The 101,783-nt window shown below is 40.2% G+C and overlaps 1 protein-coding gene across 3 annotated transcripts; it reads left to right on the top strand.

The window, feature by feature from the left end:
• The first annotated feature begins 18,171 nt into the window (after positions 1-18,171).
• LOC109432974 (nuclear pore complex protein Nup153) lies at positions 18,172-89,689 on the top strand. 3 transcript variants are annotated; one of them, XM_029878368.2, is made up of 8 exons: positions 18,172-18,808; positions 45,053-45,391; positions 45,456-48,960; positions 49,019-49,947; positions 61,686-61,811; positions 62,060-62,200; positions 71,486-71,571; positions 80,723-80,946. In XM_029878368.2, the coding sequence occupies exons 1-8, from the start codon at positions 18,671-18,673 to the stop codon at positions 80,802-80,804; spliced, it is 5,346 nt and encodes a 1,781-aa protein (XP_029734228.1). In that variant the 5' UTR covers positions 18,172-18,670; the 3' UTR covers positions 80,805-80,946. The 3 variants fall into 3 exon arrangements, with proteins under 3 accessions (XP_029734228.1, XP_029734227.1, XP_029734229.1); XM_029878367.2 differs by lacking the exon at positions 71,486-71,571 and having other exon boundaries at positions 80,723-89,689; XM_029878369.2 differs by lacking the exon at positions 62,060-62,200 and having other exon boundaries at positions 18,173-18,808.
• Positions 89,690-101,783: the final 12,094 nt, after the last annotated feature.

Consider the following 101,783-nt stretch of genomic DNA (forward strand, 5'->3'; position numbering starts at 1 on the left):
GTTTTTTTACTATTATTAAAAATTGTAGAGCCATATTCAATAATACTTCTGAAAATAGACTTGTAAATAGTAATCATAGTCTGAGGATGAGCGCCAAATTTTAAACTATTAATAACTTTAATCATATTTAAACGATCAACAATTTTAGATTTTGTATTCTTAATATGAATTCCAAAGCTTAAGTATTTATCTAAAGTTACACCTAAATACAAATGACATCTAACATTTTCAATATTTATATTATTGATTGTTATATTGAGTAAGTTATTGGAGTTCTGAAAAAGTATTATTTTAGTTTTATCGGGATTAATTTTAAAATTTAATTCAACCATCTGATGGCAAAAGTTATCAACTACAGTTTGCATTTTATGATTTAAACATTCTAAATTTTTAGCCCTTACTACAATACCAAAATCATCTGCATATTGTACTAATACTACATCTGTATCTTTATTTTTATGCAAATTCGATGTATAAATATTAAATAAAGTTGGTGACAAAACGTCTCCCTGAGGAAGACCATTGCTTACGAACTTCTCAATTTTTCCGGTTCTCGTGTTAAAAATTATTTTTCTATTTTTCAAAAACTGCGAAACCCATGAAGAAATTTCAGCTGGAAAGAAATTATTATGCATTATGCCAACAAGTTTATCGGTAACTACTGCATTGAAAGCATTTGACAAATCTAAAAAAATACAAGCTGTAACATAGTTTTGTCTCTTATTTTCTTTAATTGTGTTAACAAGATAATTAATACATGTAATTGTAGATGAATTTTTGCGAAAACCAAATGAAGTGTCAGGTAATATATTATTATGATATAGGAAAGATTGGATTTTTTCTAACACAGCACTATTCATGATTTTTGTTAAAGTCGGTACTAATGAAATTGGACGTTTACCATCTATTGTATTTTGATTTTTGCCTGGTTTAGGTATTGCTACTATTGTAATTGTTTTTAATGAGATGGGGAGATAACAATCTCTCCATATGGCATTTAATAATTTTACAATATTGATTTTAGTTTCTTCATTGAAAATCTTGAGGAGTTCGTAAGAAATTTTATCATCCCCAGGGCTAGACTTTCTTTTCTTAGTGTTAAGAATACTGTTGAATTTTCCAATAGTTAACAAATTATAGTTGATAGTATATTGCTCATCTGTTAAGTTAATTGGGTCGTTCAAGCCAAAATGTTTCTCTAGAAAACTGTTTGCCATATTTTCATTCTCGTAAATTATGTTATTAGTTTGTATTTTACTTTTTTTCCCTGTTAACCTATTAATTTTAAGCCATAGCTCTGAAGAATTCATCTGAGGATTAATATTGTTAACAAAATTTTGAAAATGTTTCTGCTTTGAATCTTTTTTTAGTTTATTGAATAAGGCTTGTTTTTTCTTCAAATCAATTAAATTCTCTAAACTAGAAGTTTTATTGAAAATAGAACGAGCTAGATTTTTTTCCTGCCAAGCTTTCTCAACTTCAGCTGACCACCAATACTTCGGAGTGTATTTACTAATCTTTTGATTCTGTTTAAAGGTATCAAGAACTATTTTTTGCAAATCTTCAATTGATTTAAAATCCTCCGGTAAAACTTCAGCTAATTTTGCACGAATTTTTTTGTGATTGTAGACAAATTTTGGTTGAATTATTTGTGTATTATTATCAAATGTAAATTCAATTAGTAAATGATGGCTACCAATGCTATTGTCTGTTGTTTTCCAGTGTAGAAAATTATAAATATTGGCGGTTGCTAAAGTTAAGTCTATTGCTGTGGGATTTCTATTGTTTTGGATAGGAATAAAAGTCTTAGATTGATCATTTAAAAGAATTAAATTGCTACCATTTATATTGTCCAGAACAATTTCGCCTTTGGAGTCTTGAAAATCATTACCCCAGATTGTGGAATGTGCATTAAAATCACCGGCTACAATTACTTTTGAGAAATTTGTAAAATTTTGAAAAATGGATTTTAAATCTGTATCTAAATTGTTATTTGAAATTTGAGGTGAAATATAGATCGAAACCATAACCAAATCTAAACAAACTAACTTAACTATTACTATTTGTGTGAAATCAGATACTAATGGTGGATCAAGTTCAATGTACGCTAAATCTTTTCGTAAATAAATGGCACTTCCTCCGTAATTATCATATCTTGAATTAATAAACTTGTTATATCCTGCAATATTGTACTTACTACCAGATTCTTGCGATGTTTGAGTCCATGTTTCAGATAAAAAAGCGGCAGCATAGTTTTTGTCTATCAATGTGCGATGCAGTTCATCTTTGTTTTTGGTGACACTTTGTATATTGCACTGCACAAAGTTGAGTTTATTAGACATGTTTGCTGTGAATGTAAAAAGAAAAGAAAATTAGTGATTAAAGCTGAACTACATTTATAGTATAACATCATCAATGTTTAAAAACTTTTTCGATATTTCTTTTATTTTTTCGCGACCAATTTCGGTTATTTCAGGGGTTTGCATGAGGGCCGAATAGAAGCTCATTGCATTTGTCATTGCGCTTCGGTTGGCGTTCTCTTCTGCCTTTTTGTATGCTTCTGCAATTGCTGTCTCCAATTTTTCCTTTTCGGTTACCGCAGCAGTGTTCTTCAGTCCGGTTCCATTGATCGATTTTTCTGGTTTTTCAGTTGACTGCACTGGTCTTGTTGCAATGTTTCGGTCTAGTCGCATCCTTTTTCCCATTCCGCTTTCTCGTTCCGTTTGAGCAGGTTTTCTGTCTATCGCGGTCGTGGCGTTTCCCTCGTTCGGTCCTGTTCTCTTTGTGTATCGTCCAGCTGTCATTTTAGCGTAGCTTTCTTTGAGTACCGGGAATTCTTCATAGTTAGCCAGCAGATCGTATGAATTCTGTACTGGAACTGGAGCAACGAGCTCCCGCGCTTCCACGTACGTCAAACACTTTTTGGCCATCATCGCATTTATGCTCGCTTGTCGCATTCGTTCGGGGCAGTTTGGATCCGTCGTTCGGTGGCTGCTAGATCGGCAATGGAAACACTTCACTTCCTCCGTGCAGTTTCGAAACTGTTCCTCCTCCGGAAAATGGATTCGGGCACATCGATCACACCGCTGTCGTCCTCTGCAGTTCGTCGCCTTGTGGTTGAATCTGTGGCAGTTCGAGCAGAACTGCACCTTCCGAATGAACGGGTTGACTTTGCAGGTTGTTCCAAAAACTCTGATCTTCTCCGGTAGGTATTTCGTGCGGAACGTCACACTCACCCTGTTGCTCGGTTGCTTGGCTCCATCGACGTATCGGGACAATCGGAACACGCTCATTACAGGTGCTGGGCTCTCAATGTCACCCAGGATCTCCTCTTCCGTAATCTCTGTTGGAATGCCTGCTAGTACTCCGGAAATGCACACGAGGTGTCGTGGCACGTATGCGCTGTATCCTGCCTGCTTCAAACTTTCGTCATCTACCATCGCGTTAGCCGCCGTCATGTAGCTCATGAAAACGATTATCTTGCTTCTGCCGAGATATTTCATCTCAGTTAGGCTTCTGCGGTATTTTTCCGATTTCCTCAGCCATGCACCTAGTGTGAATTTGTTGATTTTTTTGCTCTTGTCCGTCAACTCCACATAGACACGGTACGGTGCGAAGTCGTTCCTCGTGTACAGGTACTTTTCCCGTTCTACTTCCATGTTGTCGTTTCCAGTGGTGGACTTGTTGCCTGGATTAGGGTTAGTTGAAATTCCACTGTCTTATGAAAAACAGTTATGGGAATTAGCAGATCCATGATTGTGTTTTTCTATTGTTCATCACAAAATTGGCTGTTGTGGGAGATGCTCGAGCTGCTGCCGCCAGTTGTTCAAATTAAGATTAAAATTAGTTCAAATTATGATTACGATGGTTGAAATTAAGGCGAATCTGGATTGTCTGTGCTGGAACCATATCCTCATTTTTTTGGTTTTTGAATTTTTATTAAATAACGAGCAATATTTTCAAAATCGGTTTTCGTGCACATGTAGAGTACGGACCAAGGTATCTTCTGAATATTTTGAAGTGGAAAATGTTTTCCATTTTGGCAAAAACCATTTTTTTTGTGAAATTTTGTTCAAAAATGGTTTCTGCAAAAACGAAAAACATTTTCCACCACAAAAAAATTAAGGAAATACCTTGATCCATAATCTACATGTGCACGAAAACCGATTTTGAAAATATTGCTTCGTTATTTAATAAAACATCAAAAACCAAAAAGTGAGGAAATGCTTCCAGTTTCGCCTTAAGATTAAAATCATTGTTGACGAACAATCGAATTTTTCAATGAAATTCGGTGCAAATACAAACTTTTTACCACTTGACAGAAAGCTTAAGCCTTCAGTATACGCTTTGCCAAGTGCGCAAACTTTTCCGCACGCATCAACCAACATCAAAGCAAACGTTAGACTTTTCCGATGTTTTGTCAATGTTGCGACCGCTGTTGGCCTGCTGGGTTATGCGTGCGGAAAAATTTGCACACTTGGCAAAGCGTGTACTGAAGGCTTTGCCTTCGGACACGTCGGTTGTGGTAAATATTGAACGATCACTTGACTTGAGTGATCTATTGTTTCACAGTAATGGCTAGTTTCCACCTCGTACGTACTGTGCAAAAAGATAGGACAAGTAATTGGCGATTAAAAGTAGAGGTTATGTCGTGAAAATTTAGAAGTTTGAAAGGGAAATACCAGTTCCCCGTCAGTTTAATCATCAATTTTTTGGTAAATTTATCGATAAAATGAATTTTTCTACCCCGATCCCACATTAAATTTTATCTGAAACGACTCAATCACTAAAATACGAAATGGGATTTCACAAAACTTAACCTCACTTTAGGAGGCCAATGGTCAAGTAATGATTCCGCTTCAAAATTACTTGTGCAGTTCGCAGATGGCAAGTAAGGAAAAAAGTGTAACACTCGTAACACCTCCCGTGCGAATCAAATGGAGCTGTCACTTTTCCTTGCGGAAAAATAGTCCGCGCCATTATTCGGTAAGGAAAAGTAACGTTTCTCCCCATACTGGATCAGTTGTCAAAATTACTTGCGGAAAAAGGTGGAATTTTACTTGAGCGCTCTACTTGGCAACAAGAAACTAACCTTAATCAATGAGTAATCAGAGTATTTTTTTTTTTCAGTAGTGACAGGTAATCAATTTAGTTGGAAACCCCCTGATGGGAAGCACTGAGAATGTGACGTCTCAACAGAAAGCAAATGACTGAAGCTGATAGTGCTGAAAATGTTAGTTGGAGTAGACAGTGCCCTGGACAGTGGATCTGGCCCTCTATCCAGCGCACTGTGCTTGTCCGACACACGGTTTAGGAGAAAAATTGATTTGGCTTGTCAAAAAATTCGATTTTCAATTACATTTTTATCGTAAGCCTGCAGGAATAAATTTTGTTACATTTTATTAGTTTGGGACCAGGGAGGGTGCAGGCACGTCAAACTCGAACAAACTACGCCTACCTAACATGCATCGAGCGGGCCTTCCCAAACAACACAATGCGATTTCGCGGGCCACCCCCATCGACAAAACAAACCGATTTCCAAGCAGGATTCGACTAGGCTTCTGGTCGCGTTGCCAGTCACACTAACACACTCGCAAAAGATGAGCAGTAGGCCTACCTTGCCGCATGCGGGTCCCCTGTTTGGGACACCCTGGTCACCACCACCTGTTACGAACGCGAAGCGTGAAGTGCATTTGAATCCACACAATTCGGAACGAATTCCTTTCCAATCATTTCCTACAACTAACCAAGCGAGCCGCATCATAAAACCCCAATCAAATTCGAACAATCATGACCTACCACAATATAATAGGGCCCGCGATTATAAACGTAGAGCAGAGCGGCGATGTTTATCAGCATAACGAAGCAAAAGCACAGAGAACAGACATCCAAGTCCAGTTCCAAAGCTGTGTAAGGAATTTAACGGTCATTTGAAATCGGCAACACAAGTGGCAATAGCGTGGCGCTGCAATCGGTTAATTTCCCATACTAATTTAATTCACCACTTGAAATGTTTCAATTCACCACTGACTGTGGCAATATGGTGTTTGGTGGCGTTAGTGTTGTCATCGTGTATTGGTTTGCAACCTTACTCAAGTAAAGATTTAAATCCTTACACAAATTTCCGAATGAAATTTGTTCTAGCCTGGATGTCTGTTCTCTGTGGCAAAAGCTATGCGGCTGAGGGACTCGACTGACTTTGAGCAGCATGATAAAATAAACAATCTGAAGCGACACCCGATGGAAACCATACCAATAGCCTAGCAGATCGGTAGCATTCTAAATGTAATCAAAATCCATCATTGAACTTGATCTTGAAAATTAGGTCAGCTGAGCATCGGGATCGTGCAAAATATGAATGGTAGATCTAATTCTGTACAAATACAATCAAATCATGTAGCTAGAGAGATTGCTCAAATTCAGGAAAATTCTCTCTTCGGAGAAGAAAATATTTCTCCTGTGAAAACACGAAAAACCATGTACCCGCGAAAGATCATTCTAGAAATCTGGCCGCTCATATATTCATGTTAAAACACGTACTGAAAGTGTAAATGTGTAGATCGTAACGAGAGCCGCTATTTTATCATCCTTTCAGGAAAGATCATGTGTAATTTTTGGTAGGCCCTGCGGCTATAAAAGAGGAAGATCAATAAAGACGACAGTCAGTTTTGTTTTTGGACTCCACACTGGATACCTCCCGGATAAGTATTTTGCTACTCAAATTCCTTTGATCCTGAACTTGCACTTGCGAAGCTTAAATTATTCTGATCACTTGATTGGATAATTCAATCCTTCTAAAGTGTTGATATTTAGAATCGTGGAAGTCTAAGTCATTGGATCGGTCAAACTTTTTCTCACTCTGGTAAGCCAAGGTTCCGAATGCGAGAAACGTTGGCATGAGTCTAGAAAAGGCCAGTTTGATTTTGATCCAAGTGTAGACGCACTTATTTCTCACTCTGGTACGCCAAGGTTCCGAATGCGAGTAACGTTGGCATGAGTCTAGAAAGGCCTAAGTGCTCTACACACGATTTTAGACGAGTCCCAAATCATTGAATTTATCGAACTTTTTCTCACTCTGGTAAGCCAAGGTTCCGAATGCGAGAAACGTTGGCATGAGTCTAGAAAAGGCCAGTTCGATTTAGATTCAAGTGTGAAGGCATTTATTTTCTCACTCTGGTACGCCAAGGTTCCGAATGCGAGTAACGTTGGCATGAGTCTAGAAAGGCCTAAATCCTATCACACACGATGTGGACGTTCGATTTTAACTATACTCCTTCTTGAACCTCCTACCCTGAGTGAGTAGCATCGGTGTTCGAAAGTAACGCGTTCCGTCTAGTCTGTTGGTTGGCACGCACGGAATGTAATACCGTATCCCTTCGCAACGGTACCGTGAAACGATTGTGGGTTTCGTCATCCTGATCATCGTCGATTCATCATCGCGATAGCTGTGGACAAGAGTGCTGCTGGATTCAGTAAGTATTTGGTCTAGTCCCACCGCAAGAGGAACACCACACCCCAATCGTGCTGCCAATTGGAAGATTGCGCCCCGGTGCCATCGCCAACAATTTGGTGGCTCCAGAGAGGAGGAGCTACTGCCACCAACATTTTGGTGGCTCCAGAGAGGAGGAGCTACTGCCACCAACATTTTGGTGGCCTGCCAGAGAGGAAGGAAAATCGAACTCCAGGAGCGCGCTGAAAAGTGGAAATCGACACCGAGTCTAGTGTGAAACAGTGAAGAATATTGAACACTGAATATCATCAAACCATCGTGAACTTTGTCGTGAACAGTGACAAGTACTGAAGAAAAAGAGTACTTATGGATTATGTTTGCTGAAAAATAGTGCCGGAAACTGAAATTCACAATAAAAATTGTGGAAGACTGTCAACGTTAAGCATAGTGAATTAACTGGTTGCAAAGTGGGTAGAAGTCAATGCCAACGAATAGTGTTTTTTCGAGTTGTAACGTGGTTTACTGTCGCCAAGAGTGCAGTCTGAGTGTTGTGCATAGTCACAAATTATACGGTTACAATTCTATAGGATCCGAACTGTGAACTGACATTCACAAACTGGTCTAGTCGTGCCATAGTGACTAGCGCCCTTTTCGGGAAGGCAAATTAAAGTGAACTGAATAATCACTGAAAACGAATAATCAAGAATAGTGTTTTTTTCGAGTTGTAACGTGGTTTACTGTCGCCAAGAGTGCAGTCTGAGTGTTATGCATAGTCACAAATTATACGGTTACAATTCTATCGGATCCAAACTGTGAACTGACATTCACGGATAGTGGCAAATAAGCCTATACAGGCAAGGAAACTCGCGGTACAAGTGACACAAGTGTGCAAGGAACAAGAAGAACCCAATTCACGATAACCAAGTGAAAAGGAATACGAATACCCAGCAATCCAGAACAAAGAAGAAAAAATAAATCACGATTGTTTTTTATGTGACTGACCTGAACAGGTCTAGTTGGTCTAGTCGTGCCATAGTGACTAGCGCCCTTTTTTGGGAAGGCATCATTGAACTCGATATCGTGAAGAATATAAGTGAACAGACATTCACAAATCGGTCTAGTCGTGCCATAGTGACTAGCGCCCTTTTTGGGAAGGCAATTAGAAGTGAACTGACATTCACAAGTAGAAATTTGGTCTAGTCGTGCCATAGTGACTAGCTCCCTTCGGGAAAGGCAACATTGAACTCAACGATATCGTGAAGAATATAAGTGAACTTACATTCACAAATTGGTCTAGTCGTGCCATAGTGACTAGCGCCCTTTTAGGGAAGGCAATATTGAACTGAACAGTCGTGAAAAATTAGTGAAAGTGAACTGATATTCACAAGGTTTTGGTGGTACGAGATACAGCACTGTGCAGACAGTCTTGGACGGCGACTTTTATGCAACGAGGCTTGAGTGAACTCAAGGAAATCCCGAAGCTAACCTGGGAATCAGCAAACATGTCTACAAGGTTCGTATTGAACAAGAACGGCCATTGCCGTCTTTGTAATGAGGATGATACAGTGTGTGATATGGTATGTTGCGATGAGTGTGACCGCTGGTTTCACTTAACGTGTGCAAAGCTGGATCATAAACCGACTAAACAAGAAAAGTTTTTATGCGTAAAATGCACACAATTGGAAATTGAACGCAATGACCTGCTCGACAAGCTACAAAAACAAAATCTGGCAGAGCATATAAATCAATCGATAAGTAATGCGTTAGCAAGAAACAATGATGCAACACCATATTTCAAAAGACAAGGCCTAATTAAACTTCCAGCCTTCAATGGAGCTCCACGTGATTGGCCAAAATTTAAAAATATTTATGATGATACTACAATAGAAGGAGCATTCACTAATTTGGAAAATTTAAATCGGTTGGAACAAGCTTTGAGTGGATCTGCAGCAAAATGCGTTGCAAATTTGATGATAAGCGCAGCGAATGTCCCGCAAATCATTAAACGACTTGAAGAAACTTTCGGAAGACCTGAAACTGTTTATAAGCAGCTGTTAAGCGACTTGATGAAAGTACTTCACCAAATACGAGTAAACCCTGTTGAGTTATCGGACGCTCTGGACAATCTTGTAACAAACATGGAATCGTTGAAGAAAATAGACTTTTTACGTGACCATCGCCTAATTGAAGATATCACGAAAAAGTTACCATTTAATTTGCAAATTAGTTGGACAGAAGTGGTGCAGCGTAATCAATCTCAACCTACACTGATTGATCTGAGCAAGTGGTTGAAACCACATGCATCGACACTTCGATTATTGTTACCCACATCTGGAACATCTAGAAATGTTATGCCAGCGACACATCCTGCAAAATCTAGAATACATGTTCACACTAAATCCAACGATTTGTGCAACATTTGCAATTTAAATCATAAAACTCAGCAATGCAACAAATTAAAAACTGCTAACGTTAATCAACGTAAGGAAATATTATCGCAAAACCAACTCTGTTTCTCTTGTCTTGGAAAAGGGCATTACTTAAGGTTTTGCCCCAAAAAGACGGAATGTAAATTGAATGGATGTAAAAGCAAGCATCATCGATTATTACATCAACCTAAGCAACAACAATACAAATCGGAGAGGAATAATCATCATGGATATAAAAAGGATGTGTACTTTCAAATAATACCTGTAAAACTGAGCAACAAGGACAAAGTCATCAATACATTTGCATTTCTGGATCCGGGATCATCACTCAGCTTGATCGACGAAGCCATCGCAGATCAGTTGGGGCTTGATGGAAAATCTGATCCATTATGCCTCACTTGGACGCAAAATTTATCAAAAGAAACTCCGAGTAAACGAGTTAACATTCAAATACAAGGGAAAGGCAAGCAGTACGTCATGAAAGGTGTTAGAACAATTCCGGATTTACAACTGCCAAAGCAATCACTGAAGATCAAGCACATCAAAAAACGTTTCGAGTATTTGGCAGACTTGGATATCGACGGATATCATGATGCAAAACCAACTATATTAATCGGGCTGGAGCATCCCCACCTCCTGATGACAACTGACAGAAGACACGCTGATGAAAACTCTCCTATGGCAGTAAGAACCAAACTCGGTTGGCTGATTTTTGGTAAGATCTGTAGGGAAGATGATTATTTTTCAATGTCAATTAAAGAAGAAAAGGAAGCAGAAAATCTCTCCAAAATGTTAGAAGACTTTTGTTCGTTAGAAAATTTTGGAGTTAAAATCATTGAGGAGCTCCCTAAATCAAAAGATGACGAAAGGACAGAGAAAATTCTTAATCAAACTCTCAATTATAAGGATGGACATTATGAACTAGGTCTTTTGTGGAAGAATGATAAATCTAGTTTTCCTCCAAGCTATAACAATGCCCTGAACAGACTAAAATCACTAGAAAGGTCTCTAATGAAGAATCCAGATTTAAAAGATTGGGCAAATGAAAAATTTAGAGATTTCTTGGAGAAAGGTTACGCTAGACAGCTTTCACCTGCAGAGCTGATGAGTGAGAATCCCAGAATATTTTATTTGCCTCATTTCATTGTCATTAACAAGAATAAGGTTCCGCCAAAGCCACGAGTTGTATTCGATGCAGCGGCAGAAGTCCAAGGAATATCATTTAATTCCGAACTAATGACTGGTCCTGATAATTTGATGGGACTTTTTGGAGTTCTCTTGAGATTTAGAGAACACAGTATTGCAGTATCTGGAGATATTATGGAAATGTTTCAGCAGATTAAAATTATAAAGGAAGATCAGTATGCTCAACGATACCTCTGGCGTAATTGTAACACAGATGCACAGCCGAATATTTATGTCATGGAATCCATGATATTTGGCTCAACTTGTTCACCCGCTTGTGCCCAAGCAGTAAAAAATTATAATGCTAAATTATTTGAAAATCAATTTCCAGTTGCATCTACTGCAATTGTCAACCAACATTATGTGGATGATTATCTAGACAGTTTTTCAAGCATGGAAGAAGCAATTAAAACGGTTAATGAAATAATAAAAATTCATCAGTATGGTGGATTCTTTATAAGAAATTTTATTTCAAATAAAAATAAATTGATTAATCACATTCCAAAAGAAAGAGTTCAGATAGTAGAAACGAAACAATTTGAACATAAAGATTCAATTACCGAAAAGGTACTCGGAGTGTTTTGGAATATTAAAAGAGACTCTTTGCAATATCGAGTCAAATTTGATAAACTGGGTGAAAACATATTAAGAAAAGATCAAATACCAACAAAACGCGAAGTGCTTTCGTTTGTAATGAGCATCTATGATCCACTAGGGCTCATATCAAATTTTATTATTCATGGAAAAATGTTGCTTCAGAGATTACATAAAGAAACTTCTGACTGGGATACTCTTATCTCTGAGAGAGCGTTTAATCAGTGGAAATTGTGGCTACAAATGATGAATCAAGTTTCGAAAATTGAAATTCCCAGGTGTGTTACACACCCATCAGCAGAGTATTACGAATTACATACATTCGTTGATGCTTCAGAAGATGCATTTGCAGCCGTAGTTTATTTGAGAAATAAAACTAATAATGGAGCAATGGTTACGTTGATAGCAGCAAAATCTCGAGTTGCTCCATTAAAGAAAATTTCAATACCTCGTCTAGAACTACAAGGTGCCGTACTTGGTACCCGTTTAATGAACACAGTTAAAAAAGAGTTACGCTTGAATATATCAAGAATCATAATGTGGACAGATAGTCAAACTGTACTAGCGTGGATCAATAGTGAGCATAGAAAATATAAACAGTTTGTAGCTTATCGCGTTGCTGAAATTTTAGAAACAACATACATGGATCAATGGCGATATGTTCCCTCAAATCAAAATCCTGCTGATGAAGGAACCAAGATTGTTAAGAAAAATCCAAAGTGGTTTACTGGTCCATCATTTCTGAGTGATAATGAAAGAAATTGGCCATCCAGAAATAAAATTGGACAAACAGTTGAAGAAATCAGAAATTATGTTTCTTTGCACAATAAGTTAGAGAAATATTCTTTCATCAAAGACGATCATTTTTCTGACTTTTGGAAATTGAAAAGACATGTTAACATATTCAAACAATTCGTTAAATGGATTGTCAATAAAGGAAAACCATTGCATAAACTCTGTTATGAGGATATGGTTGAAGCAGAAAATATTTTATTTAAAAAGGCTCAGTGGGAATGTTTTAACGATGAAGTCGTGTCTCTTACAAATGGTAATGGAATAGATAAATCAAGTAGGCTGCGTGAGCTCAATCCATTTTTGGATCAAAATGGAGTTCTTAGAGCTAAGGGCCGTTTAGAATAGGCAGTATGTCTGTCTAGAAACGCTAGAACTCCAATCATACTCCCATACGAACATTATATATCTTTTTTGGTAGTCAAAACGTATCACGAAAAATATTTCCACTATAACGACAATGCAGTTATTGCTGCCATCCAACAAAAATATTGGATCCTCAAGTGTAGATCATTATTGAAAAAAGTTAAGAAGTATTGTCAGAAATGCATACTAAATAAAGCAAAACCATCTCCTCCCATGATGTCCACCTTACCGGACTTCAGGACTCAACCATTCATTTATCCTTTTACAAACACAGGAGTGGATTATTTTGGTCCACTGGAAGTAATGATTCGAAGATCAGTTGAAAAAAGATGGGGTGTAATATTTACATGCATGTCTAGCAGAGCAGTCCATATTGAACTTGCAGAGAAACTTGATACTGATTCATTTTTTGTTTGTCTCCGTAATTTTCAAAATCGCAGAGGCAAGATTAAACACCTTTTTAGTGACAACGGAACAAACTTTGTTGGAGCAGCTAGAATTATTAAAACGTTAATTGACGAAATCAATGAAAAAATGGATAATGGGGAGGCTGCAAAATTGGATTTAAAATGGACATTCAATCCTCCAGCTGCCCCACATTTTGGAGGTGCATGGGAAAGGTTAATCAGAATTATTAAGCAATCTCTCAATGTTATGCTGCAAGCTAACAATGGTAAGATACCAAAAGTGGAGGAATTAAGAGCTGCATTGATTCAAGCTGAATTTATTTTAAATTCGCGTCCCCTAACCCACATACCAGTCGATAATATTGAAGATGAAGTTTTGACACCATTTCATATTTTAATAGGAAGAGCAGGAGAGTATGTCCCTCCTTACGATACGCTTGATTGGAGTTTGAATCAGAAGCAATGCTCAAGTGTAATGGAATATGGGAAATATTTTTGGAACCGTTTCAAAAAGGAATATATTCCTACATTAATTAAAAGAAACAAGTGGAATAATAAAGTCGATCCTATAAAAATTGACGACCTTGTGTTGATTGTCGATGAAAAAATGCCACCTGGATCTTGGTTAAAAGGTAGAGTTATTCAAGTTAATACTGCTGACGATGGTCAGGTTAGATCAGCATTGATACAAACGAAAAAGGGAGTTTATTCTCGTCCAACTACAAAAATCGCTGTAGTGGACGTGAATGGGATGAACATAGAACCGATTAATGAAAAATCAATCAACTCCAATTTAATAACAAAAGAAACAGAGAAAAACAATAGTGTTTTATTAATTTCATGTGAAGAAAACAAAGAAGAAAATCAAAGCACTATGAAAAAGAACAATGCAATTCTGGGAAAACGTAAAGGAAATCAGAATATGAAGCACTTGGCAAAAAGAGCTAAAAGCGATATGGACAACAAACATGAAACAAGAGAAAAGTTGCATACCAAATCAGAAATCAAGCAAAGAGCTTGGTTATCATTGGTTGTAATATTGTCTTTTATTGCATTAATAGCTGGATTTGATTCTAAAGGCTTAATTGCTTATGATTGTGCCAATCCCGAGGTGAATATGACAAGCTATTCGCTTCTTGATGTGGAACCATGCGTTCCACAAATGAATAATTTATCTTCATCTCAAGTATCAATTCAAGTATTACAACGAAATGTCAGAACAACAACAAGGGTATTTCAATGTAAAGTTATAATTAAAAGATCTATTAAACATTGTGGAGCATTCTCACATGTATCGGAATATCAATATGGATACTCTTATATAGTGAAAGAATTTAACTCAGAAGAATGCAGAAAGGTGCACGCATTGGGGACCGTTGCACTTACACATGACAGATTGATACATGAACTGAAATTAAATACCACAACTCATGGAGAGACACTTATTATAGGAAGTTTATCAGGAAGTAAGTGTTACGGTGGGACTTATAGTACACCCTTTTATACATGGACAAATGCATTGGTATTTTATGAGTACGAAATTTCTTTGTTTGACTACATAGCTCATGTAGACATAGAAAATGACCAAATTTCATTGAGGAATGGTCTGTATTGTCCCTATTCACTCGGACGTTGTTTGGACTCTGAAGAAGGATATTTAACATGGGACTTGAATTTGAATAAGTCATGTGAGGATACTGAATTCGAAGTTGTCTATGAAGGGTTGGTTAACAAAACAATGAATTCAGAACCAGCAGTTCATCTTTCTACAGCAGTAATATATAGCACAATTTCCGAGTCACAAATATTTTCAATAAAAACCCGGAAGTTAACGAGGATTTGTGGGTACTCAGGATCTACAACTGATCATCCTCGTATTCTCATTATTGAAAACAGTGATTTTAAGTCACCGTTCTCTAAAAAGGTAGAGTCAGGAAAAAATTTAGACCTATTCACATATTTCAACTCGAAAATAACTATAGTGGAACACTACATTGGACAAAATTTGAATGACATTTACAACATGGTAATGACTGAAATGTGTAAGTTGGACCGAACTATAATGGAAACCAAACTAACCCTCGCACGATTGAATCCGAACGAATTCGTTTCAAGTATTATGAAAGGAAACGGCTATACGGCAGTCGTGGCAGGAGAAGTTCTTCATGTTTTGGAATGTAAGCCAGTGTATGTTACTCCCAAAGCGTCAGAAAGATGTTATCAAGAGTTACCAGTGAACTATAATAATATAACCATGTATTTAGCCCCAGTAACACGTATATTACAAACAAGAGGCACAGAAATAGATTGTACTCCTCTGTTGCCTGCTAAGTTTAAATTTGGGTCTCGGTGGTACACAACTGATGGGAGATTGAGAGAAAGCACAAGCCCAAACAAATTATCAACTAACATTGTCACAAGCTGGAACTATACACCGCTACCAAACTTGATGGAAAGTGGAGTATATGATTCTGATAATTTGGTTAAAATGAGAAACATGATATATGAGCAAGGGGAAAAACGTGCGGCCTCCGCAGTTGTGTACAAAATAATGGCTGGACAGCATCCAAACAGACAAGGATTTCAATTTGAAGCTATGATTTCCGAAAAGGTATTGGATAATGTATTCAGCAAATATTGGAAGAAGTTAATATCTTGGACTACTTGGCTGGGCAATCTAACATCTACTGCTATTGGTTTATACCTCATAGTGCGTATTATTAAATTCTTCGTCGATACACTTATTCATGGAAGAATTTTATATGACATATATGGATTTAGTTGGAAGTTAATTGCATCATGCTGGGATTCACTCACTAGTCTTCTATCTCACAAGAAATTTATGGAAGAAACCAAAAAATTCACCAAGGAAAACGATAGAACAAAAGACCTGGAATCAGTCAAAGAGAAAAGCGACACTAAACTAAATGAAAATATAGAAGAGCCATACAGAGCCAGTATGTATCCAACAATTAATAAGATATAGTTGTTCAAGATAATAAGATCAATAATAGTAATAAGAAAAATAATTACTATACTTTATCATAATCAACATTGTAAAGGAAATGTTTGGAAGATCACTTCGCTTATCGAAAGATACTAGGTAAATCTCCCCGGTAGATTTACGAGGGCCGGAATGTTACGAACGCGAAGCGTGAAGTGCATTTGAATCCACACAATTCGGAACGAATTCCTTTCCAATCATTTCCTACAACTAACCAAGCGAGCCGCATCATAAAACCCCAATCAAATTCGAACAATCATGACCTACCACAATATAATAGGGCCCGCGATTATAAACGTAGAGCAGAGCGGCAATGTTTATCAGCATAACGAAGCAAAAGCTATGCGGCTGAGGGACTCGACTGACTTTGAGCAGCATGATAAAATAAACAATCTGAAGCGACACCCGATGGAAACCATACCAATAGCCTAGCAGATCGGTAGCATTCTAAATGTAATCAAAATCCATCATTGAACTTGATCTTGAAAATTAGGTCAGCTGAGCATCGGGATCGTGCAAAATATGAATGGTAGATCTAATTCTGTACAAATACAATCAAATCATGTAGCTAGAGAGATTGCTCAAATTCAGGAAAATTCTCTCTTCGGAGAAGAAAATATTTCTCCTGTGAAAACACGAAAAACCATGTACCCGCGAAAGATCATTCTAGAAATCTGGCCGCTCATATATTCATGTTAAAACACGTACTGAAAGTGTAAATGTGTAGATCGTAACGAGAGCCGCTATTTTATCATCCTTTCAGGAAAGATCATGTGTAATTTTTGGTAGGCCCTGCGGCTATAAAAGAGGAAGATCAATAAAGACGACAGTCAGTTTTGTTTTTGGACTCCACACTGGATACCTCCCGGATAAGTATTTTGCTACTCAAATTCCTTTGATCCTGAACTTGCACTTGCGAAGCTTAAATTATTCTGATCACTTGATTGGATAATTCAATCCTTCTAAAGTGTTGATATTTAGAATCGTGGAAGTCTAAGTCATTGGATCGGTCAAACTTTTTCTCACTCTGGTAAGCCAAGGTTCCGAATGCGAGAAACGTTGGCATGAGTCTAGAAAAGGCCAGTTTGATTTTGATCCAAGTGTAGACGCACTTATTTCTCACTCTGGTACGCCAAGGTTCCGAATGCGAGTAACGTTGGCATGAGTCTAGAAAGGCCTAAGTGCTCTACACACGATTTTAGACGAGTCCCAAATCATTGAATTTATCGAACTTTTTCTCACTCTGGTAAGCCAAGGTTCCGAATGCGAGAAACGTTGGCATGAGTCTAGAAAAGGCCAGTTCGATTTAGATTCAAGTGTGAAGGCATTTATTTTCTCACTCTGGTACGCCAAGGTTCCGAATGCGAGTAACGTTGGCATGAGTCTAGAAAGGCCTAAATCCTATCACACACGATGTGGACGTTCGATTTTAACTATACTCCTTCTTGAACCTCCTACCCTGAGTGAGTAGCATCGGTGTTCGAAAGTAACGCGTTCCGTCTAGTCTGTTGGTTGGCACGCACGGAATGTAATACCGTATCCCTTCGCAACGGTACCGTGAAACGATTGTGGGTTTCGTCATCCTGATCATCGTCGATTCATCATCGCGATAGCTGTGGACAAGAGTGCTGCTGGATTCAGTAAGTATTTGGTCTAGTCCCACCGCAAGAGGAACACCACACCCCGATCGTGCTGCCAATTGGAAGATTGCGCCCCGGTGCCATCGCCAACAACCACCCATCTCGGCATCATTTTCCTCGTTTTCCCAACCGCCCATTCGAAAACAACCTACCGACGCCACCCCCCACAACCAACTGTCATTCACATTCTTCGGCGAAGGCGTCACGTAGCAAGTGAAACACGCCAACTAGCCGCCGCGGCGGCTCCTTGTGTAGCATCGGGCAACCCTTCATGCATGCGAGCGTTTGACAGCCTTCGCTTTCGGTCGTTCGTTCGTTCGTTCTTCGTCTTCGATCTTCGATCATGTCGTCGTCGTCGTCGCGTGTGCGTGTGTGAACTAAAAAGAAGGAAAACTTTGTTCGGAAAATTTGGCCTACCAGCGGTGGAAAAACGAAGAAAATTCGATCGCCGTCGGTGGTTTACGGTGTGGAAAAACTTTTCGCACAGTTGGAATTAGCGGAGGAGCGCCGGAATTGTCGGAACGAGGGCGCGTTTGTTTCCAGCGCACACCGCCGCCGAAGGTGCCCTCGCCTCAGCAGCAGCAAGCAGAAAAGGGAAGAATCTGATTTTCGAATTCGCGTGTGGCCGCAGCAGCAGAAAATATCGATAAAGTGTGTGTATTTTGGAAGTGAGTGTGGGAAATTATCACTTGAGGGTGAAGAAAATGTCGATGGTGAAAAAGTGGTAGCGTAAAGCACGCAAAGTGAATCCCCTCTGGTGTGTGGATATAAGGAAGAAAGGCGACGTTTCCGAGTCTGCCGATATGTTTCAAGCGCATTCACGAATCACCAGGAGTAACGAGGCAAGTCCGTCATCATCGCCAATGGCAGCGGCAGCAGCAGCAAGTGGAGCAGCGCTCAATACCAGCACTGACAGCAATTTAGACGATGACCCCAACAGTGTGAGTTTATATTCGAAAGCACATTTTTCTACGCATTTTGATAGAGACTAGACACTAGGCCACCGTTCCGACGGGGCAGGTGAATGATCCCGGTCGTAATTGGGCGAGGATATTAAACGGTGCATCGTCCGTGAGCTGCGCCATGGTCAGCAGGATGAGAGCGCAGCGTTTTCTTCCCTCCACGAACTCTTTTGCTTGCTGGTTGTGTTGTTCTTATTCGGCCCAGCCAGACTCGGTTCGGTGTTCAATGACGGGATCTTCTTAGCTTGTGCTGTTTTCCTCTTTCTCCTCGCGCCAAGAAGAAACTCCAACCCAGTGCACAGTTGGAAAATCAATTACAAAAGTGGAAAAAAGTTATTGTTTTTGATTCGTCGAATTACGCGACCGACGATTATTTGAAATTTTCTCAACAATTGTTTGATAACTGGTTAATGCTGCATTGATTAATACTGCAGTTCTAATGCTAGTTATAGAGCCTGATTTACCTGTGTTCTCCCCAAAATTTGAGTGTTCATTTGGGTATGTTATTCGGCCTGAAATCTTATCACTTTAATTTTGTTTGGTAGAGATATGTAAATATAAAGCTTTTTATTTGTAAATCATTAATTGTACGATATTAAACAGGGTGTCATATCCAGCGGGAAAATCCTCGGGGGAATTAATTTTAGTGCAGCATTTTGGCTAACAAAATTAGATTTTTTTTTAAATAATTGTTTTTTTTTTATGATTCTGAGCTCGTTAAAAAAAACAGCAGCTAGTGAGAGATGCCAGAGATTTTTTTTGTACGGGTGAGCGGGAGCTTTGTTTTCAAACATTGGAGTGGGTGATTAGGGAAGAGGATTATAAAGTGTATATTCAGTGTATTAGACTTTTTTGCAATCTTACTTACCTTACCGGTCAGGCTAAGGCCGGGGTGGCCTCTGCTGTACATAGTAGTCGCCTCCATTCCACTCGGTCCATGGTTGCTTGTCTCCAGTTCCGCACTCTGCGTAGGGTCCGCAGATCGTCCTCCACTTGGTCGACCCACCTAGCTCGCTGCGCTCCACGTCTTCTTGTACCGGTCGGATGACTCTCGAGAACCATTTTAGTCGGGTTGCTATCCGACATCCTGATGACGTGACCCGCCCACCGTAGCCTCCCGATTTTCGCGGTATGGACTCAGCAGCTGATGCAGCTCGTGGTTCATTCGCCTTCTCCAAGTCCCGTCTTCCATCTGCACTCCGCCGTAGATGATACGCAACACCTTCTGTTCGAAAACTCCAAGGGCGCGTTGGTCCTCTGCACGTAGGGTCCATGTTTCGTGCCCATAGAGGACGACCGGTCTAATCAGCGTTTTGTAGATGGTTAACTTCGTGTTACGGCGAACTTTATTCGATCGTTGAGTTCTGCGGAGTCCAAAGTAAGAACGATTTCCTGCCACAATGCGCCTCTGAATTTCTCTGCTGGTGTCGTTGTCGGCGGTCACCAGTGAGCCCAAGTACACGAATTCTTCAACCGCCTCGATTTCATCACCGTCGATATAAATTCGGGGTGGCGTTCACGGTGATTCCTCCCTGGAGCCCTTTGCCAGCATGTACTTTGTCTTCGACACATTAATGACTAATCCGATTCGCCTGGCTTCACTCTTTAGTCGGATGTACGTTTCCGCCATCGTCTCAAATTTGCGAGCAATAATATCAATATCATCGGCGAAACCAAGCAGCTGAACGGACTTCGTGAAAATCGTCCCACTCGTGTTTATCCCCGCTCTTCTTATTACACCCTCCAAAGCAATGTTGAACAGCAAGCACGAAAGACCATCACCTTGCCGTAGCCCTCTGCGAGATTCGAAGGGACTCGAGAGTGTCCCTGATACTCGAACTACGCACATCACTCGATCCATCGTCGCCTTGATCAACCGTATCAGTTTATCCGGGAATCCGTATTCGTGCATAATCTGCCATAGCTGTTCTCGATCGATTGTATCATACGCCGATTTGAAATCGATGAACAAGTGATGTGTGGGCACGTTGTATTCGCGGCATTTCTGCAACACCTGGCGGATGGCGAACATCTGGTCCGTTGTAGCGCGTTCACCCATAAATCCAGCCTGATATTGCCCCACGAACTCTCTTGCAATCGGCAGGGTGTCCATCCATCCGGGAAATACGGGAAAACCGGGAAAAACCCGGAAATTCGAAACCACCGGGAAAAATACGGGAAAAACACGGGAAATTGTAAAAGGCACCGGGAAAAATCTTTATGGTGTCTATATGTACTTCATAAATGTCAAGCAAGTCTTGAATAGAATAATAACACCATTAACAGAGTTGCCGGTTGAATATGTTTTTTAGAAAGGCAGCCTCTCAGGAATTCTAGTAGCTTCTGTTGGATTTTGATAAATTCATGTAAAAGGAATCAGAATATACTTCTTAGGCGAAATTTTCAGATTTCTGCAAGATTTCATGATGGACTTTTTGAGTCTTGCTATGAAAATCGGAATTCCTGGCGAACTCAGTAAACCTGCAGAAGAGATTTTCACGTTTGAAAAAAAAAATGTGTCAGTTTCTGGAGGGATTCTGGTGACATTCATAGTGGAACTCTTCATATATGTCTGCCAGATCCCTTAAATTTGATCCCTTTGGCAGAAGTCAAGGAGAAAATTATTGAAAAACAGTGACATTGTGCCTATCCGCATCTGTACAGAATTTTGGGGGAGCTTTAGGTAAAATTCAAATAAAATTCTGAAGAGCAAGTACAACACTGTAATTACAGCGAATTTTCAAAAAAAAAACTGCTCATGAAAGACTCTCTGATGGGATCCCATAAGAAATTTCCTACAGATTTCCTTAGTATAGTAGTAGAATCTTCTATCGAATCTATGAAGAAATGTTTCAAAATGTTACTTCCTGCAAGCATCACTCGGATCCCCGGAAGAGTATACAATAGAATCCCTGATATGTTTACGGCAATATTAGCCAAACGAAGCATTTTAAAAGAAGTTGTAAATACAACTTTCATGATTTTGTTTTTGGCAGAACCCATGGAGTACTTCCTAAAGGAAGAAATGTTGAATGTCCTCAAGATATTATTTAATATTGGAGAAGAACTCAAACGTTTTACTTCAAAATTCGGAGAAAATCGGTGTCAAAAGATTTTGGATTCAGCAAGTTAATTGTTTAAAATGACGATGGAAGCAGGACAAAAAGATAGATGGAGATTTTCACAAAATGTAGTAAATAATTGATACATTAGTTTCTAAAGACCAGGTTTATCAAAAATGTTTCGATATTTTTCTACCGATTTTTTTATGATATTTAACAAAAATTTCGTGAAAAAATTAGACACAGTGACATCAGTTTCAATAATATTTTCATATAGATTCCATTTCCTTGTTATAGAAAGGACCTTTTCAACTAACTCTAATCCTAAATTTCGTGTAAGAAGGGGAAATTAACACCAGTGATTGTAGAGTTAAATAGTAAGTTTTTTTTTTCAAATCATAATTTATGAAATCAGGAAATCTATAAGATTCGTATCAAATTATAGACCAAATTGAAACTGTATATAAAAATACACTGAGGAGCGTCCTACTACAACAATAATTAGAATTTGCATTCGTACACCGTGTCCAATATGTTCTCATACAAAATCAAATTGAATTCATTTCACATCTGTAATTGGAATTTTTAAAGTAAATATATTTATTGAATGGCTAACTAACACTGATCAAATACAGCATATGTTTTGGAATTAACTGTCCTTTATCCCACTATGCTGATCGCTTGTGTGTCGTAAGTACATTTCAGCTGGCACGCACGTCATTTCATTGACATTTCGTCTTATTTCAACGAGTAATGGTTTTAAGTTGAATCAAATTAGGTTCCTGTCCTCACCATTGCTAGTAGCAACTATGACCAGAAGAGAAAAAATATGAGATCCTGTATTGGTAATGTGCGAAGCCGTTTTATTTAGTACAAAATAAAACGTAAATTAAACAAAAATGTCCATTTGTCTGTTTTAATGATATTTGTTGTGTTAAAGAAGCATAGCTGCATCTTATCGTGTTGATTCACACCATTCTCACTTCTAAAACATGCTTGAATCCCTATTGTGGTAAATTTTGTCCAAAATTTACGTTGTATGATGATTATCTTTCATAAAACGGTCATTTTCAATAAAATAAGCCCAAGTTGAGCATACTTGCAAGTTTCTTATCATATCATCACTAAAATTTGTAACCGTTCAAGAATAATCACGAGGTTTTTGAAACAAGATGGCTTAAGCGCCACTCCCGAAACTCGGGAGACCACCTGTCGTTTTGACTTTGCCCGACTTTGAAGACTTTTCCCTCAGGGGACTCGTGAACGGCTTCACTATTATCCAACGAACCCGGAAATACGCCACCTTACCCAGCCCACTTACGATATAGAAAACCCCGACCTAGGCTCTTTCGATTCGTTCGCTTGGGACAGACGGTGGAAGTTCAGAGGGTCAATTTACCTCAACCGTAAAGATTTAAATTATTGTAAAAAAGTAAATTTCAATTCAACTATTTAAAACGGATTTATTCTAAAATTGCAAATTTGAATTCATAAATTATACTGAACAAACTGATTCGGGTTGGACCTTTTATTTACAAAGTTTACGGGTTGGAAAAAATGGAAACAATCATGGCCATGAAATCGGGAGTAATTCGCGAATAGGGCGTAACTAACAAAGCAATAACAATGCGAAAACAACGACCGAATTTTGCTGATCAAATATTAATTCCTATTTAGAAGTAATACAGAATAATTCAACTTAAATAAGGTTAATTGATATAGTTCTGACATAGTTTCTTGTTTTTCTAAGAACACTGCACAAATTTGATATTTTTTGCACTAGAAATTGCATTTATTTAATTACGCCTGAATTGATACCTGGGAATGCTAATTTCGCCCAATACTATGCGCCTCGAATCGATATTATTTTCAGAATCGCCTTTTACTATTCGCCTTGTTTATGATTTTGACAGAATTTCGCCATTTGCTTTCGCCGTGTTTACGTTTTGATTTCAGTTTCGCCTTCTACTATCGCCGTGTTTACGTGTTAATTTCAGTTTCGCCTTTCACTTTCGTAAACAAAACACCAAACAAAACAAAGGAGTAGAAGGCGTAATTCTTGTTTTTGTTCGTTTGGAATAGAATGGGATTACGCCTTTCACTCAATCAGTGATTTTCAATAGTTAGAAAAGTGATATCAAGGAAACTTTGTGAGCATTTAGAAGACACTCTTAGCTTCTTTTCACTCCTGCAATTACTCAAATTGTGTACATTTTGTTGGTTACGGCTATTTCGCTAATTATTACGGAAATAAGGTTTCCACGTACCTGCGCAGGTTTTGTTACCCTGAAGCGTTGTCTCGATGTCTTCCGACGACGAACGTTTCCGGCCCTTGCCGGAGCTGGACGAGGGATGTCTGTTGTTGCGTTCGATCCCTGTAGCAATGGCGATGACGATGCTTGGCCGCTGACGCTGTAGTGATGGCGGCAGCGATGGACACTAGAGCTCGGGAGTATGGCCGAAATATCGGTGCGGAGGAGGTGGAGGCTGGACGGAAGGCTTCCGATTTATTGATTCCTCGAGAGCTTTCGCTACGACGGATTGTCGCGCTTCCCGGGTTGTGACCGTCTCCTCGGGACGAAGAGCCAACGTACCCTTCGCACGGCTTCTCCTTGTGGGTTCCACCGTACGCGATGAAATGAAACCCCTCGCCTTCGGATAAGGTCCGGTCCCACGCACGACACTTGGCTACGTACGCGGACCGTGCTCTCGGTACTCTGTCCACCTGGGGGTTGTAGCATGAGGTGGACTTTGACGACGGCTATTGGCGACCGCCGGAGAACTTCGTTCGTGATCTAACGAACTTCACCTCACTCCGTTTAGCTACCTCGAAAGGCGGGCCTTTGCGGATTCCCAAGCTCAAGAATGTTTGTCCGAGTACCTCGGACGAGAAGGGCGCCAGGGACGCCTCGGGTAACCCCTAATTGACTCCGCTTGTCACACTAATTCGCTGATTCCTTGGCGCTGGAAATAGTCCAACGCGAATAGTCTAAATTAGTCACTTGTCAAGTTAAATTCCTTAAACTAACTTTACCTTTTTGTACGAATCCAAAATACGAAACGTAGAAGAATCGCAAAAATAACCACGGTCTATCTGACCGGAAACCACGTACAATTTTACTAAATTAACGAAAAAAGACACAAAAAACCGTTTTAAACACTTTCCACGAATTCACTTTTTTACACAAAATTACCTTCGGTACGGAAACGAAGGGCTCAGATTGATCTGATATACTGCACTTATCGATACTAAAAACCGCGATTACTTCCACACACCAGCCTTATGATGAACGAAATGATCGAGCTTTGGTCAATTTTCCCTTAAATAAACTTCTTAAACAATCCCCTATTATTCGAATAATCGCGCCAACGAAGAATTCGAATGGCGATCTAAATTATTGGCGCATTTCTAGGTTCGTCAAGATGGTTTACATGAGTTATGTATATTTAGGAGCCATCACTGCACTCACTACGTAATTTTTATAGCATCTGGTTTAGCCGAGACACAAACCAACATACACGTATAGCTCTAGTTTCTAATTCAAACGAGCAAAGTCAAGACCAGAGAAAATAGGTAGAGAAGCGAATAGTGTGAAGCCAAAAATACCTTATCGAACCGTCAAACTGGTATCCTATCGAACAAAATCAACAAACCTTGACGATTGCCGCATAAATAAAGATAAGTATTGCATTTCAAACATATTTTCACCAAAGTTTCCAAATATCATGGATGACAGTGCAAACAACATAGATTCCTTGAATTAATGAAAATTGTTCCATTTTGGAACATTAGTTTAATAATGTCTAGTTAATAAAACAACAATATAAATAGTTTTTAAATGCGGTATGCGAGATAGGCACTACCTTCGATAGGTGGATTAATCTGCTTTGCTGCAGTTGCCAGCATCCGAGCGATGAAATCAAAACAGAAAAAGTGTTGCCGTTCTGGCGGCTGTTCACTCTTCGCTTCTCTACCTATTTTCTCTGGTCAAGACGAATTTGAATGTCGAATCTAATCTAAACAGTTTTATATTATAGCGATAATTATTTTATGGCATAATTCTGTAAATGAATTCAAAGCGTGATTTTACTTAAAAAGAGAAAAACGTCAAAGCGTTTTTCAATGCAGTTCATTAATTACTAAAACAAAATATTTACAATAAACTAACCTCAAAGCAAAAACAATTTTGCTTAAAAAAAATAAAAACCCCTGGCCAAGTTCGCAGGGGTTGACGGTATTAAAGTGAAGGAGTTTCATTTTGATTATTGTAATGTAGTGTTCTTTAGTGAAACATATCACCTTTTTAACACTTTAATGCGCCTCCAACGGTTCATCACGAACCGGCTGCTGCAGATGGAGTATGGCTGATCATATGCATCAGACATGCTCGATAAACATGGAGGATCCGCCAGGGCTCATTAGAGTCTATTCCCAAGCAATAGTTCCAAGTCGGTTGGATTTAAGAAGGTTTTGATGATCGTTACAAATCCTAATAAAAGTATTGTAGGATTTGTGACAGGTTTTGGAACCTTTTACAGCCAGCTGACTTCAAAATGTTGTTTGGGCTCTATTTCCCACGTTTCTCGGTTGATTTTGATTAGTAATTTATTAATGTCATAGTCGCTTTTTCGAATTTTTAGAATGTTAGTTGGTCATATTTTCTTTAAATAAAGCAATTAAAATCGACCGAAGAATTAATGGGAAGGAGATTTGCAGCACTTAATTGTGCTGATAGATTCGAAGCTAACGTGCGAACACTTAAACGCATTGTTGACGTCAATGCGTTCGACGTGACATTTTGGACAAAAACTGACTGCTTTTTATTAACTGAACAACGTTACTTGTGTATGACTAGGTTGACATTTCTAGGCTACGCTTGAGAAAATGACATGATTTGTCTAGGTAGGACCAATAGGACAATTGAACGAATTTGAATATTTTTCATAGTATTTGTAGGGGGATAAATACATAATAGTTGACAAGCAATTTTTGTTTTATTACTTGGCGTATTTTTGTTTATCTCTTAGATGGTGTTATGACACTAACAGAAAAATATCAGAAGTTCAGTTACATGTTTCTGTGGGTTTTGGACCGATGACAATTTAAGGACACAAGAGATGAACACAGAGAAGTAGAGAAGAAGCGAAATCAAGAAAACAATTTGACACAGAATCGACTATATTTTAACATACGGGTTCGACTGATTCGATGAATCTGTCTAGAAGTATCTAGAAGACAATTGACGCTAGGATGGGAAAAAAGCTTGCAGTTGGGACTAGACTAAAATAGTGGCCGATAGGAAACAATGCGCTAGACAGCATTATTATTCATTTTTTAATATTTACCCGTAAGCTTTTCGCCGGTTGACAGTACAGTATTTAGCTGTGTACGAAGATACGGATTAGTTGGTGTACAGATGACAGGGTTCTCACGGGAAGTGCTTCAAGCGAGGCTTACATAACAACTGACAATAAAGAAACCTATTTTCCTTGACTTTCTACGCAATGAACATCTGACCGAACACACGTACTTTTGTTAATCTCTTAGGCATTATTAAGACATGACGTATGTGCGTGCATGACGAAACAACTATCAGGACACAGTTCCAGACGTCTCTTTTTAATAACGACATTCAGCATATGTATTTCCAATAAAACTACACTTCAATAAAGCAAAAACTAAAGCTGCTATGATAGAACAGATCAGAATGACTGAATTGACTATTACCTTGGAGATCTACTTCGAATAACTGACAAATTGACAGGAACCTAACTAAATGCATGGACCATACTACAAAAACCAATTGACAAAAAGAAAAAAAAAGGGGAAACTTTTATTAAAACTATTTTTGTTCAACGCAGGCCAAAACAGTGTCGACTTGGGCCACGATATGCCTACGTACTTCTGTGTGTTGAAACAAAAATAGAGGCTCATAGAAGCAAACGTAGGGAAAGGGTGCGGTGTTAGAACATAAGCACAGTGTGCTACCGCCGTAATCACTTTGAAAAAAAAAAAAAAAAAAAAAAGATTTCCAAAAATCCTTCTGTAGTTTTAGGGGTTATTAGTTTTGACGTTTGTTTTGCTCTTTAATTGACATCTTAGTTAAACAATACATTATTTGTTATTTGAATCAAATGTTTACTTACTTTACTGATGGTCGTGAATCCATTCATTTTTGTAATTGTAGCTTTTTACCTTTCTATTATGTGCCATTAATAGGCACATTCCTCGGGAGGTTAGTTCTAGTAAAGTGTCGTCTTTCAAATTTGTGTTCTGGCAATAAGGCTTACGGCAATAATTTGCTTGAATGAAACTAGCGGCTGTAAGCTACTACTCCCAATGTTTAGATAAATAAAATTCGGAATGATTTACTTACTTAGTATTACCACATTTATAAATGTTTTTTTTTCACATTCTACGTAGTTTATGAGCAGTCCCTAGCTAATTTGAAACCAAATAAAACAGTTATTAGAACTATTCATAATAACCGAATCATGCGATGGCTACATGTACACATGAACCTCTAAAACAAAGTTATAAAAAAGAGTGCACGAAATTAGGGACCCATACAAATTGTGGGTTCCTAATTTCGCCAACAACATAAATGTTGAAACAAAAAAAGTAAATAACATTTTTAAGTAATTTAATTGCGTATTATAATAAAACATGTTGAATTGAAATAATCAAACATAAATTGGAATATTTAATTTTACTAGATATCGAAATATTTGTTCACTTACGTACTGCCGTGTGCAGCATAGTTGTCCCATGTTCTATGGGAATCCCTATTAACATGGGACAACTATGCTGCACACGGCAGCGTAAGTGTTAATTTTCTCGTATCTCTGAATATGGCATCTGCTATTTGCATACATTTGTAACTTATTTTTCAATCTTTGACATAAATCAAATTTATCATTTCTTTTTTCGTGAATTGTATTGAGATCAAATACAGTTTGGAGGTTATAGCAAATTTTGGATGATTCCTCTGTTAATAAGATAATAACGCTCTCAGATGTCAAAAGTTAACGAAGTTTGGGCGCGCACGAAATTAGGGCACCCCACGGTATGATTGTCTTCATCCGTGTATAATTCGGTACGCATATTTTGAATATCCGTGGAAAAAGATTCTATTTTTGCAGGGAACTTTGTTTTCTACGCTCGTGAGCGGCTATTGGAACATGAGCGGCTACTGGTACACTGAGGGTATAACTGTGCAATGGCCGTACCTATAGGTTCCCAAGAAGAATCTCAAGAATATATATATATATAATAAAGGTTCCCAAGAAGAATCCCAAGAAAAACTTCTGGTGGTATCACAGGGAAGAGACTTGGAAAAAATCAATGAGATATATCTAAAGGGGTTATTATAGAAAACTCCGGAAAAAAATCCTGAAAGAAGGTCAGTAGAAACTCCTGCAGGAGCACCAGCAGGAATTCCTACAAGAATTCCAACAAACATTTCTGGCGAAATCGTAGCGAAAAAATTTGGAGGAATCCCACCACGACTTCCTGAAAGATTTCCAATAGCAATTCTCAAATTAACCCCTCGAGAATCTTTAAATAATCCCTGGAAGAAATTTTGGAAAAATCTTTGTAGTTTCGCGGTAGCAATTCCAGAAGTAAGCCAGAAGTAGTAGGAATTCTGCAAGATAAATCTCAACATAAATTCCTGGGGCAATCGCAGCAAATATTCCTGGAAACATCTCTGGAAAGAAGAAGCAAGTTTTGCATATCTCTATATTCAAGGGTGTCTACTTGTTAACGAAAATAAATTTCCCTGATTTTTCCAGGTCTGAGAAAATTATTCCAGGTTCAGAACTAGGGGAACTTACGCATTTTCGGCAGTTTTGTTCTCTTCGTCATGGTTTTTTTTTTTTGAAACCTGTTGAACTCAGAGTTGGTCTCAAATCCTTCCCAACCAAGCTGAATATGATATTATGATCAAGTTTCAGGCAATTTGGCCGGCATAAATCCCTCATGACGAAGAGAACAAACCTGCCGATAATACCCTTCGTCACCCTATATACTAACAGAACTTACAGAACCAAATTGAACCAACCACCAAATTTGCCATACACACGGCAGAAAATAATTTACTGAATTTTGTTCAGTACGATTGCAGCGATCGACACGCTCGGTCGTGTTCGCGGCGTGCTCACCAGAAAGTAAACTCTAACTGAGTATAAACCAAAAATTAACTGGCAATATAGCGCTTGTTCGCTGCGCCATTTTTCGCTCTTTGTTAATACAAAGAGCACCCAGAAACAAGAAGAAGAAGAAGAAGAATTTTGTTAGAAGAAATTTTGTGGCGGCATTAGTAGATTTTATAACTCGATTCGAGCGGAATTTCAAGTGACTCGATAGTAGTCGAATTATACAAACGAGTGCTCGATGAACATTATGATGACTCGATGAAAACGGTCGGTCACCTGTCATGGCACAGCAATCAGACAGCTGATGTGAAATTTTGAATTTTTACCAACAACATGACTTTGTGCGGTTTATCTCGTATTTTGATGATTCTTCGTCTGCAGGCATCTAAGAAACTGAAACAATGAATCACGTCGGAATGGCCCGATTATACTCCGATGATCATACCGCCAGAGAAACGACAATGAAATTGATACAAGAATTTCAAATCAACGGCCGATTATCCAGAAAGGTCGCAACGTTCTTAACCGCGAGCGAAACCATTGATTGCAATCCGTATATTTATGCTTTGAACCAGAAACTGCCACTGTTGGGAATTCATTCTGAGAATGCATCATGGAATAATGCCTTCCACAATCACTCCAAAGAATTCCCTCCGGGGATTTCTTCTGTAGGATGTTCTTCCAGTAATTCAATCCAGCGAGTTTACCACAAATTCATTCCGAGGATTCCTCTAGGAGTTTCCTCCGAAAAGTCTCACAAAAATTCCTTTTAGGAATTTCTCCAGGAGTTTCATACGGGGATTCGCTTCCGGGGATTCCTCCAAGAATTCCTTTTAGATATGCTTCCTGGATGTTGTGGGGTTTGCTCCAGAAATTAATTACCCAATTCCTCCAGGAATTGCTCCGTGAATTGGGTTGTTCAGGGTGTCTACTACCTACCTGAAAACTGGGAATCCTCAGGGAATTTTATTTAACAGGGAAAAACCTGGAATACTCAGGAAAATTTTGCACGATTAAAAACTAATACATTCACAGTGGGAAAAAAAAACAGTGCAACCCTACACTAAATTCTGTATCTCACGAACGCATCCGGCTTTTCTAATGAACAAAACGGTTTTAGGCGTGAAATTGTCTGGAGAATCGAATGAAAGTGTTAAAACAGACCGCACGGATCATTATCTTGCTCATTTTGCCCTGATTCCCCAATTTTTTATTAACATTTATATGAAACTAGCTCTAAACAATTATGAAACATGAATGCGTTTGCCTTGAAGGACTTTTGTGAAGGATTAGGATGTAGAAAATCGATTTGAAGGGATCGCAGTGACCGCATGAATGTATTTATGCTTATTTTACCCTAATTCCCCTCATATATAGAGTTTTGTATGAAATTAGCACCATAACTCGCAAGGAAATTATGAGTAGTATGCTAAGAAGGCTCTCTTAAGTGAATAATGATACAAGGAATTGATGAGAAGTGATTGCAGTGACCACGCGAATGTAATTATGCCGATTTTACCCTAATTCTCCATATTCATTGAGTTTTGTATGAAATTAGCTCCATAACTTGCAAAGAAAAAATGAGTGGTATGCTGAGAAGGCTTGCTTTAATGGATTATGATACAAGGAATATATTAAAAATGATTGCAGTGACCGCGTGAATGTTTTTATGCTCATTTTACCCTACTACTTGTAGATCTACTCAAAAGAAGAGAGATTACTGGTATGAATAAAAAAAGTTTTCAAGTATGGTAAGTGGGGGCAGGATGGGTCACCTAAGAAATGGACCCCTATAACTGTCTGAATATAAATCGCATTTCTCTGTATTCTACCACGTTTCTCAGATACACTAGTCAGCTATGATATAAAATTATAGAAAGGTCATAAAGTTTGAAACCTGCTTCTTGACAAGCAATTTTCAAAACATGACCCATCTTGCCCCACCTCATTTTTACGGGGGCAAGATGGGTCAGCTATCAGAAAACTCGATTTTTACCCAACAAAAAATACTATATCTTCTATTTTTGCCTTACTCGTACACTAAGTGTACTAGAAAGGCTATATGTTCACTCCAAAAACGACTTTTTGATAGAAGGCTCGGAAGGTCAAGTCACATATACCAATCAACTCAGCTCGACGAATTGAGGTGATGTCTGTGTGTGTGTATGTGTGTGTGTGTGTATGTGTGTGTGTGTGTATGTGTGTGTGTGTGTATGTGTGTGTACAAATAAACTCACATCACTTTTTGGCAGTAAACCTCAACCGATTTTAATGACCGACGGTTCATTCGACGCGGAATCTGGTCCCATTGTTTCCTATTGAAAATGGTTCGGATCGGTCCAGCCGTTCCGGAGTTATGGCCATTTAGGTGTTCCGGACCAGTACCCTTGGAAGGGGCCATACATAAAAATGTAACAAACACATACATGCGACACATCAAACTACGGCATTTTGGATAACCTGATGAACAGTCAGCAAGGAAACAGTCTCAGACCATATCTGAACCGGAAGTGTTCCGGAACCGGTTCCGGGAGTCCCGCCGGAAGTGGCCAAATATAGAAGTGAACCAAATCCATGCATGCGACACATCAAATTGCGGCATTTTCGATAACCTGATGAATAGTCAGCAAGAAAACAGTCTCAGACCATATATGAACCGGTAGTGTTCCGGAAGCGGTTCCGGGAGTCCCGCAGGAAGTGGCCAAATATAAAAGTGAACCAAATCCATGCATGCGATATATCAAAGCGCGACTTTTCTGATAACCCAATGAAAGGTCGGCATAAAAAAAGACACAGACCATATCTGAACTGGGAGTGTATCGGAACCGGTTCCGGATGTCCCGCTGGAAGTGGTCATATATAAAAGTGATCCAAACCCATACATGCGGCACATAAAACTACGGCATTTTCGATAACCTGATGAGCAGTTAGCAAGAAAACAGTCTCAGGCCTTATATGAACCGGTAGTGTTTCAGAACCGGTTCCGGGTGTTCCGCCGGAAGTGGCCGTATATAAAAGTTGACAAAACTCTTGCATGCGGCAAATCAAATCACGGCTTTTTCGATAACTTGATGACCGGTTATTGAGGAAGTAGTCTAAGACCACATTATGGACTGTCAGTAGTGCCGAAACTAGTTCCCTTCGAAAGCGACTAAATATAAAATTGAACCAAACCCATGGCTTTTTTGATAACCTAATAAACTTTAGCAAGCAAATAGGCTCAGACTATTTAAGAGACTATCGGTAGTGTTTCGCAACCGGTTCCGGGCCGGAAGTGACACCAAACCCATGCATGCGATACCTCAAATCACGGCTTTTTAGGTAACATGATGAACAGTTGCAAGAAAATAGACGCAAGCCCCATCAGTGTGTTACGGAACTGATTACGGGTGTCCCGCCAGAAATGATCAAATGTAAAAGAGAACCAATACATGCGACATATCGATGACTTATTCAGTAACAAGATAAACGGTTAACCAACAAATAATCTCAGACCATATTTGGGAGAACCGGTAGTCAGGGTGGCCACCCAGTCGGGAATTTCGGGAAAACAGGGAAAAGCTCGGGAATTCGAAACCACCGGGAAAAAGTCGGGAAAACCTCGGGAATTGTTGCTAGCCATCGGGAATTTCCAAAATTTTAAAATTTGTACAGTCTCCAGAAGCATAAGTACGAGAATCTGTGGGAAATGCAGTCAACAACTGTTGAACTATATAACATAGTGGATGAACTGGCGTAAAAAACATTCTTGGAAATTAATATCTTGTCGTCGAGTCATGACAATTTAAGTTAATCATAGTGATGTTACCCAACATCACAATTTGAACAATTTCAAAGATATTCTAAAGAACATTCTAGTGGAAAGACTGGTTGAGACACATTCAAATATTTATAGATTCATAAATATTTAGCACATTTAAAACATATAAAACATAGCAAAAATTATAACTTCTTTCTAAAAAATATCCTTGTACAATCTCTAGGAGAATATTTGATATAGCCTTTGTCCTTTGAGCGAAAAGTCTTTGAGAAATTTGGATAGGATGCTGATAAAATTTTGAATGAATGAATGATTTGCCCCAAGAAAAAATAAAAATTAAAAATTGTGGATGAGTAATTCTGGTAACAACATGTTTACAATTTAAAAATAGTTAGTAAAAAACAATTGAAAGAATATTTGAAGGGATTTTTAGTATCTGATGGAATTTCTCAAAGCAAGCCTATTGTAGCTCATAAAAGTATTTCTAATATTTTGTTTGAAAGATTTCTGTTGTTTTTCATGAAGTTCTTGGATGTACTCATTTATTGAACTTGTGAATAAAAATGTTCGGAGAAAACTGGAGTAAGGTATCGGGAAAATCCCTTTTTGGCGAAGCTTTAGCAGAAGTCCCTGGTAATACTCCTGGTTCAGCAACTTCTCGAGAATTTTGAGTATTCGTAGTTTTTAGTTAAACTACCAATTGAAATTCTCGCGGGAGTTCCAGTGAATATTCAAAAGCATATGGAGCAATATAGTTGTATGATTTATGGAAATAAATAATTCCCAAATAATGAATCTGCCTCTACATTTTGGGGGAAATACTTTCTCAAAAACTAATCTTTCAGGAATTCCTGGAGAAATTCTTGACATTTCTGAAAATGTGATCAGAAATTAAATCTCTGAGAGCTTCATATTGCAATCGCTGATGAAATAACTGAATGCTAGACGAGTATCAGACAAAATCTAAGATTTCTTTAATCTCACAAATTTCTCCTAGAATCTACGATTCCAGCCTAAGTAACCTGCCTGACTTTCTGCAGGAGCCATTTACAGTACCATAAAGTTCGCCACTGGTTTTCTATTAAAATATCTTGTAAATGACCATCAAAAATACTACATTGAAGATTTCCAAAGAAATCGTTTTCAAAATTCTTTTACGAGTAATCTTTCCAGATATTCCACCAAAAGTTCATCCAGAATGTTTTTTTTTTCAGGGCATTCTGTTATTACCTATTAGTTTCCTAAACAAACTTACCAAGAATTTTTCAGAAGAGTTTTGGGATATTACTAAAAAATCCACTAATCAGAAGTTCGTAAATCCTATAATCATACTGAGAATTTCGACCCCCTCAGGATTATCTTTTTTATTTTTATTTGCTTGAACAACTGCATAATTGGTACTTGTTGGTCATCTATAAATTCAAGGAATGTTTAATGAAGATGTCGTAATTTCAATGCCCATCACTGGATATGAGACAAACAACAAATAACATATTTCCAAGTTCATATGAATAATATGTTAAATCCAAGAATTTGAAAATATTCAATATTAATTCTCTTAAATTTTTCTTAGTAAGTTACGTTTAATTTTTACTGTAAATCTTTATATTTTAGAATCGGGAAAATTTTCAAAAACCTATCGGGAAAACCGGGAAAAACTCGGGAATTTTATTTTCCGCTCTGAGTGGCCACCCTGGGTAGTGTTCCAGAACTGGTGATAAGACGAGTAACGCGTCGGAAGTGGTAAAATATAGATAGGAACTAAACCATAGCGGCGTTTTTGATAATCTGATGAACGGTCAACAAGAAAACAGTCTCAGGCCACAGTAGTTCGGAATCGGTTGCGGGTGTGATTTGATAGTAGTGAACCAAAACCATGCATGCGATACATAAAATCGCGGCATTTTCAAAAATTTGCCGAACGGTTAGCTAGAAAATAGCCTCAAATCACATCAATTTCCGGCTTTTCAGGTCACGTGATGAACAATTGACAAAAACATAGTCTAAGACCATATTTGAAACAACCGGAATCAGTTCCAGGTGTCCCGCCGGAAGTAGTCAAACGTAAAATTTAACCAAACCCATGCAAGCTGCACATCAAATAGCGGAGTTATAAAGGTTAACCATTATGTGTCCGGCAAATTTTTTGCTTTTTTCCAAACCGTGTATTTTATGCCGTTTTTCTTTTTGATCCAGTTCCAACCTGGGTTGGAACTGGATAAGATCACAGTTTGAACCCCAATCCGACTTCGGTTTCGCATGTACTAAAGTTTGTTTGATGTTGCTTGTTTACACATTTTCCGCCAATCCAGTTCCAACCCAGGTTAAAAAAATAAAAACGGCATTAAATGGGTGCTGGGTACCCGGGTACCTTGCCGGCCACATAAGGGTTAACAAAATAAATGTCAAAGCGATAAATCAAATTGTGGTTTTTTGATAGCATGTAAACGTTGAGTAAGATTATAAGTGAAGAAATGGTCAAAGTCTTCATATATGCAAGAGAACAAAATCGAGACCAAAGCGATCTCTTAAAATCACACCATTTCAGATTCCTGCGGTGTAAATGTATAGTAGGATGGCTCAACGTTTTATGGAAAAAATATAATTTAATCGCATCAACACCTTACACAGTTTTTCAATCTTCAATCTCCTTATGCTTCTAAAATTACCGCTCACAATTTGGGTGCGGCTGGTTGAGCCCTCACTCTTCTCATTGCGATTGAAATTTGAATGGAAAATTTAAATACATTTTCTGCATTTTTCTCGTAGGCTCGTAGGAAGGTCAAATTTTACATGAATCGTGTTACCAATGATAATAAAATATAGCCCAAAGTGTGCTGAAATAAACATTGGCGAAGATCACAAAGTGATCTGTGATTGTGAATAGAGTTAACCTTCTTCATGCATTAGCTGACGCTCACCCCGCTGCCGTATTGGATGGAATGGGGTCATAATGACTCCAATACACGACTAGGCTTAAGGTGGTCAAGCAGTCAACTGAGAGGTCTGATATTTTTCTGCTCTGTTTTGCTGTTGAACATAACATCGGAATATGTATCATCAATAAGTTTCGAAAATCGATGATGGCTTTGTTAAAATTGTTGCTATTCTATGTAAAGTGTTTTCAAGATTCAGGAACATTTTGGCAAACGTCGACGAAAAGTTCATGAGTACATATTCAACGAGAAAGGCACTATCACCACTAGGTGGATTAATCTGGGTTTTTTCTCTATACATCTAAGCTTCACAGACGTACAGATTACATGAAAAAAGTGTTGAAACATATCGGTAGATTATTCTCAGAACTAGAAGATTTTTGTTCAGGTAGCCATGAACGGACTTTGAAAACTTATATTTTTTGTAGGAAAATTTCAAAAATAGTTTCACAAACTCTCAGTACTCTAATTGCTTCGATAATGTAGGTCACAGAATAGCCTTTCAATGAAGAATAAAACATTTTCAAAAACAATGCAAACATACCGAAAAATTAGGGTGACCCATCTTGTCCCGTCTACACAATACACGTAGTTATATGGAATGTATAGCATAAGGAGTATAACGAAAAAATATTTTATTTTTTCTGTGCAAGGAACGTAAAGAATTTTTAAAACAATATATCACTTTTTTGTGTATCCACTTCGTTCATCTGGGAAAATTATTGAAAGATTCAAAAAATATATAGTACGGTTGAAAACGATACTGACCCATCTTGCCCCCTGACCCATCTTGCCCTCACATACCATATATAATGTTTTCTTCTTTCGAATATGAGCTTATACTACATGTTTGCATGTAGAACAAATATTTTTCTGGTAATGATGTAGGTTCTTACAGGTAGCTTGATATAATTACGATGGTATGATTATTCGCAAAACAAATTAAATCAGGAAGAAATCTGGATAACCATGCTATAGGAACACAAGGAGGGCTCTCAGACCAGACCTAGATATATCCGACAAGCCGACGATTCCAATAAGATGCTTATTATTCCATATGGACGTGGATGAACCTGAAAGTCAAACACCATCTAAAAATTCTGCTACAAGGATTATTCCAGAAAATATGTTAGGGTTTCTTTCTGAAACTTCTTTAGAAATATCTCTTGGAATGCCTCCCAGGATTTCTCAAAAGATACCATCCATATTTTTTACGTATTTTTGGTATTCCGTTTTGAGTTTTTCCCGGAGATACTTTCATGGAAGGCATTTTTTTATTTTTTTCCCGGATTCATGAATTCCGACCGATTCCTCCTGGAGTTTTTTACGGGGATGCTACAGAATTTCTTCCCGATATTTCTCCCAGAGTCCCTCGTGGGATTTCTACCAAGATTTATCCCGAACTCTCAATAAAAATTTCTCGATACATTACTCATAGAAGTTGGAAGAAGTCTTGGAGATTTTCCCAGGATTTCTCTATAAGTTGTTACAGGAATTATTCCTGAGATTTCCTACTAAAGCTCCTGCAGGGATTTGTCAATTCACGAACATTCAGTAGGAGTTCCTCCCGAAATTTTTGACGCAGTTTCTTCTGTAATTTCTTCAAGATGTTTCTGTGAGCTTTTTCTAGAGTTCCTTTCTGATTTTCTACTGGAGTTTCAGCTGAGATATATCTAAAAGCTAAAGGTTCTCGTAGGATTTATTTTGAAGTTTCACCTCAGATTTCTCTCGGAGTTTCTCCTGGAACTTCTCTCAGAAGATTTTTTTTCCGGTTTTAGTCCTGGGATGTCTCTCAAGCCAGGCATTTCTTCATAACGGGTGTCCACTAAATAACGAGAATGGTTTTAGCAACTGATTAAAACATTACAAGCGCCCATAGAGAAAAGTTTTTTTATGCAAAACAATCATCTATCTATCCACAAAGTCAGCGTATTTTTTATTTTGTTTCAACTTATTCTGTTCTGTAGAAAACGACATTGAAACAGGAAGCACTAGTTAAGCGCCTTGGACGGCTCTACCGATTGCTAAAAAAAACCGTAAAAAAGTTAAAAGAAAACCTAAAATCTGTCCAGTTTTGAATGAACTCTACAACCTGGCATCCCTAGAAACAGATCCTGATGGAAATAGATGTAAACTAGCTAAATCAATAAGCATGAAATCATTTCACATAATTAAACGTACTTTTGCGTCATGGGCTGGATAAATCAATAGAATGCCGTGTAAAATATCAAATATTCACATCAAATCACATTTACACGTTGGACAACATGTAAATGGTTTGTTATAAAATAAAATAGCACACAAAAAGGTCAACAATGAACCGCAGTGCACAAATTACATTGACACGTTTTTATGATACAGAAAAATGGCATTTTTTGGAAATTTCAATAAACGTCATTTACGAGAAAAGGCTGCCATCAAAGCAGTAAAACCAGTCAGTATCCCCAATTTTTTTTTTCCTATTGTTGTTTGAGTGTGTAGATGCTAAAGGTAGCTTGGAAGTCAATTATTTCAACTAACTATTTCACAGATGCAGAAAATGCGTGAAAGTTAAATTTTAAAAGTCGTACAAAGCAGTTGCTCCAACATCACTACACAAATATGCTGTACAAATTACTACGTTCAATTTTCTAAAATTTTATATTTTTCCATGAAAGTACAGTGTTAAACCTTTATGATAGATAGATTCAGATTGCCGTTTTTGAAGATCATATAGGGTGGGGCGGGGCAAGATGGGTCGCGGGGCAAGATGGGTCAGTGCCATTTTCGGGCGCATTACTCATGTTTTGATTATGTTAATAAATTTGTTAGATGACCAGCATGAATATACAAAAGTTTGGGGCATTGATTGAAAAATAATTCACTCTCATTGGAAATGAAAAATAAAATGGTTTTTAGCCATTTTTCTTATGCGATACATCCCATATAATCTCCATATAAACGGCCGCGGGGCAAGATGGGTCACCTTCAATTTTGAACGTATTTTTGGAGCATTCAAAAGTTATTTATTTTTTATTACAAGACTATCTCATAACTGACTTCAATCAAGCGGAATGAACGCTTAAAATTATAACATAAAATTATGATAATTTTTTAGTGAAAACATCGATTTTCAAGTCGCCTGAGGACCACTCGAATCGTAAAGTTTTTTATATTCCAAATAAATTTATAAAATGTTTACTAGTAGCTCTTGTTTACTCAGTATGGATATGAAGCATATATGAATGCGGAACAAATCTTATATTTTGACGTTTTTCGTTGAGAAAATGTGAATTACCTAAAAGGTGACCCATCTTGCCCCGCCCTTTTTTCACGGCGCAAAATCGATCACTTTTTAAAACTGCTTGTTTAACATCATATTTTGTGTTTAATAAACTTTTTTATCCACTTTTAGCATAGCTAACTAGTGTATTGAAGAGTAGCGGACGAATACAAACCAATACGATTTGTATTTACAAAGTTATGGTGATGCATCCTTAGGTGACCCATCTTGCCCCGCCCCACCCTATTTTTAAGAGCACTTTGGAAGCATTCTCGTTATTTAGTGGACACCCGTTAGTTATACCGGATATCTTGCGGATCCACCAACGTTTTTTTTTTTTTTGCAGATTTTCCAAAGGGAATGACATATCCTTCACACTAAGAAAATCTTAATTTTGATGGTGACAGAATTGAAGACATTGACATAATGATTCGTGACATAAACAAAAATATTACGTATTTTTAAGTCTTCGGGGACGTGAACGCAAATAAAATCATTGCCGGATCTGTATTAGACATTTTAGACATGCTTTTGAGCGTTTCCCAGCAGAATTCAATCATGAGACATACTTTTCATTTTTTGTGCCACAAATTTACATGAACAATAACGCAATCCGACTGCGCAATGTTTGTTTACGATGAAACGTCAAACGCCGTCGGTTGTATGTTCCATCTTTCTGAGTTGTGTTTTTAGCCTACGATCTCAATATTTTTGATAAAATTGTGCAGTGGAAAGTGCCTGGATAAACGAGCGATGGGCGGCAGCTTGCAGAATGAAGCGAATTTCTCGGATGCAGATGGCAATGGCAGAGAAGTAGACTGTAATGTGTTTACACGGAGGAGGAGGAGGAGGCGATCCGGATCGTGGTTATCTAGTGCAGAACAATTATTTATTTATTGATCTGAAGTGATAAAAATTTGTATTAAAACGTAATAAAGTGTACACAAATGATATTTCAAGTCTTTGTTTCATTCATGTCGGAAATAAACCTGGGTTATAGAGTTCTGTAAAACGAGGGGATTGAGGTTAGGTTAACGACAGGAGAGGCGTGCTGTAAAATTACAAGCTCGATGGAATCCGAATCGTGTAAAAATAAAAGCAGACCTAATACTGTGTCATTTTGCTCGCTGTTACATGTCGGAGTTAAATGACACAAAATTACATTAGTTTTTCGAAGTGTGTTTGCTAACCGGAAATATCCGCATTTATCCGTTGCTAACCGTCGTTAATCGCGTCTAAGTGCTGCTCAGTTAGCAGCGGTTAGCGACGGTTAGGAACGGATACATGCGGATTTTCCGGTTAGAAAGGGATGCCATTCCCCTAGAGATTTTCTCAGGATTATTCCCCGAACTCTTCCCGGAATCTATACCGGAAATTGTCCCGAGATTATGGATACTCCTTTTAGGGTTTCTTTAACCTTCCGTAACTCGCGCGGTTGCCTACCTGCGTCAGCACCACGCTAATGCTGAGTACAAAAAGCGAGACTTTTTCAACGTGTTGTACAAAATACAACAGCGCGATCGCTCGAGAATTCCAAAAACAATTTCAAAAACTTGACATTTGAAAATTTGGTTTCAATTGATATGTTTAACACTTAAACTACTGAGGGGGTAAAAACTCCCGCGAACTACCAAGGGTCCAAAAAAAGTCGGAAGTCCAACTTTGACAAGGCATTTCTCGGCCGTTTTTCAACCGATTTCAAAACTTTTTTTTTGCGATGGAACCGGACAGGTTTCAAGATCATCGGCCATTTAAAAAAATATAAAATAGATGCGTCTACCCAAAGTTATTAAGCAAAAGGCACTTCCTAGTTTTTTTGAGAGCGCATTTTTTGCGCACATTGATCAATAAAACAAAATTTAAAGCAACGACATATGCTTTTTTCGACTCTAAATCATGCGTACAGCTGGAGTGAACATGTTTAAGCAAAATTAGTAATTTTTCAGTACACTGATATTTTACCTTACTCATAAAACTGCTAAAATGCCCTATTTTTTCACATAAAATAAGCAATAAATCAAAATTCAAAGCGATGACATATAGTTTTTTTGGTCTTAAATTGTTCGTAGGATTGTACTCGACATTTTTGATGAACAATGAAAATGTTCTAATTACACTCTTTTTTTGTTTTACCCGGAAAACCACGAAAATTCCATACTTTCTACACAAAGTAGCCAACAAAACTAAATTTCAAACGAGAACATCTAGTTTTTTAGCCTTGAAATGTTCGTAGCAGTATGGGGGACATCCTTGAAGAATAATAGTGATGTTTTCATTACACTCAAATTTTGATTCACTCAAAAATCAACGAAAGTACCACATTTTTCATGCAAAGTGGTTAACAAAAATAATGGCTTACAGTGCAAAGTAGTGTTTTACCTTTAAATTATTCGTGAAAGCGTACTGGACGTTCTTGATGAGTAATAGTGATGTTTTCATGACACACTTAATTTATTTTACTAGAAAAGCTACAAAAATACCATAATTTTCATACAAAACTGTCAATAAAACAAAATTTAAAGCCATAACATGTAGTTGTATGGCCTTCAATTTTCCGTTACAATGTACTGGACCTGTTTTTGATAAAATGTTGATGTTTACGTTACACTTATATTTTGTTTTATAAAAAAATGTACGAAAATACCACAAAAATCGAATAAGCCAAAATTTAAGGTTATGATATATAGTTATTCATCTTTGAATTTACCGTAGTAGTTTAGTGAATTTATTTGAACAACCCTAGTGAACTTTTTATTACACTCATATTTTATTTCACTCGGAATACTAGGAAAATACCACATTTTTCACACGAAGTTGTCTACAAATAAAAATATAAGGCAATGCATTCTGGTTTTGGAACTGGGAAATCTCGGAAAAAAGACCAAAAAAACTATATGTCATCGCTTTGAATTTTGATTTATTGCTTATTTTATATGAAAAATTGGGTATTTTAGCAGTTTTTTGAGTAAGGTAGAATATCAGTGTACTGAAAAATCACTAATTTTGCTTAAACATGTTCACTCCAGCTGTACGCATGATTTAGAGTCGAAAAAAGCATATGTCGTCTCTTTAAATTTTGTTTTATCGATCAATGTGCGCAAAAAATGCGCTCTCAAAAAAACTAGGAAGTGCCTTTTGCTTAATAACTTTGGGTAGACGCATCTATTTTATATTTTTTTAAATGGCCGATGATCTTGAAACCTGTCCGGTTCCATCGCAAAAAAAAGTTTTGAAATCGGTTGAAAAACGGCCGAGAAATGCCTTGTCAAAGTTGGACTTCCGACTTTTTTTGGACCCTTGGTAGTTTAGGAGTTAAAAAGGATACCAGAAATCCTATGGAACAATCGAAGAGTCAGGAAAGATTAAAAAAAAATGTGAGCGACACTAGATTTACTAATAAAAAAAATTAAAGGTGTTCCGCAATACAAATTAAGAGTTTGTTTTTTTTTTCGTCACAAAAGCCAAAACCCTGCGGCGCACCTGGGAAAGGTTCGCGGCGCACCAGGGCGCCGCGGCGCTCAGTTTGGGAAGCACTGTTTTACGAAATTCCCTATAAGAAATTCCCGGAGATATATCTGGAGAAATTTAAGTGAAATCTTGCGAGAAACTACGCAATGGCTTATTGTAGAAATCTCGACAAGAACTTATAAAACCTGGGAAAAAATTAGAGATCTCGAAAAAAAAATCTAAGAGTAATCCCGAGAGGAAATATTAAAAATATCTAATGAGGAACTACGGGAGAAATTCCGTGAAAAAAAATCAAGGTATATGCCGGAAAACTCTTTACTGGAAATTCCTGGATCTTCTGCATGAATCTCGTAGAAATCCCGAGAGAAACTGTTGGAAAACAGATGGACGGATCTTCAGGAGGAATCTAGCGAGAAACTCTTGAAGCATATCAGGAAACCTCTGGAAGAAATATCGGAAAGTACTCCAACACATACCTCGTGAAAAACTTCGGCGGAAATCCAGAAGGAACTGTAGTAGGAACCCCAGGAACAACTCTCAGAAATCTTGAAAGATGCTTGCTCTATTTTTGGGGATGCTAGTCCTTGCAGAGTATGCACATTTTAGAAAATTTGGACTAATTTGGAATAATATACTTTCAAAATTTCCCTCTGGAAGAGCCTGGAAAACTCAAGAAATGTTAGGTATTTGGGGTTATGAGTAGACACCCTAGTAAGTTGAAGATTTATTTTTTTTTTTCACCTTTGGAATTGCGTTTTCCCAAAGTGCATCGGCAGTAGCAGCGACTTGCGACGAGCGCAATGAGCAATCGACGCACACCACAAACCGCTAGACTACACGATACTCGCGGCGACGAGCGCAAGGTTGCCAGTGGTCGTATTTTCGCTTTGTTGTTGATTTATTTTTTCATTGCTGCTTCAGGAGATTGCCGTGCTGATATTCAACTGCAAACATTTGATCCATTTTCATTTTCATAGTAACTGTCTGCTTTAGATGTAGACTGCTGTAAAGAATTTGTAAATCTCTAACGGTGTCATCTCGCCTTGACTTGAACGAGAAAATTGATTATCCTTGAGACATCCCAAAATGGATATCATTAGATCAGATCAGCTGTGATCGAACTATACGCAGGTGCAAAATGTGACTTGACTACCGTGTATCGTTTGAACAAGTGAATCATGAAACTACTTGATGCTGTTAGTTTGTGCACCTGTTCACAATACTTATCCCTCTACTTCCAATACCCCATGGACATCGATTTTCGACGAGCTCGGAACTAACGGTATTAAATCAATGCAAAAGTTTCTAGAATATGATGGTAACCTTCTTAGGTAAATCATAATGCTAACTACAAATTAATTATTAGGCCGATTTGCAAAAACTTGTGTTTTCATTTGACTTTTGTGCCATACTCCTAGTTCAGAGGTTTCATCGTTATTCAGAATCCGGCTAGTAAACTTTCAAAAGAAGTTAATAGAAGTTTAATAGAATTTTTGTTATGTTTTATTTTCAAATCAATACAATTCTCTCAGAGTTCTAATGAACGGCAACTCACTGTTTCCTATTTCTCGTTCACAGTCAATAATGAACAAAGTCCGATCCCGCGTATCGAGCATCCTTCCGGACGCCCTGTCCAAATGGTTTTCCCCCGCAAAAAGACCGAGGGATACCGGCAGTGGCAGCAACGAACCTAACAACAGCGGAGGTTCGGGATCGCCGACCGGCCGCAACGGAAACCTACTGAGAAGGGAAAACCGACTGCGACAGTTTGGCTTCGGCGAATCGGAGCTGGCAGATGCCGAACGGCAGCAGCAACAGAGGAATCAGTACGATCCCGAGGACGATGATGGGGAGGAAGAAGAGGATGAGGACCATGCTCCTCCGATTAGGAAAAAGAAGCGAATGGAGGAGGGATTTGTGAGTATATTTTTTATGTAATTCGTATGACCTGTTTATTCACATATTTCTATGGTCTTTCCAGAATGCCACCGAGGTCGATTTCAACGAGGATCTGAGTGCGGTACCCGGTCCCAGTGGTCTCAACATCTCTGCCATCGATCGTCGCAGTTCGCTTCCGGCGGCAGCGTCAGGCATTCACCTTCCCCAATACTACCGGAATGCATTCTCCTCGTCGACGCCTTCCACATCCCCGCAGCAGCAACAACAGCAGCAGCAGCAAGCGCTAAATCGTCCCCTGCAGCGTACCAGTTTGATTGGTCATACGAATCGAGTTACGGCACCGTATAATTTCGGTGTTTCCGGTGGGCTGCCGATTGCGGAGGAGCAGGAAGCCAACGAAAGCCTATCGGTATCGATCCGGCAGCGCAAGGGTATCCGGGAGATTAGCAGTCGGAAACGTCTGAACATTCCACCGATGCCGGTGGATCGTTCAACGTCGGAACCTCCGGCGCCGATCTTCGGTCGGAGGTTCCCACTGCAGATGCAGCAGCAGCAGCTACAGGAGGAAGGAAGCTCCGAGGAGTTACGGGAAGAGGGAAATTTGCTGTCAAATGGCAATTTGAACGAAAGTGCGTCGGAGAGTAGCAGCGTGTCCAACCTGAACCTGAGTCAGACGGAGGGACACCCGGATACCGGTAGACGGTTATCCGGATTTATGGGAAACAGTCGGAGCAAGCGGTCCAGGGTCGGAGGTTCCACTGGCGATCTTTGCTTTTCGTCGCATTTGGAAACAGAAAAGAGTCTGTTTGCGTTGAAGAACTCCGGTCAATCCGGACGGCCAGCGTTCAATGCGTCGCTTTATGGAAGCACCACGTCGCTGGGCAGCAGTAACAGCAGTTTGTTTGCCAATTCTCCGTTTTACAACGGAAGGACAATGTATGGTGGGGCTTCTGCGTATAGCAGTCGTCGAGATGCTCGGCAGAAGGCTCTGAGAGTTCCGGTTCAAATTAGGCCGTCATCGTCCCTGTCCAATTTCTCATCTTCCAACACCAGTCTGGCGTCGGACACTTCGGCACTCTCGAATACGGCCAAACGAATCTTGGAGATTCTGAACCAACGTTCCGGCCCGTTGACTGAAGCTCGAAAGCTGGGAAGCAGCTTGAGTTTGAATAGTACGCTGAGTTCCTCGAAGGTACCCGGCCTTGTCCAGGCCCGGAAGCGTTTCAACGAGGAAGATCTCAGCATGAACCGCAGCATCCGAATGTCTAGTCCTCGAACACCGTACAGTCGTCCAATGAGTGCCACCGGAAGTTCCAGCTCCTCCATCAACAAGCCACTCAGCACCGAGCTGCAAATCCCAACCATGTCTCAGTTGCTACAGATGAAGCGTCTCCAAACTAATACCGAGTCCGCCCGGCGGATGGCCACCGAATCCAGCGGCAGCACGATTCTGAACGAACCGACCCAATACAAACTGCCCAGTGCCGAGTCGGACGACACCAACAACAACGTCAAACACACCAGCAAGATGCGCAACAAGTTGCACCGGATCCGGGAAGAATCGCACACCGAACGGGGAAGCAACGCTCCCGTGCCACAAGTCAACCTGCCGGAAGTGCAACTGGCAGGGCTGAAATCAGTTCCTAAATTCGACATCCAATTGCCCGTTTCCAAGGCAGTAGAAACCGGTGACAAACCGAAAACGGTTGCGCCCAAAGCTACCAACAACAATAACAACAACGTGTATAAATTCTCATCGCCAACCAAACTGGACGTGGCCGGCGCTGGATCCAGCACAGCTTCCAAATCTCGAAACAACTTTAAATTCAGTGATCCGGAACCGCTGAGGGATGGCAAAAGCAACAGCAGCAGCAGTAGTAGTACCCCGGCACCACCTTCACTCAAACTTGGGGGATTCCAATTCAACCCGGAATTGGCCAAACCGAAAGCCGCGGTTCCCGCAAGCCAGTCGAGTCCCGTTAAAGCACCGCTACCGCTGAAAAGTGGTAGCTGTTTGGATGCTCTAAAAGGCAGCTCCGCGGTTCCCGAGCTGAAAACCGGCAGTTGCTTGGACGTTCTCAGCAAACCGGTGGCTCTAGCTCCGCTTGGCAACGGCTCCGCCTCTGGATTCGGAAGCGCCTTTAAGCTGACCGGTTCCAACAAGTGGGAATGCGATACCTGTATGGTGCGGAACGATCAGGACAAAACGAAATGTGTTTCCTGCGAAACTCCCAAACCTGGTTCGAAGCCGGAAGCAACTCCTGCCAAGAGCAGTTTCTCGTTCGGATCGGCTCCGACTCCGGCAGCAGTTTCGACGGATTCGGGCTTCAAGGCCCTGGTCGCCCAACAGTCGGCCAAATGGGAGTGCTCCGATTGCATGACCCGGAACGATTCCGATAAACTGAAATGCGTCTGCTGTGAGAAGGCTAAGCCTGGTGCGGCCGCAGCTTCAACGCCGGCAGCTGTTCCAGCTGCCATCAAATCCATGTTCTCAATGCCGGTCAGTAGCAGCAGCTCAGACCAGGGATTTAAAGCCCTTGTGGCGCAACAATCGGCCAACAAGTGGGAATGCAGCGCGTGTATGACCCGAAACGAAGCCTCTCGCTCAAAGTGCGCCTGTTGCGAGCAGGCAAAACCTGGATCGACCCCGGAAGATGCACCTACCTTCTCCTTCGGAAGTACACCAGCATCATCCTCTTCCGGTGCCAAATTCAGCTTCGGAGTCCCACCAAGCTCCGATGCCGCCCCCAAGACAGGATTTTCCTTTGGCGTCCCACCAGCTAACTCGACCGCAAGTGCTCCGGCATCAGCGAGTACCGGATTTACTTTCGGTTCAGTAACGTCTACAACGAACACGACCAACTCGGAGGATAAACCCAAGTTCAGCTTTGGCAGTGGGACAAGCGCGGCCAAGATAGCCACTCCCGCCAGTGGAAGCGGTTTCAGCTTCGGCATCAAACCGGCCGCTACCTCCGACACCACAGATAGTCCCAAACCAACGGAAAAGGCGGAATCACCCAAACCGGCGCCCACCGGAGGATTTAGCTTTGGATCCAAACCAGCTTCATCGGCTGCTTCCAAAACGTCCGAAGCTGTTACTTCAACGACCACCACCAGTGGATTCAGCTTTGGTTCACCTTCCAGCAAACCGGCGGAAGCACCTAAAACCGTTGGTTTTTCGTTTGGAAAGCCGGCGGAAACTACCAATGCCGTCTCCGCGACAGCATCCCTAATTGCGAAACCCACCACCAGCAGTAGTGACGCTGCGACGGAGCAGCAGAAGAAACCTACCGTCAGTTTCGGTTCGTTGGCTGCCGGCGCCACAACGACGGCCAGTTCCAGCTCATTTGGAGCATCCTCGGCGGCAAGCCCGGCGTCGTCCTTCAGCTTCGGGTCGGCAGCAACGAAGAGCACGGAAAGCAAACCAACACCAATCGTCGGAAGCGGAATGTTCAGCTTCGGATCGCAAAAATCGGCGGCTTCCAGTAGTACCTCAACGGTTGCACCGACTGCGGAATCCAAGCCGACGGGCTTTTCCACAGGAGCAGCAATCGCTGCTGCTGCGTCCAATGTTCCTATCTTTGGAGGTAAGTTAACAATTCTTGAAATATGCGGTGATATTGACTTCAATGTACTATTTCTCAGGTGCCCAAAAACCAGCTGGACCTTCCATTACGCCAACGTTCAGTTTCGGAGCGGCTTCCGGGTCTACCGCCGCCAGTACGACGGCATCATCCAGCCCGGCCGCGTCAACATTTTCCTTTGGATCAACATCGTCCAAACCTGCCGAAACGAGTACCACTACGAGCACCGTTACCGCTTCCACCCCGGCGGCGCCTAGCTTCGTCTTTGGCCAAAGTGGCCAATCTGCCAGCAAAGTCATGCCGATCTTCGGTACTGCCGCCGCAGCGGCAACAGCGGCGCCCTCTTCCGATAAACCCACCTTCGGAACATTTGGAGCAGCTGCAGCCGCCGCCCCAGCTACCAACACCGGCACATCGTCTACGGGGATTTTCGGTAGCTCAACAACTACCGGCTCTTCGGGATTCGGTTTCACGGCAGCGGCAGCTTCAGCTACGACGCCAAAACCCGCCGAATCATCAACGTCCTCCTCAGCATTTACCTTCGGCGCCAGCAAAAGTAACTCTTCGTTAGCGTCCGGCGCTGCTCCGGTCTTCGGATCACCAGCTGCAGCATCCGCTAGCACTCCAATTTTCGGTAGTCCCTCAACCAATACGCCTACATTTGGCAGCTTCGGAGCAGCAGCCGGCAGCAGTGGCACTTCCGCGCCTGCATTTGGCTCCAGCACCTTTGGAGCAGCGTCGTCGCCGGCCCGTACCGGAAGCACAACCGGATCGATTTTCGGTCAACAGTCGACAGCAGCCGGTGCGACGGCACCAGCTTTCGGAAGCGCCTCGAGTGCTTCGACAACGGCTCCCGTGTTTGGAGCTGCCACTCCGGCATTCGGAGCGAGTAGTCCGTTCGCCGCGCCAACGGGAGACGAACCCCAAGCGAAAAAGTTGTTCGAGTTTGGCTCGGGATCGGCCACTGCGAACAGTGCACCTGCGGCAGCGGTAAGTATTTGAGCTATTTCTTTACAAAAATTACTCATAAATTTGCAGAGATATCTCAAAGAATTTGTTACAAAATACATTGGAACCTTATAAATGCACAACACAAATAACACAAACAGTCATCTTTAAACACATACCTACCACATTTTGTACCCAGTTATCTAAATAGATAACGAAGTTCAATCCATGGATGACGAGGTTTCATAACTTTTCTTGGTCCATCAGTCAATCCTGCGATCGTATTTTTTTCTGGCAGATTGCCTTTAGTTCCCAGCGATTGTTGCTTCCATAGCTTGAGTTTTGTCTAGGAATTTCTTATCCTAAAGGGGGTATATGGATTCGGGCGACAAGACCGTATACCGTTTGATGCCTGTGTTAGGGGACAGCTTGCGTGTTTTGTACTGGAACGCTACAAATGCACATTAAAGTTTAGACATAAACATGTGGACCCCATCACTACACATTACCGACGGCATTGCTGAGTTGCGGTTCAGAACTCTCAGCATCTGCAAAGGGATATTCCACCAGCCCGATAGATAACAGTCCGACATGGTTCTGTCTTTCCAAGTAACGATTATCACGATATTCCGCGGAATATGTTAACTCCTTAACAAGGCAATATCAACGCCTAAGACCTCCAATCGAAATGTGACAGAATTCTGTCTTAAGAAGTAAGTTCTTAAGAAGTACAAAAACAGCGCTCAGCTACCATATGGACAACTTGAGGAATCAGTACCAAGGTTTCATCAAACATCACAGCTTTTGAAACGGCAATGACATCCGAAGAGACAACCGCAACGCACCACCAACTATCAGTTGACAGCCTGCTCTCATAGCCTTCGGATGCTTTTACCAGGTCTAGCATGCTTCATACTGTTGAAATGAGTAGTGCTTGGAAGAATACGTTAGTGTTATCCCAGGGCGACCCGTTGTCCAAAAAGTGGAGCAGTTCCTAGAGAAGGAAATAATGTTAAATCCCCCAGATGTAAAAAGTCTGCAGTTGCATAATACACGTAGCTGCGTTTACATTGAGATGGTGGATAAAGATGTTGCGCTGCGCTACGAAAAAATGCACAACATAAAGCGAATTTTTGTGTGGAAGGAAAAACCGTTCTAAATCCCGGTATATATGGACAGCGAAGCAGTAGCTATCCGATTGCATGATTATTACTCACTCCACGGTTGCTAACTTAATGATGAAGTACGGGTACGTATATTCTATACAAACCGAACGCTGGAAACATTACTTCGTCGGCATACTGAACGGAGTTCGAGTGCTATTAATGAACCCGAGTCCATCCTATACTGCCGTGAATCGCATATCTGTCCCATTTGCATAGGAAATCCAGCAAAGATGGGACTGATATGCGATTCACGGCAGTATAGTAAGATATGAGATTTGCCATGTAAAACACTCGAACCAAATTAAAACCCGTAGGCGATGCAGCACATACTACAGCTACCACTTCGGTCAGCGAACTGATCTTTACCGAAGCTGTTTTCCCACCGATGAGCAGTTGTCAGTCGATTCAGTCTACACTTGATGAGACTAATACGTTCATACAAATAAGGGCAAGAAATAGACGTGCGCTTGCCGGAGCCGAACACCAAACCAAAACAGCTTACCGGATCAAACAGAACAACAGGGCACGACGAGAGCGCTGATGACGGGAACAGTTCAACTTCGTCCACCAAGCGCAAGAAGGAAACAAAAACAATGTGCGCTATTCAGGGATCACAGGAATGTGATACCAAATAGCCTCATGAAAAATGTAAATAGTTTAGGCCCCGTTAAGCTTTCGGGCGTATGCAGGGTTGTTACAACAGCGCGGATTTCGCGAATTTCGCGGATTTCGCGATTTTCGCGGATTTGGCGCGGATTTGCCCCTGGAATTCGGCCCTCGCGCGGATTTGGCGCGGAATTGGTTTTGCTGTTCCGTTATGCGAATTTTGTACATGATTTTACCCTGATTTGCATCATAGTTTTTGTGTGAGATTGCCTTCTTTTGATCTGTCAACCAGCGCTTGACGAATCCCTTCGACGAACTATTCTGTGAATCTTTTATATGAAAATACTGCGAGATAAGCTATTTTAGTCCTTGAAATAACTTTTATTCCCGTTGATATGAATCCTAGAGCCTTTGGGCAGTATGTTTCAGTAATAATTCAATACGAAAATGATCTAGAAAGCTCTAAAGTCTGAACTAAACTAGGTTAGTTACATTACATCTATGTAGTTCATTGTCGTAGCAATCAACTTCATTTTGCATAATTAGTTTTTACAACATAGGTATTTAAGTAAAACATGCTAGGCTTCTCTCACCTTTATAAATGCTCAACCGACATAACATATTGGATTTGGAAGAATAAATTAAACTTCGAGCTCTACTCCGAATATTTCTTAGAAATGCTATAACAAAATCCAAGTAATCATCAAGGGTCTTCTTCAGGGTGTATCCCCGGAATTCCTCTAAGGATCTTTTCTAATATTGTTCTTAAGATCTTTTTGAATGAACTTTTCTTTTTTCTTGGGTAAATGCTTTCATCTATGAAATTCTAGAGTGATTGATTTCGTAATGCCTGATTTTTTTTCTGTAAAAAGAAATCATGTAAAAATATCGAAAGAAGAAGAAAATTCTCAAAAGAGTTTCTGACAAAACTATAATAATTTTAGTTCTAAAGTCGTGCACGCTGGCTGTAGTGTATAACAAGCGCGCACGGCATTGGGACAGAGGGGAAAAATTCCCTACGCACATGGATTGATAGATCTTTTGATCTTTTGATATATTTATCAGGAATCCATGGCTGGAGTAACCCATCCATCAGAAGCCACTAGAAGAGCCGTTACAATAGATTTACCGTTGGAATTTTCAGAGTGGTACACTGCCTAGTTATAACGGTATTTGTAGTAGAAATCCTTAGATCATTTTAGAACAACTGACGCGGCACCATGAAGGAAATTTATAAAAAAAACATATTAAGTAATCCGAATCCCTATGAGAATTAATGGTGAAAACGTTGGAGAAAAACCCAAAGGAATCTTTGAAGGAATTTGTGGTTAAACTGGACAAGTACCTGGAGAAATTCTAGAAAAAATCCTGAAAGAATTTTAAAACAAGAAGGAAATTAAAAAAAAATGCAACTCGTCTTTTAGGAATTTTCCAATGTTTGCTGTAGGGATTTTTTAGTATCTTAACTGCGGAGGAAGGTATTTTCTGTTTGTACAGGCATCTCCCCATGCGTTCCTCTAGGAATTTCTTCTATATTTCCTCAAAACGCTGTTTATGATCTACGTAGACTTATTTTTGACCATTTCAGAACCACCCTCATAGACTTTATCCATACAAAATATTCGAAATTAGTATGAAGCTTAGACTTTGAACAGGTCACCCCCGCTCCCTAACAGTCTACATAATTCGTAGACTATCCCTAAGATATTCTCCCTGGATAATACTTATCTAAAGTTAAAGTTTCTTTCTATAATGTCTCACTGGGATTCTTCAGACATTACTATTTTTTCATATTTCTAAGAATTACCCTAACAATGTCCTACTCAAACTCATGCTCATTATTTTAAGAATTTCTCGTAAAATTTTGTATCAGGTACTGTTAATAATAACTTCAGAATTTCTTTCGGTTGCATTCAGGTTTTTTTTTTCAAGGATGTTTAAGGGATAGCTCCATGATTATTTATTTTAATTTTTTCCAATATTTGCTAGAAATTTCTTCACAAATCTTTCGGTATATTCTCCTGAATGACGGACTATAGCAGATATCTCCAAGAACGCTCTGTTGATTGCTACAGCGATTTTACTAAAAAATATTGAAGGAATATCGCTGAAAAAAAAACATGAAATAGAGTTGTGACAAAACGTCTTTAAATTGCAGAAAGCTTTTTAAGATTTTAGATGAACTGCGTTAATTTACGAATCAACAGTTCAACTCCCACCCGGCACTCAATTAGTCCATTCCAGTTGAAAGTACCTTTTCTTTATATACTATTGTAAATTGTTCAAATTTTATGTTTAATATACCCGTAATGTAAAAAAAAATGAAATTTTACTTCAACACTCTCGCGGATTTGGCGCGAATTTAATTTCACAATCGCGCGGATTTGGCGCGGATTCAAATTTTGCTCGCGCGGATTTGGCGCGGATTTTTTTCCACGCTTCCCGTAACAACCCTGCGTATGGGCCTGCAAAATTAAGAATTTGAAAAAAAAACTATCGCCACACCTTACGTAGTAGGCCCAGCTGCAACCGATTCCCACATTGGACGGGTCTTTCTACATCCGACTCTGATATATCTAATAAAACTGTACCATCTAGACAAGGCCCTAATTGAAGCTGCTGCTGGTTCTGCCGATGCCAGAATAATCAAAGAGGGTAAATACGAGCAAGCATGTAGAGTGTTGAGCGATCGCTTTGAAAACCAGCGGCCCATAGTCATCTACGAGGTCTGCTAAACCGGAAAAAGATGTCAAGCGAATCTTCCAAGGAGCTGCGCTGTCTGCTCAACGAAGCTACTGGAGATACCGTATTGTTGACAAGCAAGGTTTAGGAAGCACCGAACTGCCTGAATACACTACAGCCATCAAATATCTGAAGTATCGCTTCCTAGTCCTCGACAACTTCAAGATGTCAGGAGAGATGGAGGAGAACGTGCCTCTAGAGCCGACCTACTGATACCTGATCACTTATCTTCTACGACCACAACATAGCTGATTCAACAAAGTACAGACCAATAACGTGCCTTTCCAGTCTGTACATTGTACATTGGATAATAAAAGAAAATGCGAACAATACTCTCGGAAACCGACCTGATAACGAAATAGGGAGTATGATTGGAAACTTGGTGCCTAACGTCAGGACCTTGAATGAACCTGGACAAGTGAGCCTTTTAGCTTATGAATTGCAGAAAGTTGGTGTGTGTGTTGCTGCTTTTCAGGAAGTGCGATGGCTCAAATCTGGTGAACGTGAATTCCAGGGCGCCAACACATCATTCAATCCACCACAGCGGCTGCGATAACGCAGAACATGGGTTCTGGATTTATAGTGATCGGGAAACAGATGAAGATCTGCGTATGGAGGATTCGAGGCAAATTCTTCAACTACATCCTGATCAATGTCTATGCACCGAACAATGACAAAACCGATGACGTGAAGGATGCGTTTTACGAATGTCTTGACAAGACCTATGGAGAATGCCCAAAACATGACGTTAAGATTGTCATCGGTGACGCCAACGCGCAGGTCGGAAGAGTGGACTTTCGTCCAATCATCGGTACGGAGAGCCTCCACTCCGTCACAAATGACAACGGTTTGACATTAGTTAATTTTGCTGCTGACAGGGAGATGGCCAATAGTAGCACCTACTTTGCCCGCAATAATATCCAGAAGCACACCTGGAGACACTCAAATGGCGAAGTTTGCAACCAAAGACCATGTGCTGGTAGATGGCCGACACTTCTCGGACGTCATTGATGTTAGAACTTTCAGGTGTCCCAACATCGACTTAGATCATTACCTCGTAGTTAGTTAGTAAGATTCGAGCTCGGTAACCAACCGTGTCGGACTCCAAGAACCGGCGATCGATGCGTATCAACATCCAGCGTTTTTCAGCAGACGGTCCGGTAGCTGACTATCACCAGCAGCTGGACGAGCGGATAAGTGAAATTAACGAGAGCGATAATCTCAAAACCCTCTGTGGGAGTCTAACCACGGAGCGATGAGTACGGCAGCGCGGGGGGTGATAGGCACTGCTCAAAGACGACCTAGGAACGGGTGGTTCGAAGAGGAGTGTCAGAGGGTAACGGATGAGAAGAATGTCGCCAGAAGCCGGATACTGGTATCCGGGAAGAGCAGGGGGCGATGTAGGGAAGCGACAGCAGCCGAAAAACGAACCCACCGCATAAAGAAAAAAATACCATGAGGAAAATATTATTGCTCAGGCGTAAGAAAGTAGGGAGCAAAATGACATGCGGAGGTTTTACGAAACTGTCAATGACGTGTGGAGCAGAAAAACAGCGCCTTCTCCCGTCATGTGCAACGACCATGAAGAAAACTTGCTGACAGACTAAACAATGGTGGCTGCCAGATGGAGAGAACACTTCGAAGAATTGTTGGTCGGTGGGAATGGAAGAGCGACAGACAGAATTCGAATCGACGACGACAGACCAGCTGTGGAACCTCCAACGCTAGACGAGGTCAAGACAGCCATTAGAGGGCTGAAGAACAATTAGGCTGCTGGGAATGACGAACTCCCGGTCGAGTTTCTGAAGCACGGTAGTGAGCAGCTGTATCAATTCTTACACCGTATTATAATAAATATATGGAAAGAGGAAGAACTGCCTGCTAGTTGATTGGATGGTCTCATTTGCCCTCTATACAAAAAAAAGGGCATCGACTGGAGTGCAGTACAGTGAATTACAGAGGAATAACACTTCTCAATTCTGCGTACAAAATTTTGTCCGGAATTCTGTTTAACAGGCTAAGGCCGATTGAGGAGTCCTTCGTCGGTGAATATCAGGCGGCAGATTCTCGATAAATTTCGGAAGTACAACTTACAGACCCATCATCTGTTTATTTATTTTTTTACTCCATCTTCGACATAGTCGCACAGATTGTAAAACTTAAACTAAACAAAAAACATATTATTCTAAATTTCTTAACCTATTTTTGAACACAGTTTTCGACATATTAAATTCAAACAAAACACTAACATTGTTAAACACTCTTAAACATGACGTAAATGGATTGTTTTGCCCGTACGTGGTGCTATGAGCAGGAATAGCGAGAAAAGGCACACTTCGAAGTGCTCGGGGAGGAACATATAACGGAATTTCCGCTAGAATTGACGGGCAGGCCATGTTTCCCGAAATGACCTCAAAAATAAAAAGTTGCTGCAGTTTGACACGCCTCGCCGAAAGAATATCTAAGCCGATTAGCTTGCAGCGATCTGGATAGCATGGAAGGTTTTCTGGGTCTCTCCAAGGAAGGTGCCTCAGGGCAAATCGCACAAAACATTTTTGCACGCGTTCCATCTGTATATTCTGTGTTAAGTGGTAGGGCGACCAGACGGGAGCAGCATACTCCAGAATGCTTCGTACAAGGGCACAAAAGAGAGTCTTCAGGGCATGTATATCAGTGAAGTCGGCCGCGTGACGCCGAATAAAGCCTAATGTTGACCAAGCTTTGGCGGTTATGATAGATATATGCTTATTGAAGCGCAGTTTGGAGTCAATGGTTACTCCGAGGTCACAAATTTCACTAACACGCTCTAACTCGATCGCACCAATAGCATAGTGATGCATCCGTGGGGCAGGGCTGCGTGAAAATGATATTGCCTTGCACTTACTGCTATTTATACGCATGCCATTGTCGCCGCACCAGACAATAAGAGTGTCAATGTCATTTTGAAGTATGACACAGTCCAAAGCAGATGAGATAATGCGGTACATCTTTAGATCATCAGCAAATGCAAGCTTTAACGACGATAGCTTCAGGATCAAGTCGTTTACAAATATTATGAAGATCAGTGGGCCAAGCACACTACCTTGCGGCACACCTGATGAGATTTCGAGAGGTCTGGAATGCGCTGCGTTGACTGTTACGTAGGCCTCTCTATTCGTAAGATAGGAAAACAACCACGTTCATCATCTGTTTATTGATTTCAAGACGGCGTACGATTCAGTGAGAGTTATGGAAGTTATGGAAGATTATGATAAAACATGGTTTTCCGACGAAGCTGATTAGACTGATTCGTGCGACGCTTGACGGATTGACGATTGGGATGAAGCAGGGTGATTGTTTTTCGAACTTACTGTTCAACATACTGCTGGAAGGAGCGATAAGGAAAGCTAGTGTGCAAAGGAGCGGAACCATTGTCACGAGGTCGCATATACTCCTGGACTTCGCGGATGATATCGATATCATCGGTATCGACCGTCGGGCCGTGGAAGAGCCGTTCATACCTTTTAAAAGGAAGACTGCGAGGATTGGACTAACTATTAACACCACAAAGATCAAGTACATGATTGGTGGTCTGCCGGTGGACACATAAACGTCCCATGTGCAAAAACGAACAATCGAGAAAAACGCGTCCAAAGTTCAAAAAAGTAAATTGTCTCAATTATGAAGTATAAGTACCGAATCGCGTTCTAATGTCAACCAATTTCGAATTTGAGCTTTAATTTTTGCATTAGAGCGATTTTATTGCTCCATAGGTTTACCAATGAAACGTGACGCTTATGCGTTATGCGTTATGTTACAAATCGGCGTTGCGTTTTTTCGACAATTTTCGGAACAAACTACCTGTTTTTATTTTCCTATATGGGTAACTCTCGCTGAGACCGTCCCACTATTTACACCATGTCTTTAAAAATGTTAAAGGTAGTGATTTTCTGAAGGCCCTTCTCAAAAAAGTAAGAAAAATGCATTTTGTTAATCAATTTGATAGACCCCCGTTAGTTAGAGCCACAACCATTTTTGCGGACCCCTCGATTTTGATCAATTGTTGGCTCATTTAAACCGTTGTAACTCAAAAGTTTCTCCAAAAACCACCTCATAACAAAATGATGTTGAAAAGAGGAGAGATAGGGCTACTATTTACAGTTATAAAAACATGGGTCGGCCATATTGGTTTTGGCAGCCATCTTGGATTTATATACCAAAACTGTTTTTTCACCATGTTGGCAACCACCGGTTTTTTAAATTTTTGCGTCAATCGAAAGCGAGGACATTTTTGTTGGATGTTAGGTAGCGTTGAACGCTCGGGTAGCGTCGAACCTTCAGGTACGTGAATGGCTGCAGTATTGTTGGTAGGTACAATTGTTGGAGAGATGGCAGAGGTATGAAGTTTGGAAGAAGAATGTTGAATTGTATATACCTGAATGGAATAAAGAGTGTGGCGGTTGCAGATTGAGGTATCAGTCGGCAGCCGTCTAGTTTGATGGAAGATGTCTAGCGTTCTATTTTCATTGTAATTTAGAAACAGTCATCGACGGAGCTAGCCCCGCTATGGCCTGGATGGCCATGGTGGACTAGCCTCCAACAATTTTTACACAACATATCAAAAATTTAGACATGTATCTTTTTCCTATCAAAGCTACAGAATCTCAATATTGTCAAAAATGCACATGGGACAAATATGCTTCCACCGGCAGTGGTGGTCAACGTCGTTCCGGCCGTGGTAGTGGTGGTTGGTTTATCTTGGTATTCTAGTAACGTGCGATAATGATGTTACCTGCGAGGTGAAAAGACGGATTGCAGCTGCGAATCAGGCCTTTTTCGGTCTGTGAAACCAGCTGAAGTCCCGTAGGCTGCAAACGAAGACAAAACTCGTGTTGTACAGTGTAAGGAGATGAAGAAGGTCTACAGGTAATAATATGATAACAGTATATAAGCAGGCGGGGAAGTTCATTTCAAGATTAAGAGTCAGTCAATGATCTAATTTTGGTACGCACAGACGCTTGCTGGAAGGCGTCGTAAGTTATAATAGTAGCATTTGCTCTTGCATTTGCTTCATCAGATTACTACATACAGGACTCTTCCGGTCGCTTTATACGTCCATGAATTGCGGACGTTGAGAGAAGCTGATCGGAGAGCCTTTGGACTTTGGAGTCTTCGAACGTAAAGTGCTGCGAACAATACTTGGCGATAAACTGGAGGACGGCATCTGGCGGCGTCGCATTATTTACGAATTGGATATAGTGAAGCGAATAAAATACGGCAGGCAGCGGTGGGCTGGGCACGTAGCTCGTATACCGGAGGAACGACAAGCTAAAACCATATTCAGCAAAGATCCAGGAAAGGGGCGTCGGATTCGTGGTAGGCCACGCACATGTTCACTTTGTGCAGTTAAGGAGGAGGACCTAAGGGCTCTAAACGTTCATGGTGACTGGAAGCGATTGACCCAGGATCGAGACCAGTGCTCCATTCGGCGTGATCGAAAGATGGAAGCAGCACTACGACGAACTCTTGAATGGTGTGGAGAGCGCAGACATGGAACGCAGGATCAAGGCAGCGCATGAAATGATTACGTCAGTACAGCTGGGAGAGCGAACGAGCATACTCCCTCGTTGAGAGAAGTTAAGGAAGATATCCAGCGGCTTAAGAACAATAAGTTAGCAGGTAAGGACGGTATCAGAGCTGGACTCAGCAAGACGGATAAGTTGGCCACTTGCCTGCATCGGCTAATAGTCCTGATCTGGGTGACCGGAGGGGCGGAAGGAACCCATCTACAAGAAAGGTGACATGTTGGTGTGTGAGAACTTCCGAATGATCACAGTTCTGAATGCCGCCTTCAAAGTGATATTCCAGATCATCCGTCGTTCTTTCTTCTTTCTTTTATGGCTCTACGTCTCCACTGGGACTTTGCCTGCCTCGCTTCAACTTAGTGTTCTTTGAGCACTTCCACAGTTATTAATTGAAGGGCTTCCTTTGCCTGCCATTGCATGAATTTGTATATTGTGAGGCAAGTACAATGATACACTATGCCCAGGGAGTCGAGAAAATTTTCCCGACCGGAACGGGAATCGAACCCGCCGTCTCCGGATTGGCGATCCATAGCCTTAACCACTAGGCTAACTGGAGACCCCTATCATCCGTCGTCTTTCACCCAAAGATAATGAGTTTGTGGGAAGTTATCAAGCCAGCTTCGTTGACGGCCGCTCGACGACAGACCAAACCTTCACCGTGCGGCAAATCCTCCAAAAGTGCCACGCATACCAGGTCCCAACGCACAGCCTGTTCATCGAGTTCAAGGCGGCGTACGACAATACGTTTGCCAATGCATTGCCATGTTGTTCATGGAGAGAGACATCCTGGCTCGCGCTATTGCAAGAAGACTTGGAAGATCACTGTAAGATGTGCAATTCAAAACGATTGAGCATATCTTTGCTAACTGTTCAGTGTTAAGTGATAGCTGGATGAGTCTTCCTCGGTGATCAATAATTACCTAGATTGTACAGCAGTAGCTCGTTCTAAAGCACATCTACAGGTGCCTGTCGATTCCCGATTCCAGAAATGGTTAGGTCGCGTCTTCATTTGTACCTACCATTGTGGTCTACAACGATCTCGCTGTACAGTTGCTTAGGCCGGAATGTTCAGCCAACTGTCTCCAATAAGATAATGAGGTGTCGACTAGGCACAGTAATTGAAGCAAATGTAGTACGCAAATCCCTATAGTTCTGGATGTCCCCTCATCGAATGGTCTGAGGTCCCAAGATGAGAATCCAAGTGCATTTTGGTATACAGATTGCCAAGGGGTGGTGAACGATTCCAACTTTGTTTGCTTAAAAATGTCAAACATTAAAAAAAGGCTTTTATGCAATTCAGTATCATAATTTATATTTTATCAAACTCATTTAGATATCATAATGGCCAATTTGTCAGAACTGGTTCAATATGCAACTGAAATGAGTTGCATAATGAAAAATAGTTGTATAATTTTCATAATGCAACTCATTTGAGTTGCATTATGAACATTATGCAACTCAAATGAGTAGCATTATGAAAAAAAATCATTGCATAAAAATTTGTATGGAACTCGTTGCAAAACTCGCTTTTTTCAGCACTCTTCGTATTTATCCAACTCGGCAAGCCTCGTTGAATAAATGTACAACTCGTGCTGAAAAAATCAACTTTTTGCAACTCGTTACATAAATAACTATTGTTGAAATTTCGAAAATATATAATTCTCTTTATGTTTATAACCAATTCCTGCTTTTCGTTTTTCAGCCTTTCCAGTTTGGATCGAGCAGCAATAACAATAACAACAATGACAACACCGCTAAGCCGTTTTCATTCTCGGCAAATTCCGCGCCCAGCTTTAACTTCACGGCGGGATCCAACGTTGGACAAACGGTAAGTGTTCCAATTCCTGCATCTTCCCCAAATCCTTCCCCATTTCTTAGTTAACCATCCAGATTCTCACGTATCAAAAATCTAATGTAGCCGTCTGAAACTCCCCAATACTAAATTACTCATTCATTCGTTTCTCTTTCCGCGTTTCCGCCATTACTACCACTTTTCAAAAAACAAAACTGTGTCCGCTGTGTTGTTACCTACAAATCGTCTACGACGTCCTCCTCGAACCTTTTCGGCCCATCAAGTCGGCTCCGTTTACGTTCGGCAGTAGCCAACCCGTTGCTCCGGTCGCCAGCGGCGGTATGTTCAGCTTCGGAGCCGCGACCGGAGCCGGACCGGCGGGAGCACCAGCCCCACTCGGCAGCGGACTAGGAGGAATGGCTGACGTACGTGTTCATAGCTTGAGTATTCTATAAGCGATTTTTCCAGAATATTTTTGAGTTTTTGAAGTTTGGTTTCCTTATTTTTTCTGAGTGGAAAGCGTGAGCGTTGTCGATTGGTACCCCTAGGAGTTTGAATATTCATTATCCCGTGGTAATTCATAGTCACTAACTGTGTGCACCCTGCACGAAGCATTATGACGCGCAAGGATGCGTGTTGGTTCCCCTTCGTTTTCGTTCATCTCATTTGCATACCGCCATTGCATTGCAGGGCAATCAGCATTAACGAGCATCCTTGGTTAATTTGCATGTTGTGTTTTTGAGTTTCTTTGTTTTTTTCGATCCTCCGACCACCGAGGCCGGAGGAAGCATCTGAAAGGCCATCGTGATGTGTTGTTCACTAACAGTAATCATGTGTGTACTAACAAAAATATGCACTAGAACTTGGACCATTTTGTATTAGCGTGTGGCATTTTGCACTTCTAATGGATGATGGAACGTTTCGACGGCATGCACTTTCATGCACTGGTTTCATTTGTGCTCACCACGCACGATATCACCCTTGAATGGAAGCGAGAGGAACATGACGACAACTCAAGGATGTTTGGTAAATTTATTTGGTAATAAACTGAAGTATTTCCTCGATGATGGCGAACGAATTTTACAAAAATCGTGTGTTACATTAGTATACCTATCATGGACGAAGTGGTCCCCTTCTTCTTATTAGCATAAGAAAACATCATTAAAAGCTGCCTTCCAGAAATATCTTTAAAACATTATATTTGAAAGAATTATGCAATGTCAATAGGGATTCCTGCAGAATTATGAAAATGTCAATAGGGATTCCTGCAGTCCTCCATCTGACAACCACTCCAGGAATGTTATCTGGTATTCCTTTAAGACGTTCTTTAGGGATTCTTCCAAGAAGTTCTTAAGGAGGAGCGGACCTGGTGTGATGGTTAGAACACTTGACTATCACGCCGAGGACCTGGGATCGAATCCCACTCCCGACAAACTCACAAAATGTGGGTTCTTCCTTCGGAAGGGAAGTAAAGCGTGGGTCCCGAGATGAACTAGCCTAGGGCTAAAAATCTCGTTAATACAGATAAAAAAAAAAGTTCTTAAGGAGATTCCTCGAAGAATTTGTTCACAAGATTATTCCAGAAATTCTTCAGGAATTCCTGTTGGTGATTCCTTAAGATATTTCGAAAAGTCTTTCTGAGGATTCCTTCGGGAATTCTATTCGGAGATAACTCCAGGAATTCTTCCTAAGAATTCCTCTACGAATGCCTTTTTGTGAATTCATCCATATTTCTTTAAGAATTTTGATTTCTTCTGAAATTTCTTCCGAAGTTCCTTCAGGGATTTTCACAAGAACTCAATCTGGGGTTCCTCCAATATTTTTTTTTCTCTGGGAATAAATCCAGAGAGTTGATCTAGCATTAAAAACATAACAACTTCACTTATGTTTAACTTCACTGGATATTCCTAAAAAGTGTACTTCGCGGAGTACCAAGGGAGTGTACCAAGAAATTCAACGAGGATTCCTCCAGAAACTCCATCAGTCGATTACTCTAGGAATGTCATCTGGTATTCCTTCAAGATGTCCTGTGGAGATTCGCCCAAGATGACTTTGTGGATTCCTCGAAGAATTTCTACACAAGATTATTCCAAGAATTCCACATTGAAATTCATTCAGGAATTACTCTTGGTGATTCCTTAAGATACTCCAAAAAGTCCTCTTGAGAATTCATCCAGGAATTCTTTTTGGAGATTACTGGGCATTCCCCATAACAGTTTTTCTGGATATTCCACCAAAAATATCAACGGTGATTACTACAAGAACTTCATCTATCGATTACTCCAGGAATGCTATCTGGTATCGTATTCCTTCAAGATGCCCTCTGGGGATTCTTCCAAAATGTTCTTTTGTGGATTCCTCGAAGAATTTTTCACAAGATAGTTCCAGAAATTGCACCTTGGATTCCAGTATTCCTTAAGATGCTCCGATAAGCCCTTCTGAGGATTCCTCCAGGAATTCTTTTTGGGGATTACTTCAGAAACTCCTTCTAAGATTCCCTCTACGAATGCTTTTTTGTGAATTCCTCCATATTCCTATAGAATTTCCTTCTGGAGATTTCTTCTGAAATTCTTTTCGAAGTTTCCTTGGGAAATCTTACAAGTGTTCAATCTGGGATTCCTACAAGAATTTCTTCTAGAAATCAATTCAGGGAGTAGCATTGAAAAACATGTTAACTTCACTCATGTTGAACTTCACTGGATATTCCTCAAAAGTGTACTTCTGGGATTCCACCAAGAATTTCAACGTGGATTCTTCCAGGAACTCCCATCTGTCGATTACTCTAGGAATATCATCTGGTATTCCTTAAGATGTCCTCTGGGGATTCTTCCAAGATGACTTTGTGGATTCCTCGAATAATTTCTTCACAAGATTATTCCAGAAATTTCACCATGGAATTCATTCAGGTGATTACTTAAGGTACTTCGAAAAGTCCTCCAAGAAATTATATTTGGGGATTACTCCAAGAATTCCTCAACGAATGCTTTTCTGTGGATTCCTCCATATTCCTTAAGAGTTTCCTTCCGGAGATTTCTACTGAAATTTCTTTCGAAAGATCCTTTAGGGATTCTTACAAGACCTCAATCTAAGAATTTAGACGGGGATTCCTCCAGGAACTTGCATCTGTCGATTATTCTAGGAATGCCATCTGGGTTTCCTTCAAGAAGTCTTCTGGAGATTCTTCCACCAAGTCCTTTTAGAGATTCCTTAAAGAATTACTTCTCAAGATTATTCCACCTGAAGTTTCCTACCACCTAGTTTTCCTGTTGGGTATTCCTCCAAATACTTTTTTGGAGATTCCTTGATATTCTTCCTGGAGATGCCTCCGAAAAGTCCTTGCAGAGTTTTGGGGTTGGATTTCTCCAGGAATTCCATTTGGAGATTACACGAACAACTCTTTTTAAAAAATTTTCCACGAATACTCTCTGTGAATTCCTTCATATTTCTTTAAAGTTTTCTCCAGAAATTCCTTCAAAAGTTCCTCAAGCGATTCCTACAAGCGTTTAGTCTGGGATTCCTCTAAGAATTCCTTCTGTAAATTTATCCAGAAACACATTTTTTTTTTTATTTTTTCATGAAATCTTTGGGATTCCTGGAAAGAACTCCTGGAAGACTCTTAAGAGGAATTTCTGGAGGATTTTCAGAAAAATTTCTGAAAATCGTCAGAAGGAACTTCTGGAGAATTGTCAGGAGGTCCTCCTGGTGAATTGCCAGAATTCTGCGAACTACCGGAGGATTCTCTGACGGAACTCATGTAGGATATCTACCGTCTTACCCCGGTCATACGACACTCTTTATTACGTACTCCGCTCATTGTGCATTTGTCTTATTAAAAAAATGTTCGCGGTAACGAACAAAATGGCGTTTTTATGAGATTTATCATCCCTGATATATGTATGGCATGGCTAAGACGGTAGTAAGAAATCCCTGAGAATTTCTATATACTACACTGGCTGGAGGGAATCCAGTACAAGCTCTTGGAGGAATCCAAGAACGAATTGATAAATGAATTCCAGAAGAAACTTATATAGGAATCCCAAAAAAGGGGTCCTTTTTTCCAAGAAGTTCCTGCTGAAATCCCAAAAAAAAAGACTCCTGCTATCTGTGATTACATAAATATTTCTGGCCGAATCCTAGAAATACTTGTTTTTTTTTTGTAATCGCAGTATTCGGTGCGCAATCCCAGAAACATTTTCTGAAGGACCTTTTTTGGAAGAATCTCAGAAGGGAACTCCAGATGGAATTGGAGAATTCTTACAAGTAATCCTTGCAGGATTCCTAGTGAGAACACCTGGAAGATTCCCAAAAAGAACTTATGACGGATTTTTGAAAAAAAAAAACTTGTGGAGGATTTCTAGAAAAAAAATCAGGATGATTGCTAGGAGGGCCCTTGGAAGATTGGAGGAACCAGCAGAGGCTCTTAGAGGAATGCAAGAACGAATTGCTTGATGAATTCTAGAAGGTAATCCTGCAGGAATTCCTGCTATGATCATGATCCCAGAAGAAACTTCTGAACGAATCCTAGAAATATTTGTATATTTTTTAGCCCTTGTAGTCTTCGGTGTGCAATCCCTGAAGGATTTTCTGAAATGATGTCGGAAAGATTTTTTGAGGAATTGCAAAAGAAACTCCAGATGGAATCTCAAAAAAAACTTGGTGGAATCCCAGGAAGAATTTCTGTGGGGACTTCAAAAGGGATTGGAGGATTCCCATAATAAGCCTCTAGAAGATTCATAGAAAAAAATCCTGGAATATTCAAAAAAAGAACTTCTGAAGAATTCCCACAAGAAAACTTTGGAGAACTTTCAGAAAGAACTTCTGGAGGATTTCCACCAGGGCATTTTGGATTATTCCTAGAAGATTTTCCTGGAAGATTACTTTAAGAAGCTCTTTTTTTTTTCTAGTTCGTTTATTTGAGAGGCTCAACTGTTTACTTAAAAACTCTACAGAGCCGATTACAATTTTAATAACATTTGTTATTCTATAGTACTTCAATGAAAATCAGTAGAACGTTCTACGAGCGACCTTTTTTCTTGGTAATGACCCAGAATTGGAGTTCGAACTCGCAAACTGTGCCCGCCGATCCTTCGCTGTCTTATTCTCGATGGCTTCCTTTATCGCATAAGCAGCTTCTTCCAACTTCTTCATGTTCTCCTTACGCCGTATTTCCTTTTCCGATGCTGATTCTGTCTCACAAATACTTGTCTGTTGTTGTCCCGCTTCTTCCGTGTCGGTTGAGTGATCGAGGTATTCTTCGTCCAGGACTTCGATCACTTCATCACCTAGCGTTTCCGTTGACTGCTGTTCCCTTGGCTGTTCCGTAGATATTTCTTGGTTTCCAGATACGACCGCGGCATATGAGGTAGTCGGGTTTTCCTGCGTTTTGCCGTTCTGCTTCCTCTTCCGAGGTTTCCATTGAGGGCAAGCATCTCTCCGATGCCCCGTCTTCCGACACACAAAGCATGTGTCCTTCAGTCCGTCGTAAAAAACTTTAGCATTCCGACCAACGACATCAATTGATGGGGGGATATCCTTTTCAACATTCATGTACACTCCTCTCACTCCTGTACACAAATGATCGAGGCCCAAATCCGTGGGAAATTTCTCCCGCACCACACGATCCACCTTTCCATATTCTCCGAGAACCGACAACAGTTTATCATCTGGCAGTTCTGGCGGCAAATCAAACACACGAATGTACTGCGAGTTGGTACCCGCCACAGCCATGCATACCTCAACCGATTTTCCACTTGTGTAAACGAAATGCTGTGGTTTCGCATTCTTCCGCAATGAGTCCATCATAGCATCATGGGATGAAAACTTTATGAACACGGATCGCTCGTTGGCAGTTTTGTAAGCTGATTCCATCAGCATTACATCCGTCTCCAATTGCTTGATGAAGCCGGCAATTTCGAGCCACGAAGGTCGTGGGCTTCCAGCGGGGAAGCGAAATTGGACGGTGTTTTCAATTATCACATCGCCCATACCGATATTTGGATGCCGTTCTAATAGCACCGAAAGCGTAACCGGCAATCGAAACGTGTGTGAATAACCGACAAACAAAAAGTATCTCTAAACGGCACGCGCCGATAACAAAGAAATCCCGCACAACAGAGCGCACATTTGCCTCCGCCTATACTTGACGACGGCTGCGATCGAACTGTGATTTAAGAAGCTCTTGGAGGACACCTAAAAGGGAATCAAAAATCCTGGAGAATTTCTAAAGATGGTTTTAGTGGGAAACCAGTGGAAACTTTTGAAGATATACAAATACGAATTGTTGGTTGAATTTCAGAACGAAATCCTAGAAAAATTTTGCTGTAATCCCAGAAGAAACATCGAAAGAATCCTAAGAGTAATACGCAATTTCATAAGGAGTTTGCGAGAGAATGTCAGAAGAATTTTGGTCCTGCGCAATCCTCGAAGGATCTCTGAAAGGATATCAAAAGAATCTTTTTGATCTCAGAAGAAATTCCTGATAGATTCGCTGATGGAATAAAAAAAAATCGAGAAATCCTGGGAAAAACTTTTGGGAGAACTCCAGAAAGAATTAGAGGATGCCACAAGAAACTCCTGTAGGAGACCTAGGGTGAATTTCTGGAAGATTCCCAAAAGGAATTTCTGAGGGACTCTCACAAGGAACCTTTGGAAGATTTCCAGAAAGACCTTTGAAAGTTCCCCAGAAGGAACTCCTGCAGGATATTTTGAAGGATGCCTCGATGGAAATCGGTAATCTTGGAGAATTTCTAAAGATGATTTTAAAGGGACACCCGTAGGATCTCTTGCTGCAATCCAATCCGTTGTAAGAATTCTCGATGGAACTTCTTTGGAAACCCCGGAGGAACTTTTGGAGGAATTTCAGAAGGAACATCTGGATCCATCTCAGGAACTTCTGGAGAAACCCCAGAGATGAGCAGCTCTTCTAGGTTTCCAAACAAAAACTTCTCATAATAATCCGAGAGGTGAAGAAGCAGAATCAAATGAGATAACATAGAAAATTTGCAGAAATATTATTAGAGGAATCCCAGAATAAATTCCTTACAGATACCTAAATGTAGATCTGAGAAATTTCAAGACATTGCATAGAAAAATACTAAAAATAAAAAGGTAACCCAGAAGGAACGCCTAGCGTAATCCGTGAACGCATTTCTGAATGAATCTCAGAAGAGATTCACTCTCAAAAAAGCAATTCTTTTGGGAACGTCTAATGGAAATCCTAAAGCAACTCCCTGAGAAGCAAACAAATTTCTAATGCATGCCAAATGATTTTCATGTAATGACAGGCAAAGAGAGAGCCCTTCAATCAATGAACTCTTCGATCTTGTCCGATACTGTGTTACATTCTTGTTTGAAGTGATCTCTTAACACAAAATGTTCGTGTTTCTGGGGATTAGATAGTTCAAGAAGTTACCGATCATGAACTATAAAGTTATTGGAGGCATTACGCCTTGTACGTGTAAGGAACGGAATCTAGAACAAGAGAAAAACCCGCGCTTTCGCGAAGTTTCAAGAGGTGTCTTCGACGTTCCATGAGGTGTCAGTTCTAGGGGGTCTCATGGACGTTCCAAGGGTGTTATAGAGGTCTCAGCGGGGTTCTGGTTCATTCCAGCATGTTTCATGGGTCTTCAGGGTATTCAGGGACGTTCCGGTTTCATGTGCGATCCTGAGATGTCCAAGACATCACTTCCAAATCTCTCTGAAACCGCTCGAAACCATTTGATATTATCTGAAACAACCTGAAACGTATGGAAACCCTTCTAATACATTCCTGAAACATCCTTAAAAGCCAAAAAGCCTCCGGAAATCCCCCAAAGCTTCCTTGAATCTCCTGGATCGTATTGAAACCCCTCTGAAATATACATGAAAACTCCCCAAGGGCATCCTAAAACCTCCGGAAACCTCTTCTAAAGTCCCCCTGAAATCACATGAATGTCATGAAACCCCTATGAAAACCCTTAAAACACCTTTAAAAGCCCCCTAAAATCCACTTAAGCCATCTTGAAACCCTTATGAAATATTCCTGATGCTTCCTTTAAGCCATCATTAAGCACCCGGAAACCACTTTTCAACCCCTGAAACTTTCCGATAGTACCTGAAATGCCTTGAAGCCCCACTCAAACTACCTTGAAAGCTCCCTGAATCCCCCGGAAACCTCCTAATACCCCCTGAGAAGTGTCGTGATACGCTTTAACATCGCTGAACCGCCCTTGGGCGCCTACTGGAACCCCCGAATACCCTTCTGAAACTCCAATGAAACTTGATAATGAAAATTTGTATATAATGTTATGTTTTATTATCTCCTAAGGACAAGCTTATTAGAATCCCAAGATGGCCGCTACAATGGCCGACTTTTGCACCTACTCACGATTTTAAACGCACAGATCTCATTAGATCCTAATCCTAAACCAACACATCGATTCTTCTTATTTGAGTGTATTTTAGGGGAGTGAGCAAGAGTGGCATAAAAATGGTACTATTTTTAGATGTTTAAATCTTGAGATTTGTGCATTTGAGGTTCTGGTGCATTGATGAACTGGGATTTTAAGACGTTTGTCTTTATATAATAAAATTTAAGGGAATTCAATTTCAATGGGAAGCTTAAGAAATGACTGGATGTAGGCGTTGCAACTGTTAATAACGCCTAAAGGTAGGCAATTTCATAAAGAAGTGAACTACTGCTTGTAGAATATCGTTGGAAAATTAATTATTTAATTGAAAAATAAGAATCGTCATAAGATTTTTTTCAATGAAACATTATTTTTAGATACCTTTCTTCACTTTTCCAAGAAACCAGGCAGGATTTCATTCGGATTAACAAGCATTTTCTATGTGCAAGTGTTGATCACCTTCTATTTTTTGGCAGCAAGTACCCTTATCACATCAGAATGCTGGTCAATGTGGGAGGAATTGATGAGACATTCATTCGTCCGCTGCAAATCTGTGTTTTTTTTTCGTTCTAAGAATTTTGATTTTTTTTAACAGTTAGAAGCGCTTGCTATGTCATCTTTTTGATTTAAATCCGTTATTGTTCGTCGTATTGCCTTAGTTTGGAACGTATTTTACATGTTTTATTTATGGCATTCCCATCTCCCCTTCTTGCGTAACGCTCCGTTACCATCGACAACGGTCACGCTGTACTCCAATAGAATCTGGTGAGTAAATCATCATCGCAAAAGTTCGCTTTTTTCTTGGAAATTGTTTTTTCGTTTGCTAAATTTTGTTTCTGTTGCTGTCAGCACCCCCACCCCCTGAACGAATTCGACCACATCAACATTTTGTTCCATAATTTTCTCCACTCTTACTTCACTACGGCTTACCAACACTCCCAATGATCACGAAATCGAATTTTATTGGCAAAGTTCACCAGCAACATCACAGTATCCCTCTTCCCTTCACCAACTGCACCGCCCATCTATCACGCATTTCACTATCATTTTGCTTGGTGTTTCCCGATTCCCTTAATTAAACCCTAACGCCCTGGTTACAGGTTCCGGAAGAACCGGAACCATTGCCACCAGAAGATCAACTAAAAGATGCAAATTCGAACTTTCGTATTTTTTGTTCTTTCTATCTCTTCTTTATCTATCTGCGCGCGCCATTTGTACCACTTCCACACCTGCCACCACCACTGGGTCATTTATTGGTTCCGCTCTCAAAATCCAAAATATAACCGACCGTGACCGTGACCGTGTGTGTGTATGTGTGTGCAGGCTGGAAATGCAGCCCGGCCTGTCGCCGCCGCACCAGCATTCCAGTTCGCGGCCAGCCCAGCGATGCCCCAGCAGAATCCGTTCGCGTAAGTATTGCAACCTATTATAGTTATAATACCCGTCACCATTGGAATCTGTTTTGTATTATAGTTTGAGTGTTATGTGTTTTGTGAATAGTAGTTTTTAAGTACTTTTTATTGACTGAACCATCAGCTAACCATGTAATACACGTGTGGCAAAACCTAGACTAGTGGTTGTATCTATTTGAATGTTTTTCTTCTGGTTTTAGTTTTTGTTAAAAATTGTGTTATTTTCATTGTAAAAAAGGTGCATTTTTCATATCATGTTATTTGATATAACAAACAAGTTGATGAACATATTCATTCATTTCATTTTGTTTTCTGTCCCATATCTAAACTACAAACTATTGATTTGCACTGATTTACATCTATATATATAAAAATGAGTTCGAAGTTCCTTTGAGGCAACAAAACTCAAGAACGGCTGAACCGATCAGGATGACTCTTGTACGGTTCGGTTCGTATTCGTGGTGGCTGTGTTTATATGTACAAAAAGTTACGAAAATCATCTAGAAAAGTAACAAAATTAAAAAATTTTGATTTTTCATGAGCTGGGAAGAAAATCAACACGATCGAAATGATATCAATCTATAGAGTGCGGTGACATTATGAGCTCAACAGTTGTCAAAACACCACAGCTGGGCAAGACAACGTTTGCCGGGACAGCTAGTATGTTATAACAATTTGATGTCGGAATCTTGTGAAAATCGAGCAATTTAAACATTGTTAATGAATTTATGTTTTATCGAATTGAGTACCGTAAAACGGGGTTAATAGAAACAATGGAGCGAAAAGAAACAAATAGGCTCAGTGTACCAGTTATGGCTATAGTACCTCAAATTCGCCATAGTTGATTTTCAACCTTTTAAGATAAAAATCAACAAGAAAAAATTCGTGAACAACAGATCACGTTCACAAAAGATGATTGCAATCATTCAAACTTCACCATTTGCTCAAATTATGGTAGAAATAAATCATTTTCCTTAACTTTTAGGCCTCCTTGCACCCTATTTCGCCATAGTGTACCAGTTATGGCAACTCCCATAAGGAATGCATGTAAATAGTGCGAAGTGGAACCCAAATTAACAAATGTGTCCATAACTGGTACAGGGTTCCTATCATTGGCATACGCCGTAATAAATACTAAAAGCAGTTTTGGCTCCGTTTTTATATTTTTCCTGTAAAGTATGAAAACTAATCAATCATTCGACTTATTGTTTACATTCGTCGAACTTCTTCTTATTTTTGTAGAAATAGTTTTTCTTAGGTGGTGCGATAACTGGTACAGGCACCCTAACTTATTGTAAAAAAAGTAAAAAATATGGCAAATATGTTTTAAAAATCATCAAAACATTATTTCATTAGCTAGTTGAATGCTTCCAGTGTTTCAATAAACCTTTTTTAGGATGATAATTCCGTTAATTTTTTTGTGAAAAAATTTAAAAGCAAAGTATCGTTTTATAGGCAAAAAAACTTCCGTCATTGAAATTGCGTTTCATCGATTTGGTATGTATTCATAGACTAAAGTATTTTTCGACATTCGACAATTTTTTCTTCACCTGGTGAATGATTATAGTCTAGTCTTAGAGTTTCATTTGAATTAAAAGTTGTTTCTGTCTTAATATTGGAAAAATATCGAAAATTGTTTAAAGCTGTTTCTATACGCCCCATTGCGGGGCGAATAGGAACAAGCAACCTTTTTTCAAAAAAGTAAACGAAATAAAAATTGGGTTTGAATCCTAATTACAACAATTAAAGAGGGAAGTGGGTCCCAAAGTTGAAATCCTTGCAACTGACTTTATTACGCACGGCTCCAGAAATACTTGCCTGAGTATGCTAGAAGGTGTTTCTATTCGCCCCGTTTTACGGTATTTCTATTTTTGATGTGTTCGATTGGCGGCGCCCGTCTTATTATTTTACCCAATGAGAGATGAAGAGATCGTCATAGGGAGTTTTCTAAAACCTCCTTAGCTAAAAATTACGGCCAAGTTTCAGGTTATTTATTTAAACTCGTGCCACTTCATGGCACATGTGCGAGAGCATAGAAGGTGCAAGATTACAAAAAGTTATCTCTAAAGATCTTGCTAATGGTCTTGGAATATTGAGAAAATGGAACGGACCTTTAGTGTAAATACGCAAGAAAATTTGGAACTAATGGAAACTCATTTTCCAGGATCTATTCCTGCTACCTCTGATCAAAACAGGGATCAAGATACCAGTATTAGTAGTTTACAGAATCGGTCGTAAATGTTCAACATAGAAATTAGTCCAAATTCAGGACATGCCTTGCTAAATCAGGACGGATGTTAACCCTACCAATTGTAGAGGCGCTAGATGGATGCAGGGTCATTTGGCCGAATGGTCTTCAGGATGAATTGCAATTCAGCAGGAAACTGTAGGTACACGGATCTGTTATTTTTATCTCTTTCAATATTTTTTGCCAAAAACTCTTTTAACAATGAAACTAACTAGAAAGAATAGCCTATATTTAAAAGAAGGAAAAAATTGTGAATTGGGACGTAACGGCAAAAAATAAGACCCAATGATAATTCGGCCTAGTGACCATTCGGCCTAATGACATTCGGCCGAATGGCCTAACCCCAAGCAACACGACTTGTTTCAAAGCCAGTACCAGCAACATCAGTGCAATTTATTCACTGTTCAAATTAAGGACAACAGAACACAATTGCTTCTTCTTTGAAACGCAAAAAGCGCAAATTTTAAATGGTTATGCAACTTAAGCTAGGGGGAATGATAAAAAAATGAAAAAATATATTCAGACTCGAACCATGGACACCAGGAGTATTAACCACTCACCTTACATACTCCACCAGAAGCTCTGTGAAAGATTTGCTGCTCAATGCACCATAAAAGCTAATGAAGTTACGCGTTACTTCATTGTACCGTCTTTGCCGCAAGTTAGAAAGCTGTCAAAAATGAAAAGACGCGCAAGTTTTCCGCAACACATTTAGAACCTAATCTGAACAAACAAACCAGAGTAAGATGTTTCATGTGTGTTACATAGCACATTTAATGCAAGCTGATGAAGATTCATCAAAAGCCATTAGGACATATTTTATTTGTTTCAGTTTTTACTACGTCCGATGAAAAATAAGGACCACTTTTAGCAACGCACGGTGGAAAATCAATCTGTTTTCAAGTCCATAAAACCAAAATAGAAACCACTGGTGGGAAGGTGGGGTGCTATCTTAAAATAGCACCCGACAAGGAGTGGTATAATAGGGATAGCGTTGAGGACTCCCGTGGCGATGCTCTAAAAAAAGGAAACAGAAAGAAACGTCCAGGAGGAGTTGACACATTTTCCCTTCGTATTCAAAATTCAAGTTCGTTTTCAAAAAAAAAAAGATTGCATAGCAACCTAGCGATTTATGACCAAAAATTGCAACCATACATGCATCTTGTCACTTTAATATGAAGAAGAGAGAGTCGATGAAGAGAACTCATGTTACTTTCGCCCTTATTTAAACTCAATCTAGAAATGTAATTGAAATGCTTTAATGTAGATAACATGTCCATAAAATGTTGTTTCAAATTATTCACATATGGTAAATATGAAAAAAAAAACTACAATAATTTTTGCTTGTTCATTTATACAATCGTTCTAGAAACTCTTGCAGCATTTGTTAAGGTGAAACGGGACGCCGTGTTATTTTTCCTATCTTGCCTCTCTTTCTAACAATTTGCCTCACGATTTTGAAGATGGTAATCTCGAGTTCTATCGCACTGAAGATGCTGAAAAACAGTCAGCATATGCGCTGCAAGTGAGCATACACAATGATAGGTTTTTGTTGCAAAATATGAAGTAGCATCTGAGATTACCATCTTAGTAACAACTGAGCAATGGCGGATATTTTCTTGATCGTCCCGTCCGCCCTTAAGCATCAAATATAAAAGTTGATATTATTGCCATGTTTTGATTGTATTGTGGTAGAATACTTGTCGTAGAAAGCTTATTATGAACCCATCTACTAATTCGCTATAATTGTTTCAAAGACCTTTATTAGACGATTATACGAAAATACATCATACAATTTTGTTGAACAGATTCTCCTTTTCTGGGCTAACAAGTGTTGAGTAACAGTTTTATCTCAACTAAGCCAAATACAGTTTGTTAGACTTAAAGCTTAACAACATTACTTTGAGAAACATTTCATAATTGTTTTTGGGAACATTTGGTCCTGGAGTTAACGTGTCATTACCGTTTAGCTGGTCGAGAGTTTTCTAGGCTGAAATTTATGCCGAAATTTGACTCAAAAGGCGCTATAAAACGTTAATATATGTATTTGTTCGGATAGCAAAGCAGCACTAAATGCTTGAAGTCCAAGGTAAACGAAATATTTTGCATGAGTCGTTAATTTAGATGTTAATTGACCAATTAACCTTTTGATTGCTTAAAAAAATATTTCCTTGCTTAATGGCTTACAGTCAAAAAAGCCCAAAATCGCATATTTTGCCCTATAAATTGAGGTATAGCTTCAAATTGTGACGTGTTAGAGCAAATCTGAACCCGGATTCGGATTCAGCGGCTCAAAATCCTTCGGAGACACATAAGTTTGCTCTTGAGACAGACAAAAAGTTAATTTTTGTTACGCTGTGTAATTAAACCCTGGGTGCTGCGAATAGAAACGGGTTTATTTTTAAAGCTATCCAGCACACACCTACACACTCCCGGCAAACAGCTTGTAAACACGCACGAGCGTTCAATTTTCTTGCAACCACCTCTCTCAGCGCGGTTGTCAAACACGCCGTCGCGACGCTGTTCGGAAATGGTAAACATGATCAATCCACCATTATTCTATTCAATCCGGTGAACTACACTTTTAAAAGGGTTAAATTTAAGGATAATCGTTACCGTAAACCGGGGTAAAATTGATCAGCGGGGTGAAATTGATCATTCGGGTACTACATTGTAATTCCATACTAGGAACTCTTAAGCGTCGTAATGATCTTAAACTTTTTACGTTATCTAATTCGTAGATGTCCAGAGATGAATGTAGGATTTTATTTTTTTAGAAAAAAGTAAGTTTTGCCTTATTTTTTTTAGGAATTTGCAATGTATTTCTCATTTAGCTGAAATCATGGATACTAAACAAGCGATTGCTAATAGGACTTCCCGTAAATTCTCTGTTTTAACATTTTTGTAGAGCCTTGGTTGGAAAGTTATGTAGCTAATAAGAACATGAAATAGTTAAAAAAAAAAGTTCTTTTTATGTTGCAATAGTCATTTATTGTGACAGAAATCGCAGAAATCACTTGTTTCAAATGAAATTACCTACCTGTTGGCGTTTGAGGGGAAATTTCAAAATTAAATTTTGCATTTAATGTAATAAATTCACTAGTTGTAAGATTTTAAACGCGTTATTCGGTTTTAGAAGGGCAACATTAAGCGGACAAGGAACTTTTCCTTTCCAACCGATGCTTAATTGTATACTGATCAATTTCGCCCCAAAGTGACATTTCCAATTTAATTTATTTGGAGTTATTTAACTTATAGTTTAAATTTGTTGAACAAAATTCTGTCACGTGGTTCCATGGAGATCCACTGGGTACTGATTTTACCAAATTTCTTTTGGCAATATTTGGAATTCCACTAATGTTATCCGCAAAAGTTGTTTTAAAGTGATCAATTTGACCCCGGATTATGGTACAACTAAAATACTTTTTAAATGTACTGTCACTTGGGGTATATTCTCAGGAGCTTCTAAATCAGGGGTTCCCAACCTTTTTGAGGTGGCGACCCCCTTTAAGCATTCTCAAAACATCTGCGGCCCAATGAAAATATTTAGAATAAAATATGAATTAAATGAACGACTCCGAGTTTTTTGGGTACAGTTATTTAGCCAGGAATTTATTGTGGGAGGGATTTTCGACGATCAATGATACATTTTTTTTATTCGACACTCTTATTTTGTAAACAATGATGTCATGTACATTCAATTTGAGTCGTAGCTGAAAAACAGCGGCGCAGCCAAAAAATTTTTCTTCTGAAGGTCTTTTATACTGAAAATTTGTTCCTCAAATTGTGGCTTTTGGGGTTGGCGGTATACAAAATTAAAAATTGGTATAATTTGCACAAACTAGAATAAAAATTTAACATTTATTTTGGTAACATCGCGGCCCCCTTGAACTGGCTTCACGGCCCCCCAGGGGGCCGCGGACCACCGGTTGGGAACCCGTGTTCTAAATAATGATGTGCACGAGTTGGATACTTGTTCGGAAGGAACCAGTCGGCTCTGTTTATCGTATTTTATACACGCTAACGCCGCTCAGCACAAAAGTGCATAATTTCCAGACTACACCAAAAATGTGTAACCCTTGCACATTCACAAAATCAGCTCCTGTGTCCGCAAAATCGTTAAATTCGCAAATATTTTTGTACAGCAATCTAGCTAGGTTTACTAGTGACCTTCGAAAACAATAAAAATATCGACATTTCGCATCTAGACGAGTGTACGAGCTGTTTTTGAGAATGTGTAACTGTAACACATTTTTGTGTGGTCTGGAAATTATGCACTTATGAGTAGGGCTTACACATTTTAGTGCTGAGCAGTTTTACTGTGTACTGTCGACAGCAGTGCTGCGCGCTTGCGCGGAATGCTAGACTGCTGAATGCACGCTAAAATGTACTCATATAAAATTAATTAACAATATACATGATATTCCAATTTTGACCTCGTGTTCAAAGTTTATTATTTTCCATTCGCGATGGAAATTTTGATGGATAGTTGTTACAAAATTAGCTAAAATTGGTTCAAAACAATGTTTATCTTTCTCTTCGCTTTCCAACGGCTTGACAGCGGCAAATAGAGATATCGTGACAACAGTTTTGATTATATCCGCAGCACTTAGATAACAACACTCTTCAATCAATCACACAGGTTCAACAAGGTTTAACTTTTTTTTTATTCCGGGTCTGTCACTACGACCAGTTTTTAGATCTATTGTGACTTTACCCGTATCCTTAGTGTAGTGCATGTCGCATTACTCAATTGCCATTGAAGAGCAATAAAGATTTTGATAGATATTGATACAGTTTTTGTTTTGTTTTCTCAGACATTTCTTTCTCATGGAAAACAAAACAAGAGTACTGATAATTGGCTATGCATCGGAAACCTAGCATCACCCTTGTTTACCGCTAAATTCTCCCCAGTAAGAAGTTTAGAACCCGGGTTTTAACATTAGCAACAAAGCAATGCCATTCCAATAATGAAAAATATGTTCAGTAATAAAGATTCTAGCATGTTCCTTGCGTACTAGCACTTTCCAGTCTTCGATGAGTTAGCACAGATGGATCCTAAACCCAATTTTAGTTCCCTTGCATTGAGTTTAGCCTCAGGTGGTGAGGTTTTTAACTGAATGCAAAGTAAAGTTGGTAAACTTATTTTCATTCAAAAACTGAAAGTCACCAGTAGCAAGGACTAAATACTATAATTCCTTGAATTACCAAAACACATATTCCAAAATTGAAAAATAGGAAGACACTAGATTTTGTTTTGGTAGATCCTTCACCGCAACGCAACCCGAAAAGGTGATCTACAACGCTACGGGCTCCGTTAAAGATCGAGTATGTTTTGAACCCCCTCAACCATTCAACCATTCATCCCTTGGATTGAAATTACCTGTTTGGTGGACTTTTACTCCCGGAACAGGTGATCCGTAGTGCTATTCTAAGCCGGCAGCTACACGGGCATAACATAATCTCTATCTTCGATGTTTGGCTCCCGAGTTAGTCCGCGATACTCAGATTAAACCCTTTGGGGGCTGTCCATTAATTACATAAGGGTTTGTGGAGGGAGGGGGGGTTTGAGAAATCTTACGCGCCATACAAAATTGTTTGGGTCCTCATACAAAAAATCTTACAAGGGGAGGAGGGGGTATCAGAAAATCGCTAAAATTCCCTTACGTAATTAATGGACAGCCCCTTGATATTCTTGTAGCACAATGATACATATTGCCCATTTTACTGGCATTTTACCAGATTTGCTGGTATGTCTGAAACATACTGGAAAAACTTGTAATTAGAAGGCACGAAATGTTGCTAATTGGCAAATTGAGAGATGAAATTTCTAGATGAACATTTGAAAAGGGCCTATCTGCTTTTTGTAAACAAACATGTTTTTGTCTCTGTAGGGCCCATCTGCATCCACCCACGCACACCAACACCCTTAACAGATAGTTTGAAGAACACTCTTTCTGATAAAGGTGTTGATGTGCGTGGGTGGATGCAGATGGACCCTACAGAGACAAAAACATGTTTGTTTACGCAAAGCAGATAGGCTCTTTTCAAATGTTCGTCTAGATTTGTGAAAAAAATCGCATTCTGGTGGGATTCGAACCCACGACTCCGTATTCGCTAGACCGGATGAGTTTGTGAGCTAGAGAGATGAGTTTGTGAAATCTAGACAAACATTTGAAAAGGGCCTATCTGCTTTTTGTAAACAAACATGTTTCTGTCTCCGTAGAACCCATCTGCATCCACCCACGCACATCAACACCCTTAACAGATAGCTTGAAGAACACTCTTTCTGATAAGGGTGTTGATGTGCGTGGGTGGATGCAGATAGGCCCTACAGAGACAAAAACATGTTTGTTTACGCAAAGCAGATAGGCCCTTTTCAAATGTTCGTCTAGAAATAGGAGTGTTCACGGTGCGGCTTCGGAGTCAGTTTGGTTTTCTATTCCGCAGAACCATTACCTGTTCTGTGGCTTAGCCGGTCTAGCGAATACGGAGTCGTGGGTTCGAATCCCACCAGAACGCGATTTTTTTCACAAATTTCATCTCTCAATTTGCCAATTAGCAACATTTCGTGCCTTCTAATTACAAGTTTTTCCAGTATATTCTTGTAGCCTTGTAGGTAACTATATGCCAAACAGCGGTCTTCGACAAGCAAAGTGATTCCAGAACCAGAACTAGGTGATTTTTTTTTTCGCAATTTTCTATAAACTGTTTTAATAAGGCTTTACGTATGTTTTACTCGTTCATTGATAACAATGTCGACACATTTTCTCAAACAAGTACCTAGGTCTTTCAAAATTTGCCTCGCGTGTTGTGGATGCATGTTTGCGTGTTTGAATTTTACCTTGCTCTTCCTTCCATCATAAACATAACAATAATCGATTTACTCTCTCAATGCAGCGCCACAAGTATACCTGGTCAAACGCAGCAGCAGGCCGCCCGGAGGAAAATCCGCGCCACAAGACGTATCACGCCACGGTAGGAGCAAGACGCCCTCCTCAAGCAGCAGCAGCATCGAAGAACGCCGCTAATCCTACTGTTACGACTACTCGCACCAAACACCCTAACCTAGTATGGACAAAGGACGGCCAGAATAGCAACAGCATCAGCAGCAGCAGTAACAATCCGACACGTACAACGACGACAATTATGACCAGTACCAACAACAACAACAGCAACACCGCCGGGACGGCCGAGGTCATGCTTCCGCCACCGCCGCCGCCGCCCGGATCGCAAAACTATGACAAATCTCGGTTCCGATACGTCTCGCCAGAGTTGAAGCGCAAGATGACCTCCACCAGCGGAACGCGGCAATCGGAACCGGAACGGGAACCGGACCACACCATGTCTTGAACGGGACGGTAACAGACGCATTGGAGACAAAGGCGCGCCGCGCGTGCTGCAAAAATTTTTGTTTCGTGTGTGCGCGAGCATAGTATAGGCGTTAAGTTAGAGTACTATGATGTTGAGAAAATGGGGTTTTGGAGGCGCGCCGGGAACACCGCTCCCTTCCTCGGAAGGCACATGGCACATACATAACTGCGCAGTTTTTTGTACAGTCGAATTTGAGGAACTTAGGCCTTTTCCCTTCTCTCCTTCTTGAATTGAAGGAATTAAATTATTTTATAGGATTTATTGCGGAATGTATGTGTCATCCCGGGTGTGGCGTGTGGCGGACGATCCCCGGCGACCCGCTTTTCTACTACTGTATATGAAATATATTCTACTGAAGGAAGAATACTGATCCTATTCTCGAGGTAGAGACAAGAAATCATTAACTGTCGAAGCTCTTTTCCCGTCGCCGATTATATAAAAAGAAAAACAGAAACAAACAATGTAATATGTTCCACGTGATTCAAGGGAAAAGAGGTTTGCACAGCGCGGATCAACTGTAATTACATAAACAAAAAAAAAGTAAACTAAATCTAGTGTATAAGCTTCACACAAAAACATTACACGATAGTACGATTGTAGGATGCTTTAATAATTGAATTGAGCGGAAGACACACGAACGAAACGGAGACGCAACACGGACGGAAACGGAGTTTAACTACCTATATAAAAGGGGAAAAAGATCGATGAAGGATCGGAACGCTAGATGTATAAATTAAGCGGTACTCTGCGACTACTTCGCACTAAAAAATTGCCACGTGAAAATATCATATTAGTAGCATATTTTTTTTTTTCATTTCTTTTGTTTACCTTTGCCCACTTGTTTACGATGATTATGGAAAGTCGAATAAAATTTTTCCGTTTGATGTCATAGTTTGTTAAATTTGTTTATTCCCAGCGGTGAAATGCTGGGGGATTCATCGCTAAAAGAAGTGGGACAAGAACTGAAGGATTTTGAATCCTTGTAAAAACTGATGAAGACACTCATACTTATATACATACAAACACACACGCATACACACACACACACCCAAACACCGACGTACCACATACTAAACGGAGAGAATAGAGAACGAGTTTATTTTTCTGTTTAGAAAATACTACTACAGTCATGACTCGCTGGTTGGGGGCTTAATAGTTGGGTGACTTTTTAGTTGGGGCCCCGTTAGTTGGGCTGTCAGCCAACTAAAAAGTACCTGGATGTCATAATTCAATGTCAAACTGAAAATGACAACCAATCTGTAATTCCGAGGGGTGAGCTAATGAGTTTTTGGTTTCTTAAACTTTACTAATAATCGAAAAGAATTTCTATTTCATATTTCTTTAAAAAAAAAAGAATATGTACAATTACTTCGAAACAAATGCAAAACATCGGTAATCTTTATTTTGTCGATCATTGAAAGCGTTTTGTGCTTGCTTTTGGTCCGGGTGGTTTCATAAACATCTATATTTTCACTTCACCGACTAAAAATGGGTGAAAATAATTATTTCCTGCATTGGCCATATATGTATCTTGCAAAACGTATCAGTATTGTTCTAAATGTGAAAAAATTGAAAAATTTTCCTTTTTGCTTCCAACCTAAACATGATTTAAAAAAAAACAATGCGCACGCCCCTTGTGCTGCTGTCACTTCACCCAACTAGCGAATCGAATTCGTTGGTTGGGTGGAGGTTGTGGCTCAACGAGCGGGTTCCGACTGTACTACTACTAGGAGAACTTAACTGTACTTGAGACGAGAGAACAGACGCGGGATGAAGCAAAGAAGCGAAACAAACAGAAAATAAGTTGTTATACCCTATCAAATCAAACACGATGATGATGAGATATTGTTCAGGCATCCTTCAATGTATAGACTTTATCAAAGGGGCTGTGCGTTGTTCCGGGTTGGGATGGATGTGGCGGCGGGAGATTCGGACAGGAGACGGAATACCTGGCGGGACGGTTCTCAAAATTAGTCAATAATTAATGAACTACAATGCGGATTTACCCTATCGGACGTGGAAGATCAGGAATCGGTCGAAAAAAGCCTTAAAACTGGTAAGCAGTTTGTAGAAGGTTCTTATTGCTGAACCACCAGATTGCTCTTGACTTTCTGAAGAACTTAGCCGAAGACGATACTGTTCTATCTGCTTTGGATCCCGAAGTATACACACTGCCACGAATAGTTCTACCCTCATCCGTGGGGTGCGCTGCTAGCAGTGTCTCTCGATTTTCAGCAGTGTTCATAGTCTTCTCGCTGAAGTCACAGACAAACAGACGTAAGACTTTTAATGATCGTAATAAATCTCCATAGTTGTGGCTTTCACAACCAGAGGCGCGTCCAGTGTTTTTCTTTGCGTTTGACGTTTCACACTAGCGCCTTCTATTGGTGTTGCGGCACAAAGAAGGTTTCGTGAAACATTTCCACATGGTGGTGGTAGTGTGAACTGGACATTCCATGGAAATTGTTTTAGGTGTTACGCCTGTTTTCTGTGATAAATGGTCTTCGCTTTTGTCCAGTTATCGAGAGTGAATGTTCTACAATATTGGATTTGTTTTTCACACATGTTTTTTTCGGAAAAAGCATGCAAATCTTTAGCCAATATTTTCTTCTTGTTTTTTTTTTGCAAAAGTTTCCCTTGAAATCCCTTTAGGAGTTACTTCATTCCACTAGAATTACTCCGTGGATTCTCCAGTATGTAGTTCCTTTGCGATTGTCATTAGACGTTCCACATGGAATTGCTTTAAGATACCCTGAGATACCCTGAGGAATTCATTCACTTGATTCCTGGGATTTCTCCATGAGTTTCTTCTGAGATTTCATCAAGAGTTCCTTCTAGGAATCGACCAGCAGTCCCTTACTAAATTCCTCCTTGATTACATACGGTGATTCCTTCAGGAGTTGGAACTTCTCAAGGAATTTATTCTGGGTTTAACCCAAACCCTTTCCTCATTAGAAGTTCCACCAGAAAATGCTCTCTGAATTTCTTCTGAGATTCCTCCAGAAATTCCTTCACGGATTCCTTTATGAGTTACTTCTGACATTCTCTTAGGAAATTTTTTCTGGGATTCCCCCGAGAGTTTTTCTGGGATTGTTGGAGGACTTGTTCTGGTATACCAGCACAAGTCCTTTTTGAGAATTCTATATAAGTTTTTTCTGGATTTTATCCATGTATTCGTTCATGGATTCCTCCAAGAACTTCGCCAGTTTCCCTTCAAAATTCACATAAGAAATGATCTAGGAATATCTAATAAGGTATCCTTCAAAAGTGCTCTCTGGGAATCCTCAAGGGGTTCGTTCTGGAAATCTCCTGGAGTATTTTCTGGGAAACCTTCAGAACTTCTAAAAATGCTCCAGAACTTATTGGATTCCTTTATGAGTTACTTCTGGCATTCCCTTGAGAAGCTTCGTCTGGGATTCCTCCAAGAGTTTCGTCTGGGATTGTTAGAGGATTTGTTCTGGGATACCAGCACAAGTTCTTTTCAAGAATCCTACAGAAGATCTCTTTGGATTTCATTCATGTATTCGTTCATGGATTCCTTCAAGAACTCCTGCTAGTTTCCCTTCAGAATCCACTTTAGAAATGTTCTAGTGTTTCCTACCAAATGCTCTCTAATGCTTTCTGGGAATCCTTCAGACCTTTTTTTCTGGGAATTCTCTACAAGTTCGTTCTGGAAGTCTCGCAGAGTATCTTCCGGGAATCCTTCAGGACTTTCATATAGAAATCCTCCATAAGTTGCTTCTGGGAATCGTTTAATAATTCCTTCTGAGAATCCTCCAGGATCTGAAAGTCCTTTTGGAGTTTTTTTCTGACAATCCTGCATTCTTTAAGAACTCTACAAAAGTTCCTTCTGGATTTAATCCATATATTCTTTCATGGATTCCTCCAAGAGTTTCTGCCAATTCACCTTCAGAAGCCACTTCAGAAATGTTTCAGGATTATCTAGTAGGTATTCTTCAAAATGCTTCCTGGGAATCCTCGAGGAGTTCGTTGTGGAAGTCTCCTGGAGTATCTTTTGGAAATCCTTCAATACTTTCATCTAGAAATCCTACAGAACTTGTTATTTCTTGGAATGCTTCAATGATTCCTTCTAGGAATCCTCTAGTTTATGTGAGTCCTCTTGGAGTTTCTTCTGAAAATCCTGCATTTTTTAAGAACTCCAAAAAGTTCCTTCTGGATTTCATCCATGTATTCGTTTGTGGGCTCATCCAAGAGTTTCTGCCAGCTTCCCTCCAGGATCCACCTAAGAAATGTTCTAGGATTATCTATTAGGTATCCTTCAAAAGGTTTTGTTCTTGGAATCTTCCAGGACTTTTCTCTGTGAATCCTTTTAGAGTTCGTTCTGGATGTCTCCCGGGGTATCTTCTGGGAATCCTTCAGGACTCTAATCTAGAAATCCCCCAGAACTTGCTTCTGGGAATCCTCCAGAACTTGTTTCCGGGAATCCTACAATGATTCCTTCTAGGAATCCTCCTGGATATGGAGTTTTTTTGAAAATCCTGCATTTTTTAAGAATTCTACAGAAGTTCCTTATGGATTTTATCCATGTATTCGTTCATGGATTCCGTTTCTGCCAGTTTTCCTTCAGAATCCACTTTAGATATGTGCTTGGGAATCCTCTAGGAGTTCGTTCTGGAAGTCTCCCGGACTATCTTCTGGGAATCCTTCATGACTGTTATCTAGAAATCCTCTAGAACTTGTTTCTGTTGATCCCTTAATGATTTTTTCTAGAAATCCTCCAGAATTTGGAAGTCTCTTGGAGTTTCTTTTGAAAATCCTGAATTTTTAAGAATTCTACAGAAGTTTCTTCTGTATTTCATCCATGTATTCATTCATGGATTCATCCAATAGTTTCTGCCAATTTCTCATCAGTATTCCATCAGTATTCACTTCAGAAATGTGCTGGGAATCCGGTGGGAGTTCGTTCTGAAATTCTTCTGAAGTATCTTCTGGCAATCCTTCAGGACTTCCATCTAGAAATCCTCCAGTACTTGTTTCTAGGAATCCTTCAATGATTCTTTAAAGGTATCCTCCAGGATATGGGAGTTCTCTTGGAGTTTCTTCTAAAAATCTTACATTTTCAACAATCCTACAGAAGTTCCTTCATGGATTCCTCCAAGAGTTTCCCTTAGAATCCTTTTTATAAATGTTCTAGGATTTCCTACTTGGAATCCTTCTGAAATTTTCTCTGGGAATCCTCTAGAAATTCGTTCCGGATGTCTTCCGGAGTATCTTCTGGAAATCCTTGAGGACTTTCATATAGAAACCCCCAGAACTTGTTTCTGAAAATCCTTCAGTAATTCGATCTAGAAATCCTTCAGGATCCAGGAATCCTCTTGGAGTTTCTTCTCTAAATCTAGCATTTATTTTAAAGAATTTTACAGAAGTTCTATTAAAATTTCATCTCTTCAGATTCCACATTAGAAATAATCTTGGATTTTCTACTAGGTAGCCTTCAAAAGTGATTTCTGAGAATCCTCTAGTACTTTTCTCTGGGGATTCAATTGGGGGATTCTCTAAGAGTTCGTTCTGGAAATCTCCCGAAATTCGTTCGGGGTAACCTTCAAAAGTGCTTTCTGAGAATCCTCTAGAACTTTCTTCTAGAAATCCTCCAGGACTTTCTTCTAGAAATCCTCCAGGATTTTTTTTCTAGGAATCCTCCAGGACTTTCTTCTAGAAATTCTCCAGAACTTTTCTCTAGAAACCCTCCATGACTTTCTTCTAGAAATCCTCCAGGATTTCTTTCTATGAAATCCTTCTGACTGAAAATCCTAGAGAAGTTCCTTGGGGTTCTTCATAGTAATCCGTCAGAAGTTCCTTAAAGAATCCTTCAGGATTTCTTTTTTGGGATTCCTCCAGGACTTGTTTATGGGAATCTTTTAAAAGTTTCGTAAAGAAATTTTCCAGCACTTACTTTTGGAAGTCTTTTGAAAGTTTCTTTAGAAAATGCTTCAGTATTTCCTGGAGGAAAACCCCATCAGGAGTTCCTTCTGTGAATCTGGGAGCCCTCCTGGAGTTCCATCTGAAACACTGCAGGAGTTTTATATGGGAATCGTGCAGAAGTTCCTTTTATTAATCTTTCAGGAGTTAACAGGAATCCTTCGGCAGCTCATTTAAGAAATCCTCCTGAAGTTCTTTCTCTTTGGGATTCCTTTAAAAGTTCCTTATGAAAATTTTCCAGAAGTTTTATCTAGAAATCCTCCAGCAGTCCCTTCTGGGAATTTTTCAAGAGTTTTTTTTATCTTGAAAGCCTTCCTGAAGAAATTTTTAGACCCATCCTGGATTAATCCCTAAATGTAGTTCTCAAAGAAATCCCAGACTAAACTCTTGTAGTAATCCATATTATAAAGGAACCCATAGAAGGCGTTCGTAATCCATGGATGAATTTCCTGGAGAGATCCTCTTGGAATAATCCCTATATGGAATTCCTGGACAAATTCCCAGAGATCAGATGAAATTACTGGGATTCTCAGAAAGTGTTTTCGGAAGGATTCCAAGAAGGCTGGAGTAATCCATTGATCCAGAGCTTTCTTGAGAAGATGTCGTCAGAACGAATTCCTGTAGGAATCCTCAGAAGAAGTTTCTGGAGGAATTCTCAGCATGAATTTCTAAAGTGACCAAAAAATGGGATTACTGGAAATTTCTACAGAAGGAACTAGTCCCCGGATAATTGTCCGACAAGTCCTCTGACAATCGAGTCCGACCTGCAGTACCTACTACTAAGATGAGATATAATTTGTGTTATCATGAAGGTACCTAAGCACGTCAAATAGGGTGCATCCAATTGAAACAAATGTGATCAATTTGCCGAGGGCTAAAACAATGGGAAGTTATATGTAGAAATAACTTCAAAAAGTCTGCTCAAACATTACATTCTAATTGACATTTGGCTTCTTCTATAGTTGGATTATTGTAAACAAACAAAAAAAACTATAAGCACCAAACAAATATCATCCCAATATGCCCCGCAAATGCCAAGTCTCGAGCCACCTCACGTATTCCGTCTCGGACCCAAATTCAGACCCGGAACGGCGCATACCTTATTCTAGGGAAGTTAACTATTAAGATAAGCTAAAAGTACTCTTTATATAGGAAAAAAAATGCAAAGCAAGTCAAGAGCTACACCCTCATACATATATAAAAACAAAAATAAAGGAGAATTGATCCAAATCAGGAAATTAGTTCTCAATCGGAAGTGTTTCATCCAGCCTGGATGCTGGGGATTAATAGCTTCCACCATTCGGGGACTATTATCGCTCCATCTGTTGCAGCAGAAGCCCTCTTCCTACTCTCTTTTCTGATATTTTCACCGTATCATCTTGTTTCTTAAACCATCCTTTCACAAAATATCTCCAAAAAATGGAACAATCCATCTTCCAAAGCACATTATACATCCTAGACATTGATTTGCATTTTGTACAAAGTTTTAGCTACTTACGATAGCCTAAGAGTAATACAAAGTGGACACAGCAACAGTAACTCTGCAAGGGCGATCAATTCTCCTTTTATTTCTTTCAAACAGCATCTGTTAGAGAACTTCACACACACACACCAAACCAATCACACACCATAGAATTTGAATCCCATCAACCAAATTCAATTTTAGTAACATCCTCAGACGCATTGCATCTTTCTATCTCTCTGCCTTGGTAGGTCTTCAATTCTCATTCCGCGAAGAAAAATGATCAAAATGCTTATTTGCACTTGAATCGAAAATATCAATACTCCCCCCAAAACCTATATGCCAATGATAGCCTTGTTCGAATGTTTCTATCTCTCTGTAGCTACCTAGTTGTTTTGCTAGATGTCTTTATTTTCCAAAGTTTTTTATTTGTGTTCATTAATTTACGAATCCAGATGTTTATTACAGTTGAACTGTTGTACATTGCTACCAATAATTGTTTTTTTTTTGTTAATGTCCCAGTTCGTGGAACTAGTTCGAATAACTGAGAGATAGACATTCGCAACAATGGTATATCGTGTCTATTCTGCTGGTCGAACAAGACAGAACGAGCTGTAGATTGTTTCCCAGTTCAGTTACTTCCATTTGGTTTACATGACCCCTCGTAGTTTGTTCAGTCACCGTATCGTCCGTCCCGTTTGACTTACAGAATAGCAGTAAACAATACTTATAAAAACAAACACATGCCAAGAGAAGATGGAAAGAGGATTACGCCCGAGAGGATCACGAGCCGGAAATAAACTGAAATTGAAAACACAAACAGAAAATAGTGAAAACGGAAAAAGAAAACACAGATGTTTATTGTTATTTTAATGACTTATGATAATTTAAGTGAGCGAAATGAAAACAGACACAGCAACTGCAAACAAACATGGAAATAGTAGTACTACGAGTGGATGTGGAATGGAATGAGTGCATTGGATAAAAATAATAAACAAAAAAAAATCAATGAAAAAAAAACTGGAACAGATTTTGTTTAGTAAAAGTAAAATAATTGACAAAAAAGATAAATAAAAAATATTAAAACGCAATACTACGGTTGAACGACAGACGTGATTTGGGTAGTGGTTTATCACAGCACTGTTCATTTGCATGCCAATTTCCGTTCATTCATTCATTGATTGGTAGTCTTGCATATTCACCGTGTATCGTCCATCGTCGTGTTAATTGTGCTCATGAGCTTATTCTCCATATGAATTGACGTGACAAAAGTCGGAATCGTATATCGTGGTGAGAAATCTCGATTCAAATGAGATGACTCTCTATTTGATTTACACGGCGAGTCACTTCATTCGAGTTAAGGATTCTGACCTCGATACACGACTTGCATCCTTCAAGAGGTTCCTGTCCCGGCACATTTCTGCTGGCGGGCCGCCTTTGACAGAGTTCACCACCTCATACTTCTGAAGAAACTGGAGAAAATTGGCCGGGCTCGCAGCTGTGTCGAGTGATTCAGATCCTATCTGAGCGGCCGATCGTTTACCGGGTGTACCCTCAACCCTCAAGGCAATAATCTCGGCCCTTTGCTGCTTTTGCTGTTCATCAACGATATGACGATGATATTTCCGCCTGGAGTAATATGTACTCTTCTATGCGGATGATGCTAACCCGGGTAGACGAGAATATCAAAATCGTATCTCAAATTGAACATTTTTTGCTGTCATAGCTCGATGTGATTTTGATGAGTTATTCAAAAATCTAATGAATATCGAACGAATAGCTCAAAGTGATATGATATCAGTTTTTGTTCTTGCCGAAATAGCTGAAAATTTCTACATAAGAACAAGTTTAGCTCTTCTGCACGAAATGGAACACATACACCCATAGAAATGGCTCAATGTTAGTGAAATGCCATGTGTCCCTTTCTGAGCTGTGGAAACGAAGAACCGCATGTTCTTATTCCCATGTTATTAACAACAGCGAGCCACAGTTGAAGTGTAAACATCGCCGCCTGTGAATCCTAAGGTCGTAGGTTCGATGCTGGATGTTGACGTTTTTTTATTTTATTTTTTTTTCTAGAAAAAAGTGACAAATCTTCATGATTAACCTGGGCTTGTTAGGGGAATATCTGTAAATAAAAAGAAAATCGGGTTAAGTACGGTTCCTTTGAATTCCACTAAGAATTTGCATCCTTTGACAGATACGTATTTCGACCTCAACTGTAAGGTCGTCTTCAGTGTCTTGTACTTGACTCGACTTGAGTCGAGTCAAGTACAAGACACTGAAGACGACCTTACAGTTGAGGTCGAAATACTTATCTGTCAAAGGATGCAAATTCTTAGTGGAATTCAAAGGAACTGTACTTAACCCGATTTTCTTTTTTTTTATTGACAAATCTTGTCTGCTATTGTTTTGATCTTGTAATATCTTAACGAGCTATTATTGAGTAGTTCACCATATTAGATTTTGCTATTATTACTGTTCTTTTACCTCTTATATCAATCAAACCAACATCAGTTTTTGCTCTTCAGTAATTCAATCAATCATAACCGAATAGGGTATTGGTTCCCTTATTAAGCATGTGGCTCCCATTTTCATCCCACGAAAAACAAAGGATTGAAGCGCTATTTGTTTTGTTTCTTATTTTTGTATTTTTTTTAGAAGTGAGCACCCATGAAAACAAAAAGAACGGAGTCAATCGGTGCCGTAATCGCTTGTTTTCGAATAGGATGAAAATGGGAGCATGAGATTACTGATGGCACACATACCCTATGCTATTCATCCGATTTTTCCACCTACTCGGGAAGCTATACATCGTCGTTACGTGACCAACGCCTGCATTTAGCTTCAAATGCATTTATTCCGATTTGAAAAATGATAGGGTAAAAGCTCCCTTAGGGGAGGTAGTACCAATAGTGATGGTCGGTAGTGCCAATTTAGCACTATTTCGAACAAAAAGCTTACAAATGACATTTTTAATAGATGCATCATAACTAATTAATAACATTAATTCAGTATTGTCTTCAGGATTTGCCGAAAAACCTATTTTAAACAATTGTTTTCCTTAATTTTTTTGCTCCTTTGCACCTATAGTGGTGGTAGTGTTCCTATAAGCCATTTTACGAGACGTTTCAGCAGAGGCAGCAGAGTCGTCAACTGACTGAATTCCACGCACGTTTGTTTTGCTGGAATATCGTGTAATTGTTGAAAAGGTACTTGTTCGATAAATTAGAGATATGAGAAATTTGAGCCAAAATAGGCTCAAAAGCTGTCGTAAAAGCAATACAAAACTTAATAATTAATCAGGTATTTTTTTCGTTGCGATTCGCTCGTTAACTTGCGAAAAAAAATTAAATAAAAATTTCTAATTATGGGTTAGCCAGTTTCAAAAACTACGCTTGACTTGCGCGCAGTCATTAATCATCATTAACCGGATTTGATTGAAAACGTAAACATCCAGGGGACCCGCATGCGGCAAGGTAGGCCTACTGCTCATCTTTTGCGAGTGTGTTAGTGTGACTGGCAACGCGACCAGAAGCCTGGTCGAATCCTGCTTGGAAATCGGTTTGTTTTGTCGATGGGGATGGCCCGCGAAATCGCATTGTGTTGTTTGGGAAGGCCCGCTCGATGCATGTTAGGTAGGCGTAGTTTGTTCGAGTTTGACGTGCCTGCACCCTCCCTGTAAACATCAGAGCGCGTACTTCTGTCGTTTGACTAGCCTCATAAAATAGACTATAGTTGTGGGGGTCCCATAAAAATTCAATGGAATGCGCCACTATACACTCCAAAAATTCTTCACGTCGATGGTACGTGAAAACATACGTAAATTTTTTCCATCGCACTTTCCACATAACAGCTACGTGAACTGTGTTTGACGGAACTCAATGCCTGGTATCTCAAGGTCACTAAGACTTCACGTAACAGCTACGTGGAAGTTAAGATGAGTTTTACTGGAGACCATTAATAATTATTGCCAGTTTTTCTTTTAATTATCTATTCTTTCCAGAACCTTTACATGAAAGAAAATTGTTAACTTTCTATATAATATGTACACTGCCCATAATCGCATAAGAGTAACATTCGACAAAAGTAGGCATTGGAGAAAATTAAGCCCAAAGATTCAACTTTTAATAGTATGGAAATGAGCCAAAATTTTAAAAATTTCTCATTAATTCGTAATCAATCGTTTAGCAATAAAGTTTTCTACAGTACATCTTATATGCTAGACGAATTGTCAGAAATTAAATCGGACCTGATTATGATTGATGACACGCTTTAAAGCCAGTCTATTTTTCCAGTGTGACTGTTATGCGGTTACATTGGTCAATGAGACAAAATGACTTGGTATTTTTTTTTCATAAATCCTAGAACAAACCTGAATTTTTTATTCAGGTAGTCGAAAGTACTTGTGATTTGATGGTGATTCCCGATATTAACTCAATATCAGCAAAATATGCTAATGTTACAAATATGCAGTTATGGGCAGTACATGTATTTCAATTATATTCCAATATACACTTTTAATTTGAAGAATAAAAAAAATTAGCACTTCGTAACATAAAAAGTACGAAGAACTTTTAATCCACTAAAACTTCGCATAATCTGGTCTCCATGGCTTAATGCTTGTGGTCAGTGCTGTCGGCACCTGAAATTCAACGTTATCTTGGCAATGCATCACGAAAACGTTACAAATAATTACAAAAATACCTGTATATATTCAAGAAAACAAAGTGATGGCTGCTGTTGTTACTTTGCTAACTAAAATGTTAGGTTAGAAATTATTGTTTACATTCCTGAGTGGTGGTGGAGCACTCATTTCCACCCACTAACCACGTAGCATTGACGTGAAACTCAGGCGGAAATATGCTACGTGAAAAGTCACGTAGCTCTTATTCAAAACATCAGTGCCGTTAACTGAGGCGCAACATGAGTGTCAAGTGGGTCCGGTAAATCTAAGCTGAGCGACTAAAACGAGAACTTACGTGATTTTTCACGTAGCATCGACGTTTGGATTTTTTTGAGTGTAGGAACCAATGTTAAATTTTACCTCCATAATAGGAATCGTGTACCTATATTTGGTGCAAGTGATTTATTAGCAAAAACTGAAATAAACAATGGTTTTTAACATTTTTTCTAGCAAATTTAAGTGAAAAACTACCGATTAACGTTTTTAGACTTTTTATTTTGTGGTATTATCAACTTTATTCAATTATTTTTCTACAAGGAGCCACTATTGGTACATTTACCATACACAAAGAACAGGCTTACCGTTAGTGTCGGAAAATTCCAGGTTATTACATTGAGTCGGAAGCAAAAGCCAAACACGTTTGATTATTCGCTAGCAGGAAACTCTCTGAACCGACGAGTACAGCCATTTCGTGACTTAGGTTTTATGATTTCAATGTTTCCTTGGCTTCACGATGCACCTCCGAAACCTTAACCGAATGAGCCATTAGGGGCCGTCCATATACCACGTGGACAAAAAAATCGTGGTTTGGGAAGTCCTTCAGAAGTCCAATGTGAATTCCTGAAGGAGATCCTTCGGGAAATCCTTTAGAAGTTCCACTAGAGCGATTTCTCTTGAAACCCCACTAGGATTTCCTCTTAGGATTCCGCTGGGGGTCCTACGGGGAATTCTTTCAAGAGTTTTTCCGGGAGTTGCTTCGGGAACTTTCTCATAAGTTCCTATGGGAATTCATCCAGATGTTTGGTTCCAGATGTAGGGAATTCCTCTAAGATTTTCACCGGGAATTTCTTTAGGAGGTACTATAGGGTTCACTAGTTATTCTTCTAGGAGTGCCACTCCAGAATTTTCACCTGGAATTGCTCTAGCAGTTTCACTGAAATTTCCTCTAAGACTTCCAAGATTTACTCAGTGGAATTGTTGCAGAAACTCCATTGGGAATTCTTTCGGAAGTTTTCCTGAGGATTCTTCCAAGAAATGCTGCGGTATTTCTACATGCGGTAATTTATGCGAAAGTTAATCTAGTTTTCCAAAGTTTCACCGTGATTTTTTTTAATAATTCATCATAGAATTCTGCAGGGAGTTTCTCTGCGAGTTTTCCAGAAATTCCTATGAGGATTTTTTCAGAAGCTCCTCCGAAGATTCTTGTATTTCTTCCGAGAATTCTGACAGAAAGTTTCCCAAGAGTTCTTCTGTATTTTTTCTGGCAAATCTTCCTGAAGTTTCCCAGGGAATTCTGTCAGGAGTTTCTCCTGGAAGTTTTCCGAAAGTACCATCGTTAATTTTGACTAAAATTTTTTGTATGGATTTTGGAAGATCCTTCACCAAAGCTTCAATAGTTTCTTCGAAAATTTCTGCTGGAACTCTTGTGGAAGTTTCTTCGAATGATTTCCGAGACTTTTGTCCAGGAATTCTTTTAAAAGAGAACTTTTAGTTCTTAGGAGAACTCTTCCGAATTGCCATTCCTGGCGCACTCATCAATATGTTTTAGCTAATCACCGTATACATCACCGTATTAATACATGCGAACATGTTTAAATATCTATATCGTTATCTGGAAGCGTTTGGTACGGGATGTCCACGCTTCCATCTTTCCCCTCGATTTCAAGGTGTAGAATGTTTACAAATATTGACTATGTTGAAATCTTTCTATCCCTTGTGATCTTCTCTGCGGTACATGCTGCGCAGTTGGCCTGGCCGTTAGACAAGAAAAATTATTGCGGCGCTTATAATAAATCCACATTAGGCGGCGGCGATATGGCCGCTAGGAGATTCCCGCGATACAGACGCAATGTCAAAATCGAACAGATACTGTCACCCACCCAGCAGCATTGCAGCAGCCTTCAGGCCGTTCATATCAAAACAAAAGTTAGCACAATGGCATCTCAAGTGGCCAGAAATCGTAATAATATTTATCACGACATTACTTCACTATACGCATACGCATCACCTCGTTGGCTTTGTATTTAATAATCGGGATGTTGTTAAGTGATGCTGCAGGAGGATGCGGCTTCAATTTTTCCATTTCCACATTGCGTCTGTATCGCGTGCATCTCCTCGCGGCCATATCGCCGCAGCCTCATGTGGATTTGATATGAGCGCCGCATGCAGAATTTCTGACCATCAGGTCGCTCATAGTGGTGCGGGCATATTTTGGCAACTTGATGGAAAAGAAGAAGACAAACGCGTTTCGCGGATTTATCTTGCAAGGCACAATATAGACTTGAAAAGTCTTCATTTTCCAGGATGCATTCAAGTAATGGCTGCGTTAGTGTGAGATTAGATTAGATTAGATTAAGAGAACTCTTCCGAATTGCTTCGATCTTGTCGATCTTGTGGAGCCTCGTTGCCGTGCGGTTAGGGTCACCAAGCTTATAATCGCACCATGATATGGGGTGAGGGTTCGATTCCCGCTTCGGGCATTGGAACTTTTCGTGAGAATAGTTTCTTCCCCGTTTCCACTGGTGCATGCTCCGTTGTCCGTTGTCTAATGTTAAGTTTAAAACAGTCTGTACAGCCGAAAGCTGAAGACGTTGTCCGTGTCTTTTTAGAGTCAGATATCAGTCCCAAATATTTGTGCTTTGGCTACAGACGGGAAGATGGCAACTCTCTTAACAGCATTCTAGGACTGTAACACTAGGGCAGTTCAGACTTCGAACATGTTAAAAATTCAAAGCTCCCATATGGTCATTGCAATCCTTGGTGCAAAACTAGAGTCCTGTCAAATTTTCAGCCATTTCGGTAGTGATTTAATGGTGGCCCAAAAGCAAAATAGGTTTATATAGGAATTACTATGGAGAATTTTCAAAAGAGGTTCTCCACGCTGTAGAGCATTAACACATGGCAGAAGTTTTAGGGTCAGAGTCAAAGTGAATTCTTCAGATCTCAATGGTGAATGTTGCCGAAGACCGCAACTCATTCCGACTCACGAGACAGAAGCTATTGATCAATATTCATCCATGCATGCTTGAACAGAAGACCACAGCTTGTACGACATGTTTGACACGCAATCATAATATGCGTGTTAGCTTCTTGCACACCTCGCAGGACATCGTGTATGAAGATACGCATGCGAGTGAGAATCTGTTTGATATTTAAGTTTTTGCCGATTGTTGAAATAAGTTCCGGTCTTCGGCAACATTCATAATTGAGATCTGAAGAATTCAATTTGACTTTGACCCTATGCCTTTATCCATGTCTGAATGTTCTACAACGTGGAGAACTTTTTTTTTTTGAAATTCTTTATAGTAATTCCAATACAAACCCAATTTGCTCTTGGGCCACCATTAAACCACCACCGAAATGGCTGAAAAATTGACAGAACTCAAGTTTTGCACCAAGGATTGTAATGAACATATGGGAGCTTTGAGTTTTTAACATGTTTGAAATCTGAACTGTCCTACTGTAACACCTACGAATTTGTGCGACTCGCTTGATGCTAATACTAGCTTATGCTTATGATAAGTTCACCGAAAGTTTATCCGAAAAATCCATCAAAATTATCTCCAGGAATTTTATCTTGTAACTCCTCCCGACTTTTTTTTAATAATTCCTCAGGATTTTTTCCAAAAGTTGCTCCGAGAGATGCTTTGGAAACTGTTTCAAAAATTACTTATTATTATTTGTTTCGTTAGTGTATCTTTGTTTTTTTTTTTAATTTTTATATCAATGTTGTCCACGTGGACATTTGACACACCCTCACCCCCTCCGTGGACAAGCGTGGACTTTTCGCGAACCCCCTCCCCCCTCCAAGTTGTCCACGTGGTATATGGTGTAATCATAAATATGAGTTACAATTAAATAAATAAGAGCGAGAAAGTATTTAGTTTGCGATTTTCAATATCTGATTGGCTTGCTTGCACCGGGGTACGGTTTGAGAACCCCTTTGCTCCGTGCAGTGCTACCAAGAAGGGGAGGCGTATATTTTGCTCAACAGATGGCCTGTAGCGGTAGCCTGATGGATGACAGGTGTGAAGCAATTAGCGAACGGATACGGGGAAACGCAATGATCGCTTCGTGGGATGGTTGGGTCTCGAGATGGAAAAATCAGACGGCAGAGGGGACTCGAGTTGAGACTGTCAAAGCGTGAACATCTCCAGAAAGTTTGACTGTGATTCGTCGTAGCGTCGAGATTCGTGATACGACCAGATACGGCCAAGCAGTGGCCTGAGTGTCCTCCTTAACCGATCGTAATTCGGCACGTTGCCAATTGAGTACAGTTGGAGCCACCCTTCATCACCAGTTCTGACCATTTCGATTGACGAGCTGGTCCAAACCGTAAGTGATCGCCATTGCCGACCCCGTGCGGTGCCGTTGTGGGTGCTACGTTTACCACCGTCGAAGCCAGTGGTCGAGGTGGCACACCGCTTTCACCGACGTCATACGAGCCTCCTGCTGTCAGCACGGTACTTAAGAACGTCGATTTTGTCGCGGCCCTGCCCATTTTGGACGCCTGCGGGCTTCCTTTGTGACCACCTTGCACGTGGCCGTCGAAGATATCGCTCTGTTGAAAGACCGCCATTACCGAACACCCGTCGGCACCTTCCCGGGTGCGAGCTTTGCTGCAGATCCGCCTTTGTTGGACACCAGTGCCCTTCCAAGCTAGTCGCCTTGCACGCGGCCGTCGAAGCCTTCGCCATCACACGGAAGACCGCTAGTACCAAGCCCCCGTCAGGATCCTCCCTGGTGCGCGCGGCTGACCGCCTCCGTGGACAACGCTGCCAGCACCGCCACGATTCCGTGCTGCCGTCGCGGCCAAGCGACCCGACAAGCCATCTTCGTTGCTACCACACACCGGCCTCCGACCACCACCACCGCCTCCAAGCCACCCTCAACACCTTCGCCGGTGGCCTACCGGCTACCCCGTCACCGCTACTGGATACGACCCCTCTCCGCTAAAGTGAATGCCTGCAAAGTGAGTAATATAAGTTCGAAAACTAATCCCCACAATCTTGCTATCTAATCAGACCCGAAAACCTCCCCACTACTCGGTTAACGACCCTGGGACTCGAGGACACAAAAGAGGCCTTCTGTGCCCGCCTCGTTGGCTGCCGTTGGTCGGCCCAGCAGCCTGAGGTTTAGGTCGATTCTCCCTCTGGGTCTCGATAGGCACGTCCTCGAGGAGCGGTAACAATGGACGACCCCTTGTCAAAATCGATGTTAGCGCCACTATAGGTCCTGACGTCAATAACGTCGAAGAAGTGTGGTCCATCAATTACAAGTGTAGGTCTATTTGCGATTCTGTCTGCTATGGTGATCTCCAATGTAACGATAAACGAAGATATTTTGGAAGAAGGTGCTACGAATGACCATATTCTTGGAGGCGGCGGAATCTCCCGCGGTACATACCGATTGTTTTTGTTCGTCAGCTGGTGGACGCTGAACTTTTCAATCTTTGTCAGTTTGAATTCCTTCTATTGCCCTACCTGTGCGTTTAGGTATCCTATGAACATCTTGACGTGATGGTTCGAGCAGCTTTCGTATTTGCGTTCAAGCTACGCGGAAAATGCGTCCTTGTCATTATCAGTGCTTCCGGAATGAGGGCTGTCCATGTTGATTATGTTGAACTGGAAGGATTAGTCCTCAACCTGCATATTCTTCCGTCAACATAGGTAACATACGATCGGGCTTGCAAAAGCAACCCCCCATTCCCTTGTCCTCTGCGTAAGTCCATGGCTGTGCGTCTCCAGTTCCGCACTCTACGAAGGGTCCCTTAAGTGTAGTATTAGCCTATGTTAAAATACACGTTGGCCGCCGTTACAAATATTTATTTCACTTTTTGTCCCACCGCTCTTTGGCTGGTCGAGGGGGGGATAAAAATAATAAACCATTTAATCTGAAAAATATTAAAAACTCATCGGATTTCTTAAAGAATTTTTAGCAAGACCCGAAATTTTGATAAATATTTTTTTATTTGCCCCCTCAAAATGCTAAACACGGCCAAAAATTTTTGAAGGGGGGGGGGAGACAAAAAGTCAAAATTAAATTTGTATCAGCCTTAATAAAAACAAAAACAAAATTCTAAGGATCCGCAAATCGTCCTCCACTTAATCGACCCACCTAGCTCGTTGCGCACCACGTCTTTTTGTACCGGTCGGATTGCCATTTTAATCGAGCTGCTATCAGACGTAGCCTCCCGATTTTCGCGGTATGGACGATGGTTGGTTCTCTTAGCAGCTGATGCAGCTTGTGGTTCATTCGCCTTCTCCAAGTCCCGTCTTCCATCGGCACTCCGCCGTAGATGGTACCAAAGAATAAGAATATCAAGAATGCCCACTCCGCTGATGCTTGGGGGGACACTACCGCAGCGCTATTTGCGGATGAAAGTTCAACCTTCATGCGATAGTGTGCGTTACTTATTGTATGCGGATACCAAAACATACGCACACCATCTTCCCTTATGACAAATCACGAACACTGTTACATAGAGCTTCCACCTTGAAACGCTTACAGAGCGCTACTTGTCTTGTCGCTTGACGTTTACATAGAAAAAGGCAAAAGAGGGCATTCTTTCTATTTTTATTCTTTGATGGTACGCAACACCTTCCGTTCGAAAACTCCAAGGGCGCGTTGGTCCTCTGCACGTAGGGTCCATGTTTCGTGCCCATAGAGGACTACCGGTCTAATCAGCGTTTTGTAGATAGTTAACTTCGTGTTACGGCGAACATTATTCGATCGTAGAGTTCTGCGGAGTCCGAAGTAAGCACGATTTCCTGCCACAATGCACCTCTAAATTTCTCTGCTGATGTCATTGTCGGCGGTAATCAGTGAATCCAAGTACACGAATTCTTCAACCGCCTCGATTTCATCACCGTCGATAGAAATTCGGGGTGGCGGGCGCAGTGATTCCTCCCAGGAGCCCTTTGGGGTGCATTGGGGTCATTATGACCCCTAAACGTGCACTAGGTCTGCGAGGTGAGCGCAGGCTGATGCACGAAGAAGGTTAATGACTATTTCGATTCGCTTGTCTTCACTCTTTAGCCGGATGTACGTTTCCGCCATCGTCTCATATTTACGAGCTATAATATCAATATCTTCAGCGAAACCAAGCAACTGAACGGACTTCGTGAAAATCGTTCCACTCGTGTTTATCCTCGCTCTCCTAATTACACCATCTAAAGCAATGTTGAACAGCAAGCACGAAAGACCATCACCTTGCCGTAACCCTCTGCGAGATTCGAAGGGACTCGAGAGTGTCCCTGATACTCGAACTACGCACATCACTCGATCCATCGTCGCCTTGATCAATCGTATCAGTTTATCCGGGAATCCGTATTCGTGCATAATCTGTCACAGCTGTTCTCGATCGATTGTATCATACGCCGATTTGAAATCGATGAACAAGTGATGTGTGGGCACGTTGTATTCGCGGCATTTCTGCAACATTGAGTTGCTCACCGTAATGCTGCCGCCACCTCTCGATCACCTCACGCTCACACGTGAGAAGATTTCCGTGATTGTCTCGGCACATGTCGGCTTTCGGCACAAAGCCTCTGCGCGAGCGGTTCATCTTCTCGTAGAACTTCCGTGTGTCCTGAGTGGAGTTCCGACGTGGGTTGAATACCGGTCCTTCCCTACGGTTACTCGCTCACAGTCCAGCTCAAGGGCAGGAAGGGAAAGGAGTTCCCGGCAACTTCACTGATGTATTCTTCACTAAATTCAGTAAATTTGTACTTTCAAAATAGCCCCTTCTTGGGGGTCTCTGGATTTAGTTCCGTGGCAACACTTGATTATTTGGTTGAGACATGGCTTTACGATATCGTTAAGTCAAATCCGCAGTAATATGACCTGAACACCCTAGATATAACTCATCCGGAAAGTTAATGCTGCTAAGGTTCTAATACTGCTTTATCCGTTGATCGATTTTCCAGCTTATGTAACCCTTTGCACAGCATAAAAATCCAATTTTAGTTCACTGCGCCACAGTGACTCTATGTTACACCACCATACCACGTTTCAGGCTTCGTTTCCAGTCAAGTTACGTTGACCGTTATCCACGCAAAGTGGTTTGGCGAATCCTTAATTGAATTAGAAAATGCGACGCAAACTCATGCTTTTATGTTCGTTGTCCAATGTCTGGTAGTCAGTCTAGCTCTAGCAGGTAGCTACAAGGTAACAGTTACGTGATGTATTTTCGAACGGGATATTGATTTTTTTTGACTGGAGTACAAAACGAAATCGTGACACCCGCTCAACGCGGCCGTTACGACGGGCCAGCAGCA

The sequence above is a fragment of the Aedes albopictus genome, chromosome 1, assembly GCF_035046485.1.
Source record: "Aedes albopictus strain Foshan chromosome 1, AalbF5, whole genome shotgun sequence".
Lineage (NCBI taxonomy): Eukaryota > Metazoa > Arthropoda > Insecta > Diptera > Culicidae > Aedes > Aedes albopictus.

Bases quoted from the DNA above. Each gene is read 5' to 3' on its own strand.
- LOC109432974 (XM_029878367.2), top strand. From the start codon at position 18,671: ATGTTTCAAGCGCATTCACGAATCACCAGGAGTAACGAGGCAAGTCCG. The intron at 18,809-45,052 runs GTGAGTTTATAT...TCTCGTTCACAG, and splicing joins TAGACGATGACCCCAACAGT to TCAATAATGAACAAAGTCCG. The intron at 45,392-45,455 runs GTGAGTATATTT...TGGTCTTTCCAG, and splicing joins AGCGAATGGAGGAGGGATTT to AATGCCACCGAGGTCGATTT.